The sequence below is a fragment of the Salvelinus fontinalis genome, chromosome 5 (assembly GCF_029448725.1).
Source record: "Salvelinus fontinalis isolate EN_2023a chromosome 5, ASM2944872v1, whole genome shotgun sequence".
In the NCBI taxonomy this organism is placed as follows: domain Eukaryota; kingdom Metazoa; phylum Chordata; class Actinopteri; order Salmoniformes; family Salmonidae; genus Salvelinus; species Salvelinus fontinalis.
The window spans coordinates 48453973-48561912 of record NC_074669.1 but is presented as its reverse complement, the minus strand read 5'-3'; the positions used below and the strand labels follow the sequence as shown (position 1 = coordinate 48561912).

The 107940-nt window shown below is 42.8% G+C and overlaps 2 protein-coding genes across 3 annotated transcripts; both read right to left on the bottom strand.

The window, feature by feature from the left end:
- Nucleotides 1-1263: 1263 nt before the first annotated feature.
- Nucleotides 1264-67222, bottom strand: LOC129855749 (storkhead-box protein 2-like). Of its 2 annotated transcripts, none has more exons than XM_055923740.1 (4): nucleotides 66120-67222; nucleotides 24228-24380; nucleotides 12382-14857; nucleotides 1264-7474 (listed from the first exon to the last, which is right to left on the bottom strand). In XM_055923740.1, the coding sequence occupies exons 1-4, from the start codon at nucleotides 66439-66441 to the stop codon at nucleotides 7270-7272; spliced, it is 3156 nt and encodes a 1051-aa protein (XP_055779715.1). In that variant the 5' UTR covers nucleotides 66442-67222; the 3' UTR covers nucleotides 1264-7269. The 2 variants fall into 2 exon arrangements, with proteins under 2 accessions (XP_055779715.1, XP_055779716.1); XM_055923741.1 differs by lacking the exon at nucleotides 66120-67222 and adding an exon at nucleotides 48486-49955.
- Nucleotides 67223-89900: 22678 nt separating this feature from the next.
- Nucleotides 89901-102591, bottom strand: LOC129855751 (ATP-dependent RNA helicase DHX15-like). Its single transcript, XM_055923744.1, has 14 exons — nucleotides 102381-102591; nucleotides 100983-101331; nucleotides 100100-100293; nucleotides 99355-99514; nucleotides 98152-98370; nucleotides 97749-97916; nucleotides 97396-97482; nucleotides 94558-94707; nucleotides 94147-94255; nucleotides 93706-93897; nucleotides 91912-92034; nucleotides 90922-91112; nucleotides 90612-90781; nucleotides 89901-90401 (listed from the first exon to the last, which is right to left on the bottom strand). Exons 1-14 carry the CDS (start codon nucleotides 102440-102442, stop codon nucleotides 90284-90286), a joined length of 2292 nt encoding a protein of 763 aa, XP_055779719.1. The 5' UTR covers nucleotides 102443-102591; the 3' UTR covers nucleotides 89901-90283.
- Nucleotides 102592-107940: the final 5349 nt, after the last annotated feature.

The following is a 107940-nucleotide window of genomic DNA, read 5'->3' as shown; positions in this document are numbered from 1 at the left end:
TGGTTAGTAGTGTATGGGCTGTAAAAACAATACTGCAATTCATATGATATGTTACAAATTCCAATTCATACAATATGTTATGAATTTGTAAGTGCTTAAGATCCTGTAAAATGTATTTAAGCACTTAAAAATTGGTAATAAAAACATGTTGTTGCAGGATTTAACATATCATACAAAGTGGATAACATTGTACATAATTGTCCCCACCTTTCGTGGACCCTCTTACACTCGTGAACTCTACTTTCAAAACTACATACTGAAATTACACAAAACATTTATACAGCATCTTTAAGATCCTGTTCAATCTCTTTAACTAGCTGCTGCTAACCAAAAAACTATGGAAGTCAACGACAGGGACAAGATCTTCAAGTTCAAAATTAATTAATCAATTACTCACCCCATCCCTGGTCATAACAACACAAATACCATGTCATCCCAATAAAGCTATGTCAACCATCAGGAATGCCACTTCATGAGTTGCTTCTTATATAAATTGCATAGGTTGGAGATGTCAGCTTTATCCACCAACAAACCTGGTCTCAGAGCATTTCATATTTAGAATGACATGTTACGTTTTGTATGGTATATTTGTGGATGTCCATCATCCATTCCGTATGATATGTTACGAATAACAATTTGTATGATATGTTACGAATTGCAATTTGGACAATATGTTATGAATTCCAATTTGTTGTGGCTAATGTTAGCCACCTATTTAACGTTAGCTACCTAGCTAACGTTAGCTAGGCTAGGGGTTAGGAGTTAGGTTAAACAGTTAAGGTTAGGAGTTAACATGTTAGCTAACCCTTCCCTAACCTTAGCCGTTTAATGTAAGTAATTTAAAAGTAGCTAGAAAGTAGTTGCAAAATTGCTAATTAGCTAAAATTGTCAATTATGAGATTCGAACACTCAACCTTTGGGTTGTTAGACATTCGCACCCCAGCCAACCACGCTCCTTTCATTTTTGCCTTAAGTAACCTTCTGTCTTATGTAACCCTACCAAACGTAACATACTGTTTCTCATACTAAATTTGAGTGTCTCGGATTTACCGTTTACTATGTTACGTCTAGTCTATGAGAGCAGGCTGCACTAACACACTTTTCAAGCATTATCCAATCATTGGACAAAGGACCCCACCTGTTCTTTATTGTAATTCGAGCAGCAATAGCTGCACAGTTGAAACAGTGGGGAATATGCCCCTAAAATGCATTCAAAGCACTGAATGCAAGCATAACTTTGGATCGGAGAATGAATAATCCATACGCGGTAGTGGGAGGTTTTATTGAAATGTATTTTACAAAGTTCGATATTGATGTCGTTATATAGGGTCACTCGATACAAGTCCATTACTTTGTACTGAAACATTGGCGAGGAGATTAAAACCTGTACCTTGTGTGTCCTCATAAACAAATAAACAAACATCACAGTAGAAGTGCAGTAGATGATGACCCGCACTGCAATGTCTGAAAGCAGAATTCCTCTGTCCCAATATAATCTTCATCATCACACTACCCAATATGCACATAGATACATACTGCCATGTCTTCTGCAGTTGTATAATGTTTGTGCCAATTATTCACAAGGGTGTTTTTATTAAGGCAGCTTACTTCAATGCAAGGGTAAAAACAACACAAAAATGTAGTCAGTTGTAGGATGTTTAGTCTGTACAGTAAAATAAGTAGTTGATGTTAACAATATCATTTCCATATAATGTTTTCAGTGGAGGAAGTGTTGCTTTCCTATTTTGTCTACTAAAACGTTATAGTTTAGTGACAGTGCACAAAAGTCCGGGTCTACAAATGGAGACGGTAAAGCAGAGGAGCACTAAACTTGTTTATTTATCACTGATGAAGGATTAGGTCACACTCAGAAGAATGTTTGACCATAATAATGTAGTAGCTACATTATAGCTGGATTAACAAATGGTCCACTAACTATGAAAAAATTACTGTTGTAAGTGGTTTCAGTGTAATTAAATGCATTTGATTTCCCAACTTACTCATGTAAATGAGCTCTCATGTAACAAGCCTATCATGTAACCTAACTCCTTTGTCCCTCTTACTACCTTCAACTCTAATGTTGAGTAAGTAAAGGTTCATTACAATTAACTTTTTATATGAATCCCACGGCGCCGTCAGTGAACTATTTGGTAATGCGTCACTAATGAGTTGTTGTCAGTCAATATTATACATTTCCCAGGAGGGTTGCCTTTAAATGTGCTTTAAAGTGCTACGTGGTTTAAATTTAACTTAAGCCTTTCCTTACAACATGAAAATAATGTGGGAATCTGGATCCAGTCATCCTCTTTCTCCCATAACTTTCCTTTAGCAGATACTTTATAAGATTCGCTTGCCAGACGTACAGCATACAGTCGTAGCCAAAAGTTTTGAGAATGACACAAATATTAATTTTCACAATGTCTGCTGCCTGTATGATGGCAATTTGCATATACTCCAGAATGTTATGAAGAGTGATCAGATGAATTGCAAAGTCCCTCTTTGCCATGCAAATTAACTGAATCCCAAAAAACATTTCCACTGCATTACAGCCCTGCCACAAAAGGACCAGCTGACATCATGTCAGTGATTCTCTTGTTAAACAGGTGTGAGTGTTGACGAGGACAAGGCTGGAGATCAATCTGTCATGCTGATTCAGTTCAAATAACAGACTGGAAGCTTCAAAAGGAGGGTGGTGCTTGGAATCATTGTTCTGCCTCTCTCAATCATGGTTACCTGCAAGGAAACACATGCCGTCATCATTGCTTTGCACAAAAAGGGCTTCACCGGCAAGGATATTGCTGCCAGTAAGATTGCACCTAAATCAACCATTTATCGGATCATCAAGAACTTCAAGGAGAGCGGTTCATTTGTTGTGAAGAAGGCTTCAGGGCGCCCAAGAAAGTCCAGCAAGCGCCAGGAACATCTCCTAAAGTTGATTCAGCTGCGGGATCGGGGCACCACCAGTACAGGGCTTGCTCAGGAATGGCAGCAGGCAGGTGTGAGTGCATCTGCACGCACAGTGAGGCAAAGACTTTTGGAGGATGGCCTGGTGTCAAGAAGGGCAGCAAAGAAGCCACTTCTCTCCAGGAAAAACTACAGGGACAGACTGATATTCTGAAAAAGGTACAGGGATTGGACTGCTGAGGACTGGGGTAAAGTCATTTTCTCTGATGAATCCCCTTTCCGATTGTTTAGGGCATCCGAGAAAAATCTTGTCCGGAGAAGACAAGGTGAGCGCTACCATCAGTCCTGTGTCATGCCAACAGTAAAGCATCCTGAGACCATTCATCTGTGGGGTTGCTTCTCAGCCAAGGGAGTGGGCTCACTCACAATTTTGCCTAAGAACACAGCCATGAATAAAGAATGGTAACAACACTCTCCGAGAGCAACTTCTCCCAACCATCCAAGGAACAGTTTGGTGATGAACAATGCCTTTTCCAGCATGATGGAATAAGGCAAACGTGCCAACTAAGTGGCTCGGGGAACAAAACATCGATATTTTGGGTCCATGGCCAGGAAACTCCCCAGACCTTAATCCCATTGAGAACTTGTGGTCAATCCTCAAGAGGCGGGTGGACAAACAAAAACCCACAAATTCTGACAAACTCCAAGCATTGATTATGCAAGAATGGGCTGCCATCAGTCAGGATGTGGCCCAGAAGTTAATTGACAGCATGCCAGGGCGGATTGCAGAGGTCTTGAAAAAGAAGGGTCAACATTGCAAATATTGACTCTTTGCATCAACTTCATGTAATTGTCAATAAAAGCCTTTGACACTTATGAAATGCTTGTAATTATACTTCAGTATTCCATAGTAACATCTGACAAAAATATCTAAAGACATTGAAGCAGCAAACTTTGTGGAAATTAATATTTGTGTCATTCTCAAAACTTTTGGCCATGACTGTAGCTCTCTAATATGCCTTGGCCAAAAACATTGCTTACTCCAAAATGGAGTATAGTATCATTTCCCGGAACCTTTGTCAATCGGCTATAGTCAAATCACTCGAGGCACACATTCACTGAAAGAAATAACCCAATAATCATGAGGTCCAGGTTCCTCAAACATAGGTTAAAAATCATTTCAAATACCTTAGTTGTGCTTGATTGAGTTTGCCTGTTGCAAAAGTCCCAAAAGTGCAAACGGCACCCTCCTGTCACACCAGGCAGGCTAATGCAAAACCTCAAAGTATTTGAGAGATTTCAAATGGTATTTGAACCCAGATCTGGTTCTTACTGACTTCAAAGATTTTCAACAATCCAAAAGTATCACTTGTAGATGTTCTCTAGTATCGGCTATTGTAAATTTATTTTCATTGCTAAATGTCTCACTTTAAATGTGGCATTGCATTCCCGTCTTTAAAAATAATTTAAATAAAAGGACATACAGTATAATTCTCTCATGAACTTTGGCTAGTATAGCTTATAAGCCATGAAATAAATATCTTTAAACAAGTTACCAGCAGTTACAACTTAATGTTTTAGTTAGATAAGATGCCCACTAGACCTTCAGGGCTAATCATCCTAAACTATGTCGGTAACGTTTAAACACTGTGGATTTTCTGATGATTGTTGCTCCCGTCACAACATTTATCTGTAAGCAGTTAGAAACAACTTTTACAAACAACCCTCATTATCTATAACTTTCTAAATGTTGCATCCTGCCTTTGGTGAGCAAGACTATCAACAAATGAGTATAGACTAAGGAAGACTCCTGTCAATCAAATAGGCTACCAAACGTCCAAAAATTATTCCCGCACCATCTCTGATAGCAGACATCATGCTAAAGACACGTTAGGAAAACAAAACTAACTAACTACGGCCTCAGCAACTGGCTTGAATAGCAAGCTAGTTTTGTATGGAGGCTGCGAACAAAATCTATGCTTATATTGATTAATCTACATTATCCATTATTTAATCTTTCCCTTTGTCTCCACTCCGTCTCAGTGTTACTAACTTGATAATAATCTAGGATTTCATAGAATCTTTTATCAAGTGTGCTCCTGATCATCCATTGGCCTATAGTTACCAGACATTGATTAGTGATTGACATAGCCTTTGTGATTGATATATGACATTCATGAGCATGTTGATATGTCACTTGTTTTATAATGAACACCACTGTTTGTGTCATGACAAAGATGGAATCTTCTTGCCTTACAATCATCCCAGCGGGCAAAACTGGTTGTAGTGCCGTCAGGTTCACATTTTGTGATGTCATGGTCATATTTTGTTAGGTCATTAGCTAATGACTGTAAAATATTGTTTTTATATTTGTTTTAACTACCATAAAAAGACGCCTTTACCTCGTTGTATTCAGGTTATGCAGTCTTTCCCAGGCATCTTGATGTTGTTATGAAAAAGGTATCTTTAACTGGTTGTAGTCAGGTTATATGACATAACTTTAATCACATTTCAACCAACATTTTTGCCCACCGGGAGGAGACTGTTGATAACTTCAAAAAAAGAGTTTCAAAGTAAAAGTGAATACAATTGTACAATTGGATGTATAATTCATTAATTGATCACTATCATGCAAGATTGATAAACTTACTGTGTTTTATGGGCATCATAAATATATCAATTCCTTCAATAATGCACATTGCAATACTGCATGTGGGAGGTCATTAACTTAACCCCTAATGTAGCTTTGATGCATGGACTTGTTTCAGGACAATTTACAATAAAGTAAAGTCCTTTCAAACCATTGCCTTTAATTGTCAATCGCGCTATAAAGCAGATCTTCAGCGTTACGGATTGAATAGAGCGTTTCATATAGAAATCTTAGCACCTGTACAAGAAAAAGAAATTTCCAATACACGATACTTACAGTATTGTGATACAAACAATATTGTGAATAAAGAGGCAAGACTGCAATAACTCTTCACTATTGTCTTGCAAGGTAGCCATCACTAGTCCGCATGCTCTAATATTTGGAGAGATTTTGCAATTTGCAAGACAATTTAGGAGCTGGTCAATTTCATAAAACACTTCATTTCAGGGAAACACTGCAGACATAAGTTGTATAAATGCCTTGATGGCTCTGGCAATGATAGTGATAAACATGTTAAGGGAAATAAGGTGTTTGTCTGTCCTATACCCCTAGGATATATTGTTACAATTTACACCCACTGCAACCATTTATTTTATGGTCTATCTATGCACACTCTGGCAAACATGTTGTGAAAAGGCAAACACATCTGAAACAAACATAAAAGTAAAGTCCTGTCAAACCAATTACAACACTCAGCAAGCCACTAATCAGCGAGGCCAACTCCTCACACACCTCAAACAAGATTACAGACAGAGTGTGTGTGCGTGTGTTCAAGAAAATAAATTCTTATGACCTGAGATTATATGTTGGATAAAGATTTTTTTTTTTTTTTTAATTTAGTCATAAATACCACAGAAAAGGCACATTAGTGCTTCAGGATGGAAACTTAATAATTCAACTAACAATGTAAAACAACTGTTTTCCCTTACTAAATTGTCATTATTCGTTTTAACGATTTCATTTTGGTCATTTAAATATAAAAAAAAGATTTGAGTATACATTATTGTACTTATGAATAAATTATACTGTATGGATAGAACTACAATAGCCTATTTTGCTTTGCGCTACACAAATCGGAACCTCTGACATTTTGCCTTTCCACCTTCTCATCTCTTATCTCTTTCTTCATTATTTTTAATACTGTGCATCAACATACAAATAAGATAATTCTCCTGATAAATTATTTCTAATTCTTGATAGAAAACATTTCATTGGACATGGATTGGAAATAACATGTAAAAGTATAGATTTTCCCAAATGTGACTCCAATCCTAAATGTATCAACATTTCTCTAATACCAACATTGAGGAATCTGGAAATCCATCCCCCCAAAAAATCAAAGTTGATATAATCCAAATCAAGATCATTCCTGATCGGCTCTCTTGCAATGGGAGACAAAATTAATCTGGTCAGGATAGTTTTGTTATTTTGTGGTTGTTTGTTTTTTGCAGTGAAGTTTTTGAAGCTGTGGGAACAGTCTCTGGAAGCCATGCCTGTGTGGTTAACAGTCCCAGTAGTAGTTGGATTTTCTGGGGGTTGGGTGAGGGAGGGTGGACATGTGTGTGTGGATGGGTGAGGAGAAAGTGGGGGCACAACGTGACCCAACTTCTGCCTTCTCCAACCCCCCGCCCATTACCCCCAACGGTCCCTACCATAACCTTAATAATCCACCTCCTCCATCTCAGGCCTTGATGTCTGTCTGTCTGTATATCAGGTCAGACGCTGGTGATGGACGCCAGGCAGGTTGAAGACTTCTGAAGTTTCTCAGGCTGTGCGGTACGGGGGGGTTCAGGAATGGCGCGAAAGCTGAAAGGCGGACCGTTGCTGGTGGTGCCCATGTGGCCCGGACTCAATGCTGGATTCTGTCGTCTATTGCTCTCCATGATGCTCGACGTGTTGGAAGCCAGGCTTTCACGTGTCCTGCCACGACAGTAAGAGGGAGACACGTCCGTGCAGTAAAGAGAAGGAGAGGAGAGAAAGAGAATTAGAGGATGGGGACAACGGAAACTTGCAATAAGTGGGAAGCAAACTAGCCACTGCCACCAACAGCTTTTCATTTTCTAACCAAAAATTGGATTGTGTAGCTCTATGACTTAGTTGAAAGTTACTTTGGGAGGATTTGGGCATGCAATTTACACCGTACTAACTTGGGGACATTGTGTTTTGGTTAGAATAATCTTACTGTTTGGGTACAAAGGCTAGTTTAAATAAACCAAAGCATGGATTGCAGTCTCTCCTTGTCCAAAGACTTCTTTAAAGGTAATGTGTAAAATTGTAATTTGGCTAAACCAAACCCCATGTGTCAAACACAAGGCCCACGGGCCGGATCCGGCCTGTGACACATTTCTATCTGGCCTGGGCAATGATTTGGGTAGTTAATTCATTTTGCCGTGAATGATGCACAGCCAACATGCTGTGCCCCAAAGGCAGTGCATTGCCACACACTTCTCCTCCCAGACCCACACACACACACACACACACCTCCTCCCAGACCCACAGAGACCCACAAGCCAGCCAATGCGCTGTATCATATCATCACTAAACATTTGCAGCATCCCCAATTGTTCTCCTTAATGGCACTGATTGAATCTTCTACTGGACCGAAAGTTTAAGCGTGTTGTAGAAACTATGTTATTGCTGTACTACAGAAAGTGTTGTCAAAAAGTTGCACACATGAGTATAAGTCAGGACACACGCAAGTATGATGAGTCAACAGTTTATGTCAACAGAAATTACAACCTGATACGCTCCCAAATTGTGCTGGTTACAGTTGAAGTCGGAAGTTTACATACACTTAGGTTGGATTCATTAAAACACATTTTTCAACCACTTCACAAATTTCTTGTTAACAAACTATAGTTTTGGCAAGTTGGTTAGGACATCTACTTTGTGCATGACACAAGTCATTTTTCCAACAATTGTTTACATATTATTTCACTTATAATTCACTGTATCACAATTCCAGTGGGTCTGAAGTTCACATACACTAAGTTCACTGTGCCTTTAAACAGCTTGGAAAATTCCAGAAAATTATGTCATGACTGTAGAAGCTTCTGATGGGCTAATTGACATCATTTGAGCCAATTGGAGGTGTACCTGTGGATGTATTTCAAGGCCTACCTTCAAAATCAGTGCCTCTTTGCTTGACATCATGGGAAATCAAAAGATATCAGACAAAAACGTGTAGACCTCCACAAGTCTGGTTCATCCTTGGGATCAATTCCCAAACACCTGAAGGTACCACGTTCATCTGTACAATCAATAGTATGCACGTACAACCAACATGGGACCACGCAGCCGTCATAACGCTCAGGAAGGAGACGCGTTCTGTTTCCTAGAGATGAACGTACTTGTGTGAAAAGTGCAAATCAATACCAGAACAACAGCAAAGGACCTTGTGAAGATGCTGGAGGAAACAGGTGCAAAAGTATCTATATCCACAGTAAACAAGTTCTATATCGACATAACCTGACAGGCCGCTCAGCAAGGAAGATGCCACTGCTCCAAAACCCCCATAAAAAAAGCCAGACTACGGTTTGCAACTGCACATGGGGACAAAGTTCGTACTTTTTTAGGAAATGTCCTCTGGTCTGATGAAACAAAAATAGAACTGTTTGGCCATAATGACCATCGTTATGTTTGGAGGGAAAAGGGGGAGGCTTGCAAGCCAAAGAACACCATCCCAACTGTGAAGCACAGGGGTGGCAGCATCATGTTGCGGGGGTGCTTTGCTGCAGGAGGGACTGGTGCACTTCACAAAATAGATGGCATCATGAGGAGGGGAATTTATGAGGACATCAGTCAGGAAGTTAAAGCTTGGTCGAAATGGGTCTTCCAAATGGACAATCACCCCAAGCATACTTCCAAAGTTATGGCAAAATGGCTTAAGGACAACAAAGTCAAGGTATTGGAGTGGCCATCACAAATTCCTGACCTCAATCCCATAGAACATTTGTGGGCAGAACTGCAAAAGCGTGTGCGAGCAAGGAGGCCTACAAACCTGACTCAGTTACACCAGCTGTGTCAGGAGGAATGGGCCAAAATTCACCCAACTTATGGTGGGAAGCTTGTGGAAGGCTACCTTAAACGACCCAAGTTAAACAATTTAAAGGTAATGCTACCAAATACTAATTGAGTGTATGTAAACTTCTGACCGACTGGGAATGTTATGAAAGAAATAAAAGTTGAAATAAATCATTCACTCTATTATTGTTCTGACATTTCACATTCTTAAAATAAAGTGGTGATCCTAACTGACCTAAAACAGGGAATTTTTACTTGGATTAAATGTCAGGAATTGTGAAAAACTTAATTGAAATGTATTTGGCTAAGGTGTATGTAAATTTCCGACTTCAACTGTAAGTGTTTCCCATTTATAGAGTGCAGCGGAGGAAAAGTGCACAGACACATGCCACATCCTAGTCTACTAAAATGTTGTGACATTTGTAAAAGATTCATGAAAGATAAAACAGTAACATACATGTTAGAATCACCTTTGGCAGCAATTACAGTTGTGAGTCATTCTGGGTTAGTCTCTACGAGCTTCGAATACCTGGATTGCGCAACATTTGGCCACTACTACTTTCAAAATTCTTCAGGCTCTGTCAAATTGATCATTACTATTCAACCATTTTTAGGTCTTGCCATAGATTCTCAAGCAGATCTTAGTCAAAACTGTAACTCGGCCACTCAGGAACATTCACTGTCTTCTAAGTAAGAAACTCCAGTGTAAATTTGGCCTTGTATTTTAGGTTATTGTCCTGCTGAAAGGTGAATTAATCTCCCAGTGTCTGGTGGAAAGCAGACTGAGCCAGGATTTCCTCTAGGATTTTGAATGTGATTAGTGGCATTCCATTCTTTTTTATCCTGAAAAACTCCCCCAGTCCTTAACAATTACAAGCATACCCATAACATGATGCCACCACTATGCTTGAAAATATGGAGAGTGGTACTCAGTAATGTGTTGTGTTGGATTTTCCCCAAACATAACACTTTGTATTCAGGGCAAACATTTAATTGCTTTGCCACATTGTTTGCAATATAACATGAGTACCTTATTGCAAACAGCGGATGCATATATTGGAATATTTTTTATTCTGTACAGGCTTCCTTCTTTTGACTCTGTCAATTAGGTTAGTATTGTGGACTAACTACAATATTGTTGTTCCATCATCAGTTTCTCCTATCACAGCCATTAAACTCTAACTGTTTTAAAGTCACCATTGGCCTCATGATGAAATACCTGAGCGGTTTCCTTCCTCTCCAGCAACTGAGTTTGGAAGGTCACCTGTATCTTTGTAGTGACTGGGTGTATTGATAAACCATCCAAAGTGTAAGGGATATTCAATGTCTTATTTTTTTTTCCCATCTTTGCGTGCCCTTTGCGAGGCATTGGCAGACCTCCATGGTCTTTCTGGTTGAATCTGTGTTAGAAATTCAGGGACCTTACAGATAATTGTATGTGTGGGGTACATACTTTAGATGAGGTAGTCATTCAAAAATCATAACTTATTTTGTGACTTAAGCAAATTTTTACTCCTGAACTTATTTTGACTTGCCATACCAAAGGGGTTGAATACTTCAGCTTCAGACATTTCAGCTTTTATTTTTTTTAACTAATTTGTAAAAATGTCGAAAAACAATTCCACTTTGACATTATGGTGTATTGTGTGTAGGCCAGTGACAAAGAAAATCTTAATTTTTACATGTCTCTGTGTGCTAGCGAGATACCTATAGACCTCCAGTCATTGTGCTAACGCTAGTTAGCTTACTTCATACTGGACTTACAAACATAAACATGGTATCCACGAGTTCATCTGACTCCAGGGAAGTAGATAAAGGACCTCATTGGCAAAATCTCGAAGTATCACTTTAATACCATTCTAAAGACAGCTGCTCTAAGCAAGTGTGTGTGGGAACATGATGGACAGGATGGCCAAGCCTCTGGCATGCTACTACTGTGTACATTGCTTGGAATGGGAATGTCTGTTCTACTAATGCTAATACGCTTGGAAAGCGGACACATCACAAACATCAAAATAAAACCTTAGTGGAGCCAGTGGTAGTGGTACCCTACCTGGCTAACTGTAAGTTAGTGAAATGTTTTTCCCCACAAGTAGCGAAGATAGTTAGCTAACTACCTTAAGTTCTTTACAGTTAGTTAGCAACTGCTCCTACACTGTTTTGCTAGATAGGCCATCATTGTAAATAATAATTTGTTCTTAACTGACTTGCCTTAAAGGTTAAATACATCTTTTTTTGTAAGATACCGTAACAATGTTGTGCCAAAAACATACATATTTATTTGGACGGTGATGCTAAAACGTAATTTGTCTCTATCCTCCAGCATTTTGGATTTGAGATCAACAAACTGCAAATGCATCGAATACGTTTGTAGAGTTGCAAGCTTAATGTAGTTATTGCATGCTCGGAATATGGGACCAAATACTAAACTTTTGACTAAATTGAATATAAATTAATTTGTCCAAATGACACCTTCAAATGAATGGACTAGATATATAAAGTGCATTCATTATCTAAACAGTAAAACAGGCATGAAAATACCCTCAAATAATAGGTGACATTTTGTACTGTTGCTACATATAAAATATTTGATCCCAAATCCAAAATGCTGGTGTAAAGAGCCAAATTAAAATATTTAGTGTCACTGTGCAAATAAATACGTAGTGGAGTGTACAAAACATACCTCCAAAAGTTGTCTCCAGTTGTGTTTACATTTTACAGATTGTGATGATATCCACTTCCTATGTGTATTCTTTGGTCATAACCCTCTGGTTGCTGTAGTGGACAGACTAGGTTCAGCTTACCTTGGGGAGTTGAATCCACTGTCTACAGTCACGCTGCTGCTGTCCATGCTATCCAGACGTGCTGAATGCGCTGACTTCTGGCTGCTACTGTTTTCTGTCTCCTTGGGGCTGAGCAGCGTGAGGTTAGTCTCAAACTTGCGCTGCAGATCATGCTCCTTCTCCCGCTCCAGAAGCCACTGCATGGTTCCAACTCCACCCCCACCCTCCCCGTGACATTTGCCCTCTGCCACCACTAACTCCTTCCGCGAGGTGTCCTCCGCCACCACCTCCTCGTCATCATCCGACACATTGTAGTAGTCAAAGGCGGCCTCGGAGGCTGACGGGACCGCTGGCTCGGAGCCCTGGGGGACCAGGGCGGAAGCGGGGGAAGCTGCTGAATTCGAAGGCTGCTGGGCCTCTAGATTGTCAAGGACCTCGGCTGATTTGATGTGTGGGGTCTTTCGCAGGGTGCCCGACTTGGTGTAGGTGCCCTCCACGTAGCCTGCAGTCAATGTGTTGTGTGGAGGCTTGAACAAAGTGTCCTTGCTGAAGATCTCCTTCCTCTTGTCTACCCCGCCACCACCGCCTCCCCCTCCAGGGTCTACGTTGTGTTGGTGTTGTGTCAAACGTCCGTTAGTCATGGGCTCTGGGGTCTGGCTTGGTGTTGATCGGTTTGAGCCGTTTTGCCCCTTTGCCAAAGAGTCCTCTTTGTATTCCATCGTGAGGGGAGAGGTAAGGTGAGGGGTGTGGCGATCGACTGGAGTGCCCTTCCGGATTCCCTCAGACGAGGTTAACGTGTCGTGGTCTGCTTTTGACAGAGGTGAAGGGGCGGTAAGGATTGTTTCGTTTGACGTATTGCACTGGAAGTAGTCGTCCGCCGAGGACTTGGGCGAGAGTCCCTTCAGATCACTGTAGGCCGGCAAGCTGTCTCTGCTCTTATTCCTTTCCAGTGGGCTTCGGATCCTAGACTCGTCCAAGCTCCCCTTCCCTAAGCTCCCCTTCCCTAAGCTCCCCTTCCCTAAGCTCCCCTTCCCTAAGCTCCCCTTCCCCACATCAGGCACACACATTTCAGAATTGAACTTAGCAGCCGAGAGCATGATCCTTGAGTAGTGGGACGACTTCTGGGAGGCCCGCAAAGTTCCATCGTCTGTGTAGTAACGACTCCGTTTGTCTGGACTCCGCTCATAGTCCTCTGACATCCCCAAAGAGGAGGGGCCCATTCCGTCCAGAGGGCTCAAAGCGTTATCCATAGAGCGGGACCTTTCCTTAGCCTGGTCGGGCAGCTCGTCACGCGACTTCCTTCCTTCTTGAGTGTGACTGTGGCTTCGGTGCACTCTCCCGCTGGACGTCCCACGCGAGGGCTCGGGGAAAGGCATCTCTGTCCTCCTTTTCGCCAACTCCCCGGACACGTCCCACTCCGGGGTGATGGGGAAGTGGGACTCTGTGATGTTGGGGTTGCTGTGGACTATGTAAGTCCCACCACTTCTTTTGCGCTCCAAGGTGTACATGGCCTCACGCGGGGAGCGCACCAGCGAGTGGCTGAAGAAGCGGCTATAATCCCTGTCCATCATGGCCATGTCCAGGTTGGAACTCTCGGAAGGGTCGCCCCGGGAGGCGCGCGTCTTGCTGTGTGAACGGGACTTGCCGTGCAGCACCCGACGGTGACCACGACTCCTCCGGCTGCGTGCACTGTGCTCAGCCGAGCTGCCTGCTTTTCTCCTCTGGGCACGCTCCTCCTCCAGCCTCTTCATCACGGCCGTGTGGCGCGCCACATTCTCCACCGTCAGGTCCGGGTTGATCCGCCGGATGATCTCCATCTCCACAGTGCGGGGGATGGTGATGGCAGGCGCGTCTTCATCGCGGAGGGGCCATTCCTCGGGGGGGAACTGGGCCGAGAACGTGGCCAGCTGCCTCAGCTTGTCCTTCTTGAAGCTCATCCTGAACAGCTTCAGCCCAAACTTCTTTGACTGCTTCTCGGCACTGCTGCCGCCACCACTGCCCTCCTTTTTTTTGGTCAGTGTGTCGGTCTTGTAGGGGAAGGGGGCATTACTCTTGCTCTTGTCCGTCAGAGGATCTTGCAACTGTGACGTCGGCATCTGAACGGGAGCCAGAGGGGGCTGAGGGTAGGAGGGGGGGTCTCCCCGAGGCTCCTTGGGAGACTTCCTCTGGTAAGTGGGGGCTTGAGGGATGGGCGTATCATCGCGGTACGTGTTGTAGGAGTCCCCGTGGTTCTTCTGGTTGGGCCTCTCCCTCACGCAGCCCGGGGTGGAGGGCGTGATGGTGCCCGACTGTGGGGAGGTACACTGCTGCTGCTGTTGTTGTTGCTGCCGGTCGTCCAGGTGGTACCACTTGCTGTTGGATCGGATGAGGTTGGGGGTGATAAAGTAGGTCTGGGGAGTGACAATGAAGTAGCCCTCAGGTGTTGGGTAGATTTTCCTCTCTCGCACCAGCATGTTTAGGGTGTGTCGCAGAATCTCTGAGCTCGGTGTTGGAACACCTGAGGGAAACACAGACGGGGGAAAGACAACAGTTTTACATTCAGCAGTTCAAAACCAGAGTTCTAGAACTTACATTTTAAGAGTGAAGTATTTTTAGGTGGGACTTGCAAAGCAAAAGTCCCAACTTTAAATCTTCGTCATACTTCTGACTTTTTATTATTATCATTTAGGTTGCTACTCCTCTTACACCGTTTAAGCTAGAAATGCCGTTCAAACTTTAAAATGAGTAGACTGGTCAGGACCAGTGTGCTTACCTACAACTTCTTGATATCTTTTATACGTTAAGTCCTCCAACCACTTTCATGGCATTTCCTCATAATTCTAAAGGCCCCATTGTGACATCATCACTTCCAACATTCCATTCACTGTAAATGCAACAATGTAATTTTTGAAACGCATCCTCTATTTTGACTACTTGGCCAACAACTTAGACAACAAGTTAGAGGGTATGACTTCGTCTACTTCCCTGCTATTCAAATCTGAAAGCGGATAAGGAATAGCTTCTACCAATCAATAGATAGGTTGATGGGTTACAGCTCTCTCTCTTTATAGATGCAGTTGATGGGTTTACAGCTCTCTCTCTTTATAGATGCGGTAAGTAATGTCAAAAGCTAGCAGATTCATTGCTTACCAACAACAGCTGCAAATTCCAATAACAATACATAGCATTTTAAATTTCACTTTCCTTGCTTTGTCTAACACTATCATGAATCTAGCAAATACGTTTTGTGGGTCAGAGTGCAGTATTTACTTAATTTCAAAGCACAAATGTTTGTTCGCATGTTTGTCGCATGTTTCTCATACTGGCTTAAGCCAAGGCAACTGTTGCCTAGCACTGCTTTGGACAACAATTGCCAAGTTCACTCTAGATATTTCACCCGATCACTTCTCATTGCACTTCTTTCAGTTTTCAAACACAACAATTGTAGTTTAGACACTGAACACAACCACACAACTACTGACCACAACCACACAACTATTGACCACAACCACACAACTACTTACCACAGCTGCTGACCACTACTGGCGACGACCACACAACTACTGACCAAAACTACTGACTGAAACCAACTACTACCCACAACCACAACTGACCACAACCACTACATACCACAACAACACAGCTACACACCACGACCAATGCCCACAACCACTGATCTCAACTAATAACCATAACTACTGATCACAACTCCTGACCACGACTAATGCCCACAACCACTGATCTCAACTAATACCACAACTACTGACCACACAATGACTGACCACAACCACAAAACGACTGACCTGAAACCACAAAACGACTGACCACAACCACAAAACGACTGGCCACAACTACTGACCACAACTACAGACCACAACCACAGAAAATAACTACTGACCACAACCACAAAACGAATTACCACAACTAATGCCCACAACTACTGACCACAACACAACTACAGACCATACTACTGAACCAAATAACTACTGACCACAACCACTGACCACACAACTACTGCACCAAATAACTACCACACAAATACTGACCATAACACAACTACTGACCAAATCTACAGACCACAACTACTGAACCACACAACTATTGACCACAATCACACAACTACTGACCAACACTACTGACCACAACCACACAACTACTGACCACACGTCTACTGAACCACAACCACACAACTACTGACCTAAACGAATGACTACAACCACACAACTACTAACCACAACCACACAATTACTGACCACAACCACACAACGACTGACCAGAACTACTGACCACACAATTACTGAACCACACAACTAATGACCACAACCACAAAACGACTCACCACAATCACACAACTACTGACTACACAACTACTGGCCACAACCACTGACCACACAACTACTGAACCAAACAACTAATGACCACAACCACAAAACGACTGACCACAACCACTGACCATAACTACTGAACAGAACCACACAACTACTGACCAGAACTAATGAATCACACAACTATTTAACAAAACTACTGAACAAAACTACTGACCACAACACACCACAACTATGGACCACAACAACAACTACTGACTCAACTGCTGACCACAACCACACAACTACAGAACACCACAACTACTTACCAAATCTACAGACCACACAACTATTGACCACAACTACTGACCATAACCACACAACTATTGACCACAACGACTGACCATAACAACACAACGACTGACCATAACCACACAACTACTGACCACAACTACTGACCACAACCACACAGCTACTGACCAAATCTACAGACCACACAACTATTGACCACAACCACACAACTAGACCAATCACACAACTACTGACCACAACCGCACACCTACTTACCACAACTACTACCCACAACCACACAACTAATGCCCAAAACTATTGACCACAACACAACTACAGACTATAACTCCTAACCACACAACTACTGAACCACACAGCTACTGACCACAACCACAAAACTACTGAATACACGACTACTTACCAAACCACTGGCCATAACTACTGACCACAACTACTGACCACAACCCCACAACTACTGACCTAAACTAATGACCACAACCACACAATTACTGAACCACAACCACACAACTACTGATCACAACTACTGGCCACAACCCCACAACAACTTACCAAACCACTGACCAAAACTACTGACCACAACCCCACAACTACTGACCTAAACTAATGAACAAAACCACATACTACTGACCACACAACTAATGAACACAACCACAAAACTACTGACCACAACCACACGACTACTGAATATACAGCTACTTACCAAACTACTGAACAAAACTACTGACCACAACCACTGATCACAAAACAACTGAACCACACAACTGCTGACCACAGCCACACAACTACTGACCACAACCCCACAACAACTTACCAAACCACTGACCAAAACTACTGACCACAACCCCACAACTACTGGCCTAAACTAATGAACAAAACCACATACTACTGACCACACAACTAATGAACACAACCACAAAACTACTGACCACAACCACACGACTCCTGAATATACAGCTACCAAACTACTGACCAAAACTACTGACCACAACCACTGATCACAAAACAACTGAACCACACAGCTGCTGACCACAGCCACACAACTACTGACCACATGTAGACCACAAGTACTGACCATATCTATACTGTAGGGCCCAAAGATCCTGCAACACAACTACTGACACAACTACAGACCTACTGACCACAACTACCAGTCTGGTCTGCACTTCCTCTGACCCCAGCTCTGGTCCTGGGCATAGCTAGCTAGCTCTGGTTCTCACTACCTCTGGTCTAGCTCTGATCTCCACTATAAAATATAACTACTTGAAGGAGAATACATTAGCATATAATACAATTATTGTTGTTGGGTAACTCTTGAACCGTTCAAGCTAGAGAAACAAACCCAAGAGGCATCACTACAGACCCTGGTTTAATTTCCGGCTGTATCACAACCGTCCGTGATTGGGAGTCCCATAGGGCGGCGCACAATTGGCCCAGCATCGTCTGGGTTAGGGTTTGGACGGTGTAGGCTGTCATTGTAAATAAGAATTTGTTCTTAACTGACTTGCCTAGTTAAATAAAAGGTACAAATATAAAAAAACACCATTACTATTGCAGATACTACCACCATCTTTCACATGTTCAGGCTATCCAAATTTCTAATTCTTTGAAAGATTTATCAACTATAACTATATACATTTGCTTACATTTATATAAAATAACTCACACCAAACCAATATGTTCAGGCTATTCTATCTTTTCATCTACCTACTTTTCCCAACAATAATCAGTCACGATCATTACTACTGCAGACACTACCACTACTATAACATATTTCAAAACCATACATACTTTAAAACAAGCTAGCACCACACACCACATTTTCTTCAGGAAATGTACTTTTAGCCTAAAGCTAGCTATCAGTAGGTCTACATACAGTAAATTCAGAAAGTATTCAGACCCCTTGACTTTTTCCAAATGTTGCTACTTTATAGCCTTATTCTAAAATGTATTAAATGTTTTCTCATCAATCAACACACAGTATCCCATAATTACAAAGCAAAAACAGGTTGACATTTTTGCAAATGTACAATGTAAAAAACATACCTTATTTACATAAGTATTCAGACCCTTTGCTAAGAGACTTAAAATTGAGCTCAGGTGCACCCTGTTTCCATTGATAAGCCTTGAGATGTTTCTAGAACTTGATTGGAGTCCATCTGTGGTAAATGCAATTGATTGGACATGATTTGGAAAGGCACACACCTGTCTATATAAGGTCCCACAGTTGACACTGCATGTCAGAGCAAAAACCAAGCCATGGGGTTGAAGGAATCATCCGTAGAGCCCCACGAAACAGGATTGTTTCGAGGAATACATCTGGGAAAGTGTCCCAAAAAATGTCTGCATCATTGAAGGTCTCCAATAACACAGTGGCTCCATCATTCTTAAATGGAAGAAGTTTGGAACCACCAAGACTCTTCCTAGAGCTGGCTGCCAAACTGAGCAATCGGGGGAGAAGGGCCTTGGTCAGGGAGGTAACCAAGAACCCGATGGTCACTCTGACAGTGCTCCAGTGTTCCTCTGTGGAGATGGGAGAACCTTCCAGAAGGACAACCATCTGCAGCACTCCACCAAATCAGGCCTTTATGGTAGAGTGGCAAGACGGAAGCCACTCCTCAGTAAAAGACACATGACAGCCTGCTTGGAGTTTTCCAAAAGGCACCTAAAGGACTTTCAGACTATGAGAATCAAGATTCTCTGGTCTGATGAAATGAAGATTGAACTCCTTGGCCTGAATGCCAAGCGTCACACCTGGAGGAAACCTGGCATCAGATGGTGGCAGCATCATGCTGTGGGGATGTTTTTCAGCGGCAGGGACTGGGAGACTAGTCAGGATCGAAGGAAAGATAAAAAGAGCAAAGTAAAGAGAGATCCTTGATGAAAACCTGCTCCAGAGCGCTCAGGACCTCAGACTGGGGACAACAGGACAACGATCCAAAGCAAACAGTCATGACAACACAGGAGTGGCTTCGGGACAAGTCTCTGAATGTCCTTGAGTGGCCCATCCAGAGCCCGGACATGAACCCGCTCAAACATCTCTGGAGACACCTGAAAATAGCTGTGCTGCGACCCTCCCCATCCTACCTGACAGAGCTTGAGAGGATCTGAAAAGAAGAATTGGAGAAACTCCCCAAATACAGGTGTTCCAAGCTTGTAGCATCATACCTGCAATCGCTGCCAAAGGTGCTTCAACAAAGTACTAAGTAAAAAGTCTGAATACGTATCTAAATGTGACATTTCCATTTTTTTTTTAACATTTGAAAACCTGTTTTTCCTTTTTCAGTATGGGTCATTGTGTGTAGATTGATGTGGGGGAAAAACAACTTAATCCATTTTAGAATAAGTCAAGAGGTCTGAAAACTTTCTGAATGCACTGTATTCTACATAATTCCTAAAATATTTTTAAAGAGCTATCATCACTAGAGCTGTCATATTTCTCTACCCAAATAATAGCCTACAACTTTCTAATCATTACATCATCATTCAACTCAAATCATTCACACTGAAAGTTTTACTAATGTAAATCATGTATCTATTTACCTGAAACACACAGCATGATTGATTCAGAGTTGCTTTGCTTTCCTAAGAGTGTTGTCCACATGATCCTGCTTTTTATTCCCATCTTCTGACAGAAGATCGCTTTGTCCTATGTCTTTCTTATTTTACCCTGCTGGTCATCTATGAACACTTGAACATCTTGAAGAACAATCTGGCCTTAATGGCCATGTACTCTTATAATCCCCACCCGGCACAGCCAGAAGAGGACTGGCCACCCCTCAGAGCCTGGTTCCTCACTAGGTTTCTTCCTAGGTTCCTGCCTTTCTTCTACATCTGAATTGCTTGTTTAGGGTTTTAGGCTGGGTTTCTGTATAAGCACCATGTGAAATCTGCTGACGTAAAAAGGGCTATATAAATAAATGTGATTGACTTATTCTTTTAGTTTTCACATGCAACAACTGTAGTTTAGACATTTTCTGATCTAAATGCCCCACAATCCAAATTAATATGGTTGATATAAACTCAGCAAAAAAAAAATTAAGGTCACAGTTATGAAAACTTAGAACACTAAAGAGGTCTTTCTACTGACTCTGAAAAACACCAAAAGAAAGATGCCCAGGGTCCCTGCTTATCTGCGTGAACGTGCCTTATGCATGCTGCAAGGAGGCATGAGGACTGCAGATGTGACAATCCCTCCATCAGTGCTCAGACTGTCCACAATAGGCTGAGAGAGGCTGGACTGAGGGCTTGTAGGCCTATTGTAAGGCAGGTCCTCACCAGACATCACCGGCAACAACGCCGCTTATGGGCACAAACCTACCGTCGCTGGACCAGACAGGACCGGCAAAAAGTGCTCTTCACTGACGAGTCTCGATTTTGTCTCACCAGGGGTGATGGGATTTGCGTTTATCGTCGAAGGAATGAGCGTTAAACTGAGGCCTCTAGAGCGGGATCAATTTGGAGGTGGAGGGTCCGTCATGGTCTGGGGCGGTATGTCACAGCATCATCGGACTGAGCTTGTCGTCATTGTTGGCAATCTCAACGCTGTGCGTTACAGAGAAGACATCCTCCTCCCTCATGTGGTACCCTTCCTGCAGGCTCATCCTGACAGGACCCTCCAGCATGACAATGCCACCAGCCATACTGCTCGTTCTGTGCGTGATTTCCTGCAAGACAGGAATGTCAGTGTTCTGCCATGGCCAGCGAAGAGCCCAGATCTCAATCCCATTGAGCACGTCTGGGACCTGTTCAATCGGAGGGTGAGGGCTAGGGCTATTCCCCCCAGAAATGTCTGTGAACTTGCAGGTGCCTTGGTGGAAGAGTGGGGTAACATCTCAAAGCAAGAATTGGCAAATCTGGTGCAGCCCATGAGAAGGAGATGCACTGCAGTACTTAATGCAGCTGGTGGCCACACCAGATACTGACTGTTACTTTAGAGTTTGACTCCCCCCCTTTGTTCAGGGACACATTATTCCATTTCTGTTAGTCACATGTCTGTGGAACTTGTTCAGTTTATGTCTCAGTTGTTGAATCTTGTGTAAATATTTGTATGAACATAACATGTTAAGTTTGCTGAAAATAAACACAGTTGACAGTGAGAGAACGTTTATTTTTTTGCTGCGTTTAGTAGTCTGTATGTAACTGCTTTGCTTTAAATAATAAAGTTAAACTTTTAAACTTCTATCACAAAAATACTTTAAGAGTTAAAGCAAGTCCTACCAATTGTACTTCATGTACCAAAAGCATCTAGTTAATCCTATATAAACATTACAATTCTGTGAATGAATTCAAGGTTAAATTCTCACTTTTTTTCACTATCCAAAATGTAATCTATCCCTGCCAAGGTTAAACATCTTCCATACATTTTTACAAAAGTCCATAATCAGCAAGAACAGTTTTAAGATTCTACGGTAGCTTTATTTATAGTACTTATTATAGTATTTCAATCCTACAGATGGAAACGGTTGCATAGCACTAATGAACTGAGCCTTGCCTTTATGAGAGGCAATTCCTCTCAGTAAACTGAGTCAGTCAACAAATCTGTGAATAAGATAGGACACAACTCTACCGCAAATTATATAACCATTTATATTTTTTTGAAATAGTTTCATCAGATTCATGAATCTGCCTCAGAATAACAGTTCATATTTGAATGCAGTTAGTGTTGCGTCCTTCTCCATTATGACTATCGCCTCCCCAATAACTGGTGTCCTACAGACTAGAGACCGAGACAGAGCCAAAGGTTAGGCAACTCTGTATCCCTCCTCCATCCACCCCATGTCCTTAGCTAACCCTACAATCACAAAAGTAGGCCCCCTGGATAAATCTGTACATAAGCGTTTACTAGTAAGAGTTTACTGTTGCATGACATTACATCACACTTTGTTAATTGCCATATCAACATGACGCAATTAGAGATTAAACTCAGTTTTAGGACATCTGCGTGGAGGGAAGTGATGCTGAATTTAAAAGAAAGTTGACCTACCTGGAAAGAAGCCATGTGGAAAGTGACAGGGTAGTCTTATGTAAGTCCAGTACAGAAAAGAAACGAAAGGCTACATTGAACAAAACATTTACTCCAATTACACTGAACCAAAATATAAATGCAACATCTAAAGCTTAGTCCCATGTTGCATGACCTGAAATAAAAGGTCCCAGAAATGTTCCATATGCACAAAATTATATATATTATATTTAATTTTTCTTCAAATGTTGTATTTCTTCAAATGTTGTGCACAAATTTGTTTATGTGCCTGTTAATGAGAATTTATCCTCTGCCAAGATAATCCATCCACCTGACAGGTGTGGCATATCAAGAAGCTGTTAAACAATATGATCATTACACAGGTGCACCTTGTGCGGGGGACAATGAAAGGCCACTCTAAAATGTGCAGTTTTGTCACACAACGCCACAGATCTCTCAAGCTTTGAGACTTCCATGCCTCAAGCATATTTTCTTCCATGCCGTCCCTAGGAGGGGTGCGTCACTTGAGTGGGTTGAGTCGCTGTCGTGGTCTTCCTGTCTGGGTTGGCGCCCCCCCTTGGGTTGTGCCGTGGCGGAGATCTTTGTGGGCTATACTCTGCCTTGTCCCAGGATGGTAAGTTGATGGATGAAGATATCCCTCTAGTGGTGTGGGGGCTGTGCTTTGGCAAAGTGGGTGGGGTTATATCCTGCCTGTTTGGCCCTGTCCGGGGGTATCATCGGATGGGGCCACAGTGTCTCCTGACCCCTCCTGTCTCAGCCTCCAGTATTTATGCATCGGGAGGTGAATTTAAGTCTCTCTCTCTCTCAAATTAAATTTAACTGATTCCCTTATATGAACTGTAACTCAGTAAAACCTTTGAAATTGTTGCATGTTGCATTTATATTTTTTTTCAGCATATAAAACATGCTGCTGCAGTGTGGTATTATGGTCTGTTTTCAGAACCCTGGAATGAGTGAAGGGGACAGGAATTTTGAATGCCTTAAGCAAACTGCCTCTATACAACCATCAATGGGCCATGAATGCAGACATTACCATAAGGACATTGTGTGTGTGTGTTTAGGGGGTTACAGGGGTTGTGTTAATTAGGGCACGCAGCAGGAAGTGTTTAAAAATGTTTCTCACGAACACAGTCTTGGGGTGTATTATAGGCCAACTGTATAGAGTGAAGAAGTTGCCCTTAGACATTGTTCTTGGGTTAGTTTTGCATTTCTCCCACTGACTGCAGATACTAGCAGATACCCACAGTCATTGAGCTAATGCTAGAAATTTCCCCATGTAGCTACTGTACCTGGGAAGCATGTGGCGAGGTGTTCCATCAGGGCCTCCTGGTTGACGGGCTTGCGAGCAGAGTTCATGGCTGAGATAGCCAGACACAGGATCTCCCCCAGTGGGATGAACTGGGACTGGCTGATAGGAGACATACTGATGGGAGACACATCACCTGCAGTAGGGAGAAATAGACAACAGTCAGCGAATGAACTGTAGGAGAGAAGAGAATAACCTGGGCCCATATCTATCAAGAGTCTCAGAGTAGGAGTGCTGATCTGTCACTTGATGACTGAGTCTCCTCCCAGAACTAATACTGCTCCACATGGTCATTTTCAAGTCATGTCAATTTTTATTTAAAAAAAATTGGGGCCCATCCACCCCCATAAACATTGTTTCAACAGCTTTTTCTTTTGTTGTTACATGTACATTCTACATACATGGCACTTTTTTTAAATGTTCTTTTTTACAGTAGTTACATAGCAACAACAAAGTAATTGGATATTTTGATATATAATAGTTATGACTAGATGTAATGTATAACATGAGCTTTTAAAACACTCCCCACTCTCAGTCCATCCCACCAATCTAAACCGCTATCCCACCCCGTAAACTGCCCTTTAATGATTTCCATGTGCCATATATCTTTCAACTGTGCTGTGATGTTTCACAAATTCTGAACTTGTCTAATCACATAGTATTTAAAGATTGTAAGTTAAAGATGAATATTTCTTAATATTATATTGTTGATTGACTATGGTTTTCCAAATCTCCCAACAGTGCTATTTGTATGGTTCATTGAAGATAAATGTTGTGATTTTTCAGCCATTCCTGTACCTGTGACCAGAAACAAGCTGCATAGGGGCAATATCAAACAAATCAAATGATCTAATGATTCTGTCTCTTAGTAGCAAAATCTGCAGAGTTGAGATGGTTGTATGACCCATATACTGTACATCACATTCTGTTTGTGGCAAGAATTTTGTGTAATCATTTAAATTGAAAATCATTTTTTTTTAACCAATCGTTGTATTGTGTATCAGTTCATAAACCATGTGCCACAGAATCAGCACATCACAAATATTTTGCAACCTCTATGGCGCTATGTTCAACATTTTGGTCGTCAAGTAAAACTGATATTTTTTCTTATTTATTAAAAAGAAATTGTTGCCAATTTTGGTCTTTATTAACTTAAAGGGTAAACAAACAAGTTCCCTACCTTCTTCCCTTTCCCTCCTCCATTTTTGTGGTAATGCTGCAATCAGTTTGTTGTAATGTTGGATAGAGCAAACATTTCCATGTATGTTTGTTCACTGCACATGTGACATAACTCCACCTTTCTTATTCATAATATAATTGACAAGATAATTCCTTTTTTTATATATAAATATATATTTTTATCAATTAGCATTATTTGAATTTAACAATATTATTTGTTGTAATATTTCTTCTGTCTTTTCTGGAGGATGAAACTGGAATTAGAACTGGCTGTCCATGGCTTGTTTTTAGAAGGGGCGGTATTTTGAAAAAGGTTCCATTTTCAATTACCTGAAAGTGAGAGGTTGTAATCTGGATAAAAGGTTAAAAAAAAGGGGTGAGTCATTCTTACTAATCTACTGGAGAACTAGTTAAGGTTTAAGTATAACTTCTGTATGACTGATGATTCTAGTGGGAGGTTTAATGAATGAATGAATTAATTAATATACAGTCCCAGTCAAAAGTTTGCACACACCTTCCCTTTCAAGGGTTTTTCTTTATTTTTACTATTTTCTACATTGTAGAATAATAGTGAAGACATTAAAACTATGAAATATCCCATATAGTAACCAAAAAAGTTTAGAAAAATCTAAATATATTTTAGATTTCAGATTCTTCAAAGTAGCCACCCTTTGCCTTGATGACAGCTTTGCACAATCTTGGCATTCTCTCAACCAGCTTCATGAGGAATGCTTTTCCAACAGTCTTGAAGGAGTGCACACATATGCTGAGCACTTGTTGGCTGCTTTTCCTTCACTCTGCGGTCCAAATCATCCCAAACCATCTCAATTGGATTGAGGTCGGGTGATTGTGGAGGCCAGGTCATCTGAGGCAGCACTCCATCACTCTCCTTCTTGGTCAAATCGCCCTTACACAGAAAGGAGGTGTGTTGGATCACTGTCCTGTTGAAAAACAAATTATATTCCCACTAAGCGCAAACCAGATGGGATGGCGTATCGCTGCAGAATGCTGTGGTAAGTGTGCCTTGAATTCTAAATAAATCACTAACAGTGTCACCAGCAAAGCACTGCCACACCACCTCCTCCATGCTTCACAGTGGGAACCATACATGCAGAGGTCATCCATTCACCTACTCTGCGTCTTGCGTTTTTTGGCCCAAGCAAGTCTCTTCTTCTTATTGGTGTCCTTTAGTAGTGGTTTATTTGCAGCAATTCGACCATGAAAGCCTGATTCACTCAGTCTCCTCTGAACAGGAGACTGTTGATGTTGAGATATGTCTGTTACTTGAACTCTGTGAAGCATTTATTTGGGCTGCAATTTCTGGGGCTGGTAACTCTAATGAACTTATCCTCTGTAGCAGAGGTAACTCTGGGTCTTCTTTTCCTGTGGCGGTCCTCATGAGAGCCAGTTTCATCATAGCGCTTTTTCTTTTTTTGCGACAGCACTTGAAGAAACTTTCCAGAATGAGTGACCTTCATGTCTTCAAGTAATGGTGGACTGTTGTTTCTCTTAGCTTATTTTAGATGTTCTTGCCATAATATGGACTTGGTCTTTTACCAAATAGGGCTATCTTCTGTATACCATCCCTACCTTGTCACAACACAACTGATTGGCTCAAACTCATTAAGGAAAGAAATTCCACAAATTAACTGTTAACAAGGCACACCTGTTAATTTAAATGCATTCCAGGTGACTACCTCATGAAGCTGGTTGAGAGAATGCAAAGAGTGTGCAAAGCTGTCATCAAGGCAAAGGGTGGCTACTTTAAAGCATCTCAAATATATTTTGATTTGTTTAACACTGTTTTGGTTACTACATGATTCCATAGGAGTTATTGCATAGTTTTGATACCTTCACTATTATTCTACATTGTAGAAAATAGTAAAACATTCATAAAAACCCTTGAATGAGTAGGTGTGTCCAAACTTTTGCCTGGTACTGTATATTTAAAAAATAACCCCCTGAACACATAAGTAAATAGGTAAACTGGGATATGACTAAATAATTAATCATGGTGATTTTTCCACAAATAGACAGGTATTTACCTTTCCATGGTAGAAAGATATTTATTTGCTAACTTTTAGTTCAAATTTGTTGTAGTAAGTTCCTTTATTTCTTTAGGGATATGAATACCATGTATGTCCACTTCACCATCAGACCATTTTATTGGTAAACTACATGGTAAAGTTGTATTTTTTAACAATCCAATACGTCAAATGGTACAATTGTAATAGTTCGGTTGTAATCCAGAGATGTTCGAAAAATTATCTAGATCCTCTATGAGGCCGTGCAGGGATCCAGATTTTATTGTTTGATTTTAATAGCTAACATTTCGATGGCCATGATACATAGATGTACCGACAGCGGACAGCCTTGTTTTACTCCTCTTGACAGTTTAATACTCTGAGAAGTAGACATTATTTGTTATTTTACACCTGGGGTAACTATATATAACTTTAACCCAGAGATTTGCCAAAATTAAAATAGTCCAGGCATTTATATATAAATTCTAGTCAAACTTTATCAAAAGCCTTTTCAAAAACGTCTATGATTACCAGACTTGGTTTCCTAGATTTTTCATAGTGTTCTATTGTTTCAATGAATTGTCTTACATTATCTCCAATGTATCGTCCATGTAAAAAAGCTGGGATGATCAGGATGACTAACATCCGACAATACCTTTTTAATTCTATGTGCTATGCATTTAGCTAGGATTTCTGAATCACAACACCAGTCTAAGTGGCCTCCAGTTTTTTAAATGGACTGGATCTTTATACTTACTACCTGGGTCCTGTTTCAGTAATAGTGAAATCAAACCTTCTTGCTGCGTACCTGATAGTTTACCATTTAGGAGTGGTTAAACATGCCAATATTGGATCTTTGAGTAGATAAAAAAAGGTTTCATATACCTCAACTGGTATACCATCCAGCCCTGGAGTTTTCCCTGTTCTAAAGACTTTAATTGCATCAAGAAGTTCCCACTCGGCAATTTGGCCCTCACACAAGTCTTTCTGTACAGCTGTTCATTTTACACTATTATTATGAAAAAAATTCCTTACAGTTAACTTCAGTTAGTGGAAATGGAGGAGACTGAAAAGAGAAGTACTTTGCTTACGCTTTCAAAATATAATTTAGTGAATCATAGATAATTTGTTTCTGTAAATTCTTTTTGGTAGCATTTCTATGTTGAAGATTCTAAAATAATTGTGATATTTTATTTATTTTCCATCCAATTCACTTGATTTTTTATAATACATTATACTTGATTGTCCCGGAATAAGATCCTCCATTTCTTTTTCCTCTAATTTATTCTGTGCCTTTATTGTACAGTTTGTTAAGGCGTTCCTCCTCCTCTCCATTTTCGGAAAAGGAGGAGTATTGAGGGAACCAAGGTGCAGCGCGTTGAAATGACATGATGAATTTATTTAATAAGACAAAACGAACTATACTTGAAAATGATACAAAATAACAAAACGAAAGTAGACAGTCCTGAACGACGAACTTACATACAACGTGACGAACGAAATGAACAGGAACAGACTACATGAAATGAACAAACCGTATACAGTCCCGTATGGTGCAAACATTGACACGGACACAGGAGACAATCACCCACAAACACACAGTGATAATGCCCTACCTAAATATGACTCTTGATTAGAGGAAAATGCAAACCACCTGCCTCTAATCAAGAGCCATACCAGGCAAACCGAAACCAACATAGAAACAGGTAACATAGACTGCCCACCCAAAACACATGCCCTGACCATAAACACATAAAAACTAACATAAATAGGTCAGGACTGTTACAGTACCCCCCCCCCCAAGGTGCGAACGCCGGGCGCACCAGCACAAAGTCCAGGGGGGGGTCCGGGTGGGCAGTTGACCACGGTGGTGGTTCCGGTTCAGGACGCTGTCCCCGTACCACCATAGTCACTCCCCTCTTCTTTCTACCCCTTCTAATGCCCACCCTAACACTACCTTCCCCTAAATAAACAGCTAGCACCAGGACAAGGGGCAGCACCGGGACAAGGGGTAGCACCGGGACAAGGGGCAGCACCAGAACAAGGGGCAGCACCAGGATAAGGACCATCACTGGAATAAGGGGCAGCACCGGGACAAGGGGCAGCACCGGGACAAGGGGCAGCACCGGGACAAGGGGCAGCACCGGGACAAGGGGCAGCACCGGGACAAGGGGCAGCACCGGGACAAGGGGCAGCACCGGGACAAGGGGCAACACCGGGACAAGGGGCAGATCCCGGCTGAAGGACTCTGGCAGGTCCTGTTTGGACGGCTCTGGCAGGTCCATGCTGGCTGACGGCTCTCGACGCTCATGGCAGACTGACGGCTCTCTACGCTCATGGCAGGCTGACGGCTCTTGACGCTCATGGCAGGCTGACGGCTCTCGACGCTCATGGCAGGCTGACGGCTCTCGACGCTCATGGCAGGCTGACGGCTCTCGACGCTCATGGCAGGCTGACGGCTCTCGACGCTCATGGCAGGCTGACGGCTCTCGACGCTCATGGCGCTCTGACGGCTCTGGCTGCTCATGGCTCTCTGACGGCTCTGGCTGCTCATGGCTCACTGACGGCTCTGGCTGCTCATGGCTCTCTGACGGCTCTGGCTGCTCATGGCTCTCTGACGGCTCTGGCTGCTCATGGCTCTCTGACGGCTCTGGCTGCTCATGGCTCTCTGACGGCTCTGGCTGCTCATGGCTCGCTGGCGGCTCTGGCAGATCCTGTCTGGTTGGCGGCTCTGGCAGATCCTGTCTGGTTGGCGGCTCTGGCAGATCCTGTCTGGTTGGCGGCTCTGGCAGATCCTGTCTGGTTGGCGGCTCTGGCAGATCCTGTCTGGTTGGCGGCTCTGGCAGATCCTGTCTGGTTGGCGGCTCTGGCAGATCCTGTCTGGTTGGCGGCTCTGGCAGATCCTGTCTGGTTGGCGGCTCTGGCAGATCCTGTCTGGCTGACGGCTCTAGCGGCTCCTGTCTGGCTGATGGCTCTAGCGGCTCCTGTCTGGCTGACGGCTCTGTAGGCTCATGGCAGACGGGCGGCTTTGCAGGCTCATGGCAGACGGGCGGCTTTGCAGGCTCCTGGCAGACGGATGGCTCAGATGGCGCTGGGGAGACGGATGGCTCAGATTGCGCTGGGGAGACGGATGGCTCAGATGGCGCTGGGGAGACGGATGGCTCAGATGGCGCTGGAGAGACGGATGGCTCAGATGTCGCTGGGGAGACGGATGGCTCAGATGGCGCTGGGGAGACGGATGGCTCTGGCCGGATATGGCGCACTGTAGACCTGGTGCGTGGTGCCGGAACTGGAGGCACCGTGCTAATGACAAGCACCTTCCTACTAGTGCGGGGAGCAGGAACAGGGCACACTGTATCCTCAAAGCCTACTCTACCCCTGATGCGTGGTACCGGCACTGGTGACGCCGGGCTGAGGACAAGCACATCAGGATTAGTAGGGGGAGAATATATAGTGTGTACAGGGCTCTGGAGACGCACTGGTAGCTTAGTGCGTGGGGCCGGAACTGGAGGCACCGGGCTAGATGCACGCACTACAGGGAGAGTGCGTGGAGGAGGAACAGGGCTCAGGATACGCACTGGTAGCCTAGTGCGTAGTGTAGACACTGTAGGTACTAGGCTGGGGCGGGGAGGTGGTGCCGGAAATACCGGACCGTGGAGGCGTACTGGCACTCTTGAGCATTGAGCTTGCCCAACCTTACCTGGTTGAATACTCCCGGTTGCCCGACCAGTGCGGGGAGGTGGAATAACCCGCACCGGCCTATGTAGGCGAACCGGGGAAACCATGCGTAAGGCAGGTGCCATGTATGCCGGCCCGAGGAGACGCACTGGAGACCAGACACGTTGAGCCGGCCTCATGACACCTGGCTCAATACCCAATCTAGCCCTCCCAGAGCGGGGAGGTGGAATAACCCGCACCGGGCTATGCACTCGTACAGGAGACACCGTGCGCTCTACTGCGTAACACGGCGCCTGCCCGTACTCCCGCTCTCCACGGTAAGCCTGGGAAGTGGGCGCAGGTCTCCTACCTGCCCTTGGCCCACCACCCTTTAGCCCCCCCCCCAAGAAATTTTTGGGAGTTACTCACGGGCTTTTTCGGCTTCCGTGCCAGACGCGTTCCCTCATAGCTCCGGTTCCTCTCTCCGGTAGCCTCCGCTCTCCTCAGTGCCTCCAGCTGTTCCCATGGGAGGCGATCCCTCCCAGCCAGGATCTCCTCCCAAGTGTAGCAACCCTTTCCGTCCAAAACATCGTCCCATGTCCATTGCTCCTTCTTTTCCTGTCCCTTTCTCCTTTGACTCCGCTGCTTGGCTCTGGGTTGGTGGGTGATTCTGTTACGATAATCCTCCTCCTCTTCATCAAAAGAGGAGGAGCAGGGATTGAACCAAGGTGCAGCGCGTTGAAATGACATGATGAATTTATTTAATAAGACAAAACGAACTATACTTGAAAATGATACAAAATAACAAAACGAAAGTAGACAGTCCTGAACGACGAACTTACATACAACGTGACGAACGAAATGAACAGGAACAGACTACATGAAATGAACAAACCGTATACAGTCCCGTATGGTGCAAACATTGACACGGACACAGGAGACAATCACCCACAAACACACAGTGATAATGCCCTACCTAAATATGACTCTTGATTAGAGGAAAATGCAAACCACCTGCCTCTAATCAAGAGCCATACCAGGCAAACCGAAACCAACATAGAAACAGGTAACATAGACTGCCCACCCAAAACACATGCCCTGACCATAAACACATAAAAACTAACATAAATAGGTCAGGACTGTTACACAGTTTGTATTGCTATCCATCTGTACTGTTATTTCTTCTATTTCCTTTGTTAATATGAACTCCTTTGACCGAAATTGTTTTTGTTTTAAAGGTGAGTATTGAATTTCATGACCTCTAAAGGCACATTTAAAAGTGTCCCATACAATAAGTGTTACCCAATTGCCTTCCTCTGAATGTATCCATATAAATGAGGAGGCACAAAGGTGATCATCTATAGGGGAGAATGGGGTAAATTGAGCTCTACTCTCCCCTTATATAATATCCCTGCCTTCACTCACCACACATTTAGTCAGATCCCACCATATTAAAAAGCAGAAGCCTTCAGAAACCCAAGCGTGAATACTCTGAACCCGGTTCTAAGTTAACTAGTCCTCGCAAAGACAAGGGAGGTGTAACCAATCACAATCAAGTTCGGCATTCACAAGTTTTCAAAGCTCCCCGCCAGTAATGCACACACATTCTCTCAAGTAGTTGATATGACAATGCATCCCAATTGAGCTCTTTTTCCTTGGTTGCTTTTTGGGCATCGCCATAATCTCAGATGAAATGTGTCTGACGTCAATTGAGGTTTGCTGTAGTGTAAACAAGTACTTGTCTATTGTGGTTCTACTCGTTTCATTCAGATATTAAGATTATTTATTTTAGGTCATTGATATCAATCACATTAATTGCATCAACTGCCCTTTTCTGAAGATCTCTAGGGTAAATTGTGTTCATCGATAACAAAATAATATTTTAAGAGCTCATCTGACACTCTTTGAATGTGGTCAAACCAAAATCAGACTTGATTTGAAAAAGCAACATTAAAACAGACAACACAAAGGACAGAATTAAGAAAAAAAGAGGTGAAAACAAAGTGAAAAGAGTATAACAAGACAAAATAAGAAAAAAGGTGACATTATACACCTTCTTATACAAAGAGTGTTTGATGTTCATTCTGGGTTTTTGTAACCCTTTGTAACATGCCAGTTTCAAAAGTGGTGTAACACAGATCCATGCACTTGAACGACATGTGGATGAAATATAGATCAATCTTTGAATGCTGCATGAGCTATGGAAGTTCTGATAGCTAACTCTTCAGGACTCAAGCTGGGTGATTATCAGGGAAAGGACTCGCAACAGTTGAGTTCTGTGTGACTCAGTTGGGGCTCAGTTGGTAGAACATGGTGCTTGCAATGCCAGGATAGTGGGTTTGATTCCTGCTGGAGCCACCCATTCGACAATGTAAGCACGCATGGACGTGAGTCACTTAGGATAAAAACGTCTAATTAATGACATTATATATATATATTTATACACACCAGAGGAGGCTCCTCACAGGAGGAAGGGGAGAAAAATGTAAATAGTTCATCATTAAAAAATGTATCCTTTTTAGATAAAACTATACCAAATAATTGATTAAAAACACACTATTTTGCAATGAAGGTCTACAGTAGCCTTAACAGCACTCTGTAGGGTAGCACCATGGTGTAGCCGGAGGACAGCTAGTTTCCGTCCTCCACTGTTACTTACTTAGCTAGCAAATGCAGCTAGCTAGTTTAGCCTACTCAAACGTCCGGTTCAAACCGAGAAGGATGCTATGTTACCTAGCTGGCTATGGCTATTCAACACTAGAACTCTTCCAAGTTAAGGTAACCTTTTGGTTGGATTAAATTATTGCCAACGGGGCCCGCAGGTGTAACTGCTTGCTAACTGTACACTGTACTGCATGAATGTAGCGGGTTTACTAAGGCATTAGTTTTAGTAGCTATGGTGACTTGACGTTAGCTAATATGGTGACAACGATGTAGGATGTGTGTAGCAATGTGGTTATGCTATGAAGGTTTGGCTTGGAAAGGTTTTTTCACCTGGTCACAGACAGCTGATGTGTTGTGTACTCAAGTCCAGAAGCAAAGGGCAAAGGTGAGAGGAGGTGAGCGCGTAGATGTGAAAAATAATTATCCAATGATCAAAGGGATCATGCTGTTTGTATGTGGCGGCTATGAAAGTGAACTGTGTCTGCGTGTGATCAGCGGTGTATTCACTCAGCCGATTCTGTTCAATTTATTTTTGTTAAACGGAAGCAAACGTAACGAAACGTGGATAAACATAGCTGAATTTGTTCAATAGAAACTCTTGTTGGACAAATGGTTGGACTAATGGTTACACCCTAGATCAGCTAGATGCAGGCAAGAGTGTGTGAGGCAGTATTGAATGTGTTGATGTCTGTCACCTTGATTACTCAAATTTCTCTCGACCTGTGCACCTACATTGTAAACTTTCATTCATAGGCTAGGTTGTAGCAAACTCATGATGGCTATAGGGAAAGTTTGAGTATCATGTAGTAGCCTAAACCTATCAATGTTACATTGAGCTGGGTGAATGGAATATGAATGTCATCCAATGTGCTGTAATAGAAATAAGGCCATGCTCATAAAAAAAAATGATCGTCCTCCCTCATCTTAAACGGTACCGACCGCAACTGATACACACTGAGTGTAACCAACTTCATATAGCCACACAGAAGAAAGACACAGACACCCACACTTCAGATTGACTTTTTATCTGTAGTAAAATATATCAAACAGTGATGACAGGCATTGACAGTACGGTCACAGCCACATGCTCACTGCTCTCAGAATATCTCTATCAGACTGAATGCACAAAGTGATCGCATGGTATAAATGCATTGTGTTTAGAAAATAACAAAAATAGAGTAAGACATAACTGCAGTAAAAGATATCAAACAGTGATGACAGGCTGGTCACAGCCACATGTTCACTGGTTAGGTAGGACAGGATATGATATATCTTATATGCCCTCAATCTGAAGTGAAATAAATCCATAAATACAGAACACAAGTACAAACCTTTTTATATAAAACTTTTAAGGTAATAAGAAAATAAACATTCACTTAATATTTCAATAAAGAAGTTTTTAATTACCAATAAATCACCTGCTAGCAATAGCTAGCGTGACATTACAGTGCACTGACTGACGGTGCTAGTTAGCTCGACATCAACATGGCTAGCTCCTGAGTGGCGCAGCAGTCCCGAGTGTGCTCCCGAGTGGCGCAGTGGTCTACGGCACTGCATCTCAGTGCTAGAGGCGTCACTAGAGATCTGGTTCGATTCCAGGCTGTATCACAACTGGCTGTGATTGGGAGTCTCATAGGGCCGCGCACAAATGGCCCAGCGTCGTTAGGGTTTGGCCAGGGTAGGCCGTCATTGTAAATAAGAATTTGTTCTTAACTGACTTGCCTAGTTAAATAAAAGGTAAAAAAATATATATATATTGCTAAGCCAGCAAACACTTGGTTAACTTGCCGAAATAGGCTTTAAATACATTAACGGCAACATAAATATATGCATAGTCACATTCGCTATTGACCTTGGGATATATGAACCAGTTTTCAAAAGACACTATTGTGTTAAACAGTTTTTATGTAGAGAGGGAGATACAAACCTGCTCTCAGAATATCTATATCAGATTGAAGAGCAGGCAGACCAACTTTCCAAATAGGGGAGAAGCACTCAAAACCCACTAGCTGTTCTTTCAAGGAAAAAAATACAAAAAAAGTCTGAAGACCCCTTGTGTTGCCCACCTTACTACAGTGGCAGTAAATATTTCTATGAATTCGACAACACATAATAAAAGGAAACTTGATTAATATCACACCTTTTTCTGAAGTGAATGGTTTCACCCACTACTCTGCCGCGAACGGTGGTGTTCTTTAATATTTACATTGGCGCAGCGCGAGCGAGGTTGATGGAAACTGTACATTTTCACTTTGTCATGAGTATACAAAACATTGAGGACATCTGCTCTTTCCATGACATAGACTGACCAGGATAATCCAGTTCAAAGCTATGATCCCTTATTGATGTAATTTGTTAAATCCACTTCAGTCAGTGTAGATGAAGGGGAGGAGACAGGTTAAAGAAGGATTGATAAGCCTTGAGACAATTGAGACACGGATTGTGTGTGTGCCATTCAGAGGGTGAATTAGCAAAACAAAAGATTTAAGTACCTTTGAACGGGGTATGGAAGTAGGTGCCAGGCGCACCGGTTTGTGTCGAACTGCAACGCTCTGGGTTTTTCACGCTCAACAGTTTCCCGTGTGTATCAAGAATGGTCCACCACCAAAAGGACATCCAGACAACTTGACAACTACTAGCACACAGCACAGACCCCCCTGCAGACCCCACAAGATATGTCACCAGAGGTCGCTTCACATTCCCCAAGTCCAGAACTGACTATGGGAGGCGCACATCAGGTAACTGATGCAAGAAGTAGAATCCAATTTAAAAACAGATAAAAATACACATTACGGAACAGCAGGTACTGTGAAGAGACACACACACAGGTACAAACACAGGCGTACGCTCACAAATGCTAGCGCATGCACTCTACACACACGTACATTGTAATATTGTTATATGGTGGTATTATACATTTTGTATTGTAGATATGTAGTGGTGTAATAATGTTTTATTATGTACTATTTTATATTTTGTTTAATATGTAAGTGCCTTAATGTGTTTGGACCCCAGGAAGAGTAGTTGCTACATTGGTAGCAGCTAATGGGGATCCCTAATAAATACAAATAAATACAACTGTGGGAAGCATTGAAGTCAAAATGGGTCAGCATCCCTGTGGAACGGTTTTGACAAGTCGTGGAGTCCATGACCCGACGAATTGAGCCTGTTCTGAGGGCAAACGGGACGGATGCAACTCAATATTAGGAAGGTGGTATACAAGGTTTGGTATACTCCATGTATATATAGTCCAGCAATAAATACTATGTATCCTTGGTGTCGCATATACAGTATCAGCAGCCCAATGATATATTGGAATTAGACCAAATGTTTGTGGGACTGTAACCATGTTTCCATCCAACCATTTTTATGCGAGTCAAGTATGTGTCGGGAAAAAAACAGGCCTGATGGAAACAACAAGTGGTCTGTAAACTTCCCTAAATGTCAACAAAACAATAAAACGTTCAACAGGGAGGAACAATTTTTTTGGTCAGTGAAATAGATCTTGCGACAATGGCAGTGGAAAAGCTTTTTTGCGCAATTGTTGATATAATAACTGTCAAGTAAACTACAGTCATGTGATGCTAAGTGGTCCTCTGACTACTTGGAAAATAATGCACAGTTTATTAGGCTACAGATTAAATAAATGATGATAAACTTCCCATGGTGGTGAAAGTGCACAGTGATGAGCTTGATGCTCATTTCCAATAAATATGAAGGGTCTTAATTTGTGTTTAGCTGCCAATTGAAAAATCTATATTATGTTGATTTTATCAATAATCTCATCATGTACCCTCTGCAATACATCTGTGAGCTGTTGGCAAGAGTGCAAGTGCCAAGGCCAGGGTGGGCAAATTTGACATTTATCGCAAGGCTTTTTGTGGCAAAACCATTGACAGAATAAAACAAAGAAATTATGTTTTTTATTTGATCAATTACAAGTTATAGGACAAAGTATATAAGACATTACACACAGCTTGCTATTCGCAACAAAACAGTTTGATGGAAACACACCACTGCTGGTAAATGCACATATCTTTTTGTGGATGGAAACCAAGCTAGTGATGAAAACTGGTAGAACGTATCTTCGCCATATTAGCTACACTTCCACCCACGTACCAAAAAGACCCCACCATGTCGAATTAACAAATTCTGTCGACATTTATAAAATTGTACCTGCATTTCCTCTTGTTTCCATCAGCCCATCCTGACTTTTTTCACGCGTCAGGTAATTCATCCACATGAAATGGTTGGATGGAAACCTGGTTATTGAGGCTAACACAGGTCCAATGACGAAAACAGGGCAGTTAAGCTTTGCATTCATTGATTTATTCTTGCCGGACAGGACACCAGTGTTCCTATTATTCACCTGTCACATTTTACAAAATGTCCTTCATTTTTATGACGCCATCTAGAATTTACAGCTTCTCGTAAAAGCAAAATAACTTAATTTGGGTTCTTGCACTGGGTTCTTGCATTGTCATTAATAAGTACATTAACAATGACAACTCTGCTGCCTGTATACAGTCCATGTTTGAAGAATGCAGAGAAGAGAGAGCTATTAGTGCTTCCATCTCTCAAGCTCCTCTCTGCTACCCTTAATACAATCATCCTGAGGAAATCCTAGAGGTTCGTCAGTGATGTCAGCATCCAGGATGGCCAGAATGAGGGTGATTATTTTTATCCTCGTTCAGTATATGAATGTGGAGCGAGACAACGAGATGAGTTGCTCAAACTGTCACACGAATCCTTCATTGATATACTGTATATTGAATATTTGAATGAACGTTCGAGTTGCACGTAACTGTAATTAGGATTTGGCCCGAAGTGAGTAACAGAGAGAGAGAGAGAAAGAGATATACAGTACCAGTTCCAGAGGCTTAAGAGGCATCCTCTTAGTGGCTGACTGATTTTCTACAACTCAAACAGCTGACTGGAGGCAGGGAACAAGGGCTTACTCATGCGCAGCCTCCTCCCTCTCCTCTATACATGTTACTACATAGAGGGCTGGCTAACACCGCAGCACTACCGTGGCCTGATTTCTCTACCCACGCCTCAACTGCAGCTGGGGCCCAGGTCCACACGGTCCTAGCCAAGAATTGAGCCAGAAATAACATTTAGCCTTCAGATGCTTTTGGGAAACCAGGCCCAGCTCTACTTCACAAAGACAAACAGACAGCCAAATGTTAGAATGTGTTTGCTAGATTACAAGCACATCTGCTTCTGCAGTGCATTCAGAAAATATTCATACCCCTTGACTTAGTCAAAATTGTATTGTGTTACAGCCTGAATTCGAAATTTATTAAATAGACTTTTTAGAAATGTTTGCATTTGTCACGCCCTGACCTTATATATCTCTGTTTTTCTATATATTTTTGTTAGGTCAAGGTGTGACTAGGGTGGGTACGCTAGTTTTGTATGTCTAGGGTTTTTGTATGTCTATGGGTGTTGTATGTCTATGGGTGTTGTATGTCTATGGGTGTTGTATGTCTAGGGGTGTTGTATGTCTAGGGGTGTTGTATGTCTAGGGGTGTTGTATGTCTAGTGGTTTTGTATGTCTATGTTGGTCTGATATGGTTCCCAATCAGAGACAGCTGTTTATCGTTGTCTCTGATTGGGGATCATATTTAGGTAGCCATTTTCCTCGTTTGTGTTGTGGGATCTTGTCTACATCGAGTTGCCTGAGTGCACACATGTAGCGTCATGTTTCGTTTTGTTCTTTTGTTAGGTGAGTTTCAGTTGATTAAAATTATGTGGAACTCTACTCACGCTGCGCCATGCTCCCATCTTTACGACGATTGTGACAGCATATGTATAAAAAAATTTATACAGAAATATCTAATTTACATGTTACATTCAATACATGTTAGATTCACCTTTGGCAGCGATTACAGCTGCGAGTCTTTCTGGGTAAATCTAAGAGCTATGCACACCTGGATTGTACAATATTTGCAGATTATTATTTACAAAATTCTACAAAATGTGTTCAATTGGTTGTTGATCATTGCTAGACAGGCATTTTCAAGTCTTGCCATTTAAGTCAAAACTGTAACTAGGCCACTCAGGAGCATTCAATGCCGTCTTGGTTAGCAACTTCAGTGTATATTTGGACTTGTGTTTTAGGTTATTGTCCTGCTGAAAGGTGAATTTGTTTTCCAGTGTCTGTTGGAAAGCAGAATGAACCAGGTTTTCCTTTAGGATTTTGCCTGTGCTTAGCTCTATTCCATGTATTTTTATCCTAAAGAACTACCCTAATCCCTGCCGATGACAAGCATACCCATAACATGATGCAGCCACCACCATGCTTGAAAAATGAAGAGTGGTACTCAGTGATGTGTTATGTTAGATTTGCCCCAAACATAACGCTTTGTATTCAGGACATAAAGTTCCTTTCTTAGCAATTTTTTTTGACGTTTTACTCTCATGCCTTATTGCAATCACGATGCATGTCTTGGATTTTTTTTAAATTTTGTACAGGCTTCCTTCTTTTCACTCTGTCATTTAGGTTAGTATTGTGGAGTAACTACAATTGTTAATCCATCCTCAGTTTTCTCCATTAAACTCTAACTGTTTTAAAGTCACTATTAGCCTAATTGTGAAATCCCTAAACGGTTTCCTTCCTCTCTGACAACTGAGTGACTGGGTGTATTGATACACCATCCAAAGTGTAATTAATAACTTCACTATGCTCAAAGGGATATTCAATGTCTGTTTTTTTACCCATCTACCAACCAACAAGTTCCCTTTGTGAGAAATTGCAAAACCTTCATGGTCTTTGTGGTTGAATCTGTGTTCGAAATTCACTGGTTGACTGAGGGACCTTACATATAATTGTATGTGTGGGGTACAGAGATGAGGTAGTCATTCAAAAAAATATTGTCAAACACTATTGCACTCAGAGTAAGTTCATGCAACTTAATATGTGACTTGTTAACACAGGGCCCCCCTAGGGGAGTGTCCTCAGCCCTCTGCTGTACTCCCTGTTCAACCACAACTGCGTGGCTTTGCACGACACCAACTCCATCATCAAGTTTGCTGATGACACCACGGTTGTAGGCCTGATAACCAACAACCACAAGTCAGCCTATAAGGACACTTCCTTATAGTGAACTGGCATTGTGGTGCCAGGACAACAACCTCTCCCTCAACGTCATAAAAAAGGAGTTGATTGTTGACCTCAGGAAGCAGGGACCATGGGCCGATCCACATCATCGAGACTGCAGTAGATAGTCATCAATTTTAAGTTCCTCTGTGTCCACATCAGAGGACTTGACATGGACCAACAACACCACCACTCTTGTCAACAGGGCGCAACAGCGCCTCTACTTCCTAAGGAGGCTGAATAAATTCGGCATGCCACTCCCGGTCCTCTCCAAATACTACCACTGCACCATTGAGAGCATCCTGAACGGTTGCATCATGTTCTGGTACGGGAATTGCTTTGTCTACGACTGCAAGGCCCTCCAGCGGGTGGTGAAGACGGCCAAGTACATCAATGGGACCGTGCTTCCACCCATCCAGGACATCTACTCAACGCGGTGCCTGAGAAAGTCCCGCAGCATCAAGGACCCCACACACCCCAGCTACGAGCTGTTCACTCCCTTACCGTCGTGTAAACGGTATCGGAGCATGAGGTCTGACACCGACAGTTTCTATCTACAAGCCATCAGACTGCTGAACACTTGAACTGGACTGACCACCTGCACCTTAGCACACACGCACTCACTCACCCACCCACACAGACACTCACACCCACATTCATGCTATACACACACATCACAACTGATGCTACCAGACTTGTATTTTTATTGCTAAATACTGCAAACTTTTAGCACTTGTCCCCCAATCCCCAAAACACGTGTAAATATTGTGCTATAAATTGTGTCTTCCTGTACTATACTTCTGCTTAAAATGTTTTCCATTCTACTGAGCCATTTACTTTACGTTTGTATTCTTATCTTTTATTATTGTTGTTGCATTGACGAGAAAGAACCTTCTAGTAAGCATTTTGTTGGACGGTGTATACCATGTACATCCTGTACATAAGAGTGGGTGAAAATGATGGGATCAATATCAAGCCAAATGTATTCGCAAATGTAAATCACCAATCCACAAGTAATAAATCACTTTCCACAAATGTAAGTCACTTTGATTTCATAGAAAATGGGACTAGTATAGTTATTATTTCCTCTATGATTTGTGTACTTTTCAAATTCTGAATCAGCTAACAACAATCAGTTGACGGGTGGAGAAACCCTGTCAAAGCTATGATTCTCTAAAAATGTAAGTCTTACGAAATTTCTGTGAGTAAAGGCTGATTATCATATGTCACTTATTCAAATGCATCCTGTTACATGTCATTAATTATTCAAGTACTATCCAATGAGATTCATAGTTGATCCCTAAAAATGACTTATTTTCACCTACCTAATTGCTAGTTTGGCTTTCTGTTTCTACAGGACGTCCATGTAAATTGATAAATGGTTGAAATTAAGTTGGTCCACCCTGGCCTTTATTGGGCAGTTGATTTATGGGATGGCCTTGATTTGGACCAAAAATAGTTATCAATGATTGGTCCATTTAGTCCCAAATGGACTGGCCTTGATTTGACACATTGAACATGATTACTGCCAGTTCAGAAGCTTTTAAAATGCTAACAGAAGTGCAATAATAAATATTCCATACTTTAAACTCTCTAAAGTTGAAATGTTTAAATGTTCCCTTATATCTTAAACTGGATGTCAATAGGAAGTCCGGCAGAGTCGTCGTTATAACGTCCGTAAAATATGTACAGTTGAAGTCGGAAGTTTACATACACTTAGGTTGGTCATTAAAACTCGTTTTTCAACCACTTCACAAATATCTTGTTAACAAACTATAGTTTTGGCAAGTCAGTTAGGACATATACTTTGTGCATGACACAAGTAATTTTTCCAACAATTGTTTACAGACCGATTATTTCACTTACACTGTATCTGTCACACCCTGGCCTTAGTATTCTTTGTTTTCATTATTATTTTTAGGTGGGTCAGGGTGTGACATGGGGAATGTTTGTGTTTTGTCGTTTTGGGTGGTTATATGGTAAAATAGGGTGTTGGGTGTAGTGTATGAGTTTGTGTTGAGTGAATGTTTCTAGGTATGTCTATGGTTGAGTGAATGTGTCTAGGTATGTCTATGGTTGAGTGAATGTGTCTAGGTATGTCTATGGTTGCCTGAGTGGTTCTCAATCAGAGACAGATGTCTTTCATTTGTCTCTGATTGGGAGCCATATTTTAGGCAGCCATGGGCATCATGCATTTGTGGGTAATTGTCTATGTGTAGTGTTTGTGTCAGCACTATATGTCTGTTTAGCTTCACGGACGTCAGTTTTGTTATTTTGTTTAGTTCGTTTATAGTTGTTCGTTTCTTGTTTGTTTCTCTCTTCTTTTAATAAAGAAGATGTATTTTGCACACGCTGCGCCTTGGTCCAATCTCTCACAGTAAGACGATCGTGACAGTATCACAATTCCAGTGGGTCAAAAATTCACATACACTAAGTTGACTGTGCCTTTAAACAGCTTGGAAAATTCCAGAAAATTATGTCATGGCTTTAGAAGCTTCTAATAGGCAAATTGCCATAATTTGAGTCAATTGGAGGTGTACCTGTGGATGTATTTCAAGTAGAGGTCGACCGATTAATTAGGGCCGATTTCAAGTTTTCATAACAGTCAGATTTGTTTTACACCTTTCATTTAACTAGGCAAGTCAGTTAAGAACACATTCTTATTTACAATGACGGCCTAGGAACGGTGGGTTAACTGCCTTGTTCAGGGGCAGAACGACATATTTTTACCTTGTCAGCTCGGGGATTCAATCTTGCAACCTTACGGTTAACTAGTCCAACGCTCTAACCACCTGCCTCTCATTGCACTCCACGAGGAGCCTGCCTGTTACGCGAATGCAGTAAGAAGCCAAGGTAAGTTGCTAGCTAGCATTAAACGTATCTTATAAAAAACAATCAATCAATCATAATCACTAGTTAACTACACATGGTTGATATGACTAGTTTATCTAGCGTGTCCTGCGTTGCATATAATTGATGCGGTGCGCATTTGCGAAAAAGGTACCTAACCATAACCATTACCAAACATAAACATCAATGCCTTTCTTAAAATCAATACACAGAAGTATATACTGTATTTTTAAACTGGAATATTTAGCTAAAAGAAATCCAGGTTAGCAGGCAATATTAACCAGGTGAAATTGTGTCATTGCTCTTGCGTTCATTGCACGCAGAGTCAGGGTATATACAACAGTTTGGGCCGCCTGGCTTGTTGCGAACTAATTTGCCAGAATTATACGTACTTATGACATAACATTGAAGGTTGTGCAATGTTACAGGAATATTTAGACTTATGGATGCCACCCGTTAGATAAAATACAGAACGGTTCCGTATTTCACTGAAAGAATAAATGTTTTGTTTTCGAGATGATAGTTTCCGAATTCGACCATATTAATGACCTAAGGGTCGTATTTCTGTGTGTTATGTTATAATTAAGTATATGATTTGATAGAGCAGTCTGAACACTACAGCAGTAGGCACCAGCAGGCTCGTAAAGCATTCATTCAAACTGAACTTTCGTGCGTTTGGCCAGCAGCTCTGCTGTTTATGACTTCAAACCTATCAAGTCCCGAGATTAGGCTGGTGTAAACGATGTGAAGTGGCTAGCTAGTTAGCAGGGTGCGCACTAATAGCGTTTCAAACGTCACTCGCTCTGAGACTTGGAGTAGTTGTTCCCCTTGCTCTGCATGGGTAACGCTGCTTCGAGGGTAGCTGTTGTCGATGTGTTCCTCGTTCGAGCCCAGGTAGGAGCGAGGAGAGGGACGGAAGCTATACTGTTACACTGGCAATAATAAAGTGCCTATAAGAACATCCAATAGTCAAAGGTATATGACATACAAATGGTATAGAGAGAAATAGTCCTATAATTCCTATAATAACTACAACCTAAAACTTCTTACCTGGGAATATTGAAGACTCATGTTAAAAGGAACCACCAGCTTTCATATGTTCTCATGTTCTGAGCAAGGAACTTAAACGTTAGCTTTCTTACATGGCACATATTGCACTTTTACTTTCTTCCCCAACACTTTGTTTTTGCATTATTTAAACCAAATTGAACATGATTCATTATTTATTTGAGGCTAAATTGATTTTATTGATGTATTTTATTAAGTTAAAATAAGTGTTCATTCAGTATTGTTGTAATTGTCATTATTACAAATAAATAAATAAAAATCGGCCGATTAATCTGTAACGGTATTTTTGGTCCTCCAATAATCGGTATCGGTGTTGAAAAATCATAATCGGTCAACCTCTAATTTCAAGGCCTACCTTCAAACTCAATGCCTCATCGCTTGACATCATCGGAAAATCAAAAGAAATCAGCGAAGACCCGAGAAAAAAAATTGTAGACCTTCACAAGTTTGGCTTATCCTTGGGAGCAATTTCAAAACGCCTGAAAGTACCACATTCATCTGTACAAACAATAGTATGCAAGTATTAACACCATGGGACCACGCATGGGGACAAAGATTGTACTTTTTGGAGAAATGTCCTCTGGTCTGATGAAACAAAAATAGAACTGTTTGGCCCTAATGACCATCGTTATGTTTGGAGGAAAAAGGGAAACGCTTGCAAGCCGAAGAACACCATCCCAACCATGAAGCACGGGGGTGGCAGCATCATGTTGTGGGGTGCTTTGCTGCAGGAGGGACTGGTGCACTTCACAAAATAGATGGCATCATGAGGAGGAAAATTATGTGAATATATTGAAGCAACATCTCAAGACATCAGTCACGAAGTTAATAAAGCTTGGTCGCAAATGGGTCTTCCAAATGGACAACAACCCCAAGCATACTTCCAAAGTCGTGGCAAAATGGCTTAAGGACAACAACGTCAAGGTATTGGAGTGGCCATCACAAAGCCCTGACCTCAATCTTATAGAAAATTTGTGGGCAGAACAGAAACAGCGTGTGCGAGCAAGGAGGCCTACAAACCTGACTCAGTTACACCAGCTCTGTCAGGAGGAATGGGCCAAAATTCACCCAACTTATTGTGGGAAGCTTGTGGAAGGCTACCTGAAATGTTTGACCCAAGTTAAACAATTTAAAGACAATGCTACCAAATACTAAATGAGTGTATGTAAACTTCTGACTAACTGGGAATGTGATGAAAGAAATAAAATATTAAATAAACCATTCTCTCTACTACTATTCTGACATTTCCCATTCTTAAAAAAAAGTGGTGATGCTAACTGACCTAAGACAGGGAATTTTTACTAGGATTAAATGTCAGGAATTGTGAAAAACAGAGTTTAAATGTATTTGGCTAAAGTGTATGTAAACTCCCAACTTCAACTGTATTTTAAACTATTTCACATAGAACTGAAAATGAACGTGGCTTAAATGTCAGACAAAGATGCCTTTTTATTGTATTGTAGTACAAGTGGACAGGAACCACCAGGAACTTCTTTGAATTCTTTAGAAATGCATCCTTCCTTCCTTGTTTTCTGGAGGTACACACAAATGAAACTGTCAGCAAGGTACCATCCTATTACTTTCACAGATCCAACCAATTCACGTCTGTGATTACTTCAAGGAAGGTAAGAACAAAGTATTCATATAGGGTACAGTTGTAATCGATCCAGACTATCCCAAACATGCTCAATGGGTGACATGTCTGGTGAGTATACTGTACAGACCATGGAAGAAGTGGGACATTTTCAGATTCCAGGAATTGTGTACAGATCCTTGCAACATGGTGCCGTAAAGTATCATGCTGAAACATGAGGTGATGGCGGCGGATGAATGGCACGACAATGGGCCTCAGGATCTCGTTACGGTATCTCTGTGCATTAAAATTGACATCGATAAAATGCTATTGTATTCATTGTTTATAGTTTATGCCTGCCCCATACCATAATCCCACAGCAACACATGGCACTCTGTTCGCAATGCTGACATCAGCGAACTGCTCGCCCACACGATGCCATACATGCTGTCTGCCATCTCCCCAGTACAGTTGAAACCGGGATTCGTCTGTGAAGAACACACTTCTCCAGCGTGCCAGTGGCCATCGAAGGTGAGCATTATCCCACTGAAGTCGGTTTCAACGCCAAACTGCTGTCAGGTCAAGACCCTGGTGAGGATGATGAGCATGCAAATGAGCTTCCCTTAGAAATCCCTGCAGAAATTATTTGGTTGTGCAAACCCACAGTCTCATCAGTTGTCCAGGTGGCTGGTCTCAGACAATCCTGGATGTGGAGTTCTTGGGCTGGCATGGTTACATGTGGTCTGCGGTTGTGGGGCTGGTTGGACATACTGCCAAATTCTCTAAAACAACCTTGGATGCAGCTTATGGTAGAGAAATTAGCATTCAATTCTCTGGCAAAAGCTCTGGTGGACATTCATGCACTCAGCATGCCAATTGCATGCTTCCTCAACTTGAGACATCTGTGGCATTTTGTTGTGACAAAACTGCACATTTATTGTCCCCAGCACAAGGTGCACCTGTGTAGAGATCATGCGGTTTAATCAGCTTTTTGATATTCCACACCTGTCAGGTGGATGGATTATCTTGGCAAAGGAGAAATGGTCACTAACAGGGATGTAAACAAATTTGTGCACAACATTTGAAAGAAATACGCTTTTTGGAACATTTCTGTGATCTTTTATTTCAGCTCATGAAACATGGGAGCAACACTTTACATGTTGCGTTTATATTTTTGTTCAGTATAGGTCGCTGATGTTGGCTAATAAATTAGCTAGCTTGTCAAGCAAGGAGATCATGTAGCTAGTTAGTCTGTGATGAAACATCACAACTTAAACGAGTCACGCCAATGAAAAGTCAAACTCCAAGGTTAGAATGTTTTTATATTTCATGCCCAAAACATCTCTATAACGAATTGTACAACAATTATTTGGTTTTAAATTATTTTGAGATTACTTCTACATTCAATTTAAAATATGCTAAACGGGGGAGATTTTTTTTCATCCGAAAATGTTTTGTTTTTTAGATGTTTAAACAAAAGCAACGTGAAATATCCCTTTAAAACGTACCATGGTGTCATTAAAAACATTGACCATGAATTACATTATTGATTTTACCCCATTTCACAGTCCTATCTGACACTTCACACAACAATACCAGATTGTCAAGCTCACAGAAATCTCACAGAAATGTGCATGCCATATGGATATGCAGATCACTCACACCTCAACCCATGATTCAAGGGGAAAGAAAAATCTGTGATGGGAAGGGTTTCAAAGATTTAGCTCCAACAACATCCCATTGCTTACTATTTCAGCCCTTTGTTGTACTAAAATCCTAATATTACCGTTTTAATTAATAAATAACCAACCGCCATAATGCAATATCCTTGCCTGGGACCATTCAATTCCAATATTGTCTTTACCCTTTTACTATGTCACTTCAACTTTTTTATGTTTTATTTCACAAGCATTACAGAACACAGACACTCACAAACTCAACCCTTTGTCATCACATATTCCATATCCATAGAAACCCAATAGTAGCCTTGGAAAAATGTGATCTTGGAAGAAACCAAGACCTTTACTAACCCTCACGTTCAACTTCACACATGCTTGCCAACATCTGACAAGATGGTGAATTAGGGATGGTAGTGGTTGTGGTAGGGGGTGCTGTCAGACTCACCTGGCATTTGGTAGCCCCGGGGGGGACCTGGTGAGATGTGGGGTGGAGGAGGGGGAGTGTGGTGGTGTTTCTGCTGGAGACGGAAGTCCTTCTCGCTCCGGGAGCGGGTGCGCTCCGGCAGCCGCTCGGACAGGTCCGAACTGGGCCAGGCCTGCCGCAAATTGGTGCTGCGGGTCTTTTTCATAGCGACCCCAGGGGCAAGCGGCTTGCCACGGGGCTACTACTGTGTTCGGGGGGAGGCCAACCTGAGGCTTAGTGCCTCCCCCACACCAGGCTGCATCACATCCGGCCGTGATTGGGAGTCCCATAGGGCGACGCACAATTGGCCCAGCGTCGCCCGGATTTGGCCGGGGTAGGCCGTCATTGTAAATAAGAATTTGTTCTTAACTGACTTACCTAGCTAAATAAACCTTAAATAAAAATAAATAAAAAAATCATCAGGGATGCCCGATGCAAGGGATCAGGCAAGAGACACGACGGAGGACCAGCGTGCACGCTTGCATACACACACACGCACGTTTTCTCATTCACAGGCAAACTACTACAACCGCCCCTCAATCCAGTCTGCGGTGGATTGGCATCTGCTGCGTTTTCCCAGGCTGATCCATTGCGGCGGAGGCGGTGATGGTTGCACGAGGCATCACCCTTTTTTTATGTCAGCGATCAGTCCAAACCACCATTTGTAGCATCCCTGTTCGCATGCGTCGGGAGGCACATTACGTAGCCGCTATGCTGCGGGAGGGGAGGGGATGGCAGGGGTAAGGATGAAGGAAATGGGGCATGGGAGGCAAGGAGAAAGAATGGCGAGGAGAGATGGAGGTGTGGGAAAGGAAGGTTGGAGGGGGGTTGGTTCAGGTGAATGGTATTTTTTTTGATGGAGGGGGAAGAGAGGGGTAGAGAATCGGCAGCTTAGCTGTCGAGGCTCTTCTCCACAATAGCTCAATTCACCATGGGAGCTATAGGGCTCGCTCGGCCGAGCCCCGGAAAACAAAAGAGCCCCCCCTTTGAGGAAAAAAGGAGAAAGAATAGCGCCCTTTATCCTGACCTCCACAGAAAAACTATAGATTGCAGAGTGTAGCAGAGGCCAAATCCACCGCGCAAGACCCGCTCGTCCTCGACGACACACCGAGAAAGGGTGGGGAGAGAAAAAAAGATGGAGCGCATAGAAATAAAACAAATCCCAGAATAGATATCCTCCTCCTCTCTCGTGAAAATCCAATACGAGAATCCAATCCTAAGAGGCTCGTTGGAGCATCCATTCATTCAACCGACAGGGCTGCAGCTAACTCCAGTCAACGGCCAATGTCTTTCAACGCTAACCACCGCAGCTGCCACTGCTCCCAGAACCTCAAGAAAGGGTGTGTGTGTGCGTGCCTGCCCACTGTGCGAGATTCTGCGTGAGCATGCGTGTGTCTGTGTCTGGGTGACTGAGACAAGGGGAGGGGTAGGGGAAGCAGAGAGCGAGTGAGAGAGAGAGAGACCGAGGACACAATTATAGTGGAGAAGAGAAGAAAAAAAAACATCCACACACACAAAAATGCAGCAGCCACATGTGTCCTGCAAGCAATTTATTAAGGGACTAATGATGAGAGCCTCTGGCTGAGTGTTTTTTTAACCACCCCCCTCGCTCTTTCTCTCCATCCCTCTCTAACTCTCTCAGCTGTGCAGTGCCACTGCAGGAAAGGGGGCTGGATAAGCATGAGACCATCTCCCCCTCTACCCTCTTGAGACATGTCCCATGCTAATTGAGGAACTGTTCTGTATTACATGCAACTGAACAACCCCCAAAGCTTGGCTCCGCCCCCAGCTTCTGGCCCAGCCTATGAAAACTCTGCTGTTAGATGAAACGGTTCAAATGATTAGCCCCTCTATATTACCACTGTATAACAATGAATGGTATTAAATAATACAAAAAAAACACCATCAAGGATTTGATTCATCAATATTATTTTCATTTAACCTTTATTTAACTAGGCAAGTCAGTTAAGAACAAATTCTTATTTTACAATGACAGCCTACCCCAGCCAAACCCAGACTACGCTGGGCCAATTGTGCACCGCCCTATGGGACTCTCAATCACAGCTGGTTGTGATACAGCCTGAAATCGAACCAGGATCTATAGTGATGCCTCTAGCACTGAGATGCAGTGCCTTAGACCGCTGCGCCACTCGGGAGCCCCTACTTACATTGAATTCACATTTCTTATTTCTATTCAAAACCGCATATAGTTTTACTTGGTTTACAATTGTTAAATGGGCTCCTGAGTGGTGCAGTTGTCTAAGACCCAGCATCTCAATGCAAGAGGAGTCACTGTAGTGCCTGGTTAAAATCCAGGCTGCATCACATCTGGGTGTGATTGGGAGTCCCATAGGGCGGTGCCCAGTGTCGCTGGGGTAGGCCATCGTTGTAAATAATCATTTGTTCTTAACTGACTTTCCTAGTTAAATAAAAAAATGTTTTAAACAACAGGGATTCTTCCTTCAAATGTCATGCTTAGGACTTCTTTCCCCTATTCCCACTTGTGAGTGATTCCACTAAAGACAACTTAAAGGTGTCCCATCACGATCATACAGTAAGACCTCATCTACATTTATGTACCCTACAGAAGCCAATTTTCTTGTATTTATTAAATGTTGTAGTTCAACAACAATGTTTGGTAGACCAGTCAGTCCTTAGCTCTGACGGTTGTATCTTTGAGGTTCTACTGTAGATTAAATCATCATAGACCAAAAGGCAAGGATTTAAAGGTAATACTTGGAGTCGGGAGTTCCCCTGAAGTCTACATGAGTTTTCCAGATGTAATACAATTTCAGGGAAGATGAGAGGGATTAGAGGCATGATGATATGCAGCTTCCCCCAACCTACGGACCCCAAACACACTCAGGTTGAACAACTGATGTACAACTTACTTGATGCAAAGGTTTTGATACAACTTATATTGTTGTGATACAATGGAGAGTTTGTCTGCACACAAAATGTTTTGTGCAGTGTCTCCACAACACGTGTGTAATTCGTTTTATGCAGACAAACTCTGTTGTATGACAAAAGTTGTGCCAGATGTGTTGTACATCAGTTGAGTATGTATAGAGCCAAAGGTGTTTAATCCTTTTCACCTCAAAATTGAATTTTTTTTGTATTTCAAGGGCGTTAATAATTAATACGGGCCATGGCAGAGACAAATTAATGAGATCAGAGAGGCTTCTACACACACACACACACCTAATTAGAATAAACTTTTTGGGGGGCGAATTCAATGTAACGTTGCTATTATCAGGCATCCTCCTCCATTAGTCATGGCGTGAACTCTTGGCTATTCTTGACTACTTCTGCACCATGGAGTACATTTAATCCCAGTTTAAAAACCAATATCATGTTATTTATGAAAAAACAAACAAATTAACATACTCAAAATTACATGCATGAATTTGGTTGTAAATGTCAGGGGCACATAAGACGTTTTTATCTCAATATCAAATCATTTCTGGGTAACAATTAAGTGCCTTACCGTAATATTTATCCATTAAAATTGTCAAAAATAAACAAAAAAAACACACAAAAAACTATTTCTCAAGCAAGAATTTGGCTTGGACTGTCTAGGAGTGGTCCTTAGAGTGACTGACCTAATTGGAGGGGCCAAATTGGAGGGATGTGTAACCTGAAAACTAGCTGTTATTGGCAGATAGGTTTGGAAATCTTTTTGTTATTGGTCTATTAACTTACACTGCCTGGTAATGTCACTAGGCAGGCCATAACTCCACCCATGCAAAAGCTGTTGTGGAATGTATTTTCAACCAGCAACTATCAGGAAACTATCAGGAAATAACACTGATAAAATGTTCCACACTTGTGCAGTGTTAGTTTCAGGTGACATACATTTTCCCCCAAAAATTTCCTTTCCTTTCTACTATGTTAAATCCCATCTAGGGACCGATGGGATTTAAATTAGTGCAAGTTAAAGCATGATGGTGCAATACATCTGAATGTTAATGATTCAAGGTGTTAATGTTTTAATTGTATCTGTCCCTTAACAAAAATATATTGTTATTATTATAAACAACAAGACCATATCTGTCCGAAACAGATATCAACAGTAACCAAATCTGCCAAGCTTGCCGTTTTTGGCTCTTGCCAATATGCATCCTCCCGCATATCCACAGCATAGGATACCCTCAAAGGAAAAAAGAAAAACATTTAGGCTAGTTATACAGTACATAAAAGACACACTATATATGATATTAATCTTGTGCCCCCAACTATAAACCCACTTTTGGATATAAAATAAAATTGTATTTGTCACATGCGCCGAATACAACAGAAAAATGCTTACTTACAAGCCCTTAACCAACAATGCAGTTAAGAAAAATACCTTAAAAATGTAAGAAATAAAAGTAAAAAATAATTAAAGAGCAGCAGTAAAATAACAATAGCGAGGCTATATACAGGGGGTACTTGTACAGAGTCAATGTGCGGGGACACCGGTTAGTCGAGGTAATATGTACATGGAGGTAGAATTATTAACGTGACTATGCATAGATAATAACAGAGAGTAGCAGCAGCGTATAAAGAGGGGGGGGGGGGTGCAAATAGTCTGGGGTAGCCATTTGATTAGCTGTTCAGCAGGTCTTATGGTTAGGGGGTAGAAGCTGTTTAGAAGCCTCTTGGACCTAGACTCGGCTCTCCGCTACCGCTTGCCATGCGGTAGCAGAGAGAACAGTCTATGACTAGGGTGGCTGGAGACTTTGACAATTTTTAGGGCCTTCCTCTGACACCACCTGGTATAGAGGTCCTGGATGGCAGGAAACTTGGCCCCAGTGATGTACTGGGCCATACACACAACCTTCTGTAGTGCCTTGTGGTCGGAGGCCGAGCAGTTGCCATACCAGGCAGTGAAGCAACCTATCAGGATGCTCTCGATGGTGCAGCTGTATAACTTTGAGGATCTGAGGACCCATGCCAAATCTTTTTAGTCTCCTGAGGGGGAATAGGCATTGTCGTGCCCTCTTCACGACTGTCTTGGTGTGCTTGGACCATGTTAGTTTGTTGGTGATGTGGACGCCAAGGAACTTGAAGCTCTCAACCTGCTCCACTACAGCCCCGTCGATGAGAATGGGGGTGTACTCGGCCCTCCTTTTCCTGTAGTCCACAATCATCTCCTTTGTCTTGATCACATTGAGGGAGAGGTTGTTGTCCTTGCGCCACACGGCCAAGTCTTTGACCTCCTCCCTATAGGCTGTCTCGTCATTGTCGGTGATCAGACCTACTACTGTTGTGTCATCGGCAAACTTTATGAGGGTGTTAGAGTCGTGCCTGGCCGTGCAGTCATGAGTGAACAGGGAGTACAGGAGGGGACTGAGCACGCACCCCTGAGGGGCCCTGTGTTGAGGATCAGCGTGATGGTTTTGTTGTTACCTACCCTCACCACCTGGGGGTGGCCCGTCACGAAGAACAGGATACAATTGTAGCGGGAGGTGTTAGTGATGAGCTTTGAGGGTACTATGGTGTTGAACGTTGAGCTGTAGTCAATGAATAGCATTCTCACTTAGGTGTTCATTTTGTCCAGGTGGGAAAGGGCAGTGTGGAGTGCAATAGAGATTGCATCATCTGTGGATCTGTTGGGGCGGTATGCACATTGGAGTGGGTCTAGGGATTCTGGGATAATGGTGTTGTGAGCCATGACCAGCCTTTCAAAGCACTTCATGGCTACAGACGTGAGTGCTACGGGTCGGTAGTCATTTAGGCAGGTTACCTTAGTCCCTGTGCCCAAGAACACTATGGCGGTCTGCTTGACAAATGTTAGTATTACAGACTCAGTCAGGGACAGGTTGAAAATGTCAGTGAAGACACCTGCCAGTTGGTCAGCGCAGGCTCGCAGTACACGTCCTGATAATCCGTCTGGCCCTGCGGCCTTGTGAATGTTGACCAGTTTTAAGGTCTTACTCACATCGGCTGCAGAGAGCGTGATCACACAGTCATCCAGAACAGCTGGTGCTCTCACATGCATGTTTCAGTGTTACTTACCTTGAAGCGAGCATAGAAGTAATTTAGCTCATCTGGTAGGCTCGTGTCACTGGGCAGCTCATGGTGGTGCTTCCCTTTGTAGTCTGTATTAGTTTGCAAGCCCTGCCACATCCGAGGAGTGTCAGAGCCGGTGTAGTACGATTCGATCTTAGTCCTGTATTGACGCTTTGCTTGTTTGATGGTTCGTCGGGGGGCATAGCGGGATTTCTTATAAGCTTCCGGGTTAGAGTCCCGCTCCTTGAAAGCGGCAGCTCCACCCTTTAGCTCAGTGCAGATATTGCCTGTAATCCATGGCTTCTGGTTGGGGTATGTACATACAGTCACTGTGGGGACGATGTCATCAATGCACTTATTGATGAAGCCAGTGACTGATGTGGTGTACTCCTCAATGCCATCGGAATAATCCCGGAAAATATTCCAGTCTGTGCTAGCAAAACAGTCTTTTAGCTTAGCATCTGCTTCATCTGACCACTTCTTTATTGACCGAGTCACTGGTGCTTCCTGCTTTAGTTTTTGCTTTTAAGCAGGAATCAGGAGGATAGAATTATAGTCAGATTGCCAAATGGAGGGTGAGGGAGAGCATTGTACGCATCTCTGTGTGTGGAGTAACGGTGGTCGTGAGTTTTTTTCCCCTCTGGTTGCACATTTAACATGCTAATAGAAATGAGGTAAAACGGATTTAAGTTTCACTGCATTAAAGTCCCCGGCCACTAGGAGCACCGTCTCTGGATGAGCGTTTTCCTGTTTTCTTATGGCGGTATACAGCTCATTGAGTGTGGTCTTAGTGCCAGCATCAGTCTGTGGTGGTATGTAAGACCGCTAAGAAAAATGCATATGAAAACTCACTAGGTAGATAGTGTGGTCTACAGCTCATAATGAGATACTGTACCTCAGGCGAGCAAAACCTAGAGACTCCCTCGCCCTCCATTACTTTATTTTTTACTTAACTTATCTTTCTTAAACTGCATTGTTGGTTATGGGCTTGTAAGAAAGCATTACACCTGTTGTATTCGGCACATGTGACAAATACAATTTGATCCTGTTTTCTGCTTAACAAACCCTGCAGTACCGCGGTCGGCCTTGAACTCTGTGGCTTCAATGAGAGCGGGCAGTAGTTCTCTCATGGTATGGCCACACAGATGCTGCGCCTGCAAATTCTGATTAAACCAATGTTTTTTTAATGTGAGTCATCTGTTACCAGATGAATGTCAACAGAGATGATTGTCCATAAAATAGTTTTACATTTACATTTAAGTCATTTAGCAGACGCTCTTATCCAGAGCGACTTACAAATTGGTGCATTCACCTAATGACATCCAGTGGAACAGCCACTTTACAATAGTGCATCTAAATCTTTTAAGGGGGGGGGGGGGGGGGGGGCAGAAGGATTGCTTTATACTAGGTATTCCTTGAAGAGGTGGGGTTTCAGGTGTCTCCGGAAGGTGGTGATTGACTCCGCTGTCCTGGCGTCGTGAGGGAGTTTGTTCCACCATTAGTTGCACAATATGGTTGCCTTAAAGTATACAACTGGTCCCCAAAAAGTAGAGATGGGCTGACAGACAAAAACGGACAACAATGGACGTCATATACGATTTAATCTGTGTTCATGCATCTCAATGTGGTCGTACCTGTAGGCCATCGGCACACTGGGACTTTGTGTCTGACAGTCCGTTGCCAAATAGTTGACTTGAGTTGTACCTTTGACGAACAAAAACGGACAATGATGTACGTCAAATATGATTTTATCCGTGTTCATGCATTTGAGTGTGGTCATAGCCTCCTCTCAGTAGCTTAAGGTACCCTACTTTGCCCTCTAATGGTAGTACATGACCTTACGTGGTTCCTGCCATCACAGCAGACTATAACATGTGGCGACACCATGTCAACAGAAAAAACCCTATGACTGACTGTACAGTATGCCTAAAATGCACAGCTATTGACACTTTTGTCACACTTTCAAACGTGTTTTGGGTTAGACAAATTGATCAGTCACAGCTTAGCCTTCCACCTACAGTCCCAATCAAAAGTTTGGACGCACCTACTCATTCAAGGATTCTTCTTTATTTTTACTAATTTCTACATTGTAGAATAATAGTGAAGACATCAAACTATGAAATAACACACATGGAATCATGTAGTAAAAAGTGTTAAATCAAAATATATTTTAGATTCTTCAAAGCAGCCACCCTTTGCCTTGATGACAGCTTTGCACACTCTTGGCATTCTCTCCACCAGCTTCACCAAGAATGCTTTTCCAACAGTCTTGAAGGAGTTATTGTTGACTGCTTTTCCTTCACTCTGCGGTCCAACTCATCCCAAACCATCTCAATTGGGTCGAGGTCGGGTGATTGTGGAGGCCATATCATCTGATGCAGCACTTAAATTTTTATTTATTTATTTAACTAGGCAAGTCAGTTAAGAACAAATTCTTATTTACAATGACAGCCTACTCCGGCAAACCCCGACAACACTGGGCCAATTGTCCGCAGTCCCTATGGGACTCCCAATCATGGCCAGACATGATACAGCCTGGATTCAAACCAGGTACTATAGTGAAGCCTCTTGCACTGAGATGCAGTGCCTTAGACCGCTGCGCAACTCGGGAGCCCATCACTCTCCTTCTTGGTCAAATAGCCCAGCCTGGAGGTGTGTTGGGTCATTGTCCTGTTGAAAAATAAATGATAGTCCCACTAAGCGAAAACCAGATGGGATTGCATATCGCTGCAGAATGCTGTGGTAGCCATGGTGGTTAAATGTGCCGTCAATTCAAAATAAATCACAGACCATGTCACCAGCAAAGCACCCCTACACCATCACACCTCCATGCTTCACGGTGGGAACCGCACATGCAAAGATAATCCGTTCACCTACTCTGCGTCTCACAAAGACACTGCTTTTGGAACCAAAAATCTCAAATTTAGACTCATCAAACCAAAGGACAGATTTCCACCGGTCTAAAGTCCATTGCTCGTGTTTATTGGCCCAACAAGTCTCTTCTTATTATTGGTGTGCTTTAGTAGTGGTTTCTTTGAAGCAACTCGACCATGAAGGCCTGATTCACGCAGTCTCCTCTGAACAGTTGATGTTGAGATGTGTCTGTTACTTGAACTCAGTGAAGCATTTATTTGGGCTGCAATTTATGAGGATGGTAACTCTAATGAACTTATCCTCTGCAGCAGAGGTAACTGGGTCTTCCTTTCCTGTGGCGGTCCTCATGAGAGCCAGTTTCATCATAGCGCTTGATGGTTTTTGCGACTGCACTTGAAGAAACTTTCCGGATTGAGTGACCTTTATGTCTTAAAGTAATGGTGGACTGTTGTTTCTCTTAGCTTATTTTAGATGTTCTTGCCATAATATGGACTTGGTCTTTTACCAAATAGGGCTGCTATCTTCTATATACCACCCCTACCTTGTCACAACACAACTGATCGGCTCAAACGCATTAAGAAAAAAGGATATTCCACAAATGAACTTTTAACAATGCACACCTGTTAATTGAAATGCATTCCAGGTGACTACCTCATGAAGCTGGTTGAGGGAATGCCAAGAGTGTGCAAAATTCTCATTAAGGCAGTTTAACACTTTTGTTACTACATGATTCCATGTGTGTTATTTCATAGTTTTGATGTCTTCACTATTATTCTACATTGTAGAATATAGTAAAAAATAAAGAAAAACCCTTGAAAGAGTAGGTGTGTCCAAACTTTTGACTGGTACTGTATACTTATTCACACCCAGTTCTTGTAGGAAATGCAAACTTGTAATATATTTTAGTTTTTAAAAGGCTTTTAAAGTTTTTAATTTCCACTTTGTGACATTTCAGACTTGATTTGCCATAACGAAAAATGTATAAACCCCTACAATAATCCACATAATAATTCACATTTCCTGTTGCTTCAGGATTATTTTCCTGCTGTAGCAAACTGTCCGAAGTAAGATCCTACATCTGTACGGCCCGCAACAATACGTTTCCACAGACTGACACTGCGACTGTGCATTGGCCAGAAAGAACTTGGCCAACCACTCCATAAACGGAGCCTTCCTTAAAGCACGTTTGTTTTTGTTGAAGACCCTCAAAGGGCTCTTTTGAGTGTGAACGCAGCCCCCAGCTCACAATGGAGCCCCCAGTCATTGTCTCTCTAGCGTGGCGGCCATTGCTTGCTGCAGAGCCTGCTGACTCATAAGTATAGATGGAGGGAGGAATGAGGGAGGGATGAAAGAGGAGATGAGGGAGGGAGGGGGATGGAGGGGACGGTGTCAAATTTGCTGAAGTTCATTCATACCAAAGAGAAAATAGGAGAGGAAGAGAGGAGGAGGAGGAGGGAGACGCAACACACCAGCCATCTTATTTCTCAATTGCGCTGCAACAGCGCTCGTAGCCATGACAACCCAGTCCGATGATCTCATAGCTGCTACCGAGTGCCATCCCTTAAAAGAGCCAAGAGTTGTTGTTGGAGCTATAGACAGAAAAAGACTACCGACAAAACAGACAGAGCCAGTCACAGGCAGACAGCAGACGCAAGGAAAAGCAATACAAAAGACTGACACTTTGAAGCTGCTGTATGAGAAATAGGCATTGTAGAGTACAACAATGTTCAAATGTATTTATAAAGCCACTTTTACATCAGCCGATGTCACAAAAAAGTGCTGTACAGAAACCCAGCCTAAAACCCCAAACAGCAAGCAATGCAGATGTCAAAGCACGGTGGCTAGGAAAAACTCCCTAGAAAGGCAGGAACCTAGGAAGAAACCTAGAGAGGAACCAGGCTCTGAGGAGTGGACAGTCCTCTTCTGGCTGTGCCGGGTGGAGATTATAACAGTACATGGCCAAGATGTTCAAACGTTTTAAATGACCAGCAGGGTCAAATAATAATAATCACAGTGGTTGTAGAGGGTGCAACAGGTCAGCACCTCAGGAGTAAATGTCAGTTGGCTTTTCATAGCCGATCATTCAGAGTTAGAGACAGCAGGTGTGGTAGAGAGAACGAGTCGAAAACAGCAGGTCCGGGACAAGTTCAGATCAATTCAGTTCCACACCAGTGAGCCAGATACATAGCTGCTGTATTTGAATTACATGTAATTACTCATTTGAAACAGCATTTGTTGAGTATTTGGAATGTACTTTGAAACACTATTAAATACATAGTTTGCAAGCATTTGGGATTTGTGTGTGTGTGTGTGTGCGTGCGTGCGTGTGTGTGTGCGTGCGTGCGTGCGTGCGTGCGTTAAAGCCATAGTCTGTAAAATGTCCAGTAATTTCAATTGAGTAAACACTGTAAACCTTTAGAGTTGTTTAAAGAATATGACTTAATAAATTAGTACAGCTCTCTTACCTGGTGATAACCAAAGTTGTCTTATGGCACTTGGACAGTTTGTAAACAGATGATGACTATTAAATTACAACAAAAAGTTATATTTCTATGAACTGTCTGGGGCTCGAGTGGCGCAGCGGTCTAAGGCACTGCATCTCAGTGCTTGAGGTGTCACTACAGACCCTGGTTTGTTCATGGGCTGTATCACAAACGGCTGTGATTGGGAGTCCCATAGGGCAGTGCACAATTGGTCCGGGTTAGGGGAGGGTTTGGCTGGGGTAGGCCGTCATTGTAAAATAAGAATTTGTTCTTAACTGACTTGCCTGGTTAAAAAAAAAACGAATATTTATTAATTGAGCACAGATCAGGCACTATTTGCAAATGAAAATGTAGTGTGACGCATTTGCAATGTTTACATTTTGATTGGTGGTAAGGCCCACTCTTTAATAGTTGGTCCACCTTACAAGGTGTGCCTTTAGTATTTGCTCTTAAATGTGCAGAACTCAAAAGATGGGCCACTGGTCATATGCAACCAGGTGTTGTGCCCTCTGGTGGCTGCTATCCCCTTAGTTGAGTCATGCCCTTAGCTGGCGAATCAGAAGTACAGTGTTAGAAGAGGCCTTAGAAGAAACATTGTGCACTGGGCCTTTATTCCTCGCCTTTCTTTTTCTACAGCAATGGAGACCAAAAGCCCACAGCAAGAGGCATGTTAATTAAAAATTAAATAAAAAAATTCACTAACAAGATAGAATTCTCCTTGGTTAATAAACCAAGTGGACAGACGGTTAAAGATACATGCATGAATAATTATATTATATGCCTAATTACAAATCAGCTCCTAATACTGCTAAACCAATTATGTATAATAAATAGTAACAAGACAAGTAAACTCGCCATTCGGCTGGGGTAATTCATCAGTAATCATCTTCAGGTTTTAAGCAAGGTGACTTTAGCGACACAATGCAATACTAGCAATCTCACCCTGCTAAATTAAAAGCCTATGGGGCCAGTTTCCCAGACAGAGATTCTCCATTCAGAATGCTTTTTAGTCCTGGACTAAACTTAATCTGTCCAGTTGACGAGACACAGATTAAGCCTTGTCCTGGACTAAGAAGCATGTTCAATGGAGAATTTCAAAATTCTAGAATTTCTATGGAACCGATGTATGGGAATCATGCACTACAGGTCAAAATATGGTCAGCATTAGGCTAGGGACCAACTTCCCGTTTGGGCCGAAATTGAAAAGAGTAAGTACGTGTGTGTGAGAAAACAAAATACTATTTATTATGCCTAATTCAATGTGCAACCACATCTGCAGAGCTACTGCTACTTGATATCGGCCAATGAGGTCAGTGCAGCTGCAGTATCAACTTCCCTCTATGGCTTTGTCAATGTAGGCTGCCTGGGCAGACAACAATTACAATTCGACACATTTTGGTGCCACGACAAGTGCAGAAACTTTTGCCAAAGTTTATATTCCAAACAAACATTCACAAAAAAAAAAAACGCTTTAAACATGTACTAAAAAAACATTTCCAAATGCAGTACTTTTAGTTTTCCGAGTATCCCCATTTGCTGGCATAATCATAGTGAAGGAAGTGTTCTAATGAGGGTAAATACAGAAAACTTTCCATCACACATCAGAGACATCCAGGATGTGGACTATTATTTACAGGTCTGTAATTTTGTATTTCAAATCTACAGTGAACGTTCAAGTAGAAACAGGTTAGTGGATTGAGAAAGCCTTACGAATTAAAAGCATAATTACAACACCTTTATTTAAAAAATTATTCTCACATTGATCTCAGGGGGCAAGCCGACATATCATGAAGCATAAGGTACTACATCTCTGAGAAACTAAGCCTGCTCCAAGATGTCACACATCACTACTGTATAGATCGCTATAGATTTGGTGTGGGCAATTCTGTGGGTGCAGGTTTTTGGTCTACCCTGCAGTAACACACCTGATTCTACGAATCATCCAATGAATCACTAAATTCCTTGAAGGCTCATCGTTTTCCATTAAAACTTAAATTAGTAGAATCGGGTGCTATTGCTTGGCTGGAGCAAAAGCCTGCCCCCACATCGGCCCCCCACAAGGTAAAATTGCCCACACTTTCTCCAAACCTTGTGTTTATTTTCACATTGTTGTGTCTCAATAGGGCACTAGGCTCTAAATAGGAGTTGAGTGCAAGTGTTGGGTCACTCTGAGGAAGACATCAGCTTGACATCGAAATGTCAGTCACCTGTAACCTGCTCATCATAACAATGGATTAAAGCTGAGAAAAATGTATTCATCTCTGTCTTTTTTGTTGAGTACTTTCTCCAGATCTTTTAGAAAACCATTGTCAACCCAACTGTTCAATTGACTTTAAATGTCTGTTTTAAAACACAATTTGTTTTTTTTGTTTTTTTTAAATCCATGCACAAATAATTTCAAAGTAACTTCAAATTAAGTTATGTGGTTATGAGTGCTGCCCTTGTGAGGTAACTAAGGGACCTGGGAGTGATGTCTACTGTATTTACCACCATGAAAGCCATGATGCATACCCCACAAAACATGCCACCAGAGGTCTCTTCACAATCCCCAAGTCCAGAACAGACTTTAGGAGGTGCACAGTACTACATAGAGCCATGACTACATTGAACTCTATTCCACAGCAGGTAACTGATGCAAGCAGTAGAATCAGATAGAAATACCAGTGGTGTAAAGTAATTAAGTAAAAATACTTTAAAGTACTACTTAAGTAGTTTTTGGGGGTATGTGTACTTTACTATTTATATTTTTGACTACTTTTACTTCACTACATTCCATACATTTTCGCGACAAAAAACTTGGCATTGTGTGACCCATCCAAAGGTTTTGTTATATTATTGTGACCCACCAAGTAAACACAAATATGTAGAAAAAGACAGTGCTAAATAAAGTATCCTACTTAAAATATATTTTTCAAAAAAAAATTCCTCCTTCACGACCGCCAAGTAATTAAACATGTTTCTGGCCGGTACCCAGTCTTAAGTCGCAACCATAGAGAGGAATTACTCTCAACGCATCAGTGGGGCCCGACCCACCACTTGAGAAAAACTGTCAGAGTCATTCCTGTTACCACCTGGGATATGCTGCCAGAATAATTTCTATGACGTCTATCGTTTCCCCCAATTCTCTCTTCCAGGCCCCTCCTCATCCTTCCATTGGGGAGAGTGCTTCAGTGTTTAGCATGGTTCCTTTCCTGAACAGACCCTCTACTTTCCTTCCTGCATGGGACACTTCTCGTAGCCCCTTTGTTAGAAGCCCGCAAATGGAAACAAAGGGCTTTCATTCAATTAAACTAGTAACCAGGTTTCCGGGACAAGTAAAAAAAAAACAGGCTTTTCCGCACAGCGAGCAAAAGCATGTTTCAATCCAATTGCAATAGTTTTATTTTGGTTTCAATGCGAAAACATTGTTTCGTTGAGTACAGGAATGCAGATTTTGTTTTGGATGTTCTTTTATGACTTAACCGGGTAGAGTTTAATCGAATAGACCCCACAGTCACAGCTGCTATGGGCTTTCCTGCTGAGGTGGGATGTGCCTTTCCTTCCTCAATTCAATGGGTGTGTTTGGGTTTTAACCTTGAGAAAACCAAGGACTACATTCTTCCACTACCTCTGTCAAATTGGGCCAGATAAATAGTCGGTGAATGAAGGGTACCTACCCACTGGGCACACACTGGTTGAATCAACGTGGTTTCCAAGTTGTTTCAATGAAATAACGTTGAACCAACGTGGAATTGACATCTGTGCCCAGTGGGTATGCACATGGAGCAGCTGCCTCCACTACCCCCCTCGTTATTCAGAGACTACCACAATGACATGATGGGAAAGAAGGGGCTACTGTCAACGGATGCACACACCTAATAGCAAAAAAACGTTTGCTGCCGGATGCTGCAATTCACAAATCAGATTACATGCAAGAGCTTTGATATTCAAAGAAACACAACATCTCCTTCGGTGGTATTTAGATGTTCAGTAATCTGTAGCTTACCAATTCCGGACATTGTTCAGGACTGAAGACATCCCAACCGTACAGCAATTTATAATCAGACAAATAACATATAACAAACACAATTGACAATTGGCATCAAATAAACATTTCAAGTTTTGTCTGGTTAAAGCGAAAATGTAAAAACAATAATTTATGTGATTTTCTATCTTCTACAAATGGCAAAGCCCACCCCACATGGCTTGATCAACCTAAGCCCTTTGGTCTTCAGACCTTCAAATGTCGAGTGCATGGACATCTAGCCACATCGCCGGTAGGACAATTTATCCTTGATCTGCAGTGAATTATTAATGGCCTATTAGATTTATTTGATGTCTGACATGACTATTGTTCACAATTGCACCTAACAAAAACCCACAAAAACAAAAACAGACTCTGGCAAGTGAGAAAACCCTCGTTAAAAGGATATTTCAGGATTTTGGCAATGATTAAAAATTATCTACTTCCCAAGAGTCTTGTGGATACCATTTTTAAATCTCTGTGTCCAGTATGAAGGAAGTTAGAGGTAGTTTTGCGAGCCAATGCTAACTAGCGTTAGCGTAGTGACTGGAAGTCTGTGGGTATCTACTAGCATGCTGTATGTGTTCAGAATGGAAAGGAACAAGCAGACCTCAGATATACATGTATCCCAAGTAAACAGAAACAACTTTCCTAGACTTCTATCTAGTCTAAGTAACCATGGCCATCCCACACATCTATGGGAGAGGTTTATGCAGAAGAAAGTACTGACTGTGATACGGATTGCGGGCTGAAGTACAGCCCACCCACACAACACTACCAGAAAGTGTCCAAAAGAGCCACATACAGAATAGAATGGCTTAACATTGGAATTAGAAATATGTGGAAAATTCTGGAATCTGGCAGTGATTCTAAGCCCCACCTTAGTTTCAACAAACTTATTAGGTTAGACCAACTTGTGACTCTGAACTTCGCTATCCAGAGCCAACCATTGTTTTCAATTTCAAAAGCTCTATTTCCTCACCTTTTAAGTCAAGTCAATGTGCATGTGATTATTGACTGTTGTGAATATGAATTCAACTTCCAGCACTCAGTATGACATGAACCTGATACAGTATGACTGTGTTTTGTCAGATGAAAGATGGGTCAGCAGACAGAGATTTCCACATCTGTAGTATGTTCAGCACTGCGCTGGCCAAGCAATACTAGTAGCACTAGCAGCTTGCATGAGCATTAATATAGAGCCCTCATTAGATTAGAGACTGTATTCATCTGTGGTTATTTATTAGCTATCATGGAAACATTCCAAAGCTTATCAGTGCTGGCTGCTTTGGTGGTAGGGTCAGGGAGGGCATGGTACCCCCTCCATGGACAAATAAGCACAGAATTTCCCCTTGTTTGAAACTTTTTCTCAATCAATATTTGACTGTTTTGTAACTTTCCCATCCTTTTGAAATTGTTGATGTGGCAGAAAGAGAGAGAGAGAGATAGAGAGATGTTTACATGGTCCTGAACTTGGTCTCTTCACAAAGCAATGGTGTTTCTCAATAGCTATTTGATTTCGTGCTTACAGTACATTTAAAAAAAACACAAATAGCCTACTCTCCCTAAAAGCAGATTTTGTTCAGACTTTCAAAGCATTTATGAGTGAGCGACCCTGAAGTTTTCCGCACTAAACAACCACCTCGGTTCAACTTCACATGTCCCCAAACTTCATGGTAAACACATACACACACACACCACTCGCTCTAGCCACACGTGCAGCTCTACTGTTCTGATTGTTTACCTGAAATACAAACAGATCCCACTAATTTCAAGAGAAACTCCAAAGTCCCACACATATTTCCCTTACTAGCAGAACAATGGTGAGGAAAGTGGGAATTAAGGAAACCACAGGTAGGGCTATAAATTAACATGTATTTTTACTCTTCTGCTGGCCTCAGGGTTCTCCCATTACTCCTCCTGGGCGCCATGAGTCTCACACATTCCATTTGATCCCAACCCAATGCCAACAGATGTCAATTCGACGCCTATTCTACGTTGGTTCAATGGGATTACATTGAAATTACGTGAAAACAACGTTGATTCAACCAGTGTGCTCCCAGTGGGAAAGGCCTACTGTTACTCATTAAAGTTGAGGCACGCTATCCTATTGTGCAGAGTGGACCACCACAGTGTTCAGATGACCTGAAAAGTACCTTAGGCTACTCAATAAACAAAACAAACAAGTGACAACAACCTGCCTGGGTGGCATTATGATGATAATTACAGATAGCCTATATGATTGATTGAGTACAGTCTTACCGATGCACTTGATCTCGAAACCTCCGGGCGGTTTGAGGGCCCGCCTCGTCCATCCCGCTCTGAGCACCTCGAGGTGGTGTTCCTTCCCTTGGATCAGCAGGACATCCTCGTCAATCCAGCCTAGGAAAAAAGTCTCCGATATCGCATCGGTCACTTTCTTATTCCAGAAGTGCTGCATGTTGACAGCTTTGAAGTCGGCAAATATCTCGTAGCCCGTGTGATGTTGCTGGAGCTTGTCGGTTACCGCGGGCGACTCCTCGGCGCCAACCCGAGATAGCACTATGGCCAGGGAGTGAGGCGCGATCTGCAGAAACTTATCCATGTCTCAGTGCTTTGCTCTCCGCGACACCATGAATGATACCAACGTCCAATTTCTCAGAGCAGCATGTTTTACAGTATGTTTTATTCCGTACTTTGATATATTTCCAAAACGAGCACATCTTCTTGATGTTTCAATCTTGATTTAGGCCTATTGAAAACTGTAGGCTACCACAGAATAAACCTGACAGCATATATTTGATCTGCATCACGCAAAATGGAAATGTAGGCTATAGCCTATTCTTACAATAAATGTTCCCGCTATCTGTATCCAAAAACGAATCTTAACATGTCAAACGTTTTTATCAGGCGACAGTAGCATATCAATTTAACAGACAAATGAACTCTCAAAACCAAGCTTTCACATATAGCCTTTAGAAGAAAATAGGTGAACCGATTATTCCATGACCCACTTCCCAAGGAAGGCTATCCGTATTACTTTCGCAAACGGTGAGAACCCCTCAGCGGTGTGTGTACGTCGATCAGTGCATAGGGAATATAGCTGCAAGTGCAGGCGATGACATCATCGTTCTGCCGTTCATGACTTCATTTGGTGCGCAAAGGCAGACTCCCTTTCAACGAGGGCGCACCGCGTCTCCGCATTCATCCAAAAATGAAGAAATAATCCAAACTGGGTTACATTTTCTTCTGTTCTGTGTAAAACGCCTGACACATAGCCTACTGTATACCATTCACAGTCAAACCCTCAGTTCTTTAAGAAGATAGAAGCCTAATCGAAGAGGAACAGGACCACCCAATATTTGACCGTAACTCCACCTACAGCCAACCCTCTGAACATCACGAGCTCCATACGGGGGTATTGCAACAGGTGAAGAAAAAAACATTGACAGTCAAATGACAGGCGATGGAACCATTAGACTACCTATGTAGGCAGACTGGTCTCAGACTAGACGTAACATAGTAAATGTACACCCAGGACACTCAAATTAGTATGATATGTTACGTTTGGTATGTTTACATAAAATAGAAGCAACGATTTTTATAACTAACCCAAGATAGACCAGAGCCTGTCGTTTTAAAATGGGAGTAAATTAATCATAGTGGGCAGAACAAGCAAGAAGGTGGGTACAACCAAAAACGAGCTAGTCAGATCCTATTAATGCATTCTAACCTTTATTTGCATATTTCTGTTAGGAAACGCCTACTCTGTGAAGTGTGCAATAACACAATTCGCCCTTGCACTCCTAAACAATGCCTTTAGAAACTTTGGCAAAGGGTAAAGTCTACAAAACCAAAACGCAGTCCACTCTGTTACAGATTCTAGTTTTGGAAACATTGAATTGTATGGAGATTAAATGTTTCAGCTGTAAAAAACAAATTGCAGAATGTCAGCCAAAATCCATTTTGCTTCATCGTCTCCCACTGGTTTTCCTCTCATCACCATATTTGGTAGTGAGTGACAACGCCAACCGGATGCTTCACATTTATATATCTGGTGAAATATCCGTTGCTCTGATGAAGGCATAACTGCCGAAATGCATTAGCCTGTCCAGCTGAAAATAAAAAGATGAAAAGGAGGGGACATCTGTCTTTTTTTACTTTGTAGTTTCCAATGATTCTTGAACTTGGGGTTTCATTGCATGGTTATTGTCATATGGCAGAGCACCCAGCTATTAAAGAGACAGAGCGCACCTGTTACCCACTCCTAATGTTAGCCACAGCAAATTGGAATTCATAACATATACGTTTTGCAAATTCATAACAAACTATACTAAATGCAATTCGTAACATATCACATGAAATGGAGGAACATCCACAAATTAATACATATGAAACGTAAGATATTATACAAAATGGAGTGTCTCGGATTTCCATACAGAATAATATGAAATGCTCTGAAACTAATGGATACTCAGAGAGAAAGAGGTGTAGAATCCCATACAGACGGAACACACACTCAGCCAATTCTATGGCGTTAGGTAAATGAGGAACCAGACACATTTTTAAAAAACGGTCTACTATGACAAGTATGGTGGTGTTACCAGGAAGGTCTGTGATGAAGTCAACAGCTATGTGGGACCAGGGTCTGTGAGGGATTGGCAAAGATTGAAGCTTACCGGAAGGGAAATGAGGGCTTTTGGTTAGGGCGCAGACTGGACAGAAGAGTACGTAATCCCTTACGTCGGATGCCAGTGAGGACCACCAGAACTTCCGGGCTAGAAGTTCGGTGGTTCGTGTAATGCCCGGATGTCCTGACCCCAAGGACGTGATACCATTGCATCAGTTGGGGTCTAACAGCTGCTGGTACGTAACTCTTCCCAGCTCGTGTCTCAGGAGGAGCCGGGTCTGAGGTTAGGGCTTTTTATATGGCAGAGTGAACCTCCCACTGTACCGGTCCCATAATGCAAGAGGAAGGAAGAATGGGTGTAGGGTCTGAGTTACTGGTCGGAAGGTCAGACTGGAGGGAGAGAGCATAAGCTTTTACGTCTTTCTTTCCAGGGATGTAAGTAACATGAAAATGGAAGCGTTTGGAGAGCCCAGCGGGATTGACTGGAGTTTAACCTCTTTGTTTAACCTTTAAACCCCTCCAACCAGTGGCGCCACTCCTCGTGGGCCAGCTTGATGGCGAGGGGTTCTGTTCCCCACATCGTAGTTCCTCTCAGTGGAGGAAAACTTCCTGGAGAAGAAGGCACAGGGATGTGATTTGGGAGGTGTTCCCACCCACTGAGAGAGTATGGCTCCTACTTCGGAGGCATCCACTGCCAGGTATTCGCAGTGCCCTCGTGCGGTGATAAAGGCCGTCTTCCATTTGTCGCCTTCACGCATACGGACAAGGTTATATGCACTTCGCAGGTCAAGTTTTGTATAGATGTTGGCGCGGCCCACTTGTTCATGGGTTGCTGGGATCAGAGGGAAACGGTTTTTGACCGTGGCGTCATTCAGGGAACGGTAATCAATACATGGATGGAGACCACCGTCTTTTTTTCCAAAGGAGAAGCTGGACGCAGCCAGGGAAGAAGGACGAATGAAACCGTTTGAGTGTTTCATCAATGTAGTTCCAGGTCACCTTTACAGGCTAGCTCCGCCTGAAGTTCCCTATTGGGCCCTCTTCAGTAGACAGTAAGTAAAGCAGCCTCACTCCATCCACTCTCTGCAGCCATGGTGCGGAACTCGAGGGCATACTCGGCAGAGCGCGGAAGGTGTTTATTTCGCCTTCACAGAAGGCAGGAAACGTGGTCATCGGCAGGCAATGGTCATACACAGGTAGGCAAACAGGCAGGTGAATCAAAACTAGGACTGAAGGCTATAACAGGTCCTCACAAACGAGCTAGGAAAAGGCTTTGCGGAGTCAAAACAAACAATAGCTCACAAAGGCACAAACAGAATGAACTGAACTAAATAAGGAGCTGATGAGACCAGGTGAGTAACTAACACAGATGAAATCAATGAACAAAAGTGAAAGACAGGACTACGTTCAAGAACACAAAGAAACAGGGCTACGTTCAAGAACACAATGAAACAGAACACAAGGTTGACTAAGAAAATAAATACAGAACCTTACAGAAACCAGTTTGGTGTAGTCTATGTAGGCTAGTAATGATGTTTACTTAGTAGGTTAGGCTACTGTAGGCTTATTGCTTGCATAGTTGAGCAGTTTTGTAGGGCTACACAAGTGAACTAAGTAGGCATATTCCTCTTGTGGAATTACAAAACACACAACTCCATTATGCAATTTAAAAGCAATCACTCAACTGAGCAAATTGACCAATATTAGTAGTGGCAGGCCAAAATTAATAGCAATTCCATCTACCTGGTCTAATGCAAAAAATGGTAAATCTAAAATGCTGAAATATCTGCACCACTACAGAAATAATGCCTTTATATATATATTTTTTTTTTAAAGCTCTGGCGGGCAGAAACAAAACTCTAGCTAATGTCTCACAAGGAACCCCATTCCGTATGTAGACCATTCCTTGAGAGAAAATATTGAAAAATGGAACATGTTCAAAAATTGTGTTTGAAACTATTGTTACTTATTTACTGTCAGAGTGCCAGGCCATCCCATAAACTCTCCATTCAAGCAACTGCTTATTCCTGGTTCACTATTGGTTATTATCCCAGAAATTCTAAACAATATAACAATATTTCACATCATGACCAAAGTTAGAAAGAAGTACTTGCTACTGGCATTCAGGTAGAAAGTATTCAAGGGGTAAGCTTTATTTCAAAGGTTGAGAGTATTTAATACAGTATTTTACAGACATATTTACAGAGGGAGAGTCTGTCTGTAAAAAATACAATAGCAATATACTGTATAATAATGTTTATTTATTTAGGTGAAACTCATAGAGGATACAATTGGATTGCATTGCATTTATATAGCACTTTTCACTACGCCCCAAAGCTTTTATCATTGTATGAGAAGGACTCTCATAGTGTAGCGGTCTAACGGTGGTCTAACGGTCTAAGCCACTACATCCAGAACACATATACCGCCGCTATTTGAGCACACTCTCTCCTCTCTATATCTATCTTTCCAATAAACAAAACAAAGACATGTGAGGAGTGGGACTGCCGACTACCAAAAAAAAAAGAAGTGGACTCTCATTCAAAGCAGGAATGCCATTGTGTCCTCAACAGGAAATAGAGAATGTCAGTTTTTCAGTGTTTTGTTTGTTTATACTAGTTGTGTGGAACCTGATCGTGTTCCTTTTTAGAGTGCTCCTTTTCTGGAGCCACAACAAAAATATGTACTGTTGGGAAACACTGATATAGCGTATACAACTTCCTTTGTTGTTGTTTTTTGGTCAGTAGGTTTGCACCAGATTTTATGTTTAAATCAGACATACTATAACTAAACATTCATAACTGTTGTTATTATCTGATCTAACATAATTCATCTAACAATTAGAAATGTGTGCTGTTTTGAAACAAGATTTGAGGAGGGAATAATGATATACACTTAGTGAACATTAGGATCAAGTTACCTCTGAATAAAGCTGTGGAATGTTTCTCCCTTGACAGACATTTGTTTGACATGCATGAGGAGGCATTGTGAGACACACACACACACACACATGCCTATAGCTAGGTGAAGTCTTGAGTTAGGTATTCTGCTCCTGCCTAACACGCACACACACACACACACACACACACACACACACACACACACACACACACACACACACACACCTACCTACGTACCTATAGCTAGGTGAGGTCTTGGGTTAGGTAATCTGGTCCTGACTGACTAGGCGCTGTCCATGGCCCTGACTAATTAGGTGCTGTCTGTGGTCTTGACTAGTTAGGTGCTATTCATGGTCCTGACTACTTTGGCACTGCCCATTGTCCTGACCAGTTAGGTGCTGACTATGGGTCTGACTGGTTAGGTGGTCTTCATGGTCCTGATAGTCTTGTTAGGCTTTCTGGTCTTGCTGCATGAATCACTTGGCTTTCCACGCCATGACCTATGTCTTTTGCCATATCCAACAAAGGTTACCATACATTACACTGGTATTCTGCATGGAACTGGGAAGCTATTCTGACGATGCTGACTTGATAATAAACTCAAACACTATTGCTCATTTATTGTCATATACATCCTTTCCTTTCTCCATAAGACCTTTCAGTTCTATTGAAGTGGTGCATCTCATACAAATTACATTATACAACATCTTCCTCTAGTGGCCCTTGCATTAGATACACTTTGGAGAAGGATATACATGTAAGGCTATATCCCTTGCAGCAAAAACATTTAGGGGGAGAGAAACAATTCAGAACTCTACAGATTATGGCTTGGCTCACTCCATCAGACTACAGTCAGATATCAGCCAAACACTCATGACACGATACATAGCAGGAAGAGCAATAAACAGTGTTAGTTGGCTCTATTGCACAAATATGATTTGTAATATATTCTGTCTTGGTCCCTACCATCTGATACAGAGAGAGAGAAGAGGGGAGAGAGAGTGACAGAGTAGATTGGGAAACAACATAAACGTGGCAAGACACTGATTCAGAGGGATTGGGTTAAATGTCCGTATGAGTTTATCTATGACAATGACTTTGACATGATCTGCTTCACTGAAACATGGCACAGAGGAGGTTACTTTTTTACCATGTTAATGAAGCAGCTGCGCCTGGATACAAATGCATAAAAAAAAAGCTGTGCAGCCATGGTCACAGTGTAGGCCTTCTTGTTTTACAATGAGACTGCATTATTTTAAACCCAATGACTGTTGCTGATTTTCAGTCTTTTGGGTGTCTTGCTTTTAAATGTAAACAACCAAATCTCCGAAGACTTTTATCTCTGAGTTTTTCTGAACCAACAACCTCTGTATGCTACACCCTCTCTAACATTGTACTTTTTGGAGACTTTAACATCCATGTTGACTCACCCAAGTGCTCTATGGCTGCTGACTTCCTTAACTTACTGGACTGTCTTAACCTGCTGAGTTCTATTTCTGTCTGTAATAAAGCCTTTTTGTGGGGAAAAAGTCATTCTGATTAGCTGGGCCTGGCTCCCCAGTGGCTGCAACCCTGCCCAGTCATGTGAAATCCATTGATTAGGGCCTAATGAATTTATTTGAATTGACTGATTTCCTTATATGAACTGTAGCTCAGTAAAATCTTTGAAATTGATGTGTTTACATATTGTGTTTATATTTTTGTTCTGTATAGTTATTTTGAACTTCAATGTTGAAACCGGATAAGAAATTATAATTTTTTCCATCAACAAAGTCTAGAGCCAGAAGATTCTTATAAAAAAAAAAAAATCCTGCATTGAATACCTGCTTTGAACACCTGCGTTGAAGTGATTCACCTAATATCTCCTGGAAGACTACAAAGAACAACATAGTACAGGAATGGGGGACACACATCTTCCTTCGTAGTTTCAAGAGGAGTAATCAAACCACGAGTCAGCAACTCATAACGGGTCTTTATCGATTTGGAATACTATTGAAAAATTCTCAACCTCGAGGACGGCCAGGCATTAGGAAATCCACTAATAAGCCACAAGAGTCCACACAGAACTGTACACTAAGTGTACAAAACATTAAGATCACCTTCCTATCATTGAGTTGCACCCCCCTTTTCCCTTTGAACCACCTTAATTTGTCAGGGCACAAGGTGTCAAAAGCGTTCCCCATGGATGCTGGCCCATGTTGACTCTGTTTCCCACAGTTGTGTCAAGTTGGCTGGATGTCCTTTGGGTCGTGAACCATTCTTGATACACACGGGAAACTGTTGAGCATGAAAAATCCAGCAGCGTTGCAGTTCTTGACACAAACCAGTGAGCCTGGCACCTACTACCATACCTCGTTCAAAGGTACTTAAATATTTTGTCTTGCCCATTCACCTTCCGAATGGCACACGTACACAATCCATACAGATCTTCGAGTGCTAAAGATGGCAGTACTGACTCACCTGTCGCTGTCCAGTGTATCGCCATGGATGTGGGTGCCATACCAGCTGAGTTCTCCCACGCTGATCTACTCCCTGGTTCAAGCACTCTTCCCAAGATGTCACAGCGAGATTGGGCTGTAGAGCAGAGGATCCACTCAAACTATCTTTTGGTCCTTTTTTCATCACTGTTGATACAGTCCCAAAATGTTTTGCATGTCAGCAGTCAAGTTTTCAAGATATTGGACTTTAAAGAAGCAAAGTGTCACTGGCCACATCATCACGATGATGGAAAATGCTCCACTGAGTTAGGTAGGTACTGTAGATCTGGAAGATCTGTGTTTAGTTATTTTGCACCTTACTTGTGGAATGATCTCCAGAACTCTCTAAAGTTGGATCTTTTGGTGCCGCTAGGGCAGTTCAGATGGTTGGTTGATGGCTTTTTTACTGAGGAATATTTGTTTTTCATGATCGTGTTTTGTAAGTTACTTTTATTAAATTGCTTCTAAATATTGTATGTTTTTATTGTGTTGGAATTGTAATTACTGTGAATTTGTATGATTGTGTGCAGGACTCCCTTGTAAAAGAGGCCTTGGTCTCATTGGGATTTCCCTGTTTGAATAAATTTAAATAAACATCCAGGAGGTTGGCATGACACTCAATGAAAAATACACCTTCGCACAATCAGATGTCCTGTTCTTGGGACACAAAATCAGCACAGCTGGTATAGAGCCGGACCCAGAGAAGATCAGCGCCATCACAAACATGGGCCTTAGGGGGCCTGGCCCGCCCGACCAACCATACCTTCTTGCCCGTCCAAATAATATATTTAAACGAAACGCATGCCGACATAAAGACATATCGATCTCACATAAAGCATCCGAGCAAGCGAAACAGCGCCCCTCTGTCTCAGTATGTGTAGCCCATGTATCTGATGCTGTCTGGACAAAAAGAGAATGGCATGTCATACTCTTTTTGGCCAGACAGCATCAGATACATAGGCTTCATATAGTAAGATAGAGGAGAGCTGTTTTGCTTGATTGGATGCTTTCTCCGGTGAGATAATACTTGCGAATTTAACAGAGATGTAGCCTAGTGCTGCCGTAGCCTGGGGGAGCAGCGCAGAATACATGGAGCTAGTGGTGTAAAAAGTACCCAATTGTCATACTTGAGTAAAAGGAAAGATACATTAACAGGAAATGACTCAAGTGAAAGTGAAAGTCACCCAGTAGAATACTACTTGAGTAACAGTCTAAAAGTATTTGGTTTTAAATATACTTAAGTATCAAAAGTAAATGTAATGGCAAAAAAAGTACTTTAGTATTAAAAGTAAAAGTATAAATCATTTCAAATATTAAGCAAACCAGATCGCACAATTTTTTATACAAATATGTTTTGGCGGATAGCCAGGGGCACACTCCAACCCTCAGACATCATTCAGAAAGAAAAATGGTGGTTTCTTCCCAATCTTCTCTCACTTGCGATGGCGCAAATTATGAATAAATGTAGGTATGTGTGCAAAGGCGCAGTCAGTTGGAGGCTTGACCATTTTTTAGCAACCACGGAGTTGCTAAAACGGCTGTGCTTAAAACGGTTTGTTATGGACTTGAGGCTCAAGTACGACTCACTTCAACTCGCCCTACTGTCCAAGTGCCACAAAAAGGACTTAGGAAAATTGCAATTGGCTCAGAACAGGGCAGCACGGCTGGCCCTTGGATGTACACAGAGAGCTAATACTAATAATATGCATGTCAATCTCTCCTGGATGAAGGAGGAGGAGAGATTGACTTTATCACTACTTTTATTTATGAGAGGTATTGACATGTTGAATGCACCGAGCTGTCTGTCTAATCTACCGGCACACAGCTCAGACACCCATGCATACATACCCCATGTCACGGCTGTCGTCTTCCTCTTCCTCGGACGAGGAGAGGAGAGGAGGATCGGTGGACCAATACGCAGCGAGGTATGTTGACATAATGAATTTATTGAAAAGACGAAGACTGACACGAACTATACTTGACTTATACAAAATACCATCAAACAACGTAGACAGACCTGATTATGGAACTTACATAAAACACGCAGAACTCAAGAACGAGACAGTACCGTGTGGTGCAATAAACAGACACAGCGACAATCACCCACAAACAAACAGTGAGAAACAACCTCCCTATGTATGTCTCTCAATCAGAGGAAAACGAAAACACCTGTCTCTGATTGAGAGCCATAAAAGGTCAATTAACCCTGACACTTAACAAGGAACAAACACAGAGAATGCCCACCCAGCACACGTCCTGACCAACAAAACAAAGCTATACAAAAGGAAAACAAGGTCAGGAACGTGACATTACCCCCCCCCCCCCCCCCAAGATGCGGACTCCGGCCGCAAAACTCAGCCTCAAGGGGAGGGTTTGGGTGGGCATCTGTCCACGGTGGCGGCTCCGGCTCTGGACGCTGTCCCCACATCACCATAGTCACTCCCCACTTCCGTATCCCCCTCCCAATGACCACCCTCCAACTAAACCCACCTAAATGAAGGGGCAGCACCGGGATAAGGGGCAGCACCGGGATGAGGGACTCTGGCAGGTCCGGGCTGAGGGACTCTGGCAGGTCCGGGCTGAGGGACTCTGGCAGGTCCGGGCTGAGGGACTCTGGCAGGTCCGGGCTGAGGGACTCTGGCAGGTCCGGGCTGAGGGACTCTGGCAGGTCCGGGCTGGACGGCTCTGGACGGTCCTGGCTGGACGGCTCTGGACGGTCCTGGCTGGACGGCTCTGGACGGTCCTGGCTGGACGGCTCTGGACGGTCCTGGCTGGACGGCTCTGGACGGTCCTGGCTGGACGGCTCTGGACGGTCCTGGCTGGACGGCTCTGGACAGACGGGCAGCTCTGTAGGGAGGAGACGGAGAGACAGCCTGGTGTGTGGTATAGGCACTGGCTGCGCTGGAGAGGAGGAAAGCTCTGACAGCGCTGGACAGGTGGGAGCAGCTGGAGAGAGAACCCGGAGAGACAGCCTGGTACGGGGGGCTGCCACCGGAGGACTGGTACATGGAGGTGGCACCGGGTATACCGGACCGTGAAGGAGGACATGTGCTCTTGAGCACCGAGCCTGCCCAACCTTACCAGGTTGAATGGTGCCCGTAGCCCTGCCAGTGCGGCGAGGTGGAATAGCCCGCACTGGGGTATGCTGGCGAACCGGGGACACCATTCGTAAGGCTGGTGCCATGTATGCCGGCCCGAGGAGACGCACTGGTGGCCAGATGCGTTGGGCCGGCTTCATGACATCCGGCTCGATGCCCAACTTAGCCCTACCAGTGCGGCGAGGTGGAATAGCCCGCACTGGGCTAAGCACGCGTACTGGGAACACCGTGCGCTTTACCGCATAACACGGTGTCTGACCAGTACGACGCCCTCTCACTCCACGGTAAGCACGGGGAGTTGGCTCAGGTATCCTACCCGGCTTTGCCACACTCCCCCCCCCCAAGAAATTTTTGGGTCTGACTCTCGGGCTCCCAACCGCGTCGCCGCGCTGCCTCCTCATACCAGCGCCTCTCTGCCTTCGCTGCTTCCAACTCCGCCTTGGGACGGCAATATTCCCCTGGCTGAACCCAGGGTCCTTTACCATCCAGGATCTCCTCCCAAGTCCAGGATTTTCTCCCACTGCTGTCACTGCCCTTTTCCCTGCTGCTTGATCCTAGTTTGGTGGGTGATTCTGTCACGGCTGTCGTCTTCCTCTTCCTCGGACGAGGAGAGAAGGATCGGTGGACCAATACGCAGCGAGGTATGTTGACATAATGAATTTATTGAAAAGACGAAGACTGACACGAACTATACTTGACTTATACAAAATAACAAACAAACAACGTAGTCAGACCTGATTATGGAACTTACATAAAACACGCAGAACTCACGAACAGGCAAAGCGAACGAGACAGTACCGTGTGGTGCAATAAACACAGACACAGCGACAATCACCCACAAACAAACAGTGAGAAACAACCTCCCTATGTATGTCTCTCAATCAGAGGAAAACGAAAACACCTGTCTCTGATTGAGAGCCATACAAGGTCAATTAACCCTGACACTTAACAAGGAACAAGCACAGAGAATGCCCACCCAGCTCACGTCCTGACCAACAAAACAAAGCTATACAAAAGGAAAACAAGGTCAGGAACGTGACACCACAAGACATGCCACACGAGGTCTCTTCACAGTCCCCAAGTCCAGAACAGACTATGGGAGGCACACAGTACTACATAGAGCCATGACTACATGGAACTCTATTCCACATCAAGTAACTGACGCAACAAGTAAAATTAGATTTAAAAAACAGATAAAAAAAACACCTTATGGAACAGGACTGTGAAGCAACACAAACGATGGCACAGACATATGCATACAGACACACACACACACACGCACACACACACACACACACACACACACACACACACACACACACACACACACACACACACACACACACACACACACACACACACACACACACACACACAAAATAACATACGCACTATACATACACATGGATTTAGTACTGTAGATATGTGGTAGTGGTGGAGTAGGGGCCTGAGAGCAGACAGTGTGTTGTGAAATCTGTGAATGTATTGTAATGTTTTAAAACTGTGTAAACTGCTTTAATTTTGCTGGACCACAGGACTGCTGCTTTGGCAAATACAAATTCCAAATGTATTAAATATAATTTTTCTCTCACCCATCTAAACACAATACCCCATAAAGACAAAGTGAAAACATGTTTTTAGAAAATGTTGCTAATTTATTGAAAATGAAATACAGAAATATCTAATTTAATGAAGTATTCACACCCCTAAGTCACTTTGTAGAAGCATCTTTGACAGCAATTACAGCTGTGAGCCTTTCTGGGTAAGTCTTTAAGAGCTTTCCACACCTGGACTGTGCGACATTTTCCCATTATTCTTTTCAAAATTCTTCAAGCTCTGTCAAATTGGTTGTTGATCATTGCTAGTGTAATGCCCGGGGTGTAGTGGAGGAAGAAGTCAGACGCAGGAGACAGAGAGTTCAGAGCAGCGCTACTTCTTTATTCACCACATAGGTGAAAACGACGCCACTCAAAACAAATGCCCCAAAACACAGGGGAACCTGTCCCGAAAATAACTAACGTACACGAACAACTGTGACATACATGCGTGTACAACAGTACACACAAAACAATCCCACACACCCAGCAGGCGGGCCGGCTGGATAATAAAGCCCAACTAATTAACCTAATTACAAACAGGTGTAACTAATAAACAGACAAGGAGGGGGAGGAAAAGATCAGTGGCAGCTAGTAGGCCGGTGACGACGACCGCCGAGCGCCACCCGAACAGGAAGGGGAGCCACCTTCGGTAGGAGTCGTGACAGCTAGATAACCATTTTCAGGCCTTGCCATTGATTTTAAAGTACAATTAAGCCAAAACACTCAGGAACATTCACAGTCTTCTTGGTAAGCAACTCCAGTGTTGGCCTTGTGTTTTAAGTTATTGTCCTGCTGAAAAGGGAATTAATCTCCCATAGTGTGGTGGAAAGCAGACTGGTTTTTGCCTGAGCTTAGCTCCATTACGTTTATTTTTTATCCTGAAATACTCCCCAGTCTTTAACTATTACAAGCACACCCATAACATGATGCAGCCATGACTATGCTATGGAGAGTGGTACTCAGCAATGTGTTCTATTGGATTTGCCCCAAACATAAACACTTTGTATTCAGGACAAAAAGTGAATTGCTTTGCCACATTTTTGGCAGTATAACTCTAGTGCCTTGTTGCAAACAGGATGCATGTTTTGGAATATTTTTCTTCTGTACAAGCTAGCCTTCTTTTCACTCTGTCAACTAGGTTGGTATTGTTAATGCTGTTGATCCATCCTCAGTTTTCTCCTATCACAGCCATTCAACTCCATAACTGTTTTAAAGTCACCATTGGCCTTTAGAATATGTGGAAAACTACAAATACCTAGGTGTCTGGTTAGACTGTAAACTCTCCTTCCAGACTCACATTAATCATCTCCAATCCAAAATTAAATCTAGAATCGGCTTCCTATTTCGCAACAAAGTATCCTTCTCTCATGCTGCCAAACATACCCTCGATTTGGACAGACATACCCTCGACCGATCCTTGATTTCGGAGATGTCATTTACAAAATAGCCTCCAACACTCTACTCAGCAAATTGGATGCAGTCTATCACAGTGCCATCCGTTTTGTCACCAAAGCCCCATATACTACCCACCACTGTGACCTGCATGTTCTCTTTTTTATTTTACCTTTATTTAACTAGGCAAGTCAGTTAAGAACAAATTCTTATTTTCAATGACGGCCTAGGAACAGTGGGTTAACTGCCTGTTCAGGGGCAGCACGACAGATTTGTAACTTGTCAGCTCGGGGATTTGAACTTGCAACCTTTCGGTTACTAGTCCAACGCTCTAACCACTAGGATACCCTGCCGCCCCTCTTAGGCTGGCCCTCGCTTCATATTCGTCGCCAAAACCACTGGCTTCAGGTCATCGATAAGTCTTTGCTAGGTAAAGCCCCGCCTTATCTCAGCTCACTGGTCACCATAGCAGCACCCACTCGTAGCACGCGCTTCAGCAGGTATATTTCACTGGTCACCCCCAAAGCCAATTCCTCCTTTGGCCGCCTTACCTTCCAGTTCTCTGCTGCCAATGACTGGAACAAACTGAAAAAATCACTGAAGCTGGAGACTCATATCACCCTCACTAACTTTAAGCACCAGCTGTCAGTGCAGCTCACAGATCACTGCACCTGTACATAGCCCATATGTAAATAGCCCATCCAACTACCTCATCCCCATACTGTTATTTATTTTATTTATTTTGCTCCTTTGCACCCCAGTGCTCCTTTGCACACTCATCTTCTGCACATCTATCACTCCAGTGTTTAATTGCTATATTGTAGTTATCTCGCCACTATGGCCTATTTATTGCCTTGCCTCCCTTATCTTACCTCATTTGCACACACTGTATATTTACTTTTTCTACTGTATTATTGACTGTATGTTTGTTTATTCCATGTGTAACTCTGTGTTGTTGTTTTTGTCGCACTGCTTTGCTTTATCTTGGCCAGGTCACAGTTGTAAATGTGGACTTATTCTCAACTAGCCTACCTGGTTAAATATATATATATTTTTTTTAAATGGTGAAATCCCTGAGCGGTTTCCTTTCTGTACGGCAACTGAGTTAGGAAGGACACCTGTGTGTTTGTCGTGACTGTGTGTATTGATACACCATCCAAAGTGTAATTAATAAATTCACCATGTTCAAAGGGATATTCAATGTCTGCTTGAAATTGTTGTTTGCCATCTACCAATAGGTGTCGTTCTTTGCAAGGCATTGGAAGACCTCTTTGAAGGAAATTGTTTATGTATCAAATCAATGCTACTTTCTGATAACTAATTAGATGGGATCATGCAGGTGACTGACTGATTGTGTATGGAGGAATGCTCACTATCACAGATCCTCAACTTGGCAGTACGCCCAGAGTATTGCTATGGGAACAACCGAGGTATCTCAGTTTCAAGGTCTCAACTCGGAGAGAGAGAAAGCCTCGTGAGGTATTGGTCAGTCACATGTGCGAACCACCGGTAGTGATGAATTCATTATTCTACATCATGTAAATATAACTTGTCTGTGTATAGCCGTATATAAGACAACTGCTGGGACCGCTCCAACAGAGTTTCTGATAGATATGTACGGTGTGCAGAGGTTGTTGTAACCTCTCCAGCTTGCTGATAATAAAGAGTGATTCATTTTAAGATTGGTTTCAGGTGTCCCTGGTGTTGAATTTCCACCACAATCTGGCGTTCAAACTTGATCAATGATTCTACTTGTGGAGCTTCCCAGTGAAGGTCTGCGATGGAACACCAGTGATGCATTCCATGTGAAGGGGAAATTCCATGCAAGGGAAATTCCTGTCTGACCAAAGACGACAAGGACCCGCCTTGACCAGACTTTTACTGTGAGCTGCCCGGAGGAAGATACCTGATCCGCTAACCTCTGAGGGACACGTCTACTGAATATCAGTAAGTCAATTTAAATGAATTTGAATAAAAATAAAATAAAAATGATAAAACCAATAAAATTTAACAAAAAGATGTAGAAGAAGGGTACCACTAGTCTTAGAAGAAGGCTAGAACTAGTCATAAGTGAAGGCTAGAGTGAGGGCAGGAGAGGCCCCACTGATAATTGTTTGTAGAAGATGCTCAGGGACTATGGAAACTGTAGCAACTATGGCAACTATGGAGACTATAGAGGAACCGCAGAAGATGCATACGTATGCATAGGAGGTAACGACGAGTGATACGGGAGATTACTGAATGTGTTTGGGAATGTAGGGTGACGTGTTGACCTGGAATTTCTTTCTGAAGAGTTCAACAAAGGGTTTGAGTATGGGAAAGGGAAATAGTAAGAGTAAGATGGAGGATCAGTGCTGGGAACCAAAAGGGCCGTGTAGTGTAATGGAGAAAAAAATTCTAGGGGGGTATTGAACCAAACAGAGGACTGGACAAAATGGATAGATGGTCATTTCTCTGTTGATGGGACACTGAGCACAGAAAGACTGGAGTCTGTGAGAGGCCAACTTGAAAGAAAACACAAGAAGGTTAAAGTGAAGTGCGACGATTTCAGAAAGTGGGAGCGAGAAGCAGAAAATACAAAACATAAAGCTATAAGAGGACTGATGGTAAAGCAAGTGGAACCAGAGAAGAAAGAGGGGGTTGGGTCTGTGCCAGGTGGAGGAGCCATGGGATTAGGAGCTGTTGAAGGGGCTGTGGGTGCTGGAGCTGAAGACAGAAAGCTAACAGCAAAAAACAAGGACCAGAGCGAACGAGCAGAGAAAAACAGAGGAGAGGGAGAGTGAAGAAGAGGAGCTATAAGAGCTCAGGAAAGAACTGGAGAAATGTAAGAGAAAAAAGAAAAGTTGAGAAATAAGAAGCAAATTAAGGAGTGCAAGCAGGAGGAATGAAGAAGAAAGTAGCCAAGACGAAGATAAAAGGAGCAGCAGCGAGGACAGCAATGAAGGACAAAGCAGAAAAGACCAGCAGAATGACAGAAAGAAAACCTCCAAAAAAAAGGTTGAGGGAGTGTTTCCAATAATACGCTACCCCAACACCAATGGAGGTGGGATATTGGAAATGGAGAAACCGTGGGATGTTGACGAAATAAAAGCAATAGTGGGCGATGTCAATGACCCAGCAAAGGATGATGTGAGGTTTGAGGAAGAGGTAAAAGCAATCATCTCCATGTACAACCCCACCACCAGAGAAATAGAAGTGTATAGGCCACTGCTTGAAATTTAAATGGGGGGACTATAAACACATGTGGGACCGCAATGTACCAGTTGATGATCGTGGTGACCAGCTGGATGCAGTTTTTACCGCTATAAAGGCTGCTTTCCCCAAACACACAGACTGGCAGAAAATCCATTCCACCAAACAGGGAACTGATGAAAAATTGAGTGACTACATGGAATGAATGGAGACAGTCTTCCTCTAATACTCAGGTCTGATGCCTGACCAAGACTCATACAGCAGCTTATTGTGCCATGCTGTGGTGACAGGCCTGAGACAAGATCTGAAGACAGCTGTAACTACAACTTGTATTGCACGGGAAACGAAACCACTGTCTGACGTAAATCCATATATCACCCACAGTTAAAGGAAAACGAAATGAAGGACGGAAAGACACTGAAGAAGGCACAGCTGATGTACTACTCTTGGGGAGGAAGAGGACATTGGGACAATGGTGGCAACCGAGGAAACCAAGGAGGTAGAGGTGAGGTAGAGGTCGAGGGGCCCCTGCTGGAGCTGACGGGGCGAGACTGGAAGGGCTACAACTGTGGGAAGTTAGGAGGCAAATGTCACAATGCAAATAGTCCAGGTAGCCATTTGATTACCTGTTCAGGAGTCTTATGGCTTGGGGGTAAAAACTGTTGAGAACTTTTGTCCTAGTACCGCTTGCCATGCGGTAGTAGAGAGAACAGTCTATAACTGGGGTGGCTGGGGTCTTTGACAATTTTTAGTGCCTTCCTCTGACACCGCCTGGGGTAGAGGTCCTGGATGGCAGGCAGCTTAGCCCCAGTGATGTACTGGGCCGTACGCACTACCCTTTGTAGTGCCTTGCGGTCGGAAGCCGAGCAATTGCCGTACCAGGCAGTGATGCAACCAGTCAGGATGCTCTCGATGTTGCAGCTGTAGAACCTTTTGAGGATCTCAGGACCCATGCCAAATCTTTTTAGTTTCCTGAGGGGGAATAGGAGTTGTCGTGCCCTCTTCACGACTGTCTTGGTGTGTTTGGACCATTCTAGTTTGTTGTTGATGTGGACACCAAGGAACTTGAAGCTCTCAACCTGCTCCACTGCAGCCCCGTCAATGAGAATGGGGGCGTGCTCGGTCCTCCTTTTCCTGTAGTCCACAATCATCTCCTTAGTCTTGGTTACGTTGAGGGATGGGTTGTTATTCTGGCACCACCCGGCCAGGTCTGACCTCCTCCCTATAGGCTGTCTCATCGTTGTCGGTGATCAGGCCTACCACTGTTGTGTCGTCTGCAAACTTAATGATGGTGTTGGAGTCGTGCCTGGCCATGCAGTCGTGGGTGAACAGGGAGTACAAGAGGGGACTGAACACGCACCCCTGGGGAGCTCCAGTGTTGAAGGTCAGCGTGGAAGATGTGTTGCTACCTACCCTCACCACCTGGGGGGGGGCGGCCCGTCAGGAAGTCCAGGATCCATTTCTTTCTCAGTGCTCCCTCGTATTTGAGATGCAACTGTCTTCGTTCCCTTCGGATCGCTCGAAGATAGAGTATCTGATTATGCTAATGCTAATCTGGAAGATTATGCTAATCTGGAAGGGCGCTCTCCTGGGCGACGGCAGTTTGGGAGCAACAATCCGCCATTTTTCGTCATCTGAAAGTTTTCATGACGGAGGGGAGGAAGGTGTTCGATTCTCCGATATCCGGGAGAGAGGCGGCCCGAAAACTACTTGGATTACGTCAAGACTCCCGTAGTGTGGCAGACTACGCAGTTGGCCACCGAGATTGCCTGGAATCCGGAGTCCCTATTCGATACTTTCCTTCACGGACTGTCGGAGGAGATAAAAAACGATCTTGCAGCTCGGGAGTTACCTTTGGACCTCAATCACCTCATTACCCTAACCATTATGATTGATAGATGTCTATGGGACCGCAGGAGTGAGAGGAGGTCGGATCTCGGTCACACTTGTTCATCCTCTGCTGCCTGCTCACCTCCAAAGAAGTCCGGAAGTCCCCGAAGTCTGCATATCCGAGAGGAGCTGAAGCCACCCGAACTCCCTCGGGAATCAACGGCGAGGTGTGACTCATTTACTCTGGAGCCTATGCAACTAGGCAGAGCTAGATTATCGCCTAAGGAACGTTCACGAAGGCTGAGCTCCAACTGTTGTCTGTATTGTGGTGCTGCGGGGCATTACATAGCCACCTACCCAGTCAAAAGACCAGGCTCATCAGGAGGAACGAGTACACTGGTGGGCCAGACTGGGAATTTTCTAACTCCCATTACTCGTACTCCCTTTTTTTCTGCTGTGGGGTGACCGGTCTAATTCTCTCCGGGTGCACATAGACTCTGGGGCAGATTAAAGTTTTAAGGACGCTACCCTGGTATCCGAGCTAGATATCGCCACACAACTATTCTCTCCATTCCCATAGACGCCAGAGCACTGGACGGCCGCTCCATTGGCAGAGGCACGCACAGCACAGTTCCCATTAACTTGCGGGTATCAGGCAATCACAGTGAGTCCATACAGCTTCCCCTCATCGAATCTCCCCACTTCCCAGTTGTTTTGGGATTCTCATGGCTCCAGAAGCACAACCCCCGTTATTGACTGGACCACGGTTTCAATCCTGGGTAGGAGCCCGTTTTACCACTCACATTGGCTTAAGGCGGTGCAGCCTCACCTGGAACATCCTCCTCCAGGTTTAAGTACTGCCTCAGATTTCTCTGCCATTCCCTCAGAGTACCATAACCTGGAGGTTTTCAGCAAGGCTTGTGCTACCTCTCTTCCTCCGCATCGTCCTTACGACTGCACTATTGACCTCCTCCCGGGCACCACACTGCCTCAAGGCCAGCTATATTCCCTGTCTGGTCCTGAGACCAAGGCCACGGAGGAGTACAATGAGGACTCTCTGGCTGCCGGGAGCATTCACTGTTCTGCCTCCACTGCGGGTGCAGGGTTCTTCTTTGTGGAGAAGAAGGACAAGACCCTGCGTCCATGTATTGACTACTGGGGCCTCAATAACATCACGGTTAACAATCTTTACCCCCCGCCACTTTCCCCACGTTTCATTGGTCCTTTCCCCATCTCTAGAGTCCTTAGTCCCACTGCTGTTTATCTGTTGTTACCCCGTACCCTCTGTATACATCCTACTTTTCATGTATCCAGGATTAAGCTCTTGTCTCACAGCCCTTTGTCTTCTGTTTCCAGAATGGATGGATTTGCCCAGGCAGGAGAAACTGCATCAATATGATCCACCTCCTGCCTAAGTACAGACCACTTGTCCAGCACCACCACTTGTCCAGCACCAGAAGCCCAAAACCATCATGGTACAGAAATGGTCACAGGACAGCTGTGAAACTTTGAGTGTACTGAGTGGAATACATTCATTGATGCCTCTGGTGGTGACATAAACCTCCTATCCAACAGTATTGCTGACTATATCAACTTCTGTGTGGATAATGTTGTTCCACAGAGAGCTGTGAAGTGCTTCCCCAATAACAAACCATGGATTACAAGAGACATTAAGAACACACTCAATATGAAAAAACAAGCATTCCTGACATAGTCAGGGTGAAATGGATACAGAAGGAATTAAAACAATTGATCTGGGCTGGGAAGAGGGACTTCAAGTGCAAGATTGAGCAACAATTTGCTCGCAACAACATCCGGGAGGTGTGGAAGGGGATGCAGCTCATGACTGGATATTGTGGGCGTTCAGCAGAGGGAACTGTGGAGGCACCAGCTAATGAGCTCAACCTGTTCTTTGCACGCTTTGATAACTGTGATTTCTCCACAGAAAGACAGAAGGGTCTATGGAGAGGTTACAGCAGCAGTCCTGCTATTACTCGAACTGTTGACCAGGTAAGGAAACAATTCAAACTGACAAATGCCAGGAAGGCTGCAGGACCGGATGGAGTCAGACCACAGGTGCTCAAGGACTGTGCTGAATAGCTGAGCAGGATCCTGCACTTTATCTTCATGCAGTCACTGTCTACCTCTAGTGTACCTACAGTGGTCTAAGGCACTGCATCTCAGTGCTAGAGGTGTCACTACAGACCCTGGTTCGATTTCAGGCTGTATCACAACCGGCCGCGATTGGGAGTCCCATAGGGCGGCGCACAATTGGCCCAGCGTCGTCTGAGTTAGGGTTTGGCTAGGGTAGGCCGTCATTGTAAATAAGAATTTGTTCTTAACTGACTTGCCTAGTTAAAGAAAGGTTAAATAAAAGATTACAGAACCACTCGTTCTCAGACACGATCATCACTAACACAGGTGCCCCACAAGGGACGTTTTTGTCACCATTCCTCTTCACCCGCTACACAACAGACTGCCTCCATGGTTTTTAAAAAGGCTCAGCAAAGCCTGTTTTTTTTAAGGAAGCTCAGATCCTTTGACGTCTACTCAAAAATGGTCCAAATGTGTTTTAATAGTGTTGTGGCTAGTGTCCTCTTTTACAGTGTAATCTGGTGGGGGGGGGGGGGTGTAACATCACTAGGGAGGAAGCAAACAGGCTCAACAAAATCATCAAGAAGGCTGGATCTACCATCGGCACCAACCAGGACAAACTAGAGCCCATGCTGGATAAATGGATCCTCAAAAAGCTTAGAAGTATAGAGGCCAACACTAGCCACAGTACCTGCCTGGAACATTGCAGTGCGATGGCAGACAGATGTATTTTACCCAGGGCCAAAACAGAAAGTTTCCGCAGATCCTTCTTACCATATGCCATGAGATTTCATTTTTAAAAATATCTATTGATGTGCTGCTTTTAATGTCTGTGTGTCCTTGTGTTTTTATGGTCTATTTACTGGTAATGTAAGTATTGAATGGTACAATCAGATTTCCCATCTGGGGGATTAATAACCATTTTATCAGCTGCTGAAGCCCTATTGGATTCATCAAAGTGACTTCCACTGTAATGGACCTTCTCATGATAGTACAACGTATTGTAATCCCAGAAACTTTACAACCGGAAATGCTAGACAGAGTGCATGAGGGACACATGGACATTGAAAAAGGTAGCGGCATATATGTTTTATTGTAAAAATGACTTATCTGCTAGTTGTAGGTTACTATTCAAGATACATTGAAATAGCAAAGACACCCATAACCACATCAGCTGAGGTTATCAATGGATTACAGTACATTTTTGCCAGTGGTCGCTGAGGTCCTGCTTAAAGATAACGCTTCCCAGGTCTCCACAAGCTCCTTTTCCAGCACAATTTGACTTCACACGTGACCAATAACCAATACCACGTGTAACGGATGTGAAATGGCTAGCTAGTTAGCGGGTACGCGCTACTAGCGTTTCAATCAGTTACGTCACTTGCTCTGAAACCTAGAAGTAGTGTTGCCCCTTGCAAGGGCCGCGGCTTTTGTGGAGCGATGGGTAACGACGCTTCGTGCGTGTCAGTTATTGATGTGTGCAGAGGGTCCCTGGTTCGCGCCCGTGTCGGGGCGAGGGGACGGTCTAAAGTTATACTGTTACACACGCACAAAGCAACTGTGAGTCTGAGGGCTGTGAAAACAGTCAAGGGACTGTTGAAAAAGAACAAGGATCCGTACAGGGCTGTTAGCTTACAGGGTCACACCACTGCATCATGGGCCGTTGCCTGCCAAGCTCCTTATGGGCAGGAGACTGCGTTCCCCATTGCCTGTTTCGCCAGCTCAGCTCAAACCCCAATGGCCTAACAGGAAGGCATTGGGGTGAAACAAAGCTGAAACAAACACAAACTGTAGACTTTAATCAGAGACACTGGGCTGTGAGAAGGTTAACGTGTGTGGATTACAACCTCAAAGACACCAGTACTGCGGAAAGCAGATGCATCATGCTTCAATGTGGTGTACACAGGCTGAGAGGAACAAGACCTCAGAGCACTTCCAGATCCAGCCACAGACAACACACAAAGACGGGGATGGAGAGAGAATCCTCAGAGCCACAAGCTCACCCAAAATACTATATTACGTTAATAGAATATACTGTTGGGCGGACCTATAACCAGTAAAAAGAGAGGACTAATTTCAAGCTTTCATACAGTTTCTGGATGTGAAGTAGCTTTGTTAAAGAATACTTGTTCTCAAATTACATTGAAGTTATTTTACAATGTTAAGAAAATAGTGGGGGTACGCCATACCAGTAAAACACAAGCCTAGCACAATAATTAAATCTGTCAAAAAAAACTGTTGGCAATTGCACCATTATTTAACATTACTGCATGTCAGCTGCATGAACATGAGCAAATTGACTTCAACATGTGCAGTATACTCTCCAAATTGCATCATGGTTCGACAAGAACCTTAAAATGTTATCAAGGCGGAGATATGTGGCCCAGACAGAGAAGCGCACATACAGCACCGGACACATCAATTCAGGCTATAAGTGTAGTGTGCCTAATGACAATCGCGGAACGTCATTACACGTTTTGGTTTTTTAACAGATTTTGCTTTCCATTCATCAAATTGCAGGTGCACTGTTTGGATGCTGGAATTTAGTGAGGTGAAATATGCTCCGGTAGTCAACAGGAGAGCGTTTTGAAGCAATTTTTTGACAATCAGATGAAAACATAAGTAGTTGTATTACCTTTTAATGTGGTATAAACACATGATCAAAGTTGACTAATCTTTATAGGCCTACTTGGCCCACTAAATGAATTGGGATTCTACATGTAATTCTATGATTAAACGCATGCATTTTTTTTAGTAGTAATTCCCTTACCAGTAAGATATTAAATCCACTTTCCCCCCTGGGTATACAGGTTGATAATGTACAGTTAAACATTTTAGATAAAGACCATGAGCTATTATTCATTGTTTTATTCAAGTCGAAGCTCCTTTATTGAAGAAACAAGGACAACCTAGGCAAGTACACTTTCTCAGGGTTCACAATTTCCTAGAGGAACATCAACAATATCCACATGAATACTCATGCTTAACATGTTAATTGTATTCCTTTTCGAAAATCTCTAATCAGAATAGCCTAATATTCACCATTGAGATCAATTTCATAAATGCTTACAGTTATACACGTTGCTATTGAATGGACAGAAAAACCACAAACAAAAAAGTTATAAAAATCATATCTTGAATCAAGAAACATTAAGATTGAAGATAGGATACAACTTTAAAGTATGAATTGTGCCAAGCTCTTTCAAGGATGTCTTCCTCTCTTCAGTCGCTGTTAATCAGTACTGGGAATACTCCTTGGTCTGGAGTTTGGCAACGATTCGCTCCAACTGCCTCTTGGCTTCACACTGTGGGAAGTTGCCCATTTCGTAGTACTGAGGAGCAACCTTCACCAGCCTGGGGAGACAAGATCAATTAAAGCAAAGTCGTAGAATATAATCAAAATATCCAATAAAAGCATTACCTGTAAACGACGAGTAAGTCATAAGAGATAAATTAGTTTTGAAATGTTGACGCTGATCAAAAACCCTTGTTATTTACAGTGTATTCGCTAATCGTTTTATTTGTGTGGAATTTCTGAGTTATACTTCATGACCACAAACGTACCATTCCGGTTTTATATCCGAGCAGGTGCGAATGTAGTTCTTGGTTGTGAGGACAAACTCATTGTAGAGCACCCACTCTGGCTTGTGGTCCAGGACGGTAGACGGGTGTAGCTGGACCACCTGGTTGTCCTTGACTGTGAGATAATGGCCCGTGCGCTCCAAATGAGCCACCTAAGCAAACAAGAAAACATTTCAGAAAATGCACATAATGCGAGAAATCATATTTTTTTTCCGCTTAACTCAATTCCATTTCAATTCATGCAATTCGGAGTTAATTGAAATGGAACTTGCCCTGCTGTGCACCGACTGACCTGCATGAAAAAGCCTGTGACGAGCGCTCGACGGATGTTGATGTAGTAGTCTCTGCTGGTGAATTCGGTGCTGCGGCGGGGCAGGTTGAAGCGGTCCATGATCCGGGACAGCTGCGAGCGCACGTTGTCTGCCGACATCAGCGAACGGTAGTTCACAAAGTTGTCGTAGCACCACTGTGTAGACTCGTGGTCTGAGAAACGACAACAAAGAAGGCAAGTCAAATAAGCATCATGTTCCAAAGTAAGTTACTTAAAGGGACATAACACTTAAAAATCAGTCTTCAAAAGTTAATCTTCTGTTGAGAAGTCCATGGCCATGTTCGATTACCCATACTTACGTTCTACATAGTAGGCATTTTAGGTATGCGAAAACCAAAAGTTTTATAGTAAATTTAAAAAAGAATAAAGTATGCTTTAAATGCAGGATGTTTGTTATACTCATTTCGGCTTCTCTTCTATTAGAATTTGCTGCACACTTGAGGAAGAGAATCGTCTTTCCAGATTCACGTGTGTTTGACAACAGCTGATTATTAGCTGATGATGAGATAAGGGGACACGCTGTACCCAAATTAACGAACTGCGGGAATCAACGCAAATGCGCATCAGATGGTGCACTCTCAGGATGGGTGACATTTGTTGCTTACTGCATCAGGTTTTTTACTAAACAGTACATTCTAAATAGTATGTAGTACAATTAAGTACACAGTATGTTGTTTTAGTAAGAAGTATGTAAGACAGATTTCGGACACGGCCCATGTATCAGTCCATCAATTTATAGATCCAAATATCCCATGTTAATTCCAGATTTGTGGTGCTTATCTTTAGTCTTTCATTATTTAAGGTTGGTCTACACAACCGATGGTATAGGATGTATAGGTATGGGACTTTTGAGGTCTAAAACATCTGATTAACGTTGATTTTGGAGTCTAATCTGTCCCTTTAATTAATTTGACCCTATCAAAATAAGATGTTTGTGGTGGCCATGTTTACTTTGTTTGAAGGCGTGGTAGACGTTGAGGAGCGTCAGGTGGTCTCCGTCGATGTGGGCGAACCGCATCTTGGACTCGTCCGCCGCCTTCTTAGCCTCGGTGGGGCGGACGAAACACTGCGGGACTAGACAAGGTTGGTATGGGCCCCAACACAGACGCCCATAGGGATGAGTCAAGCATTCACAGAACAGAGGAACAAGGCCTATTGTAGCTAGAAAACTTGACAGAGAGCATAGGGGGGCAGGGCAGGACCAAGTGGTGTGTTTATGAGGGGGGGCTCTTCCGACTGCATGATGACTGGCTACTAGCTTGTCAAGGGAGTCAACACCTAACCACATCTGCAAAACAAAGAGGTTTCACACACCTGCAGAGCGTTAAAAGAGCATTGAACTTGAGAACAGTGTATATATATGTATAACATTCAAGAGAATCCAAGTCCATTTCACATTCAAGTCAATGGCCTTGACGTTATAAAAAGGGAAATAGATGTCCTTATACGATGTCACAACTGACATACGGCTTTGTATGGAAGAACATCAACATGTCCAAATTGGGAGTTTTTGCAACACCACCGATCATTACTTTCATGTTCCGCCTGTAAGCCTAATTATGCTTTACTCATACATGTTTAAATGAATATTTGACATTCAAGGTAGTCATTTTACAGCCGCAGACCAAATTCAACATGAATTTCAGGAACCGTTACAAGAATCAAAAAATGTATGGCCTTTGTACTGAACTGGAATTTCTATGAATCTCCTGAGTTGATAATGAATTGACCACAACCAAATCACAAATGTGTATGAGTAAAACACGAGGGGAATGCCAATTTGAAATACTGTGAAAAGTCCAAACACTGAACATTCTATATGATAAAATCAGACTCCCCCCGGTAGTAAAACCAAAACTGGCCAAGAAAGCTTAACCTAAATCAACCACCCACATGCAGATAACAAATCATCCTGTAAAATGTGTAAATCTCACTTAAATCAAAAATAAAGATCAGGTCTTGATGAGAAATAAATTTGACGAGTAAGACCATGACAACATCTTGACGATAAAAAAAAACATTGCTTGCCATGGTATCTTGTACTGCCGGTGCAATTGGTCCAATAATTCATCAAGAGACACCATTAAAGCAGCCATAGACTAACCACTAAACAAATGCAGAGGCAATGTTTTAGACCTATCTAAGAACACTACATTGAGATGCCTGCCCTGCCCAATTGCACTGAGGATAAACACTCCCATATTTCAAGAAGCTGGAAGAAACATGGTCAACTTTTCAATTTGATACAGAATACAATTGGCTTTCAGTTTACTTTTCCATCAACCATCACTTGATTGATAATGACAATTAGCAATTTAAGGTATCTAACCAGTTAGCAATCCAAATCCTTTATGCAGACCAAAAAAAGTGTATTTGTCCATGGGGCCCTCTACAGCAGAAGTTTCCCACATTTGGCTTTTTGTTATCTCACATTTTTATTTGAGGAATACTTACCAAATATTGTTAACTTGAGCCCTCCATATAAATCTTATACTTTCTAGCATCTTTGTTAACTAGATCTGCAATCCCCCTTAACTGTGGGCCACCTCCTTACTTTCCCAAAATATGAATTAACTCTTCCAGGAATTAACAAATAGCATTAACAAAGCACGGATGAGACGATCAATTTAGAGATCTCCATCTTGCATTAAATTGGAAACCACAGGGTTGAGAGGGTGCCAACTGGTGCCAAGGGTGGGCACTGGGCGACTTTGGATGCCAGCCACCCCAGCCCTGGGCCATTACCTGACAGCATGGCGGTGATGGAGAGGATCTCGTTGGAGCAGTTGAACTCGCAGCTGGCGATCACCATCTTGGCCAGCTGTGGGTCCAACGGGAACTCTGCCATCATGGAGCCCAGCTCTGTCAGGTCGCCGTCGTCGTTGAGCGCCGCCAGGTAGTTGAGCAGCTCCAGCGCCCGCATCAGGGTCTCCGGGGCTTGACATCGCAAGGGAGGAAGCAAGAGGAGCAAGTGATCAGTACAGCATAGAACATGTTTGATCTCTTTGTCATTTTTTACTTTTCTGTCTGTCAAAGAATCAATCAACAAATTATATTTTATGATAAAATGGTTGGTCAAGAGGTATAGCAAGAAAAATGGCTGCCAGTCAGTTTCAAATGAAACAGTTTCAAACTAAAGTAGCACTTCCAACAGGCAGGTATTCCAGCAAAACCTTGGCTCCTCACCTGGTGGGTCCATGAAGTCAAAGTGCACCAGGTCATCGATACCCAGCTTCTTCAACTGCAACACGACAGAACCCAAGTTGGACCGGAGAATCTCAGGATACGTGTTGTCCTGTAGTGGAAAGGAAAATAGTCAGATCAGTAGAACATGAAGCCATTCTACTGGTATCATATAATCCGTTGCGTAACAAGTTCGGCTAATTATGCCAAATCATGTGTTTAACAAGAGCTGAACGTAAAGGCCGAAACAGGCTTCTGTAAAATGCCCAGCACCACATGAGATACGTTAGACTACAAACATTTCCTTAATAAATGAAGTGTCCTCAACATTATCCATAAGATAACACAATTTATTCAATATTTCATTCAACCGTATACTTTGCGCCAACATTTCTACAATCCAGGACAGTTCACCTGCATCTCGGTCTTGTAGGCTTTCTCAGTGTAGAGGCGGAAAGTCTTCCCTGGCCGTGTCCTGCCGGCACGGCCCGCCCTCTGCTGCGCCGAGGCTTTGCTGATCGCCGTGACCAGGAGAGACTCCACCCTGATACGAGGATTGTACACCTGTGGGTTATAGGTGTAGACAACATTCTCACTCAAGTCTTTATTTAATTTAAAAAAATGCTGGATGCTGATTCCACGTTGGTTAATGTTAACTCAAAATGACACCACGTCCCAGTTTAACAATGTTTACTTCACCGTATGACCACAGTACATAGTTGCCATCAAACTCAAGTCAGGTCCATCTCCAGTGAGACAACTGCACAGGCGTACTAACAACAGAGTGATAGCGCCGTAATAACAGAAATATAGGCATACTTAAAACATGAACTTAACAGTTAAGTCCACAGTGAATGACATGAACAGCCCTTCTAGAGTTAATTTTAAATCATACATTCTTTACTTAAACTGTACCACAGACATACAGGTGAAAATCAATGAATACACAAATGATTGAAGATTATCACTTGTTCATATGTAGGTACAGTTGGAGGGATTTGGATATGGGGCGAAGGGGAACCCATTACACAAGTGCTAGTCTGCAACGGCAGAGAGGTGGATAAGTAACGGGAGGATTTCTGGTTCAAATCCCAGGTAAAATAAACAGGTAATAAGGGAACAAATGTATGTTCTCAAAAAATTCACTGTCGCTAGGTTTCATACAATTGGCGACAGATAAGCACATTTTCCCACCAGAGGCGCGTTTCCGTCAAACTGATTTGTTGAACGGCTGTGTGTAATGACGTAGTGAACATTAAATAATTTTGCGGTTAAATTCCCCATGTACCAAATTAAATAATCTAAGTTAAATGGGTTTCCATTGCATTTTCAACTCCACCGATGATTTGTCCCAAAAACTGTTGCGATAATTTAGCAAACTTGCCCAATATGTTTTTGGCGCATGCTCTAAAGACAGTTTGCTGATAAAGTGGACAGGGTAGGTTATATGATAAAAACCAGATCATTTGTAATTGATAATTGGCAGCCAAGCAAACCGGTCATCATGTCACCAGCATCATTCAAATGATCGCCTACCCTCGATATTTAGTGGAAATTTGCATGAAGCTCATCACAGTGCACTTAACCACCAAGAAAAGACAAGTTATAAAGTTGATCATAACTTATTCCCTCTGCCTATAAATTCTGCATACTTTTTCGAGTGGTAGTACAACAAAATATATCACATGACTAAGTTCACTTAGAAACTACATTGGCACAATCTCATTCCAAAATCATGGGCATTGATATGGAGTTGGTCCCCCCTTTGCTGCCATAACAGCTTCCACTCTTCTGGGAAGGCTTTCCACTAGATGTTGGAACATTTCTGCGGGGTCTTGCTTGAATTCAGCCACAAGAGCATTAGTGAGGTAGGGCACTGATGTTAGGCGATTAGGCCTGGCTCGCAGTCTGCGTTCCAATTCCTCCCAACGCTGTCTGATGGGGTTGAGGTCAGGACTCTGTGCAGGCCAGTCCTTCCACACTGCTCGACAAACCATTTCTGTATGTACCCCACTTTGTACACGGGGCATTGTTATGTGGAAACAGGAAAGGGCCTTCACCAAACTGTTGCCACAAAGATGGAAGAACAGAATCGTCTAGAATGTCATTGTATGCTGTAGCGTTAATATTTCCCTTCACTGGAAATAAGGGGCCTTGCCCGAACCATTAAAAATAGCCCCAGACCACTATTTTTCCTCCACCACACGTTACAGTTGGCACTATGCATTCGGGCAGGTAGCGTTCTCCTGGCATCCGCCAAACCAAGATTTGTCCGTCGGACCGCCAGATCATGATTCATCACGCCAGAGAACTCGTTTCCACTGCTAGAGTCCAATGGCGGCGAGCTTTACACCACTCCAGCCAACACTTGGCATTGCGCATGGTGATTTTAGGTTTGTGTGCGGCTGCTCGGCCATGGAAACCCATTTAATGAAGCTCACAACAAACAGTTCTTATGTTGACATTGCTTCCAGTGGCAGTTTGGAACTCGGTAGTAAGCGTTGCAACCAAGAACAGACCATTTTTACACGCTACAGCCCTTGGCAGTGTGTGTGGCCTAAAACTTAGCGGCTGAGCCGTTGTTCCTAGAACTTCACTTCATAATAAATAACAGCACTTACAGTTGACAAGGCAGCTCTAGCAGGACTGACTTGTGGTACCGTAATAAGATTCCACCTTTCCAACGTTGAAAGACAGTGAGCTCTTCAGTACGGGCCATTCTACTGCCAATGTTTGTCTATGGGATTCCCATGACTGTGTGCTCGATTTTATACATGGGTGTGGCTGAAATAGACAAATCCACTAATTTAAAGGTGTGTCCATATACACTTCATGGCCAAAAGTATGAAGGTTTATATATCAATATTTGCACATAAAAGCATTTCTACCACAATTGTCGCAAAATCTACTTCACAGACAAAAAAACAGATCCTATCCTATCTGGTCTTTCGTATTTTGTTTTGTCGACATTGGGAAACTTTACTGATAACATTCTGTTTCTTTGAGGCCTGTCATGAGTTGTTTTATGCGTCAGGTAATTCATCCGCTTGAACTGGTTGGATGGAAATCTGGTTAATGAACTACTATTACTTTTCTATCTACATTGTGCTCAGATTGTGGACTACAGACAGTTCAAGTGTCCCTGTTATTGAAAAAAGTACAAGTTCATAGTACTAGTGCCTGGTATTCCCTCTGGGTTTGAAATGACGAGACAAGGGAAAAAATTATAGAGGGAGAGGAGTAGCAGCCTACCTTTTGCTTGGCAAAACCGGGATCGATCACAAACACCACTCCGTCGATGGTAAGGGATGTCTCAGCAATGTTTGTCGAAACCACAACCTAGGGAACAGGCATTGGGGTTAGCACTAGCAGACAATTTGCATACTTACATCATAAGCCATTGGAAATATTTGGTGATAAACAAGCACCAATGTATGAAATTTGGGTTGTATATTCAGAAGGGCACCCCATAGCAAAACATTTTGAAATTGAAAATTGAAATCTGATTGTATAAGTTCAGGAGGTACCTTCCCATTTCAATCAGTTCCAAAAAAAATTCTTCCTACTGAACACAACCCTGTTCTTGCAATGTTCTGCTGGTCTACCTTTCTTCCTATCGCACCGCTGGGCTTCCTGGGGGGTGCTGCCTCAAAGATTCTTTGTTGCTGCTGGGGAGGCAGTGTGGAATATAGTGGAATGACTTTGATGTCTCCGACTTCAGGTCCCAAGTCGTCGATCTCCCGTTTGATCCGTTTACAGGCCTCGTCAATTTCCTGATAGACAGTTCAGAGTCAGGCAATATTCATGTTGAGCAGCAGACAGGTATACTGAAAGTTAAACCTCCCCAACAATTCAACTTATATTCAGGCGACAACCTTGGTGTTGTCAGTATCACTCTTCAACACTGAACCATCTTGACTGCATATGAGAAGGGCTGGAGGTATATCTCTTGAACAGCGAACCAACTCAAACTATCTGGATTGCATTTGAGAAGGGGTGGAAGTATACCTCTTGTCCGGTGAGGAAAAGCAGACAGTCCCCCTCCTCTTCCTCACACATGTGGATCTGAACAACCGTGCGGATGGCGGCTTCCAGGTAGTCCCGCTCCGGCTCAGGGGTGTAGAAGATCTCCACGGGGTGTGTGCGTCCGGGAATGGTCAGCAGTGGACAGCTGTCAAAGTACACTTGGAACTTCCCGGCGTCTAACGTGGCACTCATCACAATCACCTGTGGGCAAAGAACATATTCCTGTATAATGCTTTGTGGTTGTTGCAGTGTCACTTTTAGTGTACAATAGTGAAATCCAGACTATGGGAGCCAAAGTGGGAAACATCTACGTTTGAATAGGGATCTAGAATGGGCGAGCAAATAATTTGTCTAAATTACATTGGGACTAAGGTAAATCAAAAGCAATCCAAAAACATAACCCTTAAAGAGTGACTGCCTTTAATAAGCAAAGAAATCCCTTTGAAAACGGCCTATGTGGCATCGATATGCGTCAGAAACAGTTATTCTTGTCTTAAACAGTTTGGATAATCAGTGCGTCACAACGGATAAATTAAGGTTGGGTTTTGATTTGACAATGTCCATTTGTCCACTATCATGGGGGCGAACAGCTGCAGTGATTGCAAATACTGCACAAACAACTTACACGTAAAACTGACCAACTAATACATCCTCTGCAAAAATGTCTTTATTAACAGATTTCTTGAGTTACAGTATCTTAGAGTCATTCTGGGGATTTTGCAGAAGTGAAATAGGCTTCCGTGTCTACAGTGTCTCATGGGCGACAAACTAACCAAATGCAGAATCTGTCAGGAAACACACCAAGACAGAAATCTAATTTTTCTAATTAAGCAACAGAAAAACATGTGCCAATTGGCGTGTTCAGTGGCTCTTTTGGCCTTTTGTAGAGGAATGGGCTAAGCCAGGGGTTGTTTTGGGACTTGAAAATAATTTCAATGGTAAAGCAAAATTTACAATTCATATGTGTTTTTTTCTTCTTCATGCGACTCATTCAGTTATGGTCAATGCCATTTTAACTCCATCCAAAAACAAGCTAATTTAAATTAAACAAATGTATCTCCAGAATGGACTAAATGCAAAAAAAAGAAGACATACCAACCCTCATTTGTCTTTCCTTGATTCCTCGCCTCTTTCATGAGGAATCGAGGAAAGACTTGAGATTACCCCTGGACTCAGAGGCTGTACCTTGAGGTCTGACCTCTGTCGGACCACCTCCTTCAGTACTCCCATTAGGATGTCCGTGGCCAGCGTTCTCTCGTGGGCCTCATCCAGGATGATCACGCCATACCGCTCCAGCAAGGGGTCGTTCATGGCTTCCCGAAGCAACATACCGTCTGTCATATACCTTAAAGGGGAAGGACACGGTTTAAAACATAGCAGATGCTGACCGAGTGATGGCTTGAACACCAAAATGTGTGTTCATTGAGCTTATGCCTCTTCAAAATGAATCATTATAAACAACCTTTGCTCTATTTTAGTGTGCAGCTGCAACACTATACCAAATACTTGTTGACCACAGTAGTCTAAAATAACTTAATTCTTATTCATTAAAGCATGTCCAAAGTATTTTGACTGAAGCTGTGTGTGTTGAATTGAATTAACTGGCTATAACCCCAAATTCTTGGATCATGTATTCTGGGGGTATTCAGTTCTGGAGGGCCAAAATGCTTAGTTTTACCTATGTTGTGTTGAGTAGGCACAAAACAGAAGAAAACTCTTAAAAACTGAGTGAAATGGTACCATCTGAACTTATCCAATAACAAATGCTAATTTTCTAATTTTGTTGCATAACATCTTGCAGTGCTTTGCTACGTGCGTGCCCTAATAATTATGATCCTGGTAGTATGCAAGAATGAAAACCGGAAGTGTTTAGGCCTGGAATTGAATAACCCTGATGTAGCCTCTACTATCCAGACAATAAGTTGCTTACTTCAGTATGGTCTTGGCGGAGCTGCAGTCCTCGAATCGTATGGAGTAGCCCACCTCCTGGCCCAGCATGACATCCATCTCGTCGGCCACCCTTTGGGCCACGCTCATGGCTGCCACCCTTCTGGGCTGGGTACAGGCCACCGCCTTCTTGGGGCCACCCAAGCCCTTCACCATGTCCACACACCATTGGGGGATCTGAGGAGGGAAAGGGAGGGCATGTTATGGATGTGTCTGTCTAACTGAAACAACAAACATATTTCAAAGTGCATTGCTTTGGAGGGGAGGGAGAGAATTGCCTGGAATGCCAAATTACAAACATCCCTTATACACTACCTCTTCTGTGTTTGGAGATCTGAGGGAACAGAGTAGGTGTAAACACAGTGATGTAACCACTTGGCCTTCAATGGCATGTGTGTGTGGGGGGGTGAAAGGGGTACAGTAAGCAATATCACCCATCTGGTTCCATCAGAAACACAGAGGGAACCGGAGATCAAACTAAAGGTCAATCCAAACTGCTTCTTCTGTTACAAGCATGAAGATTTACCAACGCAAAAATGCAAACGAAGCACCTCTGCAAAGTAGAGAAACAGAAGAATTTAAGCCAGATATTAACATTTAGGGTTTCCCTATTCCCCGGGGCAAGTGACCTGAGCAGTCAGGCAAGTTGTTTGGGCAGGGGATGTTTTTAAAAATATTTTTTTTTATATATACAGATAACCAAAATGCAAAGACTTCTAGTAGTTTGGTCTTTCTGGTTCCTCCCGTGGGTAGGTGAAAATAAGTGATCATAATCTTTCGGCCAACCAAAAAAAATACCCCCGACTTGCCCAATGTGAAGAGCTGTTTAGACCTTAATGTTTAAGGACTATTGAACAGAACTGCACCTGTGTGGTTTTCCCGGAGCCCGTCTCTCCGACAAGCACAAAGCTCTGGTGGCGTGCCAGGATGTCGTTGAAGCGCTCCTTGTACTCCCACACAGGCAGCTGTAGCCTCTTCTTCAAGATCTCATAGTAGCGCGGCGTGTGGGGCAGGTTTGTGAACGGGTTGATCTGCTGCTGCATGGCTGTCTGCTTGAGAGGAAGCATGCCTCCCCCGGCCATCATGGTGTTGGGGGGCACGACAGAGGGCTTCACGTCCCTATCTCGGTCCCGGTCCCGATCTCTGTCACGGTCCCTGTCCCTCTCCCTGTCTTTAGAGCGCTCGTCACGGTCCCTGTCGCGATCTCGGTCTTTCCTGAAAAATAGAAGAATATACATAAGTCAACCCACAATAGTATATTACTTGAAATAGAGTACACATTAATGTAGTGGGATATCATTATTACTCAATAATCAGTGTATTTATATTATTCATTGCCCATTCTACAGCAGGAAACTTTACAGGTGACCCATTCATGGAATCCAAATATGCAAGTTTTTCACCTGGTCCCCAAAAGACTATTGTATGTAGATTAAATCAGATGATGCGCTAATGCAAGTTGGATGCAATATTAGAATATGCAAGTGTTGGTTATTTGGCTATCTTGCAGCTGAGAGGCTAGTTCCTGAACTTGAGAAATAGCTTGGCCAAGTAATTGCCAAATAAACCCCAACTCCATGATTAAAGGATTACATTTATCGTCAATTCCCACAAGGCCCAACCAAAACTCAACCCCTCTGAATCAGAGAAGTGCATGGGGCTGCCACATTGGGCACCTGTTGTTGTGGGTGATTAACTGCCTTGCTCAAAGGCAGAACGGCAGATTTCACCTTGTCGGCTCAGGGATTAGAACTGGCAAACTTTCGGTTACCTGCCACCCAGCTCGTGTACATAAACAGAGTTGAGCGAAGACGTGGGCGGACTGGAGTTCCGATGTCACAGAAAACGACAATGTGTCGCATAATTGCAGGCAATTTTTTGGGGTGCCGTAGTTTTTAAAATAAAAACTCAATTGTATGTGACGTCTGAGCTCCGGTCTACACAACTCCGTTGATGTAAAGACGTCGTGGAATTGAGTTAACATTATGGCTAGCCAGTTTACTCTAACGTTAGCGCTAGGCCGCAGAACATCAACACGTGCCTTGTCAACATGACTACACGAGCGTCACAGGCTGATTAACACAGGAAACTCGCGGATATGTAACTAACAGTGTATCATCTCTACAAAGTAGCCAGCTTATAAATGATAACTAGTAAGACGCAATATTTGCCGGTTGGTACCTAGCTAAACAAAACAATCTAGCCGTTCGCTAGCAACAACTTGCTACCCGAAAGACAGTAGATGCATGAAACGAGAAGCTTACCCATCAGATCTCTTTTTATTGGAGTAGTCGTCACCTAAATCTAAACGGTGTCTTTTAGACATGATGAACAAACACAGATTTAAAATAAACAGCGTATATTTAGCTAGTTTCCTTACAACCGGCTAGGTACAGTGTTCCGCGCGAGGAAGCAAATTCGGGTAACCCGGAAGCAGTTTGTTTTAGCTCACTGGTTGTGCTCCTACAAAGGGTAAAACCACGGACTAGAACAATGAGACAGGTGTTTCACTGGATTATAAATGTGAAGCATCCGCTTGCAGTGGGAGGAGATAGATTTTGGCAGACATTCTGCAAAATTTCTTATCGATTAACCATTTGATCTCAATACAGTTTTCTGTTCACAAAACTAGAATATGTTATGAACATAGTGGACTAAGTATTGTCGACCTTGTCCTTTGCAAACGTTTTTAAAAATCGTGTTGTTTAGAAGGTGCGAAAAGGCAAATTGAGTTCTTGCACACGCGCACTTCACAGAATAAGCGTCCCCTAACGCAAATATGCAGATTATGCTAGAACACGCCAATAGGATCTCGCTAGCTCGTGCTTGAATCTGCCCACTATTGGTAAATTGTTCCCCATTGGAAACGAGGGGCGATTGTCTATCTTGGTTTAGTTATAAAACATCTTCGGTAAAACAGTAACAAATGTGTTGCTCACTGCTGCCATCCTCTGTATCATTGCGCCATAACAGTTGTTACACGGTCAGACTCATTAATGTTTCAGCACAGTTGAATATCAGTATACTTGGTGTCTTTCTATTTACAGTGTTGCCAACTTAGCGACTAGTCGCTATATTTAGCGAGTATTTAGACCCCTCTAGCGACACTTTCAAAAAAGCGACTAGCGACAAATCTAGCGACTTTTTCTGGTGTTATTGGAGACTTTTGGAGACTCTGACGTGAAAGCACGTATCGTTCTTACTCTTCTCAACGAGCAGCGGGTGCTGCCGTGGGCCGGGCCCCACCCCCGTCTCATAGCACTCACTGGCGGCCCAGTCCTCGCGCAGCAGTCCCTCCCAGCTGCAGTCAGAGCATGTTCATCACTCCTCGTCTAGACTGCAAATGAATCGCATGCGGGAAGCCGCCGCTGGATGATGCCGCCCTGGTTTACATAAAAAAATAACCTGAATTAGGGCCAGACTAGTTACCATAATTTTCTCACATTGCCATTGACAGTTTTTTTCTATTGTCTCTTTAGTTCATTTTTAGATTGTTAATGTAGATTGTATACAAAAAAATGTTATGGTTAAAAATGTTAATGTTTTACTGTGACTTGTTGTAGGCTCCTAAGTGGACCATAAGGTTAAAAACCAAACCAAATTAAGAAAACTAAACTAAAAAAACTAAAACATTTAAAATTAAATTAAAAACGAAGTAACTCCGCCAGTGGCTCTTTTTGGTCACTTTTGCTGGTCCCAAGCCCGGATAAAGCAGGAGGGTTGGAATTGTGACATAAAAAAAAACAAGAATTGACAGAAGAAAGTTCATTTGTAGTTCTAAACATATTTAGGGTGTTTTTTTACTCACTTTTTGTCTCTCCCAATACGTTATTCCTTTCTCCCACAGAATCCATCACAATTACATGCACATTGCCAATTATGCAAATTAGGTGATGACGTCATTTAGCTACTTATAGTGACTTTTAGGACAGCCAATAGCTACTTTCCTTACTGAGGAGTTGACAACAGTGATTTGGTAGCGTGCACTGAGAAAATGGCCTACATTATCGTAAGATCCGCAGGTTTTACGTTCTGTCTCTAGGACTAGGCTACTTGTTTTGAGGATATTCAATATTCTATGTGACAAGAAATTGTAGATCACATTAAGGCCTATTAGAAAAATACAAATACACTTTAACTTTGTTAAAGCAAAGCCCCTGAACTTTTGTGTATTTTCTGCACTATGCAATGATATGAGCAGTGACCATGTGACGCTTTTACAACATACAGAAGAGAGCTGGTTATCAAGGGTCAAAGTATTGACACATTTTTTAATTGAGACGAGCTTAAAGTTTTCTTTCCTGACCATCATTTTCACTTGTCTGACCACTTGTATGATGACGAATTTCCCACACGACTGGTCTATCTGGGTGATGTTTTTTCTTTCCTGAATGATCTGAATCTAGGATTACAGGGACTCTCCGCAACTGTATTCAATGTACCGGACAAAATTCTGGCTATGATTAAGAAGTTAGAGCTCTTCTCTGTCTGCATTAACAAGAACAACACACAGGTCTTTCCATCCTTGTATGATTTTTGTGTGTGCAAATTAATTCAAGCTTACGGACAATGTCAAATGTGATATAGTGAAGCACCTGAGTGAGTTGGGTGAGCAATTATGCAGGTACTTTCCTGAAACGGATGACACAAACAACTGGTTTCGTTATCCCTTTCATGCCCTGCCTCCAGTCCACTTACCGATATCTGAACAAGAGAGCCTCATCGAAATTCTGTGAAAAATGAATTTAATCAGAAGCCACTGCCAGATTTCTGGATTGGGCTGCACTCAGAGTATCTTGCCTTGGCAACTCCAGCTGTTAAGACCCTTTGCAACCATGTACCTATGTGAGAGTGGATTCTCGGCCCTCACTAGCATGAAAAATAAATACAGGCAGAGACTGTGTGTGGAAAAATTATTTAAGACTGAGACTCTCTCCAATACAACCCAACATTGCAGAGTTATGTGCATCTTTTCAAGCTCTCCCTTCTCATTAACCTGTGATGAGTTATTCACAATTTTCAATGAACAAATAAGGTTTTATATGTAAGATGGTTAAATAAGGAGCAAACTTATTGATTATTATTATATTATTATTTGTGCCCTGGTCCTATAAGAGCTCTATGTCACTTCCCACGAGCTGGGTTGTGACAAAAACGTACACTCATTCTTATGTTTAATAAATGTATCGTATAGTGTGTGTGTGGCAGGCTTACAATGATGGCAAAAAACAAAATTTGAGAGTGTGCTGACCGTGGTGCTAGAGGGGGTAGGCAGCTGAAGGTTGAATGTTTGAAGGGGTACGGGACTATAAAAAGTTTGGGAACCACTGCCCTACCGGAAGGGGTGATGCAGAGAGGAAGAGGCGAAGCGAGAGATAACATCTCCCCAAAATCTGTTCAAAATAAGCCCAATACATTTGTCTTGATTTATTTTGGACCTAAACTTGTTGCCTGCCTTTCCCGCCTTTGGGACAACGGTCAGTTGCTATCTCACTAAAACGAGCCCATTGACTTCCATTGTTTGGGCATCTCCTCATTATACACAAATCTCTGGCTGAACAAACCAGAGGTTTCATTTCCGGATTTTAGAACAAACTGGTGAGCTCTATAAGCAATGGGGACACATTGGGTGTTTCTCAATATGCATTATACCGTGCTCCACACTCTCATGCTCTGAGTGTGTTCTCCGACCACGTTCTCTTGAGTACTTTCTTGTGAGGACGAGAGTGTGGAGAATGAATAAAACAATAAATTTGAGAAGCGCTCGCATCCCCCCTACTGTAATACCTCACGCTTCACCTCCCCATTCACTGAAGCTTCTTCCAGCTGTCTTAAAATATAGTTCAATTCATAAATGTGTTCAGTTATAAATCTACTGATATCTTGCCACAGATTCCTAACATGAGTGGCATAGAATGCCAAAAAATATGTTTCTGGGTGGTAATTTTTATCACTTCATATAGTGGTTGGCAGGATAATATGTATTAATACTTTTTAAAGAAACTGTCAGGACTCGGTGTGAGAAACAGTCACTAATAGTCAGCAGAACCCAGAAGATGAGGCAGACACAGCAGTACTAGAGATGGTGGTTTAATAAAGGAAAAAGATCTTCAGGCAAAAAAATGTAAATCCACAACGTCAAAAATAAAGCCAATGGATATCCTCCAAAATACAAAGAAAATCCACAAAGTGGTAAGAACAGCAGGGAAAGACAAACCTCAAAAGACTAATCAAAAATAAACAAGAACAAAACCAGAGAACCTCTGGAAAATCCAACAAGAGAAATATATGTTCACAGCAAGGCTGGGGCTGGGTGCTAACATACAAACACTGAGCAAAGAACTGAGGAACACACAGGGTTTAAATACCTACAAGGAAATGACACACAGGTGCAAATAATAATTAGAACAAGGAAAAAACAAAGGGTTAAAAAAAGGCGCAATGGGGGCATCTAGTGACCAAAACCTGAACAATCCTGGCCAAATCCTGACAGAAACTTCCTTAATTTTGTTAATAAGTAGGTACAGTTGAAGTCGGAAGTTTACATACACCTTAGCCAAATACATTTTAACTCCGTTTTTCACAATTCCTGACCTTTAATCCTAGTAATAATTCCCTGTCTTAGGTCAGTTAGGATCAGCACTTTATTTTAAGAATGTGAAATGTCAGAATAATAGTAGAGAGTGATTTATTTCAGCTTTTATTTCTTTCATCGCATTCGCAGTGGGCCAGAAGTTTACATACACTCAATTAGTATTTGGTAGCATTTCCTTTAAATTGTTTCACTTGGGTCAAACGTTTCAGGTAGCCTTCCACAAGCTTCCCACAATAAGTTGGGTGAATTTTGGCCCATTCCTCCTGACAGAGCTGGTGTAACTGAGTCAGGTTTGTAGGCCTCCTTGCTCGCACACGATTTTTCACTTCTGCCCACACATTTTCTGTAGGATTGAGGTCAGGGCTTTGTGATGGCCACTCCAATACCTTGACTTTGTTGTCCTTAAGCCATTTTGCCACAACTTTGGAAATATGCTTGGTGTCATTGTCCATTTGGAAGACTCATTTGCAACCAAGCTTTAACTTACTGACTGATGTCTTGAGATGTTGCTTCAATATATCCACATAATTTTCCTCCCTCATGGTGCCATCTAGTTTGTGAAGTGCATCAGTCCCTCCTGCTGTAAGCACCCCCACAACATGATGCTGCATCACGGTTGGGATGATGTTTTTCAGCTTGCAAGCCTCCCCCTTTTTCCTCCAAACATAACGATGGTCATTATGGCCAAACAGTTCTATTTTTGTTTCATCAGACCAGAGGACATTTCTCCAAAAAGTACAATCTTTGTCTCCATGTGCAGTTGCAAACCGTAGTCCTTAGTATTGGTTATGCCAAAATATGTAAGTTCTTCTTTCACTGGAATACCATAACATGAGGGTGTCACACAATCTTTGACAGCCATGAGTTCACCTTTATTAATGTTAAGACATAGACCAGATGCTTTGGAAAATGATTCTATCACATTGCTCGATATGGGAATCTGACTAGCGTCTTTCAGAAAATAGTCAGCCAGCTGGCTTATAATATTTTTTTTGACCAGCTATGGAAATACCTTAATAGGAAATACCTATTATTTAAAGAATGTAAGAAGTTGGATGATTTATAAAAACAGATACGGTGAGATAGGACAACCCTGCCTAATTCCTCTCTTTAACTCAAATCTAGGTGAAGTACCAAGTGTCAGTTTAATAGAGCTGTTACCATTCGTATAGAGAGTCTTAATAGCCTTACAGGAAACATCCCCAACGCCAAATTTCTCAAGTGAATGG

Excerpts from the sequence above, each read along its gene's own strand:
- LOC129855751 (XM_055923744.1), bottom strand. The coding sequence starts at position 102,442 with ATGTCTAAAAGACACCGTTTAGATTTAGGTGACGACTACTCCAATAAA. Across the intron at positions 94,256-94,557 it reads CCTACAAGACCGAGATGCAG|GACAACACGTATCCTGAGAT; the intron begins GTGAACTGTCCT and ends TTTCCACTACAG. Across the intron at positions 90,402-90,611 it reads TCGGATATAAAACCGGAATG|GCTGGTGAAGGTTGCTCCTC; the intron begins GTACGTTTGTGG and ends TTGTCTCCCCAG.
- LOC129855749 (XM_055923740.1), bottom strand. The coding sequence starts at position 66,441 with ATGGATAAGTTTCTGCAGATCGCGCCTCACTCCCTGGCCATAGTGCTA. Across the intron at positions 14,858-24,227 it reads CCTCGCCACATGCTTCCCAG|GTGTTCCAACACCGAGCTCA; the intron begins GTACAGTAGCTA and ends TGTTTCCCTCAG. Across the intron at positions 7,475-12,381 it reads AGTGGATTCAACTCCCCAAG|GACACGTGAAAGCCTGGCTT; the intron begins GTAAGCTGAACC and ends CTGTCGTGGCAG.